The sequence below is a fragment of the Toxotes jaculatrix genome, chromosome 13 (genome assembly GCF_017976425.1).
Source record: "Toxotes jaculatrix isolate fToxJac2 chromosome 13, fToxJac2.pri, whole genome shotgun sequence".
In the NCBI taxonomy this organism is placed as follows: Eukaryota; Metazoa; Chordata; class Actinopteri; family Toxotidae; genus Toxotes; species Toxotes jaculatrix.
The window spans coordinates 13,710,520-13,836,027 of NC_054406.1; the positions used below are offsets into that span (position 1 = coordinate 13,710,520).

The window sequence follows — 125,508 nt, forward strand, 5'->3', positions numbered from 1 at the left end:
CAGCAGGCACAGTGCTGCCCAGGGGGTGGCCCTGCAGTTGGGCCGCAAAACCAGACATCGGCTGGGTCTTCTGTGGGGCTGTGTGACGTGCCAAGTGACATCTACCAGTGTGTTAGGGAGGAACTGAAGAGAGCAGGCATCTCCCAAGCCATCTTTGCCCGGGTGGCCTTTAACAGGACCCAGGTATGAAAGTAAGGGGGTGGGGGGGTAACTAGTGACTATGATCTGAATGAAAGGTGTTAAGATTCATAAGAGGTCGCCATTGTTTTCTGGTGATTATCTTTTGGAAGTGTTTTCTGGTGTTGCAGTGCTACGTAAGTTTGTTCTGTGAATATGTGTGTATTTGCCAGTTGGCACATTGGCATGGCCTTTGCTGCAGCAGCCCCCCCCCAACCCCACTGCGACCCCAGCCCACCCCCCAGTGCATATGTGTGTATGTATGTGTGTGTGTGTGTTTGTGCCAGCTTTCTGCAGTACAAAAGCTGGTGCCAGCACTGAAGCAGCTGCTGGGCCAACTAATCACAACCCCTTGGAGAAATTCTGTCTCCCTCTCTACCTCTTCCTCTATCTCACTGCCCCTCCATCTTGCCACCTTTCACTCTGGCAGCCCTTCTATTCATTTAAAACCTACCTCTTATTGTCAATCCATCTGTTTTTTTTAATCTTACCCTTTCTCTGCCTATTAGTCCCCTCATTTCGTGTCCATATCTCCCTCTACCAATGCCTCGAACACTAAAATGCTACATTATCTGTGCCCATCATCATACATTCACCACCACACCCACAGAAATGGAGCTCAAAGGACAGGCTAAGCCCATTGTTATTATTATTATTACTGTCATTATCATTTTCATCACAATAAGCAGAGCTAGTTATTATCCACCCCCATGTTTCCCCCGTTGCCAAGTCCAAGGTGCTCCGGTGCCAGCCGTACAAGTTGGGCATGATGCCAAGATGCCATCTAGAAGTGAGGGAAGCATTTGTCATTTGGCGATTCACGTAAAGCCTCCGTCTATCTGAAAGGCGGGGTTTGCTGGGTAGAATCAAAGATGATCCATGATTTGAATAAGAAGGCTGTTTCCTCTCATGCCATTTTGCTGCCAGCATGAAATCTCTTTTCAGGAAGGAAGCTCTACAATCTGCATGTGACATTTGAAGGCTTTCCTGCATAGACAGATACATGCAGAATAATACTAGCTCTACAGGCGAGAACCCTGCTTAGCACTGACTGGGAACTGGCTCTATATCATCTGTAGCAATATGAGAATACATGCATGTGTAATTATGTATGTCCTTATACGTGTGTGCTTGCTTGTTGTAATGAACAAGGGTCAATTTGTGTGTGTTTGTGCATGCCTTTACCAGGGCCTGCTCTCAGAGATACTGCGTAAGGAGGAGGACCCCAAACACGCCTCCCAGTCCCTGCTGGTCAACCTGCGGGCCATGTACAGTTTCTTGCAGCTCCCCGAGGCGGAGAGGGAGCGCATCTACCAGGAGGAGAAAGAAAGAAGCCTTACTGGATTCACACCCAGCTGCAACAACACACCACCAAGATCCACACAGGTCAGCAAGCACACAGACTGAGAGACAGAGACATAAAATAATAAAAAAAAAACAGTGTCACAAACCTGCTCTGAAATGTGTTTGTCCTTGCACAAGGGCAGTAAAATATAGAAGTGGGAGTACTGCTGCTGAGCTGAATCGTTACTCAAAGAGAATCCAAATTGCTGCTATAAAACTATATCTCAGCAAAAGTGAAATGTGAGAGAGCACAGAGATGGTGACTAGGTTCATTTAATATAGACATTTAAAAGGTGAAAGAAACAACAACAAAAAATAAATCATCATTTTAGGGAGTAGTGAAATTGTTGAAGTTGTGTAACCCTGAGGTTTTCAGAATTTCCGAAAAATGTATGTTCCCCTTAGGATGAATTTAAATACATCCTTTAACTTTGTGTTTAGTGTTAATTAGCAAATGTTTTCTTTACTCTGTTGGTTTTCTCCAAGTTTGGTATGGCCTGCATAAACAGCAGGCTCTCTGGCTTCCCTTTTCTGAAAATGTTAGTGTGTTTGACAGTGTCTGCCCAAGCTGGACTCTGCAGTGTGTAGTCTGTGCTCTGTGCCATGCTGCAAATGCTCATTACTCTTGTGTTTTCTGTAGTTTGCATTTTAAACCCAATTTCTTTATCTTTCTGTCCTACTGTCTTCCTCCTTTTAGGCGAGACTGTCCCCAGTCACAGCAGACAGAGGGTTGAAGACAGACAGTTGTGTTCTCCATGTCAGCTCTTCTATCTACGAGGAGATCCAGCATGAGATGAAGAGAGCCAAGGTGTCGCAGGCCTTGTTTGCAAAGGTGGCCGCCTCCAAGAGTCAGGTAACTCCTTTCAATTGCTGCTGTGAATCTGACAAAGTTGTCCAATTTTAAACACACACATATTGCAACCGACCATTTCTATTGCTTAACTGCTCAAATTTAGCATCCACGATGAATCCATCTCTCCAGTTAAAGCTGGAATGGCTAGTGTGTGAGGAGGAAAGCCCAGATAATCAACCAGCAGCTGTACTCTGCAGAGGACTATCATCAGTGCATCAGACTGCTATTGTGTCCTAAATTATCGCTTTAATAGTCGCCATACACACATGCACACATACACACCACTTATTTGTGCACGCAGACATACTGTACCAGCGCACGCAAGTACACGCAATCACACAAAACGCACACAGGCACACAAATGCACTAATGCGCATACACACAAGCATGATTTGAGTGTTTATTGTTCTCATTTTTATGGCGGCCCCATAAGCTTGTTATTGCCTTTTGTTTTGAGGATAATTTCCCTTCATGGAATGGGGGGATTTTAGCTGTCTCATTTTCTCTTCCTCGCGTGCATCTCTCCAGTTTTCAGTTGTTTCTTTCTTTCCTTCTTTTTTCTTTCTTTCCTTCTTTCTGTCTTTCTTTCTTTCATTCTTTCTCGTTCTTTCCCCTGCAACTTCCTTCTCTCTCTCCACTCACTGTCCTGATGTTTAGAGGTCATTCTGCGGTCATGCCAGTACAGACAGGTGGTCCAAAACCCCTGAGGTTCTTTTCCTATCTCTTCACTGGACTCCATTTTTACCTTAGTTTCTCTATGTTCTCTTTACCTTTCTCTTTTTCTCATTCTCTCTCTCTCTCTGTCTCTATCCCTCTCTCTCTGTATTAACCGGTTGTTTGGCAGGCAGAACCATGCTGGATCTCTCTGTTCTATCTGCACTGTGCATCTGGATGGCATTGTGTGCTAGAGTTGGGCTACAGCCAGGTGTGTGTGCATCTGTGTGTGTGTGTGTGTGTGTGTGTGTGTGTGTGTGTGTGTGTGTGTGTGTGCATATAAGCTGGTGTGTTTGCGTGAATCTATGTGTGCATATCGGCCTGCCTGCAAACGTAATCACGCTCTAGTTCATGAATCTGAAACTAGCTTGGCTTCATGTTCCTCAATCTGCCAGTGACAAGTTTCTTCCCTCGCGATGCAGAAAGAATTGTAGCAAATAAGAACATTTCAACATGATCTCCCAGCATTTGCCATTAGAGAATCTTTAACCATAACAAACAAGAAATGGACAAGAGGATTTACAATATCAACCCATTCTAAATGAATGTGAAAAGTAAATTATTGTGGTTTATAGTTTTATAGACCAAGAGAAAGCTGAACACTCGTCAGTTGCTTGTTTCTGAATTTAGACCCTCAACTTAACTGTTATCACCACTTCTGTCTGCTTAAATTATATTCTAATTAGTCTCAAAATTAATAAGAGAGTGGGTGGACTGGGGTGACATGAATCAAAACTCATCATATACATTTCCATGATGTTGCCATGGCAATTTTGTTGTCCCAACACTATTTTAGCCTTACACCAGTTTCAGGCTACAGAAGAGATCAAACGATAACATCTTGATTACACAATCTCCTTTTTGCCTACTTACTTCACGTCACACAATCATTACAAATGCCATCTTGTCTATGCATGCAGTTTGAAGATATGCTGCGTGGTGGGGTTAGCTTCATTTAACTTTATTATCAGCTGTGGTATCAAGTGACAGCAAGATCAAGACAGTAAGATACTGATATCTGGTATTAGAAGATGAGCTTGTTGACATAAAAATATTTGCTAAATTATGAACTAATTAACAGAGTTACTGACTTGATTAGCATGGCTAATGGATATGTATATTATATTATATTATAGCAGAACATTAAGTAGATGAAGAGCTTTTTGTCTTAACATCATATCTGATCGCCAAATGGACTTTCTCTCCTCTTTTTTTTTCTTGCCCTCAGACTTGTCAGATCAGGTCAGTTAAATCTGCACCACAGGAGCTCACTTGTGTGCAGGGTGTTTTTTAAGGACACCTCAGAAATATAAATGTGTACTGACAAAGAGTCTTGACCTCTGGGTGAAGGACAGAACATTTAATCGTTGTGGGCTTGGTCTTACACAGTGCTTCAGCTGGTCAGTTGATGTGTGTGTGTTCCTCCTGTAGGGCTGGCTGTGCGAGCTGCTGCGCTGGAAGGAGGATCCCAGTCCAGAGAACCGGACCCTGTGGGAGAACCTGTGCATGATCCGCCGGTTCCTCAGCCTGTCCCAGACTGAACGAGATGCCATCTACGAACAGGAGAGCAGCAACACAATGGCACAGCAGCACTGCACTGACAGGCTCACACTACTCAGCAACGACAATACACTGGTGAGATTACAAAAACAAGACAATGGTAACACACAGACTCCTGTTCTAAACTCTCAGTCTCTGGTTGATGTTGCTTGAGAAAAAAATACCCAGTTGCACAGATTTTTTAAAAATTATTTTATGTTACCAGCTATAAGAATAACTGAAATAAATAGAAAGAACGTTTGCAATAAATGAGCAGCAAAGGGCTAACATAATGCCTCCAAACTTTGAATTAACACTTTTTTTTTAGAGGGATGGCTGTACTTATTTCTAAGGCTTAAGGTGGCCTGACTTTCTTTTTTGTAAAGTACTTAAAAAGATCAAGTATGCAATGGAAAAGCAGAACAAAATGACAGCTAAATGCCAAAGATGTCAGAAAAAAAATATGATTACCACATTAAGCAGTGATCTATGAGGCTGATTACTTATTTTTCTTTCATTTCCATAGCTTGTGCATGGATTGATGGCTTGATTATAGTGCAGACAGTTAACGTGAGAAAATGATTGTCTTGTCCTCTGTTTGTGAAAGTACACTTGTATGTTGCATGGAATACCAGCGCATTAACAACACTACTTCACATGTACTGGTTCAGACCTGATCAGGTCTGTGGACATGGATGGTTGCACTACAGATTACTTCAAATGTGGCAGCAGAAACAGGAGATCACACAATCTATACAACCTTTGATGCCTTTGCAAACCAGACCAGCATGTACTCTGCACTTGCTCATCTCGCTACCCAGCCACTATCTACACACTGCAGATTCAGGTGAATGTGATAAAAAATTGAGTGGATGTGGTAAAAACCCTGGTTAAGGTTAAAATTTACCATGGTACCCTATCAATCAAAGGGCATCACGGTTTGACAAGAATCATTTTTTTCCATGTTCTGTACAGCCATCATTTAAAACTGAGGTCAAATGAAGGACACACCACTTTACACATTCACATTACTCTCATGAAAAACATGACCACAATTTTGAAGTAAAACATAACCAGCCAATTTAAAAGCCAAGTATGTTTAGTCTCAGGCAATTTATGAGAGCAGGTAGAATATTATTGATGCAGTGTCTGTAATTTAGAGCTGGAAATTTGCTGCCTGTTCTCTTTAACATATGGTTTTCATCTAAAATGAAAACAGCACATTTCTTTAAGCAATGGCATAATTTTTAGCTACATTTTTATGTACATTTTTAAATAGAATCAGGTCAATAAAAAAATAATATGCATATAAAAAAGCTAAAATTGTTCTTTATTTTATAAACCTATCATTTTAAATCATATTAATATATTTCTGTCTAGGCTGACTTCACTTCACGCCATCTACCATTAAAGTGAGACCACAATAATAAAATATTGTTGAAAATATAAAGTCCAAAAGACCACTTATAGCTTTTTACTTCTAATTTCTCTTTTCTCTCCTCAGTACCAACGCAACTCCCCTCTGCCACAGCAACACCATCTTCAACCCCATCAACCCCTGCAGCCTGAGGCAGGAGCTCACCTGTCTCCACGGCAACCATGCGCTGCATCGCCAGCCGAGTCCGAGGTTGGGGTCAACTGGGGGCATATGAGAGTACGTTTGCAGAGCAGGGGCAGCAATGGTGAGAGAGGGGACAGTAAGGACTGGGTTGAGGGAGGACGAGGAGAGAAGGGCAATTTGGGGGGGGACTGGGGTTGTACTGGAAGGGTGAGGGATAAGGGTACAGAAAGCAAGGAGCAGGTGAGGGATGGAAATGTGGGTGAGGAAGGCATAAATGAGATCATTGGAGACAGCAAAGAAGGCAGGGTTAAGGAGAAGCAGTCTGTGAAGTGGACTAGCGTGAAGAATGAGAACCGAGGCGGGGCAGGGGTTTGTCCCGAGGCAGATAATAATGAGGTTGAAGGTGGAGATGAGGTGCAAGGTGAGGGTTTAACAGTGTCTCACGAAGCCCTGGGAATCCTGCAGAGCTTCATCCAGGATGTAGGCCTAAACCCAGACGAGGAGGCAGTCCACACCCTGTCGGCTCAGCTGGGCCTGCCCAAACACATCATTCGCAGCTTCTTCAACAGCCAAGACCAAGGACAGAGTCAAGAACACAACCTGTATCAACACCAGAGCCAGAGCCCAAAACACAGTGGAGACGACCAGCACGGCTGCACTGACACAAACCTCTTCCAGGCTGACACGTCTACAGAGGACCGGCAGGAGGAAAGTGATGGAAAGACTGAAACAGAACAAAAGGAGGAAGAGAAGCAAACGGGGAGAGATGATGCAGGTGAGATAATAGTTTTGAAAGAATCGGATGCTGGCACCCAAACTATTCCCCCAATGAAGGAAGAGTGGGAGACCTACATCTAACCCACATACATCCAAAGCTTGGGTGAGCCATAGCTTCCGTGTGAGCCATGTTACATACTGTACAAGTACTGCTCACAGTGTTATGTTCTTGCAGTGTTGTGTAGGCATTTGTCCTACAAGGCTGAGGAAAGGCTTAAAGTTGACTTACTGTTAAATCAGAGACCTACATTATGTATTTACTTTGAAAGCTCTTGCGATTTGAGGATGCCTGATGCACTTGAGACAGAAAATAACTGTGACTACATGTACAGATAATGTTAGTACACAGGGTTCTGTGTGTAGGTACATTTGTCTGGATTAATAGGAACCAATGCAATGAGCCTCAGATTACATATCACTGTTTAAAAAGAATAGCTGTGGTCGGTTGACTGATGTAAATCTAGATATGCTCAAGCCAGAAATGCCTTGTGGAAAGTGGCACTGCCAGTTTGTTTTTCTATGATCAACGTCTGCATTTGTTGGTTTTTCACTTCGTTTTTAAGAGTGATTTTTTTGTGTTTTGAAATCAGAATTTGAAGTCATTTTCCAGCAGTCTTGTTGTTATTTCCTACATTGTCCTTGTCCACGTTTGTTATTCACACCGTATTAAAAATCAGTCTAGATTCAATGTTTATTAGAAAAAAAAATCACACATAATACAGGGCATCTTGTTCAACTTTACTGCAGTATATAATTAATAAATAAATGAGTTACCAGATTGATCAACATAATGACATCTAAAATGTCCCTGCGCATTCCTGCTCCTTTTTCTCCAGTTTATTCACAATATCAAGTTTTGTTATGATTATCAAAGAACAAATTTGCTTCCGAACATGTCATTGTTTACAAAAAGTATTTCTATTGATGCATGAATTTGTAAATCTCTCAGACTATAGCTATAAGTGTGACATTTACACACCTTGCGGTCTTTGTATCGTCCTGATTTATCATCATGCAATGCAGAGGCAGACAACGCAAAGACAAAGGATTAAGTTCTCATTTATTGGTTCACACTCTGCGCTGTATGGAACTGAGTGCACAGAGATTGTGGACCAGAAATGAAAGACTAAGGCCGTGCAGTGTGTACATAAAACATTTAAAATGTCAGCACTTCTATCTTTTATTTGCAAAAATTTGCGGCTTTAATTGTATGTTTGTATCAATTCTATGTGTTCTGACTATCTGCTCTTCCAGTAGAATTTTTTTTTTTTTCAGTTGAACAATCTGAGTGAGATTAATAAAGATTCATGTGTTTTGAGATCAAGCCTTGACCGACAACTTTTGACTTTAAAATCTCCAGTTAATCAAACTTCATTTTGTTCATTTTGCATGGCAGACATTTCACAGATCCCTTTCACTGTATATATTAACATTCAAACAGAAAGTGGAAACTTTTCTCACCAATAAAAACTGTGACACATGATGTTTCTCACCAAGAAACTTAGGTTTGAAACCTCATGTGATAGAGTCTGAGGGAACACACAGACATAGCTTGGAGGGCATCGTGCTACTTCTGCATTCTGACAGATAAAAAGATGGTTGTTTTCTTCCTAAGCAGCATAATATCAACAGATCACATTTACAGTTTGAAAATATTTAGCTGAGATGTGTTAGCCATGTACAGAACTGAAGTGACTGAAGTTACAGACTGTGAGATCTATCATGCAAGAAAGACGCAAGCAGAGAAGTAAAAAAAGAAAAGATGAAGCTGCTATTTTAAGAAAAGCAGAGGCCTGCTGTAAAATACCTATTAAAGTTTTAAGCAAGGGTTCTTATGTCCACTGCCTGCATTACTGTTTGAGACTTAGTACCGGTGATTATCTTTTATATGACTGTGTCTATGTTGGTGAATTGCTGTCATTGTTTCTAGCAACCACACAATGTTCCTCTATGCTGCTCACCAGGGCTCTCTGTACCAGTGGATCTGGGTCTCTCTACAATCACATGCCCCTCAGTGCTGTGTTTTCTATCTTCTGTCTCTTTTCTTTCTTCTTTTATCTGTCTCAGCTGCTATCTGTGTCTCCCTCTCTGCCCCTGACTCTCATCTGTCTCTCCTCAGGACTTTTCACATTACTGCTCCCATACTCCAGTCAGACAGTGCAACATTCAAGCCCCATTTGGCCAGAACTGCTTTATAGAGTAATTCAATAAAGCTATGCTCTTTTCTGTCATCTGTTTCCATGACGATACCTTAGTTAGGGCCAACAAGAGGCCATGAATGCCTCATCATCAGTAATATTAGCTATAATAATGATGATAATGGTGCTTTTGAAATGCCATGCCTGTGATGATGATGGTGATGGTAATGGCGATGATGATCATTATGACTGCTTTGTGTTAACGCTCACCACCACACAAACACAAGCACACAACACTACCAATGCACACATTTGACTCATTAATGCTATTTAATGTCGCCACCTGTACATATTTTCACATGGACCCCTGCCTTTTCTCATCATGCCCGTCATGCTGCTAGGGTTCAGTTTGTTTTTGTGCCTCTTGTCTGTGGGAAGCACTTTATGGTGAAGGTGCTGGTTAAAAGCACTCTACAGATAAACTTGACTTGTCTAACCTCAGAAATTGCTGCAATTAAGCCTCCATAAAACTGTCTTAATTAACCCTCACATTGAAGAGCTCCTTCAGTGTTCTTGCTTATTCGTTATGTGTTTTATTTCTCCTTGGTGGTGTGGTCCACCACAACCTTGTGCTCTAACATTGCAGTAAGAATAGTTTTAGGACCCCTTTGTGCTCAGTTTCCATCTCCTTTCTTTCCCTTTTTGTTTATTTTCTAATTTATTCCTTTGCAATCTGACCATCCTTTTGTTGTTTTTTTGTTTGTCGTGTTAAATCAAACTATGAAATATCTTTCTTCTTTTATAATGCAAACAAAGACACAGAAATCCACACATTTATCTGCTGATAAATCTGTAATTGGTACACTGAGAAATCTCATAATTGCTTTCCAATCCTGTCTGATAGGATTTGCACCTGACAGAAATGGACAGTGAAAATCTAAGTGCAGGACAAGTGTAAGCAGTGCAGGGTGCATGCATCATGCTTACAATGGAATTCAAATGCGACAATCAGGGTAAAGATGTGAGTCCAGTTTGTGGTATATAATGCTGTGGATATCTAACGTTACTTGAAAATACAGTAGTTCTGATCTGTTATCTGTTATACCTACAGAGCCCAAACGTGTGGGCAACAGGAGCCTGACTGCAGTTCACTTAATGGCCACCAGTGTCATTAATGACAGGGGTTTTCTGGCACCAACAATTCAATGTGAAAATACTCCATCACAGTGGTAATATGAATTTTTAAAAAAGTAACTTTGTATGGCACAGTTACATTATTGTATATATTCTATTATATTAGAGGATATTAGTGATGCATGTAAACAACACTGAAGGTGGTTGAGATGTAGCTAATATTTATTACTGTATATACATGTTATTTTTAAAATATTTTATGTTTTGAAAAAAGAATCTTAATCTGCAAAGTAATTAACTTGTGCCAAGTATGCGTAAAAGTACACTTCACTCTGAAATGTGAAGCAGAGGCATAAAACGGAAATACTTCAGTAAAATACTTCAAACTTGTATCGAAGCACAGTAGCACCACTGCCATAAAAAGGCTGACTAAGCTAAAACTAACCTGGATTCAAACTACACTGAGGGGTACCCACCTGCAGGCAGACAGTAGCAACCATCGGCCTCAGCTTCCCGGTCACATGATCAGTCAGCTGGTCTTCAGCACATCCGCCTGACCAGCTAGTGTTTACAAATCAGCAGAGAGTCCGACACAGCAGAATGAGGAGTCCTGCGTGAGCTGAACAGGTATCTGAACCACACCGAGAGCCCATAACTGCTAACAGCTTACTCTGTGCCACCAGTCACACTTGTGTCATACTATGCCCGTGTGCATGTGTGTGTGTGTGTGTGTTTACACGTTGTCTGATGGTTTTAACAGCAGCTGTGTCTGTGTCGGAAGTAACGACAGGCCCGTGCGTCGGCTCGGTTACAGCTTGCTAATAGCCAGGCTAACGTCACATTAGCTTAGCCGCTTCCTGACATCTCAAGTCGTATTCAAGTCATCATAGACACCGGCGACATGTCACTGTAAGTTTATGTAGCCAGTTTAGCCTTCGCTTTCCATCGCTAGCCGACACAGGCTACGAGCTAGCTTAGCTGTTGTTTGGCGTTTTGCCCTGCTTGCATCGATAATCCTTCTGCCTGACACCTTTCGCGGTACATCACGGTCGTACACTGTGTGCATTTTATATCAAGTTATGGTTACACTGTATTGTCAATGCTGGATGTGAATTATAAAGCCAAAACAGAAGATTTTAAAAAAAGAAATATGGCTTCTACAGTGGTTTGCTTGTGCATTGTGGCTTAAACCCCTCTCCTCGGGCTGGGCCACCCAGCCTGACAGATTTAGTGATGGGTTTGGGGCAGTGCAGAGGGTTGGTAACAGCCAACACTGCCTGCCTGCAAGGATTAAATGCGTTTTCACACGCCTCTCCACACTGCCAAGAACTAGTTCACAGGAGAAATGTGTGCTAGGAGAGTACAGTCTGACTGTCTTTGGGCTGACTAGAGAGTAGTCCAGCGGACTTGTTGTTGACCCTTAAAGTCTAGAAAGGGACATGTTTACATTTACTGCATATATCAGGGTTATAATGAGAGGAATTAGGTCGTAGGTTAATACTTGTTCCTCCGTTCCTGTTTTTATTGAAACCCTTATTTTTCTTTTAAACTGTGATTATTGATGGTTTGTCAGTATGTGGGACTATCATGGCGGGGGGCAGTTTAAAGCACTTTGCACTACAGTGTATTTGTATGAAAAGTGCTATACAAATAAAGTCTGATTGATAGGGAAAAGTTGTTTTACTTGCAGAACTTCAGTGTCTGTTTCAGGAAACCACAGAGTATTCCTGGATGTTGAAATGTTTCTTCCTTGTTCTCATAAAATGCAGGTCTCCCCTTTACTTCCCAACCTTTCTGGCTTGTGACCTTTTGAAACAAAGCTACTACATGCTTCTAGTCGAAACTAGTTTCATAAGTCAGTGAGTTGTGAGCAGTTCCACCAGAATGATCCCCTCCCCCCCCTTTTTTAAAAATTGAAACAAGGTAGAAACTTCATCTCTTGTCGTGTATTTGCTAGTCGAATCAGTCAACACCCAGCAAGTTCACGGTATTTGGCCAAGGTTAAGGTCCCAAGCATGTTCTCAGCCTCTTGCGGAGCATGTGACTGTGAAGGCTCCTGGGCTCTCACTGTGTGCTGAAGTAGAGGCATGTGAGTTTGTTTAGCTGGGGTGTTTCACTTTGACTAAACCGCAATCTGCCGCTGTGACTGTAGCTGCCAGTGACAGCTCCTCTCATCGCCGTTTGTTGGATCCTTTTTGAATATTCATCCTCTGAAAAGTTCTTGTACTGTTTCTTTTTCTGAGTCTAATTTACAACAGACAGCTCTAGCACTGGTTAAGCTGAAATGAAGACTGGTGGACTGGTTCAGTTAATGACTGATGTCATTTGTAGATTCTTAGAAGTCTGGACTTGTTTGAGAAATGATGGAAAGCATTTGCCAGAGCTGAAAACAGGGTTAATTTGAGAGAAGCTGCAGTTGTAATTCAGTCAGATGTTTTTAAATGGAAATTGAATTGGCACTTCAGCCAAACATTTAATACAATTGACTAATCTGGGTTTTGTTTCCAAATAGTTTAGCCTTTGTGCCTTTAGGCCAATGAGCTTGGAGCAGGCTGAAGCTTTTCGTTTTGTTTTTTTTGTGACACCTCAACATGAAACTGGTATCTTTAGCATGTGATTGTCCAGCAGATACATGACCAAAACCTACTCTACGTTTTGTAGAGTTGCAGTGAATTATACCTTGAAAGCTTGGCAGCTTCCAAATGAAGTGCGGCTCTGAAATACTTTCACGACACTAAAGAATGTGATGCTGTCTGGGTCTGGAAACACAAAGAAGTGTAGGAAGGTTTTAGTCTCAAATCCAGAGATCCCTTTCAGATTGAGTGTGCTTTTGAGTAAAGGTGAAGTATTATGTAGCGCACATTAATAAGGATTATTGAGGGAAGAGGCTTGTGCGAGGCTGTCTGACTTGTCATTGGTATGCTTTCAGAGTGCTTTTCACAAAACATTGACAGTGCTCCTTTGAAATCATGCTCGAGGCGATAACTTTGAAAAGAAAATGGTTGAGAGGTGTTAATGTATGTAACTAGACAATGTAATGGCTACAGTTTGGATTTTACTTCATGGGCTGGTTGCTGTAAATCCCTGGAACAGATCTTCTACCTCAGAACAGATGGACGCAGTGTTATTTGTCTGTTGATTTATTTATGCATTTCATTATGTATTGATTTGATTATTCCATGAAAGATTCGTGTTTTGAATTATTGAGGTGTCTCCAGGTGCTGTGGAGTAAATTATGCAGAAGCTAATTTGCCTTGATTATTATGTAGTAAAGTTAGGGTGTCATTTCACTTTCCACTCTGGGAAGAAGTAATGAAGGCAGCAGAAGGCTAAGAGAAGACTCGCTTCAGGCAAGATTGCGCTAACACGGCAAGGCCTCGAGTCTTCTACCCTACATCTTTCACTCACTCACTCACCCACAAAGACTTACACACACAAGACATACCTCCTCAAAGCACAGGGAGTGATCTGTGAAGGCCTCTTCACAAAGTTTAGAATGACTTTTTATTTTTGGAAAGAAGGGACAAAGCGCTGGATGTGTTCGCAGGCCTTTAGGGAAAAATGTGTCTCAAAATATCTTTTGACACTGTGCAAATTTTAGACGGATAGTGTTAATATGAATTAATATTCTGTGTGAGGTGACTACTGTTATATTTGTGGTTGCTCAAGAGACTTTAAATCTTTCATGCCACACTTTTAAAGTAAAACTTAAAAAAAAAAAACAGGCTATTATTGGAGATACCTATTCACAGCATGCCGCTGTTTTTCCCTATAGTGGTGGATTAGTTACGATTATTTAATGGTATAATGTCATTTTTATGAGGGGAAAGGAGGAAAACTGCGCTGAGTTAAGGAGAGCATTAGTCTTTGAGGAGAACAGATGTTTCCTAAGAAAACAGGCACATACATTATGCATATAAAATAATTTCTATTTTGATGGCATGTGCAGCTGATTTATCGAGCAGTGTTCCATTCACATGGTTAATAGGTTTAAGAGATGCCTTTGTTGTGTTATTTCCACAATTAATAAGCGACAAAAAACTCCATAATGCTCCGTGGAAGCGTGCTGTTCTGTGGGCCTGTGTATTAGGCTAACCATATTCATAAACGTGGGAACAATTCCAAGCCCGGATAAAGAACGGAGGCAGAATTGGTTAACCTAGATTGTGATGTCTCACAAAGAAAGTTAAACTTCTCTCAGAACTGGGATTGTTGACAGGGAGAAGCTGGCTCAGGGTTTACCTGGTGAGGACTTTAATTATATTTTACTTGTAAGAATTTGTTATGTGCATTTTAAACATTGGTACTTGTGGTTAGCACATCATTTTTCACCTATAATGAAGACCCTCAGAATAATACAGTATTGATTTCTGCATGATGCTGCATGATTTACTGCTGGTCAGTTGGACAATTTGACTTCAAATCATTATAAATTGCCACATGTACTGACAAACAGTCCAAAACCCAGAAATATTCATTTTACGGTGATATAAAGGTAGCCAATCATCAAATTAGAGCAGCTAAAACCAGAGAATATTTAGAGTGGTAAGATTAATTTTCTGATAAAAAAAGATTAATTGACTGAACGTTCCAGCTCTATAATCAGTTAATAATTTGGTCTATAAAATGTCAGGAAGTAGTTAAAATAGTTACATAACCAACAGTCAAAGGTTCATTTTATTTCAAAAATTTGCTAGACAAATTATCTGTTCTTCAGTTGGTCCGTTAGTTGTTTAATCACTAAGTACATGTGAGCATCATGCAATATATGCTTGAATTTTATAAGGAACAACTAATATTCTGGAAAATGTTAATAATTTCTAATACACTGCACTGTTTATGTGTTATGTGACAAGTGTGTTGGCATCAGAATATTTAATTAATGCATTAATTTGCCTACTTAATGACCTTATTAGCATTACTGCTTATGTTTAATATATCACAGTGAGCATGGTGGGCATCAGGCAGCTCAAGTGCTTCTTGTTAATTTAAATCATTCTTCACTGACTGTAATCAGTGTCAGTGGTTTATTTTATGCCGTGAAGTTCTGTTAAATGCAAAAGGTGAGTAAACTGTAGCTTTCTGTTTGATCGTCACACTGTAAAGGAAAAAAAAATAAGAGAGTTTGAAAGTGTTCTTTGAAAAGCATTAATTCATTACTTAGCCTGGTCTAACGCTTGTTGCTGTGTTGAAAAATTCAAATGGTGGATTTACTATCTACTTCCTTCCGTGATTCTCCAGCTACATAGTGTTTAAGGCATGTGAGGTCACTAAAAAGTTGTAATGTTAGTACATAAGATGGGTTTTTCAGCTACTGTAAGCTTTTTCCCAGCTAACTTAATGACGTGAAATTATTGTGTGACCCTTTTAGAGCCTTGCACTGTAGTTCCCCTTCTGCTGGAGATGTTTCCTTTCATTGTTGTTCCTTCTTCTTTCAGAATCGTCCTTTTCTCTTGAGTCTTGGCTGTGGAGAATCACAAGGCTGTAACAGTAAGTGCTTATATAAAACTTCAAGGGTGATTAATTGTTAGTTTGTTGTAGGGGCGCTGTACTGATTCCAACAGCAGCTTTGTAACCGCACCTCTTCTTGGAGAGGTTCGAGATCGGGGTCAGCTAGCGATCAGCCCTCTTGCTTGAGAAGATTTAAACAGATACTTGTCAGCAAAATCTCTGATCAAAGGTCAGTCTCTTTATCAGTAGAGTCAGTTTAGAGAAAACCTATTGTGCTTTATCATTGCGTCTTTCGGGATGAGACTTTTCGGAGTTCAGACGTCCTGCATAACAAAAGATGAGATACACAAAGTTTGTTTTTTAGTTAGTTGGTAGTTTCTTGATCATCTGTTATCTGCTTTGTTGTACTAACCTGTGATTTAATACTGCTTTATACTCATTCTCCAGTTCTGGCTGGGCAGCGGTCATGCAGCATCCCAATTTCGAGACTCGCCACCCTCTCCAGACGGACGAGCAGCAGGAGACGGGGTTCGACCCTCTACACAATTTCAACAAGAACCGCAGCAGTATGTCAACTGTCATTGCCTTTCCTCAGGATTAAACTTTTTCATACAACCTGTGACAAAAACAAGGCCTTCAATTGGATGTTTGAGGACTTAGATTCATGCCATAACATACTAGTGCCTCCTCTGTAATGGAACGGTTCTTCATCGGGTCCTTGTTGTGTTTTTGTGTACATTTTAGAGAGACAAGGGCCCTAACAGAGACTCGTACCAGTAGACGAGGCATAGATGAGTCACATTAAGTTGAAGTACGAGATATGAAGAGATAATAAAAAATCATTTTTGGAGCTGACTGTGAAGTGTGAGTCACAGACGTGGCTGGCGACGCCCCCGGGCTGAGGTGTTTTTATGTTTACAAGTGAGAGAGAGAGAGAGAGAGAGAGAGAATGCAGGGGGCTGGCTTGTTGTGGAACTGATGAATATTCATGCTGAGTGTCCCTGTGGAATGATCTACTCCTGTAACTAATGTTGATAGACAGCTCTCCGACTTGAATGCGTGTTCACCTGCAGGCCAAATTAGACTTATTACCGCCAATAAAGACAAAGAGAAGTACTTTCTGCCATGGCTTTCCCTGCTTCTGGGCCTTTCTCTGGTTTCCTGCACGACTTGGAAAAGAAGCCCCAGAAATAACTGATGGGTCATTAGGAAGCAGTAAACCGACCAGTTCTTATTATGGCAGTTGTCAAAGGTTATGTTTTTTGTTTATGGTCCTGTGCTCACAAGCTTTAAAAATTATTAATGTCTAGTTTCACTCTTTAGCACTGTTTGTTTACATCACCCCCTTGTGGTTGTATCTGTGCCTGGGTTAACAGGAGGATCTCTTGACAGCAGCAGTTACTCAGAGTCTCAGTCAACCTTCCTCTCATACAGGTGAGTGTTTCCAGTATTTTCTCGCTTCTGTGTACCATAAACTCTTGGCCCCACTCACTGCTCCAGCCTCCCCGTTTTACTGCTGGATGACACATTAGATGGAATACCGTGCCCAATTTGGCTTCAGAAGCTCATAAATCTCCACGTCCTCTGCCTCCCCTCCCCTGCGCAGGAAAGAATGGGACGACTTGTTCCTCAACAGTAATTACCTGGCCAGGATCCGGCAGGCAGGCATCAACGGTCGACTGAGGAGCAGCCGCTTTCGGAGCGTATGCTGGAAGGTAACTGCCAAGCAAGTCCTATCGAGTCTGATTAAAGGGGCTTTGCCAATTTCATTGCCTCAGAAAAGGCAGCAGTTCTGGCAGCGTGCAGACCTTTTTTTTTTTTTTTTGGGTGGAAGCAGCGGCACAGAATTTACCTTTGAAGGTGTCAATGACTTCTGAGGGTTGGGACGTTCTTGTTGAGGTAGCATGAAGTAACCTGTGCACTGTGTGCCTGCAGTTGTACCTGGAGGTTCTTCCAGAAGACAAGGGGCAGTGGATCAACAAGACCAAGGAGCTCCGAGCCCAGTATGAGAAGATCAAAGAGACGGTGAGAGCGCCACTCTGTGGCCATTTCCCTTAGCATGATGAGAAAACTTGCACTAGCTTTTTGTGTTTCTGCAGCAGTTTGCAGAATTGCAAAAATGCTTGTATTGAATTATTAATTGTATTGATTATTGTTGAGAAACTAAATCACTAAGCAGTGTTTCAGCTACCACAGACAGTGTAAACTAAATAGAAGTCCCTATATGGTAATGCATTTAAGGACGCTCAGGGCACAGTATGGTCATGCATTTTTAGACAATGCAGGCCTTTGACAACTTAACTGTGATCATTAATCCGTGCTGTAATTAACAGCAGTGCTTTCTGTTTTTTGTCTCAGCACATCACTAACCCTCGCAAGGCTGCAGGCCAGCAGGACCTGGTGGTTAACAACCCGCTGTCCCAGGATGAGGGGGTAAGAGCGTGTGTGTGTGCTGTTCAGTATCTGTCTTTCTGTCTTGTCTCTGTTGTTTATCAGCTGTGACAGTGTTAGGCTGGAAAAAAGGTGCTTCTGGAGACACCTTCTGTGGTGCGACCAACCACAGAGGCAGTTCGGCAGGTGTTTATATGTTTGTCTCTCTGTGGACAGACTTTGTCACCATGATAAAGTCACAATTGAGCAAAATGCAGTCACGAAACTTTATACTTTCTGTGTGATTTAGATCAAAATGAAGGCAGGTAGTGTGGTAGGAAGTAGGGAAGGGGCCACTGAATACTGAGTGTATTAACACTCCCTCTATAATTACAATAATTATAGGCTGTTTTAGTGATTCATCATTGTTAATTCATTAACAGATTTTATACAGATTTTAGAAGTAATTATAAAGCCTTTGAATTGATGTTGGTTTAGGTGATAAATAAAATCCTTAAAAATGACCAAAAACTCAGAATGCCCAATTTATAGCCACAGAGACAATGAGACATAACAGGAACTCCACTTAATGTAGACGGTAACAGGGATTTTCCTGGGAAGAACTAAACCATTTGGTACTAACTAAATACTTTTTTCAGTTGGTACACTTACAGTCTGTTAGCTCCAGTTAATTGCTGGTGTAACTTAAAAAGTCTTTTAGTCAGTATACAGCAGGTCAACTTTAAAGCAGCATGCAAAATGCCAGACTTCTCCTCACATAAGCAAACAATTCAGTATACATGGAGAATAAAGTTTCCAGTAACTAATGAATATTTATATGGGTTTAAAAGGAATTCCTTCACACAACCACCAAGATTCAAATGCCTCTGAACAGCACAGTTGCTCGGTTTCTGACTCTGTCTTATATTTTCCTGTCCTGTCCAGAGCCTGTGGAACAAGTTCTTCCAGGATAAAGAGCTGAAGGGGATGGTCAAACAGGATGTGCTGAGAACGTCAGTATCATTATCTTTCTGTGTGTTTATTTGTTTTCTGCTCCCAGCTTGACATAAACACCAGCTTTCTTTCTTTTTTTTTACCCTTAAGGTTTCCTGAGATCCGTTACTTCCAGGATGAGGATGTGAGGACCAAGTTGACAGACATTCTCTTCTGTTATGCCAGAGAAAATGAACAGTTACTGTACAAACAGGTATGCACATGCATCTGACACATTGTCCCAACAACTCATTCACAGAACTTAAAGGTGAAAGTTTGTATTTTTGAAAATGGATCCCTTAATACCTCTGGGTCTTAATAGTCTATGCATGTCATGTATGTATGTGTGTGTGTGCGTGTGTATGTGCGTGCGTGTGCGGGCTTCTCAGTAGCCATTGAGCTCAGACAAAGGAACAAAACGCCTTTGTAACCTAATCATTATCAGTATCTGTAACAGGTGCCAGCAAATGAATAGACGGCTAGTACAGCATCTTTTTTGCAAACTGGAAGTGACATATGGCCGGGCAGTGGCTAACAATATCTAAATTAAACCTGTCATCACGGATTAGAAACCTCGTGCATCACTATTAAAGAAGGACTGACCACAAATGAACCACATTTTCTCTCTCCCCCTTGCCCTCTTACGTCCTGCACTCCCTCTACCTCTGTCTCTTCCTGTGTGTCTGCAGGGGATGCACGAGTTGCTGGCTCCCATAGTGTTTGTGCTGCACTGTGACCATCAAGCCTTCCAGCATGCAAGCGAGACGGCCAGCCCCAGGTCAGTTCCTCACAGCTGTGAAACTGAAACTTTCACCCTTTCATTGCTGTGAACACTCTCAGACACGTCTGAGCTTTTGTTACTTTGTGCTTTAGTCAGAAGCCACAATAGTTCTGATGATTTATTTGGGGAAAGATCGATCTAAGGGGTCTGTGTTTTTTTTCTCTACAGTGAGGAGATGAAGTGTCTGTTGAACCCAGTGTACCTTGAGCATGATGCCTAGTGAGTACTGTCTTAATAATGGACGAATAGTTGATAAGAATAATTTGCCCAGACTGAGAAATTCCATTACTTTTCAAATAATTGGAATTGGTTCACGTCTGTTTCCGCCTCACTTTGTTTTCACACACTCACTCATTCACTTCTGTTTGTAGTGCCATGTTCTCACAGCTAATGGAGACAGCAGAGCCGTGGTTCTCCAGCTTTGAGAGGGAAGTGAGGAAGGTCAGTTTGATCTGAAGATCTGCTTCTGACATTGTAATTGCAATAACTGTTTGTGCATTGCAACACTGGATCGACTGTGCTGTCATAAAGACATGACATGTAAGACATGATGTAAGCTTATTAATATCTTAGGATTTCACTCCTAGTTGATATGACAACATCTGCGGTTACCGTAGTAAAGGCAAGTGGAGCTTGGTACCACAACAAAACACTAACAGAGACTTCAGCTTCTCGTTCTGTTGCTCCCTGCAATATTTAAAACTTATCGGCTATGAAAGAAAAAGAAAATTACCATTATCTTGTTTTGTGACAAATTCATTGTGTTTCCTGTGACTGCTTCACAATAAAAGCCACCTGGTGTTTCTAATCGGATTTCATTCATTTGAACTAATAGCAGTAAATGCTGGGTTTGCATTAGCAGCAAACAGTAAACAGTGAGGCTGTTATTAATAAGATAATAAAGTTGTGCTGGATAATGTGCTTGCATCGTTTCCTGCGAATCCCTCGTGTGTACGTATTCAATTTGAATTCAGCATGGGGATAGCATCCTCTGCCACTCACGATTAAAGCTGTTACATAGAGAGGTAATTATTGAATCTAAATACATTGAATGGCTATTGCAGAAAAAATGCTAACGATAAGTAGTATTAAAAAATGGGATTGAAATGGGATTTGATTTCACAAAAACCTAAAGATTTATAACTTTGGGATGTTCCAATATCTAAACAGCAAAAATCTGCATAAAATTTTGTTCAAACTCAGACAATAAACTCTAGGTTTATCACTATTTCTCCTTTTCATGTGGTGAATTTTTATGAAATGGCCACAGATGCTGCAAATCCCTGTTTATATAACGATATGCTAATCGCATAATGATCTGCTTCTCAAGGGTAAGGAAGAGATGCTGACCAGCATCCCCTTCGCGCGGCCCCAGGACTCAGGGCCATCTGTTGCCATAGTGACCAAAGTCAACCGCATCCAGGACCAGCTGGTGAAGAAGCACGATGTGGAACTGCACATGCACCTCAACCGGCTGGAGATCGCCCCGCAAATCTACGGCATGTTAGTATTTACACCTTTAGCTCAGTGTGCCTGATACTTTCCTTGACATATGCTGAAAAACAGTTACCCTGTCTGTCTTCGCATCCCTCAGCCGGTGGGTACGTCTGCTGTTTGGTCGTGAGTTTCCGCTCCAGGACCTGCTGGTGGTTTGGGACGCCCTGTTTGCTGACAGCATCACTCTGGACCTGGTGGACTACATCTTTGTGGCCATGCTGCTCTACATCCGAGATGCTCGTACGCTCCATTTATTACTGAAATAATCCAATAACGCCATGTGTTGTCTTTCTAGCATGTAATTTCATAAGAAACACTTAACTGGAAGAATGTGATTTCCTCCACCTCATTTAATCAGATGGAGTCATATTGCTTTAAATAGAATTTGGTAGTATATCTTTGTTGCCATACATACAGGCAGGATATGGGTTTCAGTTTTTGTGGGCGAACACCATCCCTGCTCAAGTGTCTTTTTATAGGACACTGAAATCCCTGCTGCTTTAAACCAAGACGCAAATTCCAAGTTGCCAAGATTGAACACTAAAGACTGATATTGTTTATCTGCAGAATCATAATGCTGTTGTAACCAAGTGTCCTCTGAACAAAGAGGGAGCTGTTTATCAGAGAGGTGCTTTTCTGAAGGATACGCTGAAGGTAGATGAAGATGCAAGGGCTGAAAGGAACACTTAGAGAAATTACTTGTGACTCACTTGCTTGTCTCCTGGATGAAGACAGATGCTTTTTGTTTTTTCGTTTGCATGCGAGCACATGTAGTTCTGTTTCAGGAAGTCAGAGCACATTCGCTAATATTATACATGAGTTGAATAAGGAACTTAGTGTTTGAGTGGGAGGACTGTCCCCATACTGGAAAGATCTGAGGTTTGATCCTAACAACATGTGTCCATTTTGCATGTTCAAGCAAGACACAGAGCGGTCTCAGATTTAATCTTTTAAATGAATGAGGAGATGCTCCTTAATTCAGAAATTTGTCAAAATATGACACAGTGCAAATATTTGAAAGAGGGTTCTGTGGTAAGATTGTTAATCAGCTGTCACCATCACTAATGCTGCATGTGTTAATTTTTTCTGTTTCAGTCATTGCCAGTAACTTCCAGACCTGCCTGGGCCTGCTAATGCACTACCCTCCAATAGGAGACATCAATGCTCTGCTCCAAAAGGCTCTGTTCCTTCGAGATCCCAAAGTAGGCCACCACACTATCACAGTTAATTTAAAAAGTGTTTATACATGTTGATTTTAAGTTCCATGAGTAACAGTCATATGGTTACGTGATAATGCTTGTGTTACACTTCAGTTTCACCTGAAAGTCCCGGTGTGGTATTATAAGCACTTTCAGTATGCCTGAGGGGTCACAAGTTAAAACAGAGAAAAGAAAAGGAGAAATGTCGCACAGAAAAGTACATACGGAGCTTGACTTCGGACTCCCTATGCCTGCTCATGCCTCTTTTATTGAGACACTGCATTAAACAGTACGATTTCCCTCATTTTCTGCAGAGGTAGGAGAAGATTTGCAGAAGTGAAACACTTCCCCAAACACAAACCAGTGGCTTGAAATCCTCGAAAAAAAAACAGTCACGTAGTGTAGACCAAAAAGACTTGCAGCTCTGTTGGTCTGTGAAAAAGTGCTTATGTGTTTAAAAAAAAAAAAAGTGAATAGTGAAGTTAAAATTGGCAGCAAATGTTTCACTTCCTCACACTTGTTAATGATTTCAAGGCATTTACAGTAAATAAATGAAGCACAGGTGCAGTCAATGAACCGGTCATTGTCGTTGATGAGGTAGTTAATAAGAGGAAGTTTCACAGATATTTACACGTTTAATATTTACATGTGATGAGGTCTCCTATACACACTATGGAATACATGAATAAAGGCAGTTAAGCCCATTTACTCTCTTGGTAAAGAAGCTGTGTCTTGTACGGCACTGTATCTTATCAGCTGCTATAAAAAGGTCACTTGTTTGTTGTCCAGTTGACTTGGCTCAGAAAGTAGCATAGTAGATATAGTCTGAACAAGATTTTTAAGAATGCTGCTTAGTCAAATTCAAACTGATTTGGAGCCTTTATACCAGCAAACTGCATTCAATTTTCATATGCATTTGTGTACAGGTAAGATTTTCAGCACACAAAGATGAGCATGGCCCGAGTGGAGAAGGGTGCAACGGTGCAGCGTTAGAGAGCAAAATCTCTGTCCTGACTCTGAACATGAAAACATTTTAGTTCCTAAAAGTGCCATTGCCTAATTGTGGCAGCTGCTTCCTTTGCCAATGATGTAATTATTATTTGTAATGTTAGATCGTTTAAACACAACTAGGTGCTGGTACCTTGAGAACTTCCCCATCGGTTAATGTGAAAATATGCAAAGTTGCCAAGTGCAGAAAGCCCAGTTTTATTTCTGAATTTTAAAACATGGTCAGGTAGCAGGCTTAAATGAGGATTGTATTTTTTTGCCTTTAACATGAAGCCCTCTTCATATTTTTCCTGTCGCACACTTGTTTCACTCTCACTCTGTCTTTTGCAATTACACACACTCAGTTGGACGCCTTGTTCTCGATGATTGTCTTACCTCTCCTCACACATGAGATAAAGGGAAGGATGTGAATCCTCATCATTGACGTGTGTACTTAAACGAACACACGAACACACGACCGACATTATCAGCCCTTTCACCTTAGCGAACACCTCACTGTCCTGGTACAAACCATCTTCTGTTCCTCCTCCAAATTCACTGACCCATGAACCCAAACACAACAACTCGCCACACTCCTGTCCACTTCTTTCCCGGGGTGAAACTCCAGGAAGGTGCTGATCCATCATGACAGGGTTTCCCCCAGGTGAACGACCACGTCGCACCACGTCTGCATCACAGTTACACCCGGAGGGGTCATCATCCCTAATAACAGGGGTGGGGGGGGGGTTGGGGCGGGACAGAGGCTTGTTGCTCATAAGTACTGACTCAGAGACATCAAAGCACACGTAGTCATGCGTAGACACAGATTCTAGGTTGACCTGTTTACTTGTTTACTCTCTTATGAAAAAAAAAATGTTTATTCTGTTCCTCATTTTGTAGAACAATCCACGACCTGTCAACTACCAGTTTCAGCAGAACCTGGATTACTACAAAACAAGGGGAGCTGACCTGATGAACAAGACACGGTAAAACACACACAGCTCTCCCTCTCCTAAACAATCAGCTTCCTCACCGTCCATCCATATGTTCCAAAGTGTCAAAATCACTGTTTCTAATGCTTCCATTCTCATGCAGCGTTGGGTTTGCACTGACTAGCCTCCAGCTTGTTTGTTTGCTATGTGAATAATAAATTATGGGGATCTGAAACTTGCTTGAGATGGGCAGTTAGCACTCTGACATAAAAAAAAAAAAGTTGTTAACATTGAAGGGTAAGGTGGTTGCATGTCATGTTCTCATTAGCACATTTGAAGAACAGAACACTGACATCCAGGACTCAAGAGCACAAAACAGCAAGTTCTTTAAAGCAACCAAATAATCCATATTCCATTATCCTTTCAATGGTGTCCATGTTGTTTATGTTTATGTTCAAAGGACTGAATGTCTGGAAGGTAGGGAATAAATCCACCCTTTGGAGAAAGGTTGGTAGTGGCCACGTAACAACTATTTGAAGTTACACTACTCACAATAAGTTAGGGATATTGTGAGAGACTCAGTGGATGTCATACATACGGTGTTTGTTTAACTTCAGAGATTTGTAGGATAGGGAGGCAATTGTGTTGGGGTGATAGACACACCTCATTTTGTGTTTTCCATGTAATGGTCTCACTGTGTACAGTGTGCCTTACGTATTGGGGCCAATACCAAAAAATACTAAAAGACAACCCTTTTCAATGTGGCATCAGTTTCAACATTCTGTGGGTATAAAAAGCTGGTATTGTCAGTAAGTCATTCCAAGTTCATCATTCAAACAGCCATGAACACACGACGTCACTTGACGGACGAGCAGCGCCACCTGGCCATAGCGCACCTTTCGGGACCTTCATGAACTTGGTGTGTCTCAAAGTATCATCAGCAGACTTGCATCAAGACAGAGAACTACTGGCAGAGTTCGTGACAGACCCAGGAGTGGAGCCCCACGAGTGACAGACCTCAACGATGACCAGTACCTAAGGACCTATGCACTCGGACATCCTTATGCAACTGCCACACAGCTGCAGGCCCGTTTACGAGATGTGAGGGGCACTGGGGTTTCCAGACAAACCATTCCCAACCGACTCCACCGCTTTGGCTTGAATGCCAGACGACCGTTGCAGGTGACTCCACTGACATCAAGACACCGCCGTGAACGTTGGCAGCAGGCACAAGACCATGTGACCTGGACAATGCAGCAGTGGTCTACCGTCCTGTTCACTGATGAGTGTCGGGTCACCTTGCACAGAAATGATGGTCGTCAGCGTTGCTGGAGAAGGCGAGGTGAGCGATACGCCGAGGTCAACATGGTCCCCGGGGTTCGCTTTGGCGAAGGAGGTGCAACAGTCTGGGCAGGCGTCACCAGTCAGCGCAAAACAGATTTGGTTATTGTAGATGGCTCAGTCACTGCACGTTCTTACCTCAGAGACATCATAGAACCCATCATCATCCCCCAGTTCCGCCAGCACACCCCCAACTTTCTGTCCATGGATGATAATGCTCCACCACATCGTTCCAGAATTGTCACAGCTACTGACATTGTCAATTTTTGTTATTTGGGGCTATCCTTGTCTAAATTTTTGGGGTAATAAATATTAAACTAATGAAAATGGTGTTTCTTCTCATTCATTATTTGTAATATCAAAGGGAACTTTTACTTACTTCATTAAAATTCAGACCAAATAGGAAAAGCACTCATGTAAATAACAATATCCTTAACTTATTGTGAGTAGTGTAAATGTCCATAACATGTAAAACCACCATTATTGTTCTCTCTGTAGGTTTTTTGTTTTCCTCATCCATTTCAACTTAAATTTGTTTCTTCTAGTTCTAGTTCCAGTACAAAAGCAGTCCCCCTCAACATCAACAAGGTCTCCAGCAGCCTGCTGAGCTTCGGCAGGAAGCTCATCGCTCCAGCCATGTCAGGCGGGTCCAGCGGCATCTCGCCAATCAACAGCGAGGTACACTCCTCCTCTTCCTCCTCCTCATCCTCCTCATCCACTCCCCCTGCTTTGGCCCCTGCGCCCGCCCTGTCTCACCCACTGGCTGAGCCCCCGTCAGGACACGCTCCGGTGCAGACCCAGAGCCACGCCCAGAATCAGCACTATCGCCTGCTCAAGTCCGAGAGCATGCCTGTCCACCTCAGCAAAGGTGAGTGACGGGACACGCACAGGAAGGAAACATGGTCCCAGTTTGTTTCAGGACAGCTTCCAACTTAGCAGCGACTAATTTGCTCATTTTTGTTGGCAGTTGTGTAGCTGGTGAATTAGCTGCATGCTCACATTCACATCAGTACAGATGATCAGAATATCTAAAAAAAAAAAAATCATCATTTGTTTGTATGGTTGTGGCAGCATCAGCTTTGACTTTCCTATCTGTTAGATGTAGTTTCAGGTGGAGTGTCTCAGGTCTCTCTCCCAGCACAGACTCACACTGACACACAAGGTAACTGCTGCCATGGCAACCGCTTGTGTGATTACCCAACCCCCGAGCACACCCATTGGTCTGTGCTTCTTGTTTCAGTGCTCTTGCATGTCCACACACACACACGAGTTTGTCAACCGCCGTTTGGTCGTCTGTTCCTGCTGCTTGATTAACAGTTAGTATGTCACATGTTACAGGAAGCGGACACAGCATGTAATAGTAAACTGTGGCCAGCAGAGGGAGATCACAGCATGCCTCATCAGTGGAAATTAAACTGATATCATGGACATCATGCTCACATGTTGTGATGTCTGCTGTCAGCACCGCTTTGAACATGTGCTCAAGAGCTTGCATGTGCTTTGTTTTGATATCACAGTTGCTGTAGAGATCGTCCTCGTTGTCTGTCACGTGTCCTGTGAATTTACAAAGAAATTCAAGAAAAACACCTGCCTCCTCTTGTGCTTGGAGTCTAGAATAATTATAGACTTATATTTTTTAATTATAATCAATTCATATATTGACAAAAGGAAAGGGGTGTTTTGACTTGACAGGTTAAAAATTTGCATTTAAATGATGGATTAATGAACAGTATTCACAAAGCCACAGCGGGAGCACTAATTGGTCTAAGTCTGCTCCATAAAAAATGGCCAATCAGAGCTCCTGTTGCTGCTCTGTGGGTGTGACTCCATTTATTAATGATTAGGTCGCATGCTGCTTATACATCTTTACATTAGTTAAGTGGAAAATGTAAAAGCAGGAAACGAAAGAATTGTGAGAGGGAATATAACATATAATCAGACTTTTATGGAATAACAAAAAATAAAGTCAGAAACTAATTGTGCTATTCCATTTACAAATTCATTAATTCATCATTTAGAGGCAGAATAAGGGCACAAGAATTATTTATTGGCAAATTTAATTATTTAAATTATTTATTTATTTTTACTTTGAGTGGATTAATGCATCATCTAAATGCAAATTTAATTAGTTTAAACCAACTTTTTGTTTTTATAATTAACAAAAAAGTCTATATATTATTCCAGTGACTCACTCCAGGGTTCACATTCTTGTCAGACCCTTCTACTGCTTAATTCAGATATTAGATGTTAAAATAATTTTAAAAAATTCTTAAATTCATAAAATCTCAATATTTATTTTGGTACATTGACATTTGTTGCATTGTTCCACCTCTTTTAACCTTGGCAAACGGTATATTGTAACAGAAGTCAAGATCCACTTACTAACTTTTCGAAGTTCTCAACTGCAGGGTTTCATCAGGGAAGGACTGAGAGAGGTAGTAGGTGGACCTTGAGTTCAATTTATTTTATCAGACACACTCATGAGCGCCCATACTCATGCAGTAAAATCCTGTTGTAAAAGCTGAAAGGGTTTTTATATAACAGATTTATATTTTTGCTTGTAAGTTGTTCACATTCTTATTGGGTTATTACTCTCTCCCTTGCCTCTTGTCCTCCTCTCAGGGCAAAGCTCCAGGACAGTCAGCTCCTCTCCCAGCACAGAAAGTCTCTCTGGTGGGCGGGGTCAGTCCACCGCCTCCCCGCCCCTTCCCCCTTCCAGAGGCAGTGACGTCAGCACTTCTTCCCCACCTCTCTCCGCCACCAAGAAGGAGTCTTTCTTCAACATCACTCGCTCTCGCTCCCACAGCAAAACCATGGGCAAGAAGGAGACAGTGAGTTGTTCGAGCTGCTGTCTGTTCCAGGAACCTTTCCTTTTTTTTTTTTTTTTTGGTCCCGTGTGTGAGACTGTCCACATGTTTTTGTGTCTCTCTCTCTTACTTGCTCTCTGTCAGACATTCTCATCTTCCCTCACAGATGCATCCCTAATCCCTGCTCTGTGGGTTTCTTGTCTTTTATTTTCTACCTCTAACCTGTTCTGTGTGTGTGTGTGTGTGTGTGTGTGTGTGTGTGTGTTTTTCTTATCAACAGGAGGAGGACCTTGAGGCCCAGGTATCTTTCCTGCAGGGCCAGATCAACGATCTGGAGGCCATGAGCAAATACTGTGCCAAGATGATGAACACACACATCTGTGAGTTCAGCAGTGTATGGTCTAAAGCAGTAGCCAGTACAATTGATATGAATCTGTGTCAGTGTCTGAAAAAGGTCAATCCAACATTTTATTTAAATAAATATATTTAGATTTGTGTGGAAACATTGAGTGGGTTGGATGGATGGCTTAAATTTTACTGTAAATTCATGTCATAATGTCATGGGAGTTACGAATAAAGGCACCTGCTTTTAACACAAGATTTTGTGGGAATTTTTGAATTTCGATCATAGATTGCAAATACTCAAAAAACAGATGTAGTTCACAGACTCCAAGTTGTTCGGATGATGTATTCAGTCGATGTAGAGGATTTTCAATTTGAAACAAATGGATAATTGTGTGGCTGACTACATTGCTCATTTATTATATATCCACAGGTAAAATTCAGGAAGTGATTCTCCAAGAACACCTGGAGAAAGAGGATGAGGTCCTGGTCTCTCTGGCTGGACTGAAACAGGTGAGTGTCATCTATGTCTGAGTTTGTACACTGAGCATTAATGTTTCTGGTTTGCCTTTGTAATCATGCTCTCGTTACGTGTGCCCCTTTTCCGATTGTCTGATGCTGTTGATCCTGTCAGATCAAAGACATCCTGAAGGGGGCACTGCGCTTCAACCAAAGCCAGCTAGAGGCTGAGGAGAACGAGGAGATCACCATCGCAGACGACCACTACACCTCCACAGCAGCCGCTGAAACCGCTCTGAGCGCCAACTATCACCACAGTGACCACCAACAGAAAGGAGAGAGCAGGCGGAGCCGGGACTCCGAGCTGGACGGGAGCGTGAGCACGGACGAGAGGGAAGAGGAGGAGCAGGCGATGACTCCGCCTGAGCAACAGGTTTATCAATCAGTCCTTTTCTAGGCTACCAAATGAAGGGGCCTGGTCTTGTTTTAACTTTATTGGTATTAACTACAGGTTAACACTCAGTTCAGACAAGTTTAGTTTTCAGTTACAGGTTTCAGTACCTTTTAAATTTGATCATTTTCATGCCAACAAATTGTAACCTGTGTGCAAAAAAATTATCCAGTGTTTGTACCAGAATGTTGTTCTTTTCAGGATTAGACCATGTGACACTAAATCTGTCCCATTAGAGATGGATCAAACCCAGAATCATGCTTCATAATGCAGCAGCGGCATAATGAAAATACTCAGTCACATGTTCCCTGGAGTCAGAGTTTTGTTGCATTTTATTACATTGAGCTTTAGGGCCAAACAAGCAGCAGACAGTGATTATACAGCCCTGGTTCATGCTCACAACTTTTATCTATTTTAATATCGCATGCAGGTGGCGTCTTCCCTCGGCTCAGAGGGTAAAAACTGGGACGACTACATCCTTGTATCCCAGGATGGAGACCTGCAGGCCGCTGAGGGAGGAGGGGGAGGAGGAGGAGGAGGGGGAGGAAGGGCCGCAGCTGACCATACCCCTCCCATCAGGCGAGGACGCGGCCTGGTGCGAATGGAACCTGAGGGCGCACCTGGGACCTTCCATGACCCACTAATGGCCGGCACCACCTCAGGCTCCTCCAGCCCAGACGAGGGCTCCACCCACAGCAAGGACTCTGACTTCACCATTGTCAACCCGAACGACCTGTGAACGAGCAAGTCACCCTCCTCCTCCTCCTCCTCCTCCTCCTCCTCCTCTACCTGCATCATATCCCATTCTGTGGGTGTGGTAACAGAAAACTGACTTTGGATCAGAGGGGGGAATTTGCAGTTTTTGGTGGTGCACCACTGGAGCTGCTGTCAGCTACGAATTGCACATGTGGACTGTGACTCTTTGAGTCAAAATACCTTATACTCTGTCTCTTTAACTGTCATCTGTGCCACTTCAGTCCTGTCTGAGCTGATGCTGTATGCTATCTCATCTGCCTAATGCCCGTCCCCTCATCACGTTGTGTCCTGTCACTCATCTAATTGTTCTGTTCTGTTCTACAGAGAGAGGGCGCCATTGAACTGCTTACCCTGTCACTACATGATTCCTCTGAAAAGGTGGACCTCAAACTGCAAGCAGTTTACTTTCAGGGAAGGACTCTCTCCCCCTGAGCCTGCTGTAATGATTGAGAGAGTGATACTCTGTTTCTTCTGAATGTGGAGATCTGGCCATACCCCCGCCTGTGTTATGTTTGTCTGTCTGTGTCCTTACAGAGGAAGCTCTCTTCTCTGATACTGAAAAGGAAAGACAGATGACGTCCTCCTGTCAGTTGTCGAGGGCAGCTTTCTCCCCCTCCTGAACCAGTGCCTCTGACCATTAATCTTCTCTCAACCAAACAAAACCTGACTCTGTGATCTTATTCTTTTTGTTAGCTTTTTTTTAAATTTTAAGACAATATTTTTAACCCTTAGACCTTTAGTTTCCTGGATAAAAATTATTAAATTATGGAATAAGTCTGTTTTTTTCCCTTTTTGTTTTTAAAATTGATTCAAATGTGGACATTTTAATGTGGTAATTGACTCTTCTCATTTCTCACATTACAACTGAGTTGCTCTCGTGTCCTGTGGAAACCATTTAAAGCAGCACACGCAAAGAATGTCCCTCTAGCTGCCCATTCAGCATAATTAACTCTAGACCAATAAAACTACATTGCTCTTGCTACTCACTGAAGTTAACGCGTTTGTTTTGGGAATGCTTTGCTTGCTTTTAAGACATTGACACAAACTTTTATATGGAAATATAAAGGTTACACAGTCTACAATCATATATTAGTAATAATGGTATTATTTCACTTTTAGTGCCACCATCAAAGAAACTATTGACGATACTCAGGTTTAAAGCACGTTGTTGACCAGAGAAACAGCCTTGAGAAAATAATCTCATCAGGAGGTCCATTTAGTAGCTGCCCTGGAGCTTTCATTAATATCACATGATTTTCAGTTGTCATGGTATTGGGTGAGGGACAGTAAGTATAAGAAGAAACATGCTCAGAAACAGGTTTTTTTTTTGTTAGTTTGGTGAGATGATACTTAGCCTCAGTGATACTTTGTGTTTAATACTGAGATTAGCATACTAACATGTTGAAAATATTTACCATGTTTCAAGGACCATGGTTTAGCATCTTAGCATGCTATCATTTGGCAATTAGTACTGAACCCAAAGGCTGTTTCTAGCCAATTAATCATAAACCAAAGCACTGGACCAGTTCAAATTTTGAACTGATGATGGTGCCAGAGTTCCTCCTGAGGGGAACATAAATGTCTACCAAATGATGGACATGCATCCATTAGATGTGGAGACATTTCATTCAAAACCCCAAATGTGAACCTCATGGTAAAATCGGGAACACCAAAATCAGTGGTGTTCCCGAGACATGCACTGGGGAACATGAACATCTGCACAAAATTTCATGACAATCCTTTGAGTAGTTGTTTAGTTGTATTTTCAGCCATCTTAGTCATGCCACTAGCATGGCTAAAATTGGAAATGTGAACATCTGCAGTTCCGTGACAGTTTGGCAAACCGTCTGCTGATGGAGACCACATCTTAAAATCAAAAGGTCAAGAAAACCTACAAAATGGACCTCAAATTTAGGATCAAATGTGTCGTTAGCTATGATTGTGTCTTTAATCATCTGCCAACGCTTTTATCCACTACACATCACAGAACAGGTCTGTTTCCCCTATATGGTAGATATAGTAACAGTAACAGACACATGAGCATCAATCATTTAAAAACTTGTTTATTTCCATCCTGACTGTTAAAGGAAGGTAATCATGAACTGCACTGCGACCTTTTACAGAACTGAACATGTCGAGCCTTATCTACTGCACCACTAACCTGTTTCTGGAATGTTTTCATTTAGGATCAATAACTTAGGTAAAATATTCTTTACAGCAAAAGGATAGAATTACATAATAAAATACTGTACAGTGTTTTGCACACAAATTAAGCACTTTCAACACAACAGTATTTGTCCCCTAGAGGCAGACATCTACAGTTATGGATCATCATCATTGATCATTATGGCGGGTAACGGTGATTCGATTACCACAAAGGCTTCAGGAAAATAGAAAAATATAGAATATCATATGTAAGACAATATTTAGAGGGTGAAGTGGAGGATTTTGTGGCAAGACAAAGGACCTCAAGGTGACTGAATGAACAGCAGCAATCCAGGACCTACAAATGCTTAATGAAAAAAAACTGGAATGAGAGACATACAGGGGCTGGACCTGTCCAAGAGATATGATGTTAAAAGACCTTTCTTGATTGATATTGCTAGGTATTGTAGCAGCTTGGTGACGTACGAGTCCCCAACATGTGAAGGTGGCAGTTTTGCAAAAGTTTTCGCAAGGTTTTTTTTTAACATCTTTTGGCTAAAGATTGAGCCATCCCAGGCTGTGCTAGCTTCCTTCTTCATGACACACCCTCAAGCCTCAAAAACATTGCACGTAAGAAGAGGATAATAAACATTTGGTGTATTTACAGTTTAATACAGTACAAACAGCTGAACCTTGGCTTCAAATCCAACTACATTCAAGTCCCCATTGTCATTTATCTTCCGTCTCCTCACAGCAGCGCTCTGACGTCTGCAGCTGTCAAGTGTTCAGCGACAGGTGGGAGGACAGTGGCTGCATTTTTTGAAGACTTTTACATTCATCACCTCTTCTTTTCTTCTTTCTTAAAAATAGGTTACTTGCTATTATACTCCCACAACATTATTAAAGTCTTCCACTGTGGCAGAATAATGCGTTGGAACAGATTGATGACATGAGGAGGGTTTGTCACAGCAGCTACAGCGGCAATTTGTCCTCTCTCATTTGCTTGCTATGCTGAGGGTCCTCTAGCACTCGTGGCGGCTTTGTCATCCTGTCCTCGCCGTGTTTGGGAGCGGACTCTTGTCACTCCCCGACTCTCCTTGCTGAGGTTCCCAGTCAAAGCGGCATCATGGACCTGCTTCATGTTCTCCTGGACCTCAGCCTTGGCGTGCTTCAGTAGGTCAGCCTGACCCTGGACATGAAAAAGGGAGGTGAAAAGGTGAAATCAGGAGAGAAAGGAGGGAGGACACAGGGGCAGCAGGGAGAGATGGGAACAGAGGGTAGAAGTGGAGGGAGGGAGGATGAGAGAGAGCAAAAAGATGAGCAACTAGCTTCAGGCCAAAACATGTTCTAATGGTCCACCCCTGAGGCTGTTTGGGTTTTTGTGAGTTTGTGCGTCGCTGACCTTAAGGATGGTGATGTTCCAGCTGAAGCTCTCCAGCGCTCGAGTGACCTTGCGACCTTTCAGCCCCTCCTTCGCTGCCAGGCTCTGCAGCTTCTCGTGAAACTCCATTGCTAGGGCAGAAAACAAAAACGCTTAGAGGTCATCGCATTGTGCGTTAACATTCAGAGAGCTAAAAACAGTGAAATGGAGGTGAGCAACTTCCCCGTTTCCCAGTCTTGTGCAGGTGTGTGCGATCATTTAACCTTATTCATAAAAAATTGAAGAGTGAATTACTTTTGTCTTCATCAGTGGCAGTAACATTTTGAATGTCAAAATGCATTAATGCAGCGTTTCAGTTCTGGTGTTTCGAAGCAGGGATTGGCTCTCTCTCTGTTTGACTCTCTGACTCTCTCTTTCTCTCTGTGAGATTCAGTAAGTGGCTCTCACACAGAGCAGGACACACACATTGATTAATGGAAGCTTCAGCTAAAGTTCAGTAAGTTAAATCATTTCTCTCACCTTTTACCTTTATTTCTCTATGGATTTATTTCTGCTATTTCTTCCCACTCTTGTCGCCTCTGTCACTTTTTCTTTCCCACACTGTCAAAGTCCCTACATTCACATATTCTGCCTTCACTATATCTTATCAATGATCTACCTGCTTGGGTTCCTCAGACTGATCAGTGTAAGCGTTTCCATCATTCACCTGCAGGATTTAATCCAGCACCATCAAGAGATACTGTCCTATCCTCTATCTTCATGGGGCTACAGTGGGTACGGAAAGTATTCAGATTTTTCACTCTTTGTTATATTGCAGCCATTTGCTAAAATCATTTAAGTTCATTTTTTTTTCCAGATTTATTAAAAAAGAAAAACTTAAATATCACACGGCCATTAGTATTCAGATGGTTCTACACCTTCATTGGAGTCCAGCTGTGTTTGATTATACTGATTGGACTTGATTAGGAAGGCCACACACCTGTCAGAGCAAATGAGAATCATGAGCTCAAAGAAACTGCCTGAAGAGCTCAGAGACAGAATTGTGGCAAGATCTCGCCAAGGTTTCAAAAAAATTTCTGGTACACTTAAGGTTCCTAAGAGTGAAAAATTTAAGGGGGTCTGAATACTTTCCGTACCCACTGTACATGGATGGGATTAGGGTACTCAAAGACTATTTGCATGAATTAAAAATGATCATAGAAAATGATAAAATAAAACATATGTCAGCTGCTTTAAAAGCAGTTCTGAAAAGGTGGGTTTGGTGAGTAGTGATTCGAACATGGACAGATCGGTGCACTCTCTGATGTGTTTAGGGAGAGAGTTCTGTGTCGCCTCAGGTCTGATGCTTGCTCCTGAGTGGTGTAGACAGGAGTTTGGCATCAGAGGAGCGGAGGCTGCGGGAAGGAGTGTGGTGATGGTGAAACAGGAGGGGGCCTGACTGTGGGGGGGCTTTGTGAGTGAAGAGAAGGACTTTGAAATCTCTCCGCTGTGGGACAGGAAGCCAGTGAAGTTTCTGGAGGACAGGACTGATGTGGTGGTCGTGCAAGTGGGAGTGAGTGAGCAGGCGTGCAGCAGAGTTCTGGATGTACTGGAGTTTATTTAGGACTAGATGGTGTGCCATCTAAACTGCTACTGCAGTTGTCATTTCTGGATGCGATGAAGGCATGGATCAAAGGGTGCTCAGGCTGCTGTGAATGGTCTCAATTTACGTTTGAAAAAAAAATAAAAGGAGAAAGTTGCACTTGTTAACTGTGAAGGATTTGAAGGTGTTGTCACTGGATGTGGGAAGTTAGGTTACTGTGAAGAAGAGAGCCTTGTGGTTGGTGGAGTATCAGTGTGTGGTATCTGAGTAGTAGGTGGATGAGGTAGTCTGAGATTTTTTTTGGTTTTAATTGGAACCACCTGATCAAGACAGGAGGAGGCCGTGTCATTATAACAGTTGACAAGATCGGGGAGATTAACAGACAGCGGGGGAGGGGAGGCAGAGAGTTTACCAGCAAGATAGGTCTCTAACGGTAGTTTAGTGGTTTGAACGTCCTTCCTGTAAACAGCAGCAACACCCCCTCCCCCTTCCTCAAGATGAGATTTATCAATGCATGTGAATCCTGCTTCAGTGAGAAGTAGCTCAGAAATTTATGAAATCTCTATCCACTACATTCAGAATGAGGCTTTTCTTGCTGAGCGAACGAATGTTGAGCAAAGCCAATGGCTGGTTTGTGGTTGGTTATGTGGACCGAGGGAGGGGACAGAGATTGGACAGATCTGCATGTCATTTTTTGCGGTGGCGCAATGAAGAAGTTGGGAAGTTGACAACAGGACCACAGGGTTGGGATGGAGTTTGAGGACATGAGGTTGTATGTAAACATGTAACCAGAGCCTTTGTGTAGAGGATGGCCTCCATAAAGTCTTTCAGCTTCTTTGAGAATATCCATACAGTCCATGGAGCGAGCAGGACAGGGGACTTCTTAGCAGGTAAAACAGTGAAGTAATCTTTCCTTACTGAAATTCAGACTGAAGCCAAGACCAGATCTTTACAAACCTCACACTAAAAAAACAACTGGGGAGAAACATAAGCATAATAACCAATGGGCTACAAATCCCAGTTTAGCCATACTGTAAGCAGCAGATATCACAGATAGAGATGAAGAAACCAAAAAATCACAATGAAAATTTCAAAGGGTTGATGCGCAGTGGATGAAAAATCTGAGAGACGGATGAAAAAAGATACAGAGAAAGAAAGAGAGACAGTGTCATCGAAGTCAGGCCGCCGGCTAGTTAGAGTGTGTGCAGTGAGTTGTGTTGTGTGTCTGGCTTCCTCTGGCCGCCCCGGGCCACTGTCCCACTGTTACCATGGAAACCCGGAAGTGGGTTAACACGGGGCACACATCACTGTGAGGCCAGACGTTGAACATGCCAAGTTGTGGACCAAGGAAAGAGTAAACAGATTGGACGCAAGTATAATTTACTGGTCTCTCACACATGATATCCCTCTGTCACTGAATGTCTGCAAACATGGACACACACCTGCACACACATATGTTGTCACTGCTCCACTTTCACACACACCTACAGAAGTTCCCTGAATAATAACCTTTGCCATGCGGTTGCTAGGCAACTCAAAGCCTACGTGCCAATGGAGTGTGTGTATGTGTGTGTCTATTTTCCTGTGAAACCAAGCGAAGCCAATGGAGGGAACATTATTTCCAAGCCAATACAGGGATAGTGTGCATACACAGACAAACACACACACAGAGAAACAGGGTCCTGACCCAGAGGCCAAAATAACCTCCAGGACCAGCAAATCAGGATGTAGCAGGAAGTGCATCACCGGCGCTTCCAGTGCTCTGTCTGAACTGTGAGCAGCAGTGATGGGAAAGAGAAAACTGACAGAAACCGACTTCCAGTCTGATGTCAATCAAGAAACAACCAGGCGATGAGCATCTCATGAAGTGTAAAATCTAAAGTTCCAGATGTCTGAGGCTCACCTCAGGTCAGGGCCCTGGAGATAGAGCAGCTGCTCAGCTGAGGTTCTTAAAGGGTCGCTTCACCCAGATTACAAAAAAATAATGAACCACACTGGAAGGACAAATGGCATTCTTCCAGAGGATATCACCTTTTTGATGATACTGTTGTAGAGCCCTGTCTCACTCATTGCTCCAACAGCTCCTATTGGTGCTCGACTGGGTTGAGATCTGGTGGGCGTGAAGGTCATATCATGTGATTCACATCATTTTGTTGCTCATCAGATCATTCACAGAGCCCTTGTGGCCTGTATGTGCGAAAGCATCTGCATCTATGTAGTGTTTTTCAGCTCAGCTGTTCAAAAACGGTTCAGTGTCACATGTCTATTTTAAAAGTGACTATTATCAGATTTTTTTTAAGTATCGATGTCAATATCTCCCTCAAAAATCCAGTATTCCTGAGGTTCTGTCTTTTAAACTCTAGTGAGTTTATCAAGCTATGCAAATATGGAAATTTGTGGCGATCACAGCACTGAAACATTCAACAGCAACCTTTCTGTCCAGAAACAGTGTCCCCGTCACCCTGAGTAATGCACAGACTCATTTTAATCAGTTTTCATTTGATTCATTTTCTTCTGAAAATTAGTCATTAGTAAAACTGTTAGCAGTGTCTTTCTGTGAATTTCTGTGATGAGGACAATGTTTCCAGGAACACAAGGTTTCACTGAAAATGTTGATCTCCAGTGGTTCAACATCTCACCGAGCTGCAGTGGTGTAGAAGTGCACTCTAGTGCCAAGCAACTGCGGTAGCTTCAGGCCAGTACTGCATGACATGATCAAAACTAGGTGTGGTTTCAAGGTCAACAGAGCACACTTCTAACCACATCCAGCCACGCTGATGCCGGGTGTGATCAGAGGGTAGAAACTGACTGGAGAGTCTGTTTCTCTTTAAAAACAAATTTTCATTTAAAAAAAGAAGAAGCGATAAAGAGATGGATATCTCAAAACCAAAATAAAATGACCAAATCAAACCAACATTATGTGAAAATAAGTGTTTTTGTAATTGCAGAGAACCAGCCCTTTCACACACCAGCGTATCATGATACTGAAGCGAGTTCACTCTCTCTTCTCCCTCGGTGTTCTTGTCTTCCTCTCAGCATTGCCTCTAGCCATCCATCTCTGCCATTCATTTCCCACGGCTTTCTTCTCCCTCTCCGTTTCATCTCTCCACTCTGATGTAACTTCAAGACATCCATCTCTGCCACCAGCCGTCCCACGGCTCACACCGAGTGACCTGTTTATGCTTTCCCCGCTTGCCCACCCCCTCCCCCCAGAGGGGGAAGAAGAGAGGTGGGCCGCCGCCTTGGGATCACCTGATCGCCATCTTTACTCTGTACACACAGGAAGAGCTTTGTTCATGAGATCGGGCCTCAGGCTCTGCAGCAGCCCTTTATCAGATGAACATATTGGCACCAGGACAACTGCACAGGGCTGAATACTCTCAGATCTCACCCTGTTCACTAATAACACTACATGTGATCACACGTAAAATACAAAGATCTGTGATCCATGAGCGTTTAAGATGGTAATACAGTGTGCCAGCAGAAGTTGCTCTGCAGCCTTGGCTACAAAAACGGACGATTATGTCAGAGATTATTTGATCAGCAAGTCAAGCTAAAACAAAGTTCAGTGGAGGACAGGCTGAGTTGTCTGGGTCTGTCTGAGTGGAGCAGCCCGAAAAATTGTAAACAATGCTCATCTCTGTCAAACGCTCTCTCTTTCTCCACAATGGGCCACAACTGAACCATCATCTTCGTCTCGCAATATCAATTCACGTCAGGTTTATCTTAATTTCTCCTTCATTTCCCCTCTTCACTTCACACTACTCTCCAGAGTGGGATTGAAAAGCTAACGAGTTTGTTCACATTTCAACCCACAAAACTCTCCTGAAACACACAGATGCTTAAATATATGCCCTGAGAGCTCTTTTGAAAACCTTTTTTTTTTTCAAAAAGATGTAACTGTAACTGCAGGTTTTTGAATGCAGCACCTTAGAGAAACACGTGACCGTGTTTATTTTTTGCACCAAGCCACTGGTTAACACTTCCAAACGTCAGTCAATCAAACTGTCTCCTGGGTGACAGCTGAGGACTGAACGTGACGTGTGTACGCCAGTGTGTTTGTGGGGTTGTTTATTGCCACGATGATGACGACAGTCTGGGTGAGTAACGTCTGATGACCTAAGGGCCCAGGCTGAAGTAAACAAACCTCTGCCAAAGATCATGGAAATGATATCTGTGGGTCAGATACGGTGCCCTTCACTTAAGACGCTGAAGGGTGATCAACGACGGGAGCTGCGCCAATTTAAACCCCCCTCCATCCAAAACACACAGATGAACCGCGCCAGTAAAAAGACTCCGCTAACCTCGTGTAACACTGTCGATCAGGAAGACGTTTGCAGACAGCGGACAGGAAAAAATATGGTGGGAGAGGAGAAGAGAGGAATTTAAGTTGATGACAAAAGCAGCCACTGCAGTGTGGATAACAGCACCGCTGAAGAGGCTGTGTGGGAGTTATCACGAGTGGACTAGGAATATAGGCACAGCCTGGATTCTACTCATTATACACACATCATAACACACACTCTCCATAGCAAGATCCCTTATACACAGTGACACAAGTACACCAACTGACACACACACACACACACACACACGCCTACGTACCCGTTGTCTGTATATGAAGGATCCTGCTGTAGATTCCATCGGAGAGCTCGAACACTGCTTTGCTCGCCTGGACCATCTGCAGACAGGGAAACATCTATTAGCATGAAATACAAACACACACAGCTGTAGTGCACCATAAACCCTTAACTCATTTTACTATCTTGCTTTTTTTGTGCATAAATCCCTCTATTAAGTCTGCTTTATCACCTGCTGCTAAAAGAACACAGTATATTACAAATTAAGAGCGAGAGTAGACCGGTGTAAATCACATGGGAGGTTAATATTTACAATTAAATGCAACACAATAGACTATTGTGATGTTTTTTTCCATACATTGTAAAAATTATGGAAATAGCCAATGGAGTTCACACTGCAAGCAGAATCATCACAAAATGCACAGCAGACACAAACATATACACACATGTATGTGAAGGCCCCAACAGAGAGTAATGTGACAGCTATTTTAAAGCACTGACGACACAAAACACACATTCAAACACACACACACACACACACACACACATATACAGGAATGACATGACTAGCTTCTGCCTGATTAATTCTGCACATCCTCTCACAAACCCTGCTGGGACATGACCCTGCTGTGGGGAAAAAAAAAGAAGTTGTTCGACAAATAAGGGATTAACTACAGTACACTACTTTGACCAGATCCAATTCAACAAGACACACAGACAAATGTACACACACACAGACACACACTCATCCTCATTTCCTGTCTTTGTTGTTTGCCTCTCCCTCCAGGCATCGGGATTGAGGTGTGGAATCCATTTAACCGAACGACATTCAAATCTATGCTAATGGTATTCAGCACCAGGGCGAGCTTTTTCTACTCTGATCCGCTTGGCTGGAAACGGAAGTGGCTCAACGTGCACACACAGATAGACACACATTCTCACATAGACACTAGTGCACAAACGCACTGCCAAAGGTTTGCACAATTGCTAGTTGCACAGCAGTGACAAACAACCGTAGTTAAATTAAAGTGTCACAGTTTACACACAGAAAACTTGATCATAACTTAATAAGACTGGAGACAGATCCATTTTCCTCCACCACAGCCAGTCTCTGGCTTCAAACCTGAGTGTCTCCCTCTCTCACTCACAATGCACATACACTGGCACACATCACATATGCTCTCTGGACAATATCGCTAAATTGGCAATTCATACTGACTGTCCATCATCCTACCCAAAAGACTCCTGGGGAATATCTAATATGAGACATGAATAAGTGCACTTTGAGCAAATATCAATTTAAAAAGTATTGCAGCAGCCAGACAGATGGTGAAAAAGGGGACGTAATGTTGTTTACCACAGCAACACAGCAAGAGAGGCTACCACCACAGCTGTATGGAAACCACTTTTATTGGGCAGCCACAGTCCAACAAAGGCCCAGAGGGAAAAAGAGGGGGAGGAGGCTGGGACTGAGAGAGATGAATGAATGAAAGAAGGAATGAACGAGGAGGCTGAAAGACAGAGATAGAGACAGAAAGGGAAATGTGTTGAAAATGAGATATAAAAAAAGAGGACAGAAAGAAAAAGTGACGCTGCATGCAAGCCTGAGCAGCATAAGCCCACTCAAACACACTGACTCATCCCGCTTTATTGACCGTCTGATGAGTTAACTAAGAGACCAATTGACCCCTCTCTCGCCCTCATTCTCCCTTTGTTTTTTATTTCCATGGGGGAGTTTTGCCTCTAGGGCTGGATTCATTTTTAGACATCATTACGTAAATTAAATCTGTTAAGTAACTTTCTCCTTGGTCAATGAAAGTCTGCAGTTTATTTTGGTGGAAAAACACAGCAGATTCAGGCCAAGGTGAGGATGTCACTGATGTGTTTACGAGCCTTATTACAGCCAGGACAAACAGGGGACGTTGCCTGCTACATAACAATGAGAGCGCACTTTGTGTTTGAGAACATATCTGCTAAAAAGGAAGCTTTTGTCTGGGAGGGAGGTTTTCATTGTTGGGTCAAGTACACAGGAGATGGGAGGTGGCTGATTGATGTGTGATCTTTTTTTTTTTGTTTGGTCTTTCCTTCCTTTTGATGAATTTCAGTGTTATGTACCATTTCTAGTCCTTTATACATACAAAACAAGAAGTATATTAACTGTGTAGTCTCCTTCTTCCTCACCATTTCATAGGTAGAGACAACACGGCGAAGGACATCAGGCAGGGTCCCCTGGGGCTCCAGGGTGGGGTAGTGGTCCCGGAGGTCAAACAGTAGCAAAGGCGTTCCGTCTGGTCCTGGCACTCTGGAGCTCAGAGCCAGTACACACTGCATGAGGTTAGCCACAGCCGACACCCCGCACAGCTCCCTGAACACTGCTATGGAGTTCTGTTAAAAAAAAATAATGCTAATAATCTACAGATTTAAACAGAAACAAATCTTTCACTTCTTTCACTTTCTTATTTCCTGGCCCTGATGGAAAAAAGCACAAAGACACTGAATGATATCAAAACCTAATCATCAAAAAAAAATCTGTGAAATCTCTCTCCCCACTCTGTCTCCAGCTTGATTTGCTTTCACGCTCATTCTTTCTCTCTGTCTCACACACACACACACAGGTAATCAAAAAGCTACCGTACTCCTGCCACAAAGCTATTTGTCTTTTTTTTTTTTCAGTTACTGATTTGCTCCCCTGCAGTTGTGCTATTGTAGTTGTTCGGACTGAAATGGAAGAAATCAAGAGATGTGGATGCCAACAGTCTCACCACACTGACTGAACCTATAATTGCTGTTTTATTTCTGCAGGGTGACACAAGCACCCACAGACCAAATTGCTATGTGGCTCGTGAAAGTTAGGTGAGCTTTCAACGGTGGAAGAAAATGGAGGTATTCATCACGCAATCAGTACTGATGGGTAATAATCAACAGAAACAAGATTCACCTCTCACTAATAATGAAAATGAACAAAGCACTAATTTAGGGCTGCAGAAAACAATTATTTTTGTTATTGACTCATCTGTCAACTATTTTTTTCATGAATTTATTCATTTTTAGTGCATAACTCAAACATAATAAATTATCAGAATTGTATAAAATTGTATTGTTATTTCAAAGATATTTTCTATGTATTCTTTTAATTGTGCTAAACATTAATTGTGCATTTGTCTGGAGGAAAATCTTCACCTGCATGTTTTCCCTCAGGTCAGTGGCTTCTCTCAGCAGCGGAGCAGCTGTCTTGAAAACCTCGTCCACAGCCCGGACTCCCAAGTCCCTCAGAGCTGTGTATTCCCTCCCCTTCCGGGCCTTCCGCACAGACAGGCCCCGCTTGTGAGGCTTTCCGCCTCCTCTACGATTGGTGAGGGCCACATGGACAAATAGCTTGGCGTGGGGAAGTTCCTCTCCTGTCAGAGACTGGAGTGGTACATGACGGTAGCCCGGCTGCAGACACTCTAAAGAGATGGTGTACTGACCTGTGTTGGTAGGAAAATCACATTTAATCTCAAAGTATCTCAAAGGAGTAAGAAAATCTGTGCAGCAGTAACATTAAACAGTTGAATCTGCTCTTCTATTCACGTAAACAACGAAATCATTGTGTTTGAGTCTGTTTACAGTAAAGGGTCTGATCTCTGACTCTGACCTATGAACTCATCCCCTATGAAGTCATCATCCAGCACCACAAAGCGAACCATGGCGAGCTCTGGCAGGTTGATCTGGAACTCAAAGCTCTCATCGAAGATGGGGTTGTCCCCGTTCTGGGTCACTGTCCTGGTGCGGCGCTCCGTGCAGTCAGCTGGGATGCCGTGGATCTCCACATACACGTATGGGTCCACTACATCCCCCTTGGCCCCAGAACCCCTCGGCTTGGGCAGGTTCTGGCCGCTTATCACCTGGAAGAAGGATCATCACATGGCTGTTATTCATGCACTGGATTATTCCAGTTTATTACAACTTCAGGCTTTTTTTTAGTACTGACCATTATCTTTATTGATTATGGTAATGTACACAACCAAATAATCAGCCACACAGAAGTCTAACAGGATAGGAGCGATGACAAGCCATCAGTAAAGAAAGATGACATTTCTCCAGTCTATACATTTTGCCGCCCCCTTACCTTCACATGAAGCAGCTGTGGAGACACACCAGGGACAGTGTCTCTGGTGTCGGCACTGAAATAGGACACCTCCTGGCGCATGATGGCTGGCCGCAGAACGTAACCACAGTTCCCATTCTGCCGGAACCAAGCTGTGTTCAGGTCCATCATCAGTCCTGCCGTCTGAAAATTCATAGACACAATTTGGCACCCGCACTTCCACAGGTCCTGAGGGTTCATGTTGCTTGAGTCAATACGCATGGGGCTGGGGTACACCCGTGACAGGAAATGCTTGTTATAATTGACAAAGTAGCCGGGGCTCTCGCCAGCGAGACGCACAGCCAGAGACTCGTGAATGGAACACAGTTCCCAAGGTTTTTGGCTTTTGGATGATGCTGGAAAGTCAACGAAGCGCACTGAGCAGCAGAGAGTTACTAGGTCAGACAGCTCCTTCCAGAGTTGGAACCGTTTAGAAGGAAGATGAGGAGGGTGAGGCTGAGTGACAGCTGTGAAAGGGATGCTTTTCTGCAACATGTCCTTCTCACTTCCTCCAGGCGTTGTGACTCCACTATTAGCTGCTTTCATTCTTTGACACATCTCTGCCCCTTCATCCTCCTCACTCACTTCTCCATCCTCCCCACCGGAACCTGGCCCCAACTTCTTGCCCTTTATTAGGATTCGATGCCTTAGGGCATGTGGCGATGGCAGGTACGGGTCCTCTTCATTTGGGGGATTTGTGTATAAACTCTTCCCTAGTATATTAACAAGATGTTGCTTCATCACTTTCTGCTGTTGAAGTGAACAGTGATTCTCAATGCATATAATTAAGGGATACTCTGATGCCACAAATGCAAATTTTCCAATTGCTTCTAACACACAGCTCAGGGCCAGTGGTGGGGAAAGGGTGTGACCCGTACACACCACTGGCTCTTCATCAGGGCCGTCCCAAACATCCACCTCCACACATCGACATCCCATCTTGAGGGCACGGATATAGCCGGAGATGTCGGAGGGACCTCTAAACTGGTCCTCGATGAGGTAGGTGTTGTGGGAGGAGTTGATGTAGTAGTGGGACAAAGGCTGGGACATGTCTTGGCACACGGTGTCGTGCTCCCTGTCGAAAAGGTGGCACTCTGCCGAAGTGAGGTAGCTGGTGAAGCCGTCTAAAGACAGGTATCCCTGCTGACGGCCCTGCTCCGATGGCTCATGGGACTGGATGAGCTTCAGGCTGATCTCCTCAGTCACCTAGAAGACAAAGTAGGAGACGAAGGACAAATTAGACCATTGGCAAGGTAACACTGGGACTGCATTTGTTTTCTGCTATATGTATGTGGGATAAGTTTGTGTTACCCACCTGAGTCATGCCCTGCTCAGCCTCAAGGAACCGCATCAGGTCTTTGGTGTCCAGGAACTCCTTGTTGCTAGAGAACTGCACCAACAGAAAGTAGATCTCTGGACGCGTGCAAAAGTCATGGAAGACCTCAATGAATTCCTGCTTGGTGACTCGCTCATTTCTTCCTGTTAATCTTTTGGCTTCAATGCAATCTGTAACTGCAGATCCATTGTCTAGGGTAAGCCCACACATCCTCTCCCTAAGTCTTTGAAGCTCCTTAAACCTGTGCTCCACTTTGGCGCTGCTCACCCCGGGGTTCACACTCTGTATCAGCTTAATGGCCGACTGCAAGCGAATCCCTTCCTCGACACCCTCCTGTCCGTCCGCATCAGCAGCAGAGGAAAACAACTGCTCCAGCCAGCCAAGACGAAGACTGTCCTGACTGCTGGCGAGCATGTCCAGGGCATGTTTCCCGTACTGCATCAGATACCTGGAGGCAGATGAGAGAAGAATGGACAAGGTTGACGCAATGTGACAAACCGGTTTCCTTACAATACTGAATCACAAACATTTCCATTTTCATCTCAGGAAATCCGCTTGTCATGACCAGACCCTAAGGGGGCTGTTTTCTGAGCCCTTTTTGTTATGTTATGATCTCTTTTGTGGACATTTGGAACTTTTCAGATTGTTTAGTTTGTTAAGTTTTGTTTTATTTTGAAATCATTACCCTTGTGTATCTTGTCTTGTTTTACTTCCTGTCTTTGTCTTGTTTCCCGCCTTTGTGATTGTCTGCCCCGCCCTAATTGGTTTCACCTGTTGCCTCATTACCTTGAGTGTATATAATGTCTGCGTCTCCGTTAGTCTTGTCTTTTGTCTCTTGCCCTTGGCTCATGTCTTTCGCCTTATCTTTTGTCTCTTGTCTTGCCTCTCGTCATGGTATCCCTAGTCAGGTTCTGCATTTATTTGTTACTTTATTTTGCTACTAGAATAAAAACTGCTATTTTTGATTTTGTGGGGTCGTGCATTTGGGTTCAAGTCCTTGCTCTAGTCGTGACACCGCTGACGTGCGCATAAAGCATAATAGCTGCAGCAGTAGAGTCAGTTCAAAGACAAATCAGGTTTACTTGTATAGCCTTTCAAAACAAAGAGGTCTCACAAGGCTATAAAAAGAAATGAGCCCACCAAGACCTCACTGTTCATCATAACACAATCAATACTGCAGAGAAAGCAAAGACTAAGACTCAAGATATATTGCTGGAGTGATGTAAAAGGCCACACCTTTGTTCAACCACAAATTAAATCTTTGTCATTACTTGCTGACTTTGATGTCAGTCAGAGCATCAGATTGTATGTCCACAAAACACACAAGACACTAGTGTATAGCTGTACTGGATCTCCACATAAATTACAGCTGTAGGGCAATGCTGATGAAATGTTTCATAAGAAGTAGCTCTGAGAAGATTGTTTAACGTGTTCCTGGTGGATTTAGAGATGTACAGCACTTCTTTGTTTTCTCACACCTTAGTCCAGTCACCCATATGTTAGCCACTTCAGCAGAGTTGGCCACCAGGTCCAAGTTTTCATATACGTCTCCATAGATGATGGAGAATGCACAGTCCTCTGAAATCTGCTCATAAACTCCACTGGTGCGGAAGGTTTCTGTGTTACGACCTGTCCGTACCTAAATTGCAAGAGATGAAAAAAAGAAAATCCACATCAGATACAATGAAAACAGGCCAACTGCTGTTTTTTGTATGGTTCAAGGTTGTAAATATTTCCCTGGGCTTCTTCTAAAAGACTCAGTGAGGGCTGTCATAAAGCGGTAGCCACAGAGAGTTGATTTAGAAAGCTTTTCCTCTGGACACTGACCTCTCGTATGGAGGGGAGAGAAATCCGGGCTTTGTCTGACTCCTTCTTGGATGGCTCCCAGCACAAAGCCTGGAGGCCTGTATCCAGCAGGTAGTAGCGCTGGTAAACACGCGAGTTGGTCCTTATTTTCTTCAGCTCACTCCCCTCAACCTGGGAGAAAGATATGCATGAGGTTGTCACCCGCTGACTTTCAGTGTAGAGCTCAGTCCACTACTGAACAGGCCCTGTTTAATGTTTGACAGGCTCAAAAGCCTGCCGTCTACCAGAAACCCTTGATGTATGCATTTCGCATTAAATATTTCATGTACAGGTATGTAAAGCATATATTTTATGCAAAGGGTCACACTGTAGCTGACCCACCATGGAGTGGATGCAGTCAGCAGCACTGCTGATCTTCTTCTCTGACAGGCTGCTGCTGAAAGACACCGTCTTCTTCCTCTCCCGACCCACACGTGACCCATCCTGATGATGAGGAGGGAGAACAGGAAGGATGTAGGAGACAGATAAAGGGGGATGGGGGGGGGGGTTGTAATGAAAAGAAGAAAAATGAGTTGAAAGAGTGAGTGAGAGAGAGAAAGAGAGACACAGTGATCCCTCTGATATGTATTCTTTGCTTAAGCATGACAAACATTTTTCCCATCCAGAATGGATCTCAAAGGATTAAAAGGCACATCAGCTTATATAACCATACATAAACACAGATTATTCAGTCTACCACATAGAGCCTCCTCCTCCCAATCTGTTATTGTTTTCCTCATACCATGCTAAAAGCCTTTGCTTGCCCTTGCCCTTCACCATCACACCATTAATCATACCTGCCTAGACAGAGGCAGCCGGCTGCAGCATTATGATTCTGCCCCTCCACAACAACACTGGCAGACCCAATCAGTTTATCTGAGCTCAACATCATAGCTCATCCATCTGATTTATTGACCGATCAGATGTCACCCCCATAGAGCACCTCACACTAAAAGATAAGAGCATATATGTGGGCGAAGTTATTCAATTATGGATATATTAGAGACCAGATGAAATCAAATCAAAGTCTTCATTGAAGCTAATTCAAAGCAGGATAACATAATTGTAGCTGATTGAATCCCAAGTAGAGTGACTGAAGACGCAAACGCCCACATACTCAGTATCCTACTGTCTCACTTACAATGTCCCAAGGGACATTTTCAACTTGCCTGTTCTGACTGACCTAAGGATATTATTAAATATATATATTAATATATACAGGTTATTTTCCCATTCACTGTATATGTTAAATATTCTGCTAAAAATAAACAGTTCTTCAAAAAGGATCTATGGAGAGATTTGGATTTCCCTCTGGACGTTGTTTTGAAGCAATGAATAAATCAAAGCAAATCTTAGAAAAATAAGTACGTGTATGTTTTTCAGTGCAAGATCAAATCCAGTAGCCTGTTGCTTTGAGGTTGACAAACACACAAGGCTCATATTTTTATCTCTCAAAATTGGCTGATGGATCTCTACTCATCAGCATAGCTCTGATTTCATTCAAATAAGAGTTCGTATAATCCTCAAGAGCACTTGGATCTTTTATGAGAGAAGAGAGGAGGGAACCCTTCATGTAAAAGAAATCTGGGGGATATGAAAGGCAGAAACAGAGAAGAGAAAGAGAGAGGGAGAAAAAAGACCTGGGCTGTGTTTCATCTAAAGAATGTGAATGAACACGTGAAAGAGAGGAGGCATAATTCACAGAGGATGAAAAGGTTTCCCTCAGAGAGAAGGGGCGGCATCTAACCATCACAAATCCTCATAGAATCACCTCATTAGGATGGGGAAGTGTTTCCAATGGCAACAAGTGTTTTTTGTGCTGGTGTGATGAGGGAGGGAGGCGGTGCTCTAAAAATACCCCTGGTGCCTTGGGGCATGATCGGGGGAGTGAGGGTGGTGTGGACATGGGATGAGGAGGAGATAGTAAGTCTTTCCTTTAAGACGCCCCATTCCAATCCTGCCCTGAAAAATGCAAGAAAAGAGGGCCAGAGGTAGAGCAACAACAGTTTTAGACGGCTTGAAAAGGGATATTGGGAGGCAGGTAATCTATTAACAAAACGAAACACTGACTTGTAATTAAGCTAATTGATTTTGTGTTCTCATTAAAAACTTGCCCCCGCTGGAGTGCTTCAGCAACACCTCTAAATTTAACTCTCGGATGCAACTCCACCCCGCCAAGCAGGGGGAAAATATGAAAATCAAATCAGGCTTCTCTCTCTTGCCCTCTTTAACATAATTTATTTTGAAAGCCGCACTCAATTTGAAATGTTTTTAAAAGCTCATTCTCCAGTGACCCAGAATGAGGCGGCGCACCAAAGCTCATTGACTTAACTCACACATCCAGATTTCATTCACCTTTACACACAGTCGTGCAATGCCGCATTATCATTCACACTTTCCTTTTTCTTTCATGCAGCACAGCAGTAGGCACCGGATATTAATGTTGGCTTCAATCTGTATCTCTTCCTCCGCGTGTGACTTAAGCGGTAATGGTCCCTCTGTGACAGTATCAGCAACAATCACTGTGTACATGCTACCCAGTTAGGCATCTCCACTTAAATAACGTGACCAGTGACAAACATCCCTGTCATCCCTGATTAACAGACAAGCAGTGAACAGAAATCACACAGAAGCTGAGGACACCTTCCCTTAAAAACTAATAAAGCTCTCAGGGTGTGCGCCTGTCGCAAGCTGTGTTTGAAGCTGGGGAAACACCAGGATGTTCCAAATGGTCTGTTCAGCAGTTGGGATTCAATTATCTCATGTGCGCAGGCTGTCCTGCACTTTCACCTCTGTTAGCCTACGACATAAATAACTGATAGAGACGGAGACAGAGTTCCAACACACAACAACACAAAGCTAACATCACCGCAGACTCTGAATAAATTATCCTGACACGATAAAACAAGAAGCTATAAATAAACCTGCACATAGATGAACACCTAAGATACAAAAGGTAAATGTATTGATTTTTTAGGGAAAAAAAAGAAAAAAAAAGGCTCACGCTGTCCAGAGACATTACACATACACACACATAGCAAAACAAGCCCAGCCTCCATAAAATTAAAATTCCATTATACTTAATCTCTGTTAGACTGTGCTGTACGTCGCCATCAAAAAGGCTGTAATTTGTTCTTCTCACAGAGAGCACGATGAGTCTCCAAAACCGCCACTGTGTTTCAAAACAGGAAGCAGCCTGTCAGCCCGTCACAGAGAGCTTCCTGTCTCCACTGAGAGCTGAGTGAAGTGACAACACAGAGCACAGAAGAAAGAAAGAAAGAAAGAGAGAGAAACAGAGAGAAAGAAAGAAAGAAAGAAAGAAAGAAAGAAAGAAAGAAAGAAAAAGAACAAGAAAGGAAGATTCTTGATACAGTGATACAGCAACAAGTGACTTTTTTAAAAAAATTAAAACTCTCTGTGACTTCAGCAGAATTTTAGAGGTCAGATATTTAATATGAAAAAAATAATAATGAAACAGGGCTAAAACAATTCAAAAATATCTAGACATTATCATCTGTTGGTAATATACTAGACAAAAGATGACGATCTTGTAACTATGAGATTACCGACGTTCCTGATAGAACATCTACACGGACTGAGCAGATGGACAGATGTGGACATGGGAGGAAAGGGAGAGAAATGGGGGAGACTGGATGGCAGAAGAGATTAGATGCGGTTATCAGAGAGGGACACACAAGATGACAGAGAGACATTAGAGAAAGCTGAAACTTGAGAAGTGGAAATAGATAAACAAAATAGCAAATAAAAAAAACAGCTATAGAGGATGGAGAGAAATAAATAAAGAAGCTCGGATCACTGCCTATCTTTATCCGGATCTAGTCTTCTGCACTTGGAATTTGCCCTGTAGGCACCAGCATGGCTTTGTGTCTTCATTAGTCATTTTAAATGCATGCATGGTATGATGTATGAGAACGTATGTTAATATGGATGCAACAAGGCCGTATCACTAATTGCAGAATCTTGGAGTCAGCAGAATGAAGATGTAGGTTATTTGTGAGTGTCGTCCATGAGGTGCTAATTAAGACAGATCGAAATCTGAAACAAGAGATGGTTGTTAGCTGAGACAGAATAAAGGGTAGAGGAGTGAAAATGAGTAGGAAGGCTGAGCTGTCTTGCCTGTGGCCTTGTGTGTTTGACAGCAGATGATAGACGATTAATGGTAGGGTTTATTTCAAAAAGCTTCTCGCCCTGGAGCTTGACACTACTTGGGTGGGTGGTGGGGAGGTAGGGGCACGTGATTGTGAGGAGTTGGAGGTGATTTACTGAGAACTGTGAGATGAGGTATAGAATATGCAAAAAAAAAAGGCCTTTAAGGCAAAATTAAGATTCTCCACAAATTTTGCAGTTATTAAAAAGATAAATTGATTTGCTAATCATAGTTTCAGATTTAATGGTTTGCCACTTTTTTTTTCTTTTTTGGTCAGATTAAAATAGGAATTTTAAAATGTCACCCTGGTGCTCACAGAATGTCTGGTGGGCTTTTTTATTTTATTTGTTTATTTTTGACCACGTTCTGGCATTTTCTGGACTAAATAATTCATTGATAAAGTCTTAAAAAAAACTAATTACGATAGTTGTTATTTGCAGCCATAATCAGGACATCTTCATGCATTATTACTTATCACAAAGTGTGTCATGATCACACACTGTGTGCTGGGTAAGGGTTGCACTTGTGTGAGACTGCTACATAAGCCAGGACTCTAGGGTTACGCAGGGCACAGGAAGCACTATGTGGTCAAGTCATTCTGTCAACGACTCAATGTATGGAAATAATGTTCAACAGAAGATGCGGTGAGTCTGACTTTAAACCCCTGCCCTTGTGGCAAGTGGAGCAGCAGATGCTCTTTTACGTTTGAAACCTTTGAAGTCCCATGTGCACACAAGCACTCATGCACACAAACACACACATGATCTGACACACATGCACACCACAAAATGAAACAAGTAAAAGGTTGACTTGAAAAGGTCATCTTGTCAGAGAGCTAACCACAATTTCAGCTGACAAACGTCACAGATGTATTTCCTGAAGATAGGAGGGCCACTAAGACCAAGAACAGGCGGTTGGAGCCTTGAGTCGGGGATCAGCTATGAGCATGAACATAGCGGCTGACGTGCCGAGTGGGATTTCCACACGCGTCAGTGATGATTTCGGTGAGACTGACAAAACTCAGACATCTATGCATACACACATATCTCTGTATAACGGTGCACATGCATGGCTGGATGTACATTATGAATGTGGAGAGACTCAAATCACCAGAGGAGTAGTATTTGCAGAGTCTCTATCACAATCAGTGAGCGGGTCTATCCAGTCTCTGTGCTGTGCAGGGCTGTGCTTATGCAGTCTAAAGTGGTTTAAAGCAGGCTAAAGATGTTGATTTGAACTGCAGGAGGTGCTCAGGGCTGCTCTGATTCAAAACAACTACCATCCTCAGCTGTGTGTTAACGCCTCTGGCTAACGCTGCCCCCGCAGTCTGAAAACCACACACAAAGACATCCAAAATACACACACACACACATTAGACATGCATACTGACAACCACACAAGATTTATGTATATACTACACTCAAGAACACTTGTGTAAACACATTCTGAAATATATGTCCAGTTGAAAACATGATGACTGTTAAAGAAACGCTGGAAGCAACAGCTAGCCTGACTATCCCTGCACTTTGTTTTAGTGAAACAAACAAGATATAATGCATGATATCATAAATTGTTATTTTTGGACAGCTCCAGGCTAGCTGTTTCCAGTCTTTATGCTAAGCTAAGCAGCTGCTGGCTCCAGCACTCCATATTGAATGTACAGGTACAAGAGTGGTATTAATCTTCTCATCTAACTCTCAGCGATGAATAAATAGGCATTTTTCCTAAAATGACAGACCATTCCTTTAAGTATGCAGCGAGGTATAAGTATTGCAGGGTCCTTTATGAGCTGAGACCTTTAAAAAGCCATTGGGTTTTATAAAATGTGCATTACCTGTCTTGTTTTCCTTGGCTAATGAACAGCTGAGATACATGGCTTTCACAGGTCAGCAGTGTGTACACACATACGCATGCCAACCATGTGTGCCGTATGCTGGCATGAGTAACGAATGAACAGGAAATCAGATATTTGTTGTGCTTAGCTGTACTTTACTAGAAGGCAGGTCTGTGCAAGTGTGTGTGTGTGTGTGTGTGTGTGTGTGTGTGTGTGTGTGTACTTGAAACTAGAAACAGAAAAAGAGAGCGACTGTTATCTACATTAACGTGAAACAGACTAAAAGTGAGTGGGCACCTGATTCTGTATCTCCTTCACGCACTCAAGAGCAAGACAGAATACATGAGAGGAGGACAGACAGCATGAAGCACATACTGATGAAATACAATTAAGGATACTCTCAGTGAACAGGAGCACACACACACACACATTGGACATAAATCCCCTGAGTCCTAAAACCGGTCTGGAATGTCATGTTTCCTGTTTATCTGCCCACATACCACCCCGACTCCTATTGTGAGGAATCCTGACTTTAACCATAGGGGTAGTTTAGCAAACAGCAAAACAAACTATTATGTTGACAGGTGGATTCATAACTCGTTGGATCTCAAACTGAGTGAGCTCTATCTTATCTAAAGCCTCAAGAGTTTATGATTCAAAACGCAAGCACATTTATAGTGAAAAGCACAAATGTATGTGCAACTGCTGCGCTCCTCGGTTCGTTGATCATTGAACGTCCTCAACAATAAATGTGCCCACTGAACCTACAACAGGCAAACACATCATCCTACCACCAATGCATGCAAATTTCTGCCTCAGTAAATGTGCTGCATGCTGTCCTTCATTAACACTCTTTGAAGTAAAGGCAGCACCCAGGGAGAGGGTGATGTTCTGGAGCCACTAAGCATCACACATCAAACACGGCACTGCATATCAGGCGCCGCCCTCGCTAGGAGGTATTTAACGCCATTTCTGACCCAGCGTGAGACGCCAGATCTTCAACGAAGCAAACAGAGTGTTTTTAAATCCCCGGTGTCAGGCTCCCTGCACTGCTGAAACTAAGAGAGGAAAGACAAGAGCAGGCCTGTGTGTGGGCAAGGAGGTGAGAAACGTTTGTGAGTACTCAGAGGAGAAAGGGCCACGGAGAAAGTGACATGTCATCACCAACTGCTCATGACTTAATAGCAATATTGCAACACGAACCATGCGAGGAAATTAGCCAACTGGCCGGCTTCCTGTCTTGCTATGTCGGAGCCAAGCGCGCACAGTGATGAAGCCATGTTCGAGTAGTCATGTCTTTGCAGGCAGTGACTAGAGACAAGCAGCAACTAGAGATCAATACAAGACCTCCCATATGCCTAAAGGCAGAAACCATAAAAGGCCAAAGTCAGGGGATGAGTTATTGATTAGATGTTAGTGATGTGGCACTCCTTTAAATGCCTTTGGGTTCCTAACCCAACATAAGCTGTGAATGAGTGTGATATTTCTATCAAGGGCTATATATACAAATACACTTTTGACGTTTACTCACACGTGAGATCAGATCAGTGTGGGCAGTGGGGTTAATCAGGCATGGGTATTCGACTGTGAACCACAGAGGGCAGAGTGAAATGCATTTTCTCTTTCTAATCAAGGACTACAGCAGGTGGTTTCACCTATTAGTTCCCCCTCCTCCTCCTCCTCCTCCTCCTCCATAGCTGATGTGCTAATAAGTGACATCGCCTGCTATAGTCGAAACGAAACCTTGCCCTTGTTCACACATACACACGACACACATCGTTGAAAGGCTCTGAAACTGAGTATTATTTAAAACTGGCGTTACGTCCTGTGTGCTCAGCACACAGTCATCTTCAGAGTGACATCATCATCATACTCAGAATTTCCTCAACAGGTGAGGTGAGATGAGGTGACTGTTCATTCTGACATATGAACACAGATGGAGAGGAAGTCAGTGTGTTAACAGTTTGTTTTCAGAGCAGAGCTGTGTGTGTGTGTGTGTGTGGTAAGTCATATCTGTATATGAATGACTCAGTAGTGATTTTAAGGTGGCTTAATTGTATTTTGTGTTTTTGTGGGGTTTTTTTTTTTTTTTCAACTTTCCATGGCATCAACAGCACATTCCTGCAAGGGCTTGTAGTGTTACTGTGTAATTCAAGTATTTCTTGAGCAACCATATCCTAGTTTATCTCATATTTTGTCTAAGTACACGGGGTTCTTTGAGATCTATTCTGGACTTGCAGCACTTTGCATGCATTTTTAATTATTTCCTCTAATGTTTTAAAACCAGATAAGATGGGGTTTTTTTTCTTGAGGGAAATGATGGCCTACCTTGATCAGACTGCTGCGTCGAGGTATTGGTTTGGATGCCGAATCTGAACCGGTGCTTTCCCACGTCGGGGACTCGCAGCTGGATTCGTTTCGGACCTTCTTCGCGGTGTCTGACACGCTGCAGTTTCCGTTTGACACCGGCTCTCCTCGGTGCGTCTCCGAGCTCGTTCCGGCTCCTCCTGACGCAGCTTTCCCGCCAGCAACCGGTGGACCGGCGGCGCTCTTTTTCTCTCCGAATTCAGCCATGGGGACAACTTAGGGATTTTCTCAGTTCGCCTGAACGCAGCGGGGCTCCCAGTGCAACAGAGCTGCGCACGGATACAGACGTGCCATCGTGTGAAGTGAGCGATCGGCGACCGTGCACCAAGAGCGGTGGAAACTTCTCTCTCTCTCTCTCTCTCTCTCTCTCTCTCTCTCTCACCCCCTCTCTCACCGTCTCTCTCGTAGCTTCTTCCTCCTCTACACGCACACACACGCACACACACTGTGGGTTGGATGACAGGAGAGGAGACAGATGAGCGACAGCGGTGACCGACACACCTCCCAGACCTCCGCCGCTAATAATACCGGTCACATCATCCCGGCGCGCGACAGAGGGAGGGGAGGGGGGGGGGGGGGGGTAGGCGCTTGCGTTTCAGGAAATATAGATACTACGGAGGCTGTGCCACAGAATAATGTAGGCTAAACCATGATGTTTTTTTTTTTGTTTTTTTACATTTTGCCCATCTCCTGCTGTCGCCCACCCCCCTAACACGCACATACACACACACACACGCACTCGCTCCCAACCTTCATCCAGCGCATCAACTGCAGGCTAATAAAGCCATCATCTGTCACCCGTCTGTTAGACACACGGATGAGTGATTTTGCTTTTGCGTCCTTTAAGAACGAAATGCTGAACCGCAGGGATTGTTGTGCCACTTTGCAACAAGGCACCTTCGTAGAAATTGTGATGGCTTTATCACTTGTTAATAAATTATTTATATATAAGTTATAAGCCAACGACGAAAACAACCTTTGAATTGGATCTGAAAATTACCTTTGGCTGCTTAGATTGTTTATATCTAGAAAAGTGCTGAAGATTAGCCCTCTCAACAACCTGTTAACACTCTCTCATTTGATGACTGATGAAGTTTTCAACTTCATAATTTACATCTTTCCCCCATAACTTCATAAGAAGAATCATAGCTGCTTAGAAAAGTTGCTGTAGTTTCTTAAAGTCTTGTGTAGTTTAACAGTACGCAAACATGCAGTCTGAATATTGGTACCTTATAAAACCTTCATTTGAAAGTGTTAGTACTAGCAAAATGCTATTTTACATTGATTAATGTCTTATGTAGAAATCCTGATTATGATGTTCTTTCATATATTTGTCAAAATGTGATGCTTATAGAGTGTTTTTGCAGTTGCACTCCCGTGCATAGCTAAACACACAGCAGATTGCACCATCAAAAGTCTTTGTAAAATGCAATAGAAGTCAAGGTCATGGATGTAGTTCCAGGATTCAGGGGCAAATTATTTTGATGCATTGCTGAGGGATAGATGCCAAGATACCTCCCTCAAGGGTAAATGTCAAACACAATGAATTAGTTAGCCCCCCCCCCCCAAAAAAAAACGCAATTCATAAAGTTCTAAGAAAGAAAGCAAGCACAGAGAAAGAAGGGTGCATCCTGGTCCTATAGGTAGGCCAGTGTCCGCATTCCTTTGGCTGCAGTGTCTCTGCGACTTTGCAAGACAAACAGTATGGTCTAAATAGCCGAAATGATTTTTGCTTTTTGACACACAGTTATTCCAACACTTCCACACAAATCAAGGTCAGTGCAACATTCACTGACACAAAACCAATGTGTTGTGTGATTTATGTGGTGAAGGCTCCCTCTATTTTCAGTGTAATTCCCCCATAATAAAACACAGAGTGTCCTATAGAGTTAATAATTTTGGGGGAACCTTATCTGAAAAAAACAGGAGGTTCTTCTATTACATTATCAGCTCAGCATTAACATAATGCAATGACTGCAATAAAGACGGTACACTGCGGTGTCCTTGCTCAGAAAACTGAAGTGGAATTTTTGTAATGCCATACTGAATAAATAGATGTGTCACACTCTCATAAAGTGTTGGAAGACATGTCTGTGTTTCGCTCTTCTTGGCATGCACAGCTCAGTTTGGTGATTTTCATTAGCGGGTAATGATCATCTTGTTCTTCAGGGGTGTCTTTCTGGAGGACATTTGCGCATTAGCTTAAGGAGGCCTTAAGGAACTAGACAGGAAAGCACGCAGCTGGGATCTTTCTCTGATGTTCCCAAGAACTCTTTGACTTCTTTTTTTTTTTTTTTTTGGAATAGGCAAAAGTTAGAATCAGCTTTAGCTTTAGAGAGTCCCTTAGTTAATAAACTGTTTCTGCAAGTGCACAACTATGGCTCCCACACACCCCTAAACACGCACTTTAGTTAAGAGCATCTGCCACAGGAGCCTCCGTCATCTGCATTTTATAATATGTAGACTTAATGCTGCAATATTTTATGCACCATAATCCAGGATGGGTATTGAGGCAGCAGCTGAATTCAGATGAATTATGTTCGAACCCACAACTGCTGACTACAAAGAACATCAAGCAATACTGGCATAAATACAGCATCAGCCACGCAGCACCACTCACCAGACATCTGATCTAAAGTTATAGGACTAGACTGTGGGAAACTATACCACCAGGATTTTAATGGAAACACCTTCTCTCCCACAAAGGTTTGTTGAATTGGGCTCAGTGGTGATTTGTGGCATCCTGTCTTATAATGCCTTTCTTGTGTGGAGAGAACAGCATTAATTCTGTACTGAATCTTAGCAATTCAGTAATTAAGTCATGAATCAGCTTGTATGCAGGGACAGAAAGTAAATCGCTGTCATACTCCCAGCCAAACCTTAATCAATGACGTTGATGGAGGTACCTGGTATCATACTGATACTCATTCTAAGCTGTAAATTGTTAGGTTAGTCAATTTTTTGTTTTCAGACTATATCTCAGTTGAAGATGCACTCAGCACAAGCAAAGACTTATTAGTTAGTATCTTCAACCAGTTTTTGCTCTTCACCTCTGTCAGAAGTGAAACCCCTGTGGTTTGCTTTTGCTGCCATCTAGTGTTTGCCCTGAGAATACACAGCTTACACAGTTTACATGCTGCTACAGTATATGGAGCCTGCAGTCTTTGATTGAGGAATTTTATCCAATAAAGTTATAAATCTTTATAACAACCCAACACCAACTGTGCAAAAAATAGAACCATATGGAAAATAAACTTATGGTGTAAAGTGCTTCATAGCGCTAACACCCACCAGTATCAGCTGTTTTTAAAATACAATACCACCAGTTACTTGTCCCTTTGAGTAGAATCAGTACAAACACTTTTAAAATATAAATTCTATAAATCAACACAGAAAATCTTCTACTTCCTGTGTAGCACAAATTATAAATTATGAACAGTGTTTGGTGTAAAACCTTGGGAGACTATTGTCCTGAAAGATCAGAAAAAAATGACTCACTAGTGTCAGTGTGAGTCATTGTAATGAATAACCTAAGGTATGCTCTGGACATTATTCTGTAAAGAGTGGATTTATGAAATCAGATGAATTCTACATGAATATAAACAAATATAACCTTCAGAGCCGGTAAATTCCACTAGATATGCTCTATAGCAGCATCTCCTGTCTTCATGTCTCTTTTTGTTTTTATTACAGTATCTTCTGCAATATTTTTGCATTTTACTTTTGCATGCAAACACAGGCATTTCTTTGGCATACATTTAATAGTTTAATAGTTTAAGAATAGATCAAAAGTCCGCTGTTTGTAGTTCTTAGTCGTCCAGCTGGCAGAGGCATGCCACCCCGCGGTTAATCCAGTGTTTCTGTGGCTTGTCAGAGGGCAGCTCGATAGACAGGACATAGTTGGTGGAGTGGCCTGTGGTGGACAAGGTCCCTCTGCGAGCGCTGGTTTTGTAAACGGGACAAACGTAGATGTTTTCATGTTGAAACTTGGCCATCTCTCCAGGTTTGAGCTTGATGATGGGCAAAGAGTCAAAGAGGATCTTAGGAAGGGAATCTCCAATAACCATGTTCTCCCTGTCCCAGCGTGCACCCTCCATGAAAAGACCCTTAACATAGGCTCCATCCTCTGGCTTCTCATCCATGTGCGTCTCCTCTTTGGTTACCTGGAAGATGACTTAGAGCATGAATATCTACCCAAAATATACATATATTATGACATTATAATGATTGAATTTGAGCAGAAACACTAAGGAAAGTTGGAATTTCGTGCCTCAAATTCAAAGCCAATGTAATCTATGGGGATGGTGTACTTCCTGGCAAAATTCTGAGACACTCCAGTAAGGAAGGACTGGGTGAAGTAAAAGCCAGAAAGCCAGAAGACCGTAGGCGGGCCTTTATCTATCCAATCCTGTCAGAACAGACATCAAAGCACATGTATAGTTATTAGCAATGTCATTTATTCTCTATACAGCCAGTAGTGCTTCACAAAGATCCAATGATTTAGTTTGGTGTGATGTCACCTTTGTTCATTTTGTGCTCCATATGCACTAGAGATAAATTTATTAGTACACATATATGTTACTTACATATTTAAATATTTAAATGACTTAGTACTTAAATACTTAAACTACTTAGTATGTGCTTCATTCATCTTGCCCGTCATTTTCCTAATGTGTTCCCTTCATTCAAGGTCTGTGTGACCTGAAACAACCATAATTCTTACTTGTAGGAACTGCAGCCTGGCTAACAGATCAGTCACGTAGCTCCCCATTGGCTTGAGAGACGGATACGACTTGGCTGCCCACATAGCAGGCACCTTGCCCACCAGCATGCTGTTAAAGACGTTCTCAAGTTCACCAGACATAACAATCTGGCCCTTCAAAGCTTTGCGGATGTTCACCAAGCTGACCCGCACCACATGTGTGAGCCTGACAGGAAGGGAGTGTGATTAAGAATTAATTGTAAAGGATTTCACAAGCATATCCTTCACTGACATATTGATGAGCATTTGAGTTTTTCATAATTAAGGCTGGTATTTTCCAAGCTGAATAGTACATAGCAACAAGTACCTGTTGAAGCGGATTACTTCCTGCCTCAAAACAGTGTTCATAGACTCTTCATACATGACAGGGTATTTATCCATCACCATTTGTATGTCAAAGTCTGCTGGCAGCTTAGACAGGATGTCTTCTGCAAGCTCATCTACTACTTCCTGCAGTATAAACAGAAGACAACATGAAGTATAGATACAAGACAACACGTTTACACATACTGTTTCATCATGGAAATAAGCCAGAAGTAAAAGTTATAAATGTTGGGAGCTTCAGACTGGTAGGCAGTGCAAACCTGAGGAGACTTTGCTCCGCCTCCCATCTGCCTGGGCAAAGTTAGCAGTACTCCATCCAGGAGCTGATTGGTCTCTTGATTATCCTTCGTGATGTCAGCATTGCTGTGAAGTCCGAACACGCAAGGATCGGCACAAATTGGTAGACTGCGAATGTAGTTAACATATGTCTGGAAAAGAGATTTTTTTTTTTAATCGATATCAGATAGGATGATTTTAGAATTGCTTGACTTATAATACTGATCATAAACAGTGTGCCCTAATGGCTGAAGATTATCTGGCAAATATTATACACACCCCTCTGGGTAGGCTGTGAAATCAGCTGCTGTTGTGTTTTGTTTTTTTTTTTTGAAATGCAAGCCTATTTTTATGTCATATCATGACTGATAATGATGGATGTGGCAGCCTTTCACTGTAGCATTAATCAGGAATTGACCAGAGCTCTGGCAGTACCTGATAGGGGCCATGAGCTGGGACATAATACAGATCTCCCTCACACAGGTGGTAGCAATCCTGCTCTATCAGCTCCCAACTGTAGAAGATGGACAGGAGCGAGAGCAGCAGACGTCTGTCTTTGTCATCTGTCACCCTGCCTCCATAGTTGCATTCACCTGTGAAAAGAATAAAAACAATTATCAACACCAAGGATGAAAGGATAATCATGTGATATCCAAGTCACTTATCATATTATATGTTATGTCCCTAAGAGCACTAAGTGATCTGGACACCTACCATGTGAACATTTTGAGAAATCTAATAAATACTAATGATATTGGTGCATTTTTTTCAACTCTACACGGACTAAACATAACACAGGTATCAGTTATAAAGCAGCTTATTTTATCTATGATTCAAACTATTGAGAATAGCCCTATGCTGCCCATGTCACAGGTGCAAATTAATTTCCTGCTGTGTTAACAGCTATAAAACTCTCACCTGTAAGGTATGTGAGGGCCTCCAGTGGAACCTCATCGTACTCATCCAGGAACATCTGGATCTGCCTGATGCTGATCCTCAGGTCGGACTCATTAAACTCATAGGGAATATTCCAACCTCAAGAGAGAATGGAGGAAAAAAACAACATCAAACTTTTTTCTAAAGGCACAATAAGCAAAGTCCAGAATTACATTTGGAATACATCTATTATATGTCTCACCCAGAGGTCCAAAGTTCCTCCTTTCCTGTACTAGCGCATGGAAGAAGGTGAGACCAAACAGGAGCTTCTGCCAAATGACTTGTTTCTTGGAGCTTCCAAAGAAGGCAGGGTCAGAGATGGGGTGACTCAGGTACGAGCGCAGCAGGTTGGCTCTTATTCCTTTAGGAGGCTCATTGGTCATCTTCAACCCATTCTGCAGGATTGTGACTGGGAACTTGTCAGATGGATAACTGGTTAACCACAACCTGGGAGGAAGAGCAAAGAGGCTTGTATTTATTGTGTTCCTCATATGAGAATATGTCAGTGAAACTTACTGTGTAAAATCTTTTACCTAAAGTTAGTATGTGTGTTCTCTGGGGTGATGGTTTCCTCACAGATCCTCTCCAGAGCGGGCATCCAGCTAGTGGCCAGGTGGCAGTTCTGCAGTACCACCCAGGTGCCCTCTTTGATGGCTTTGTCAATCATCTGAGCTGCTATGGGTCCCTGCCCTTGCCCGAGGGAAATGGTTTGGGTCTTGCTGCCCCCCATTTCTAGGTCATCAGCAAACTTCAGCAGACCTGAAGGAACATTACAATGCTGAATTAGAGACTTGTGGCATTCAAAAATAAAATCAGGAATAGAAAGAGCACAGGTCTTTGGTTAATCACCTGCAGTTGGATCCGATCCTGGTGACAACACAAAAATTAGAGGAGAGCAGCAGTTTGAGTCTTTGTAGCTCCCTGCCAGGTCAAAGGTAGGTGGTTCAATGTAAGCCTGTCCCATGTTATCTACTATAAAATCCTGCACTGCTGGAACCAGTTTATCTGGCCTGAAGCACCTGATCACAACCATTCGGTCCATCCCCACCAACTCACTCCAGTGGTCAGGCAACTGGTCTTTATGGGGCTTTCCTGAATCATAAAGAGTCTTCCATTTTGAGATGTGGTTTTGGACATGTTCAAATAAACCGCCCAGGTTTGGAAGTTTGGAGGCCCTGACAATTTCAGACCAAGATTTGTCAGATAGCCACTCTGGAGCAGGGTTGGGATAAGGGTTATCCAAAGCAATGCCACCTGTTAGGAGGAAGCGCCAAACTTGGTCATCAACCTTGCCCTTACCCTGCATGATGCCTACAGTGAGCAGCAGGGAAAAAAGCAGCTTGTCCTTCTCAAAAAGTGAGCGGCAGACATTGTTATAGATGCAGAGGGTGAAATGCTCAACAATGTTGTTGATTCTTTCAGCCACATCGTCACTCTTCACACTCTCTGCGATGGAGTACAGGTAGAGGTTGAGGAACCAGGTCAAGGAGTACTGGTACATAGGCTCGATATTTGCCAGGTCTGAGATGCAGAAAAACAAAATGGAGGAGTGCTCTGCCACAGGACGGTAACCCATGCGAGTATCATCAATCTCTTTCTCAGTGACACTGGCAATTTTTTGCTTCTCAGAGATCTCCTCAGAGAGGATCTTGGAAGAAGACAAGATCTTAATTGCGGTCTCATCCTCCAAGATGTTCCCTTCAGAAGAGGAGAGCACTTGCAGAATCTTATCCTCAATTTCTTTCAGCTGCTTGTTGTTAGCAGCACTCTCCAAAATTAGCTGGTTCTTCTTCTCTTCCAGCTCAGGTTTCTCTTTGGCTGCTACAAGGCCTAAAAGCTGGTCCTGTAAGCCTTGCGGAGTGATCATAAAGTTCAGCAGACAGACTTTGACAGCCACTTCAGGGAGGTAGTGAGGGTTCCTCAGTCCAGTGGTCATGTAGAACAAAAAGTCTTTAGAATATTCCACAACATTCTCTCCTATTTTCATGTACTCAACACCCTGCTGTTTGAAGGTCTGCTTCAGCAACACAGGCTCAAGTACGGGATCAAGTTCCTCTCCAACGTTCTCCAAAAGAACAGGGGTACCAAACTGGATGCAGTTCTCCAAGATTCTCACATAGTTTCCATCTGACTGTTTGATAACAGCAAGCTTATTTGCCTTCTCCATGTTCTTGATCCACTTGTTGGCTTGACCTTGAGGGTCAATCATCAGGGGCCAGCGACGAGAGTTAAATACAATGATACCGTTGTCTGTTGAGAAGGAGTCCACTGGCAGCCCAGCAATCTGCCAAGCCCTGATAGCCACCTGGTTACCCAGAGTGTTGCTGAGGGTGAAATCCTCTGAACAGGGGATTTTCTTCTCTTGGCACAGGATGTGCCACTGTTCCTGGCACTCTGTACGGTAGTCTACTGTAAATGCCCCAAGGTAAGATACGGTTCCTGAGGAGAGGAGTATGTCACCTGTCAGGTTGGTATATCTGCAGAGGGGAAATATAGAACCAGTTTGATTAATATTAAACTTCAGGTCCACCATACCACACATCATGACTAACAGATTAATATACATCGTAGGTATATTTTGATATACCTGATCCCTAGTTGCAGTGCAGCCTCTGTCCACCTGTCCTTCTCTCCACCCAGTCCTCCAATCAGCTTCTCTGCCCTGATCAGCTTCTGAGAACACAATTCAATGTTGTCCTCTAGCTCTTTCTTCTTGCTGATCATGGCCGCCAAGTCATCATTCAGGCTCTGCAATCTATCCTCTACTTTTTTCAGCTCAGCTCTCTTCACAGCCAACTTTTCCATCTGTACAGCCAGCTCATCCTCAGCCATCTTCAATCTCTCCTTCTTGGGGGCTACAACTTTGGCTACACGCTCATACACTTCCATCGCCCGCACCCATTTACAGAGACCCTCACAAGCTGAGGAGACATTTTTAATAACAGAGGGCTGGAAGTCAGGGTTGTCGATAAACTTATCTCTTATTTTCTTGATGTAAGGGGCAGGAATGTTGTCTTTGTCATAGGCTTTGAGGGTTTCCAAAAACTTCATGTCTCCAAGGAGCTTCTTAGAGGGACCCCAGAAGTCCTCAATCATTTTACCTGTAACACAAACAATTGATGCAATTAATCTTACAAACGTTACTGAGAACGATGCATTATGAAGATCATTCTTTCAAAACTTAGAAGATCTTACCTGAGCCGCTAGGATCAGGTTTTCTCTCAGGTTTGATGCCCTTCATGATGCAGATGGACTCCATGACTAGTTTTACTAGACCAGGTGGGTTCTGCATAGACTTAACTACTGTTATGTCTGCAGGTTTTAAGGTGTCCAGAGCTGACAGGGCGGCTTCCAGTGCAGGCATTGCTTCTGCCAGGTCTCCCTCACATTCATCCTGAAAGACAACCGAAATGCCCTAATCAGTATTTAAATATATAAAGGGTTGCAAACCAAAATACTGACAATACCTGACTTAGCAAAAAGTGCCATTACTCCTGAAATACATGGATACCTTAATGGCTTGGGCTGCAGCTGCTGCTTCATTAGCCACTTTCTCATCCGCAGACACTAGTTCTTTCTTAGCATCCACCTCCACTGTTTCCCCCTCTATCTTAACCATCATCTTATCCGTCTCAGCTGAGGTCTGGATGAGCTCTGGCTGCAAGGCTGTCAGCTCTTGCTGCATCACTGACACCTGTAAACATGGTATGAAGTTAACTTAGTACGAGTTACAAGTTACCCCCCCCCCCCCCCCCCCCCCCCCCCCCCATATTAATATTACTTTAAATCACCTGAGATGCAGCAAACTCCAGTTTCTGGAGACCAACAATATAGCGGTTCCTCGCAGTGTCAACTTCATTCCTCTTGACATTGAGCAGAGTCTTGAAGGTGAGGATAAGTTCAAGGTAGGAGGTGGGAGTGACATAGTTGTGTCTCCTTAATCTGGAGAAGTACCTTTGAGACATGTCCACAACACTTGTCTGGAAGGTCTTGCACATCTCTACCACCCTGAGACACAGGAAAAAAGACAAAAGGTGGGCAAACTAGTCAGAGTAATTCAGCTCGAACAAGTACTACATTTTTCCTTCCATCCTTATTTATGTCCTTACTTTAGTCTGACTTCACTCTCCATTTCCACATCCTCTAGGAACTTGTGAGCCACCATCTCCAGAGCATCATTTGGCCATGCGTGAAACCAGTCAATGGTGCAGCAGTTGATAAGGGAGGGGAACATCCGAAGACGATTCCTAAATGCATCCCCAATGGGACTCATGGCTGTTGAATACAATAATTCCCAGTTACAACTACTTAGTAAAACTCCAATCAAAATAAGCAAAAGGACATGTGAAGTTGCCTACCTAGCACAATGTGAAGGTTGGCCTTCACACGGTCAATAAAGAAGTTGTACATTGAGAGTGGAGTAGCATCAATCTTTTTGCCTTCCATCCGGGCGATTCCCTGCACTTTCTCTATGATGTCAGCACGTTCATCAGCAGCAAAGATGTTAGGCACATCACCAGTGTTAAGCAGCATGTTGATGTCTTCCAACATGGCCTCATCCTTAATTTGGCTGTCATTAAAAAGGAACACTAAGCTCTTGCCCTCGATGCCTGCTTTAAGCATCATCCGCTTCAGATCTTCTCGCCAGTCTGACATGCTGTAGTTTTTGGTCAGCTCAATCTGAAACAAGACATAATCATTGATGAAAGTGCCCAGCTTGGTGGTGCTCTGACGCCCTGAGCCACCAATGCCAACAAGTAGGAGGTGGCCATTGTCTTGTTTCAGCACACGGCAGATGCGGGAGATGTGCTCGATGGCAAACTTGAACATCACAAGAGACATGGGTGTCTTGCTGAGGTTGTTGTACTCATCCAGGTAGATCTCCATCACTTCTTGCAAGGCATGCAAGTCTGTGATTTCATCATAGGCCTTAGTGTCAGAATCAGGTTTGGCATAGTCTCCGAAGAACAAGCTACGGATGCTCTCATCCACTACCTTGCCATCTGGGCTGAGGTGGCTCAGGAGCTACACAAAAATAGAAAAGATATAGAGAGCTACAGTTTTAAATCCAGACTCCACTACACAACACAAAGCAGAACCTTCTCTGACTTTCTAAAAAAAAAAAAAGCGTGTTCCTGCAGTGCTGTTAAGCAGCTGATTTAGTGTGTGTGTGTGCACACCTTTTCCACACTCTGCTTAAAGAAGTTTAACGTTCTTTCTTTGACAATGCCAAAGAACATCTCCTTGTCCGTGTTGTCAGTGAGTCGGTCATAGAAAACACGGTAGACTTCGTGGATCCACAGGCGCACCAGTTTGTCTCCATCCTGACATAAATGGTAAAAATAATTCAAGAAGAGATGTTAAAGCAATTCAAAGCAATTCATTTAAACATTTCATTATTGTTTCCACTGTTACCTGCATGTGTGTGTGTGGAGCTAGGAGTACACCTCGTATCACTCGAGCAAAGTCTCGCAGGTTGAAGATGTAGTGAGATTTAGATGGGGTGGGGAGGAAGCTGTCCATGGTATCCTTATAGACTGCCATGGTGGCCTGGACCATGATCTTGCCAAGCCTAGGACATCAAAATTATGTCACAAAATATCCTTCTGTAACATAGATAATTCATGGAATTTGTCTACTGTACAACTTCCAAAAATATATTTGACAAGTTACCTGTAGAAAGAGGCATCAAACCCTTTGCTGAAGTGCCAGTCAGTGATGGAGCTGAATATCTTGGTCAGTGTTTCATCATCAAAGCAATCAATTGAGATGACATTCAAGTGGCGAGTGAAGCGGCCTAGCATTTCAGAAATTTTGTTAATTAAAGTAAATCTGCTGCTGCTCTCCTCATTACTGACCGTAATATTAAAGGAAACATTATTTCAACATACCTGTAATATCATTTTTCCCACCACCAGGAGGCCCCATTGCCGACATAAACAGCACATCCACTATGTCCAATCTGGAGGTGTCCTTCTTGTCATACCAGTGGTGGTGATCAATCCACTGCCTTAACAGTTCGATTGGGGGCTGGGCGCCGTAGATTTCTTTAGCTGGCATGTTCAAGTCATCTATGGAGAAGAGATAACAATGCCTTTACAATCTGTACATTAAAAATAAATAACCTTTAAACACATATTAATGCATGATATCCTTTTTCTTTGATACTAAGTATGTGTGACCCTCTTTACCAACATAGACGACACACTTCTTTCCCACAGGAGGTCCAAACACTCCCTTCCGTCTTCGGTCTAGCTTTGCCATGATGATATCTTGGGTCTGATTTGCTGAGGTGCGGGCTGAGAAGTTGATACAGTTTGGTGTGTACTGTTCCTTAGGCAGCTTTACCAAGAAGCTTTTGTTGATGACAGATTTGCCAGTGCCAGTGGGCCCCACAAATAGCATGGGTATTTCATGTGCCAGGTAGGTACGCAGGAAAAAAAGCTGACGTGCTGTCTCCATGGTTGGAATGATGAGGTCAGACACCTGGTAGGGAAAAACAGAGTTTCAGGGAACAAGACCAGCAGAGGTAGTCTCTATAACCTAAACATACTCACATTGGCTCCAGTTGGGATGATGTTCTCTTCATTTGTGATTGAATCAGTCCATGCATTCCACTGTCCTTGTCCGTCTTTATGGAAGTAGTAGTCATAGACAGTGCCTGCAAAAAAAGACATCAATTGTTATTAATGTTAAAAAAAGCAATTTTTTAATTGATATAATAACTAAATACATAAATAGTGTTGAAATGTTGTGACCTCTCTCAGGGAAGATGTTGTTCTTTTTGAGTTTAATACTCTTAGGCCGAGGGTGCTCATCGTCCATGCCCATGATCAGATTGCGGTAGAAGATATCAAACTTCTTACGACTGTGTCCTGTGATGGTCCCACCCACTGTCCAAACAACCGCGAAGAGAAAGAGTCCCTGCAGCCACATGGTAATCTGCTGGCTGGACATATTCTGTGAGCCCTCGGTTTCTGATGCAGAAATTTCATCTGGATATAGACAGGAACATTAACAAACACACTGACAAAAAGAACTACGTAGTTGTTGATCAATTACCGATTAAATGCCAGTCTTACTAACCCATCAGACAGGTGTACAGCTTCATTAGACTATGGGCCAAGTGGATGGGAGATGTTTGAACAGCAAAGCGACACTCCTGGTCTATAAAGTCCAGACAGGGCTGAACTAACCAATCAAACAGGTCTATGATCTGTGGGATGTTAAGACCAAACAAGCAGAATAAAAACACATCATATGAAATCTTAAAGGACATAAAAGTAACAAAAGGCCATCAATGAGCCAATCAAGACATGAATGTTTGTAATGTTTGTAATGTTCACCAGCTCTCTATGTTCAGTGCTCAGGCTTTCAGGAAGTGTGTTCATGTAAGAGTCTCTGAAAGGAGTCCAGCCCAGCTGCTGAGGTTCCATGTAGATCATTCCACACCTGCAAAAACCACAATACAGTAAATTTTTCTAAAACGTTCAAAACACATGCTTTGGATTTACATACTAAAGTTGCTGGTGCAGCTTCTGTTTGTGTTGCTTACCTACTGACGGTAGCCGGTGAAGCTTGCTCCAGGTCAGCAGGTTCAAAGATCAGACTCATCTTGGGACTCATCTGGATGATCTCACCGCTCATGAGACAAAGCTAGTGGAGAAGAGAGTGAACAGCAAAGAGGTTTCTTGTTTGCAGGTTTGAATGTAGTAAATCAAATTGTAAATCCTTTACAAACCATGAATATCCACACCAAATATTAGGATAATCTGAGTAGTGGTTTTTAGATTAGAAAAAAACACTACAATGAGAAAGGCGATGAAATAGCCAATACCTTCTTGTTGTCATCCAGCACTGTATTCATGTTCTCGATCCAAACAGCATCAATGGGCCCATCAAAGATGATCCACTGTCTATTTTCTGAGGTGGAGATTGCCTGATCCCTGTAGGATGTGGCCAAGACACCATCAGACCACTCATGGCTGACTGGATCGAAGCAGCCATACAGCTGGCCCATGGTGATGGCCTTGGGGTTGATGATGCAGTAGTTCACTGCATACTCCTCCATGAGCTTGGCTAAATGAGGAGAATTAGTTATAAAAAGTTATGCAGAATAACAGCAAATAATTCAAAGTGAAACTACATGATATCTGTTGCATAAAGGTAGTTTCTCTCAGTGTGTGTTTCTGGCTTAGTAGAAGTCAGCAGGTAAATGGTAAATAAACTGAATAAGCTACCTTTGTAAAGGTCTCCAAGGGCAGCAGCAAGCACTTTATAGGCACATGTTTTTCCACCGAGGGGGTCTCCTACTATCATAAAGCCATGGCGCACTAACATCATCTCGTACACCTATACACAATCCGAATCACAGTACATTTATTTGGTTTAAGTATAAAGTAGCCAAATAACTTTTATGAATGCTAAGTATTACAGAGCAATAGCCGGGACCTGGATAATTTTGCCAATGAACCATGGGACAGGCTGGAGGTTCAGCTTAGCAATGTTGTCATTGAGAGCCTTGAGGAGGAGATCATAGTCCGGTTTTGGAAGGACAACCCCAGGGAATAAATCAGAGATGATACCCTGTGGGCAGCAGTGAGAGAATTGAATTGAATAATAGACAAACCAACTGATGCACACATAGAAAAGAAAAGAAAAAAACACCCCAGCTGCAACTGGATTTGGTACAAAATTTGTCACCTGAAACAGAGGCACATCCTGTGCCAGAAACTTGGCCATGTTGACATCCATCAGTGCCCTAAGCAACAGCACGCTCTCATTCTCCTTTTGGTACTTCAGCTTCAAATTCCCTGCTGCAGTCAGCACAGACTTCACAGCTCGCATGCCGTAGTCATAGTGGTGCTGGGAGGACAGCTGCTCAGAGCACAGACGGTAGGTGGCCACAATCTTCTGTGCCAGACTGTCAGCAAAATTGGAATAGGAGGTTTGGTTCGGTATATGATTATGTATTTGCTCTGAAAAAAAAAAAAACTCATTAAAAATATTTTGTGCAAGAGATTTTTCACTTATACCTGCGAGACTCAATGAAGCCCATGGAGTACAGTGAGATCTCTCCAATGAGACAATAGTCTGGAACCATCATAGCCACTGTGCGGAAAAGAGCCTAAAAGACAAGACTGACAGGTATATATCCAGTTCCAGTATCTTACTGTCTACAGCAGGATATTTTTAACCTTTACCCACTGTGTATTTCTCATCAGAGTTTGATCCACTCAGTGATTTTAACGCCAAACTACAGTGATACAGTGATGTACCTTCAGGTTGTCAGGGAGCTCGGCCCTGCCAGCATAGCCAGGGTTCATGGTGATGAAGACAGAGCAAGTTGGGTTGAGTGACAGCTCTGTCCCCTCAAACATGAAGGTCTTCAGATTCTTGGCAATGGCCTGTTGTATGCAGAGGACCTGCTGAGCCACCACAGAAAGCACCTCCACCTGTGACACACACAAATGAACAAATGTGTAAATGAGTATGTAGCGCATTGAACTGCAGTAAATAATCCCACTGCCTTCAGAAAACAATGCTTTGAGCTAGAGTTAAGACAACCAATGTAATGTAAATGAGAAATAACAAAAATATTCACTGACGTCAACCATAATCTTTAGCAACATCATGTCTATTCATATCAATTTCAATTTTTTTTTTAAAATAAATCTCTAGCAGCAGTGTGACTTGAAATGTGTCAGTTGCTCTGTTTGTTAAATCAGTTTACCATAAAAGCAAAAGCTGCATCTCTATAGCCTGCTGAGTGGCAGATGGTCCAAATTGGCTAACTTTCTGAGTTGGAGGAAAACTGGTTTTGTTAATATGTGGGTATGCAGACTTGATTCAAAATCTATAATGACTTACAGATCCTACAATTCATCTTTTACCTAAGGGACAAAACTGATCAAGGAATATCATTATTAGTGTTTTTCTACATAACTAAACTTAATATTAAAAACTTAATTATTTATAAGTTCAACACATGTACACAGATTTGATTGCTGTAACAATGGTATTGCTCACCTCAATACGATTGAACTCGTCAAAGCAGGCCCAAGCTCCAGACTGAGCCAGTCCTTTGAAGAACTTACTCATGGCCTTGTAGTCCAGACCATCAGAACAGTTGAAAACCACACACTGGAAATAAATAATAGCCTTGATTTCAGTACTAAGAATAAACAAAACTCAAATTAAATGGAAATCACTGTTTTACTGAAAACAGTTTTAATGTACCTGTTTTGCCAAAGCCTTTGCCAGATCTTTTGTGGTCTCAGTCTTGCCAGTCCCTGCAGGGCCCTCAGGAGCTCCTCCTAAGTTCAACTTCAAAGCCCCCATTAGAGTCCTGTGGCATTTGACCAAATTAAACTATGAAAGAACTTCACATCTTGGACATTTGAACTAACTTTAAAGTCACAGTATGATGCTGTATTTTGTGGCTCTCCATCCATACATAAAAGGACTAGTAAGTGTAATTTACCTGTAGCAGCGGTCTGTAAGTGGTGTGATGACCAGACGAGGGGAGTTGCCCAGATATTCATAGCCATATTTCAAACATGTAGTTATCATGCGTAGCATCACATCTCCATCCTCCCAGAAGTATCGCAGCTGAGATATCCACGCAAAGTCATTCAGTGAGGAGATGCGGTCCTCTGCCAGTTTTGCCACAACATCTCGAGCTAAGAGAGAGAAAAATAATTGGATTTAATACAAGTTATCCCTTTAAAATGTCTGAAAAAGGACTGACATTGACATTGAATATTTCATATTTGGATATTACCATGAACATCAATCACAGTAAGGGCACCAAGGGTCATCCTTGCCCCTCCTGGAAGCTTCCCACGAACTAGTTCCACAATGTCAGCAATCTGGGCGTTACACTTCTCCACATAGGCCTTTGGAGTTGAAAGTCAGCACACATATTAGACATTAGTGGAATAACTCTTGTATTTGGTCATTTTTTACAGTACGTGGAAGTTAGCAGTAGATGTACACGTGGATCTATAGACTGACAGGCAGGGAGTTGGTCTGGATGGCTTCAGACACTTCACTCGTCCAAAAGATGGAGGATGCACAAATGACAACTTGGCCTGGCCACTGCAACACCCACTTCTTCCTGGGCACCTACAGCAAAAAAAATGTCAGTATTAGATAAAGAATATAAGGTGGAAAATGCTGCATCAGGACAAATGGTAAAAATAAACTTTATGTCATCATCCTTTATCACCCCATATTTTAATAGTGCTCCAAAGAACTTATGGCTGGTTTCATATAAAAAATAAAAATAATACCATTCCAGTCATAACTAGACTACAGTATTAGATATAACTTCCCAACATTTACTGTCAGTCAACCTAAGTTCATGACAGATTCAACTATAAAGTGATACCCCCCAATACCTCTGCATACTGAATCACTCCTTGATGGATGACATGTCGAACACTCCTGAGCATTAAGTTCTCCACCTGCAGCAGCCACTTCTCCACCATACCCTAAAAATAAAATGGTAACAATCCATCCTATACAGTATGTTCACCATGTCATGTCCAATATTTTTTTTCTAACAAAACAGAAATACAAAAATATAAAACAGATATGATACGAACATCCATTTCATATAAAATTACATGAAACAACTACTGACAATTTAAACACACACTGTCTGTTCTGTACCTTGGCTTGGGCTGGATAAATCTTTTCTGTGAAGGGCACTGTCTCCTTCTCAGAGCTGATCATGCCAGTGATCTCCATGTCCTCAGTGAACTCCAATTTGGCGATGCCCTCGAAGCACTTCTTCAAGTGAGGCTGCACACACAGAGGGTCTTTGGTCTGCGACAGAATCTCCAGCAGCTCATCGTTTGACAGAAAGAAGAACCTGGGAATAGGATGAAGATGAAGCAGAGAGAGGAAACTGAAACAAACGCTCAACAAGACCCTCAAAAAAAAAGTATTTAGTATTTAGTAATTAGCAGTATTACTACTTGTGCTAGTAGTGAAACCTTGGGAAATAGAGCCTCTTCTTTTCCAGGTAGGTATTGAGGCCTTTTTGGATGTCATCTAGGAACACGTTGGACTCCTGCAGGCGTTCCAGCATGTTGGGCTGGCCTGTGGCCACCAGCACACGAGTATCTTTAACCTGGATCAGTATAATCACAAAAAAACTCAAAGCAAAGTGCATGAGATCCATTTATGCAAACTAAAACAGGAACATCAAGAAGCTCTTACAGCCTCCCCGATGATATTCTTCCAGTAGCTGTCCACTATGGCAAACTTGCGTCCCTCCTCAGGCATCTGGGCAATGATGTCTTCAGAGCTGAAGATGGGTTCGAGGTAGAGCCAAGTAGCCTGACACTTCAGCATGGAGTCTAGGATGTCCTGCATACTCACCAGCTTGTCCTCCCATTGCTATGGAGAGTAGCAGCTATCCAGTTATTGTTGTATTGTGTAGTTGTTGCATTTCTTAAGTATAGTTAGATAACTGTGTAGTGATTCTATTAGCCTACTATCATCTCCAAGCCTTTTTAAGTAATTTTATGGCTTCAGTCGAAGCCAGTTTTGGATGGAATGGCACAGCACAGATCAGTTAATTTTGCTACTTGTTGTGGCGTGAAATTGTGAAATTGTGCACTTCCTCCTGCTCAGGCTTTTGGATAAACAAAAGCTTTATCCTTTTACTGTGTCACCAGTGGTCCAAGCATGTTTTGTGTTGCCATGTCTTACCTTACATTCAGTCTCTATTGGCTTAATGAAAGGTGAACCTCTCATGGTCTGTGTCTTAATAATGTGGTCATCCAGAAGCACTTGGATGTCATCCACAGCTGATACAATATTGGTACCCTATGATAAAATGTTAAGCGTATTTATTAGAAGTTAATGATGATGTATATATGGAAATTCACAGGCATTTTGAGTTAAAGACAGTGATGCCAACATAAAGGGCAGAACATGTCAACTGCTTGCAATAATTCAACATTCGAGAAGTAATACTTCGGAAGAAATTACAACACTTCAGCATGTGATATGTCTGTTCTGAAAGCATAATTATATATGTGTGCTTGTCTTACTGTATCTCTGTATGGAGTGAAAGAAAACCGGAGGTCAGCCCATTCATTTTTCATCTTCTCCATGGATTTTTCCAGAGAGTACTCCTTACTGGCTGATGCTCCAATTTCTTCCATCCTAGGGAAGAAGGGGGGAAACAAATCAACACTTTTTCTTATAAGCCATGGTTTTCTAATTGTGGTGTGTTCATTTTTTCTCTTTACTTGAATTCCAGAACACTGTAATGAAAGTGTCTTACTTATCAGAGTACTTAGACAGCCCCAGATCCAACATGTTCAGCAGGGAGCTGTTCACATTTGGTTTGACTTCAAAGCCCACAATGCTGCTAATCTGTAGGCAGACAAAAGTCTCATGAATTATTCACATCAGCTTCATGGATCACAGGAGATGCAGGACACTTGGTCCTTACAAAGTGAATCTGATACTGGATTTCTATTAGTGTCAGATGATCTAATGAAGCGAAAAAAAAAAAAAAAGATTCAGCTTACCTTCTCCCAGTGGCGATCTTTGATGCCGGGGTTACAGATGGTTGTCAGGACAGGCAGGTGCTGCTTAAACTGGTCTATCTTGTTTTTGAAGCTTTTGGCAACACGACAAGGCCCAGGAAGATTAGAGAAAGATTTGGTCAGTTTATGCATGGTCCTCCGCATGATATCCAGCTCATCACAGATTTTCTCAGCATCCAAATGTAGGAAAGGACCTAGGAATTAAGTGATGAAGGAAGTGCAACAATATGAAAACAACTCTGCATTCTGCAAACACTTGCTGTGGTCCACTAGTCATAATTTGTACCATTTAGAGCTTTTAAAATGCAGTCACACTGTATCTGTGACAAAATAGAAATTAGTGTGTTATCTACCATTCATCCACACTTCTGACATGCTCTGAAAGTTTAACACTGTGCTCCAGAGCTGTTCATATGGCTGTTTGTCAGCTATCAGCATTTGCAGCATTGGGAACTGGCTCTGGTCCCTCTCCAGCAAAGTCTGCTCCTTGTTGATGTCCTGTAGAAATGTCAGTGGTATTAGCATTTACGCAACTACTATCTGAAAAAGCATTTTCAGTATAATGAAAGACCTATGTATATGTGTCAAAGCTACCTATAGTTACTGCACCTTAAAAAAAAAAAAAGATAACCACATGTAATTTTCTACATGTACTTAAGCTCTGCAGTGTGAAGTGTCTCTTACCTCTAATTCAGTGACAGCAGCCTCAAGGTTGGCAGTGATTTGCGAGAGATTTCCCACATTGTTCTTCATCTCTTCCACGTTCATCACTTCTTTCTTCTTAAAGGCCTGTATCTCTTTATGCATATTGTGCAGCCTTGTGTCAAAGTCTAATATCCTGACAGTCAAATGGAGATATAGCAGTTGTCAAACAAGACATAGTGTATATGACATTGATGCCACAAAATTCTTATGTTGGAGACTGGTTGAAGCTGAGGAGGGACAAACAAGTGTGGACATACAACGCCACATTCATTTAAGGAGGTTGCACTTGTGTGAGACCAAGGGTGTGAAAAGTGTTTATTCTGTAACCTCTTTTGGAGATAGTCCTTGGCCTGTTCTCTCATAGTTGCCAGACGAGTCTTGCTGTCATCAAGCTCAGTCAGGATCTGATTGGGCCACTGAAAAACGTAAGAGTTCAGCCTCAAGTCATCAGCTGGAGAAAGAAAGAAAATACAGCCAAGTAAGGGACAGATGTTAGCAATTGCTTTCCTCCAATTTGGTACATATTGGATGGATTGGGTTTAGGTATAGGTAAAAAATATAAGAGAAAACTAAAAAATATATAAGTCATCTTTAGTAGTATTAGTAGTATTTCACATACATGGCAGAATGGCATAGTCCATGAGGAAGCTGAGGCGATATGTTGCTTCATCAACTTCATCTATCAGCTTGTGAATGGTGACCTCACTGGTCTTTTTAATGTACTGGTTGAGAGACACCAACTCCTCTGTGGTTTGTGGGGTGCTTCTGACGGTCTCTGTAATCTCCTCATACTTTCGACAGATCCTAGGAAAGAACAGAAGCTAGTTGACATGGTGTCTCTTCAAATTTATGCAAACATAATCGTCCATACATCCATACAGTATGCTAAAACCACAGTTTTATCTTACTCCTTGTTACGCTCTCGGTTCTCCTCCGCTTCAAACATGGTGATCTTGTCTTTCAGTGTCTCAGCACAGTCACACAGGTGTGCATTCAGCTTACCAGCATACAGACAAAACATGGATAGGGGCACCGTTACGGGCAGTGATGCAATCTCCTTCCACAAGTGATTAATGCTCTCAATTTTCTGAAGATTGAGAGAGGGAGAGAGGGCTTTGGTGAATCAAGAGGGCAGTAAATGCCACTTGAAAAACAGAAAATGTTCAGTGGAGATTTTAGATAGAAAGGTTTGATTACCCTGGTGAACCCTTTTAACGAGTGTTTCTCTTTGAGGAATGCTGATATCTCCTGCTTTGCTGTATTGTCCAGCAGATTGCTGTATTTTTGATACACATTCAAATACCTAAAGAATAAGATGTAGTATTAGCAGTTCCTTTACATTTGCTGTTTCACCAAATTAATCCAGAGACACATAAATACAGTTGATGCGTCATTACTTTTTAGGTCCAACAGTGTTCCTGTTGAATACATCCTTAGCTTGGTTGATTAGGTTTGTAACCAGCGATTCATCAGGTCTTACGGTGCGTAGGTACAAGTTCTTTATATCGGGAAAGAGGTTACATTCCACCTGGCCAAACAAGTATGTCAGTCAGATATTAAATGCATGTGTTTTAAATAAAATGATAAAACACTGACAACATTGAGTGATATAAAATGGATTCTTGGTGCTTAGGGAATACTGTACCCTCGGCAACTTCTCAGCACTCTTGATGATTTCCAGGAAGGCTCTACGAATGACCTCCCAGCATTCCTGGAAGGTCGGGCTGAAGTCAATGTCAGGCTCGTTCACTTGTAGATTAATCAGCAGCACCTGAGACTGAACATACTTCATCTCATCAAACACCTCGCCAAAGTCATTGCCCTCCTGAAGAACACGGAAAACAGGGCTCACAGTTAAATCAGAAGTGAAGTCTGAGTTCTGGAAAGCAGCGACATATTTGGGGAACCCCCCTTGCATAATTTCAACAACCATTTTAACTAACCTCATGTACTGTGAAGAAATATAGCAGGTCCTGTAATGATTCTGTGACCAAGCTTCGGAGCTGCAATGACATGAGAGCAGCCACACAGTTGAAGAACTCCTGGACACCAACTGGAGCCACCTGCTCACTCTTGGGTATGAGGGGCAACCACAGGTCCTTGGAGGTGTCAAACAGTGTTGCACACTGAGGCAGCCATCTGGAGGGAGATGGTTGCCATAAGTTCTTTTGTAGCTATGAACAGAGTAAAAGCTGACTTTAAACCAATCAGCTCCTTTTCAAATATCTGTGTTTTTTTTTTAATTAATTTAATTATTTTTAATGGAACAATCTAATTCACAAATCCAAACAAAATGTGGGCTGTATTTTTAATGTCATATAACACTGGGGGTCATAATTCTCTTTTACATTCTCTTTCTAAGAGCATGTGGTAACAGAATACCTGAAGCACTCCCTGCAAAATGGTGTCTACTGAATCAAAGCTCTGCTGCCTGCACTAGTTACTGCCCTTCTTATATCTTTTATTTATTCTCTGGTGTGTATTGATATTTACCCAGCCCCACAGAGACTCATAATGTCCCCTAGATTGACTATGGCTGGCGTGGGAAACTGAGCTATGGTAGAATAATGGTATCCCAGCAGGTACAAATTACAAACATGAAAATACACAAAGGGCAGCCAGTTTCTACAAATAACAGTGGCTCATATTTCAGTCACACAGCCAGACATTCTACTGGGCTTCTACATGGCCATACAACAGGCTATACAACAGGCATGCAACAAAGGATGCAATGCAATCCTCAAGTGAGGTACTAAGTAAAGCAATCCCCTGAAAGGCAGCCTGACAGAGATCTGACAAAGTGGACAAGGTGGAAACATGAGCCTACACCTACAACAGGATTACCTGCTTTGGTTGTGTACATGCTCTAGACCTATACACCAATGACAAGACACTGCGATGATTAAGTCTGGACATCAGCTTATGGTCTCACTGACAGACGGGCTGTTTTGAGACTGGCTGGTATGCTGGTATTACTCACTTTCGGATCAATTCTTCTCTGGTAGTTTGGCACTGTCTCTGGACAAACTTTTCAAACTCAGATGGCAGGAGGGGGAAGCTGGAGGAGAAAAGGTCCTCAAGTCTGACAAATCTCAAGGACGAAAAGCTGAAACAAGATTAAAATATAATGATTCAGATTATTCACACATTTTTTTTTTGTTTTACTTCAAGTTATTTTTTAAAGCAGCACCGGGTTTTGGTTTCAAATGTTACAAACTAATACAGAAATTCAACTTCACACCACCACACCCATGTTGTGTCCAGATACTGTTTAGTGGTTGTATCTGACACCACAGCTCTTGTGTCAAAGCACAGTCATAGGCTCTAAAGTTCAGACTGTAAATGAATACGAGCTGCATTAGCAGGAGGGTTTCCTGTGTTCCTATGTCCATGCCATTTACTCATCCAAGTAAAATGCAGCATAACCTAACATTCACTGAATGGACAGTGTGTTACACTCCTGTATTACCTGTTTAGCCAGAAATCCTGCAGTAGGATCATAATGCGACTGACAGTAAACAGATGTTGGCTTTGCCACATGTGGGCCTCCCTGTAAGTAGCTGCCCAGGGCACAGGGGCGCGAATGACCCTCCTAGGGAAGGGCTTGAGGACGCTTGATATGGAAAGTCGCTGGCGCTCAGATGGGTCCATCAGAATGTAGTCCACTGGCAAGGAACAAGATGACAAAACAGACTGAACCAATTGACAGAATTTCTATAAAATCAATGTTAAAGGCCAAACTGGTGTATGCTTAGGGTGTCTAAAGAAAGCAATACTGCCATTAATAGAAGAATTACTGATGCTTTTGTTTTATACCTATGCTCTTCTTGAGACTGAAGTAATAATCTCTTTTGACCTCCTCTTCCATGTTAGCCCTCATAATCTGGATGTTTTTACCACTATCCTCTGTGTCAGGAGACAGCAAGCACAAGATGTTCATCATCTGCTGGCTTGGCTGTGGGGCCAGCACAGAGGTGGGGACACCAGTGGTGATGTAGTACATATACCTCTGTGTGAGTAAAGTGAAGATCAACAATGTGTGGGAAACAAGAGACTGAAAAGATTCGAATCAGCAACTGACTAGTTCATAACTGAATTCACTGATACTTGCTTCCAGGTCTCTCTCATTAGGTTCTGGCTGCATGGCCCTCATTCTCTCCTCTTGGCTGAGCATGATATCCAGCTGCTCTTTAGGGCTCATAGGCCGGCTGCTGGGACTGCAAAGGTTTTTTGATCTAGACTTTGGTCGAGGCGAGAGTGAAGCATGAGAAGATGTATCCCTGTGAAAGCATGAAAAAAAATCTGATTAAGTGCTGCAATAAAAAGAGAATCATAAAAGATTTCTGAAATGAGCTGCTCTAAGGGCATAACTACCTTCTCCTTGGTGTAATTGCTTGTCTCCTTCCAGGAGGGAGAGATGCTAAAAGCCTCATTAAGATAAAAAATCCATTCTGAGAAGTTTTCAAAACTGTATTAAGTGTGCACTTTCAAATTATCACAAGAGAGTAAAGAACATTGCAATCTCAGATAGTTTCAGACAGTCTTCCCTTAGTTACACAGTCCATGGTTTCATATGAGAGGAACTTCAAAGGATACAAGGCCCTGCTGATTTTGTCAAGGACTGACGTAGAGTGTGTCGTCTCTGATGGAGTTTATTAATTTTCAGGTCCTGGGCGCGGGGGCGGTAGTTGTTTGCAATCGACTCACTGGGAGTACGGTGGTGACGCTGCTCTTTAAAAGGAACTGCCAGAGTCCATGAATTGGTTTGAAGGATGGGTGGGTAACGGTTGTGCCTCAAGACAATCTGAGGTAAAACATCGGACTGAATGTTAAGGTGGCGGCACAAGGGTTAATAACTTACTAAGTATTTGAGCAAAACAGTTCATGCGTCATACAGTGATTGACATTCTTACTTGATACAGTTCTGAGGGTGCTGCATTACAAGTCATGGGCAAAGGTGGGGGAACAGGATATTCTCTGCTCTGACTCATATTATAGAGAGAGTCATCCTCCATCTGTAGTTCAGACAAAAACACCAAGGTGGCAAAAAGACCACTGACACTTCTATTTGCACAATTCAAGAAATATCTCTTCAAATCTGTACAAATTTCAGTTAAATCCTATTAAAACATTAAGCATTTTTTCATTGTTGTACTCAAAATGTAACCTTAAATTGATTAAATATGACAAAACATTTCATTTTTCCATTTTCATGCAAAATGTATACAAATGTTTACAGTTCATTTATGAACACTGTTCAGTGAAACATCAACTTTATTTTTTTAAACATAAGCTAGGTTAACCTTACCTCCTTTAGCCGTTCCATCTTTGCTCAGTTTTTCTATCAGTTCAAGGACGGAAAACATAAATAACTTGAATGTGTGAATGAAAAACGACAGACAATTTCAAATTTTATCCGTATAACTTAACAGTGGAAGAGAAAACAACACTGGCAACACTTTAGTATGTACCGTTAATATCAGTTACCTTCTATCGGCCGCTGTAACGTTATGCTGGCAGGATTTCAATCATTTCTGTATGGTATTAGCTGAACTACTTTCATGTAAAAGTTCCCGGCAGCAGCAGAAGCTGAAGATTTTACGTGTATGAATCTGCCATATACCTTTTAAGCTACTGAGAGATTAGTTTTGCCCTGTCAATACTTTGGCTTACGATAAGCCATCACGTTGCTGTAAACTAAAACACTGTTGCCATCCGGGAACGTCTCCATGGTAACACCAACTACCTTGTTCCCATCAGACAGTGGTGGTGTGTGGTGGGCGGTGCCCCGTGTTCTTGACTCTCCCATACAGGTTGCACACGTTTCTGTGTGAAATATAGACTCAACCAAATAAAAGTGATTCTACCACATCTATTTAAATTAAGGTTGTTCCATTTACATTCCATAATGAGAACAGGGTTTTTGGTTGGGTTGGTGTGCTGTCCCAACAGTTTACCTGGGAGCATCACATCATCATTCAGTAGTTGTATTGCGCCCTCTGCTGGCAGGCTCTCTGACTTGATACAGATTGGCTTAGTTTTGTGTGTGAGACCAGCACTCTATCCCCAAATGTACATTTTCACAGACCCCCCCCCCCCCGCCCCCCCCCAAAAAACTAGTATACTTGCATTTTTGACGTGTCAAATTAAAAGCATATATAAAATTACATATCTTTAAATTTCAGATATGTCATACAATTATTTTCTTTGCTAACAAAGATAGTTCCAGTTTTCAAGCATGAAGAATTAGTTTTTGAATAACATCAATAGGTTTAGGTTAATCTAATAACTAGGGCTACCATAACCACGTCAAGGCAAGTTTATGTCCCAAAAAATTCAGAAAATCTTACTTGCAGAAGCAATACATAGATGCATTCTATGTCTATGGGCCTTTATATGATGACATATTAGGCAATAATACATAGAGCAAGACTGGTAAGACAGGAGTCCTGAAAGAACTAAGCGGATATGACAATAAACTCTCTGGCAGGAGCTTAATATTACACATTTTGTGATAAATCTGTGTAACTACGTAAAGACCGTAACATCAGAGTGCATAGCTAAGTTTATTTAACTTATAAATCTAACATTTGATAGGACCTTAGATTAGTCATGTGAACTGGGCGTGGTTTTGGCTGATGTTAGGTGGCTGCAGTCGAGCGGAACAGCGCGGGTAGTTTCCTTTGAGAGTGCCTGGCTAATTTATTAGTTTTAATTATTTTAGATATGGTAAGTTTTATTGACAGGTTTGTGTGTAGCGTAGTGTATTGTTACAGTTCTAGCCATACAGTCGCTTTGCTTAGTTTAAGGGCTTGACTTGACAATCAACACGCTAGCTAATTGCTGTGCTAAGGTTGGTGTTAGCTAACTTTATATTTAGCCACCTTCGCTTGAAGAACCGAAAAAGGCGCACTAGCTGCTGGTCGTCAATATTAGCCGGGGCTATCACAGTTAAGTTGTGTCTGTGTCAGTAATATCAACTGGCTAACGTTAACGATAACTTAATGCGGCAGTTCACCGCCAACGTTTTTTTTGTCGATGCTATTTTCGTAACTTTGAAGCAGCGCCACTGATAGACTGATCCAAGCGAGTCTGTTACAGTTAGCGTTAGACCGAGTTAAAAATTAACACTGTAAACAAACAAAAGCAAATGAATTTGTGTCATCTATCAAGGTGAACTGTAGTCACAGAAAAGTAAAAAAAAAACCCAAAACAAAACACAGTTTTCACAGTAGCATTATCTTTATCCAATCAAACGTCTGTGGTTAGCTTGATTAGCAGTTATCATGGTGAAGTGGAAACAGCGCCACATAGGGGATTCAAGTCCATATCATGCACAAGTCATTTCAGTCTCATGAGAGAATGTAGAGATACAAGTTACATATTTTCCTATCATGTAACTCAAGAAGTCAAACGTTGTTTCATTGTAAGGATATCCACAAGCCCAGGAGCAGCAACCAGACTTCAACTTCCCTGAAGCTGTCCAATGGATACATTCTGCCTGAGGGAAAACTGACTCCTAACGCCCTCTTTGTCGGTGGGATAGACATGAAGGTGAGATCAGACCTATTTAATGTACATTTACACTGCCTGTTTAAAATGAGAAATGATTTTCTGCCCACTTGTGGCAAAGATGAAAAATATGATTAAGTAAAAAGGGAAAATTAATAAATAAGATCTTATAAGCATAAGATGTCTGCTAGTTTCCATCTAAATCTTTTTTTCTTAGGTGTTTAACTGACTTCAGTAAAGTACAACTATGATTAAATATTGTAGCTTTCCTGGATGCTTGCTGCCCACACACCTAAATGAATAAAATTTCTTCATTTGAAAATTTTATACTACTGTCATTAAATTTCCAGTGTCATAGCACCTTTGAAGGTGTCACCACCTGAACCCAGCAGATTGATGCATTACGTTGAATTTTAGATTTACTGCAGTTTGCAGTTAATTTTGTGTAGCTTCAACGCTACTCAAACAAGGTTTTGGTGTCCTTGAATTGTACATTGTGGACACTGCACAAGTGTACTGCTCTGCTTTTCTCCTACAGTACATAATAGAATGAAGATTTTCAGGTACAGCTACTAAAATCCAGTTTTTAACTTAAATTCATTTTAATCTTCAGGTGGATGAAAATGAAATGCGGGACTTCTTTGCAAGATATGGGGCTGTTAAGGAAGTAAAAATTATCACATACCGTGGAGGGATCTGCAAAGGGTGAGTTTTGCTGTTTAGAGATGAAAAAAATTATGAAAATGACTATGCACTTGTGTATTGTACTGCAGTCATGTGAGCTTTCATAATTGTAATTAAATTTCCTCCTTAATTTGTTTAGCTAACCTGTAGTTGTGAAGTGTAAACTGAGGCACTATTTATATGCATATCACTTATATGAATAGTCATTAGCTTATTTCCTAACTTGTTTTGAGAATTTCTGTTGTCTGTATTTTACATTGGATATTGGCATTGAGTCAGTGTAATGTATTCTGAGTTATTTTGTGTGTCCCTAGGTATGGCTTTGTGTACTTCAGTGAAGATGTCAACATTCAGTCAATCATTGAGGTGAGTGGATTTCTGTCTGTGTAACTGCAGTTCTATTCTTTTTAATTTTCAACTGAGAGTAATATTTCCAATGCTTACTTTATTTTGCCATAGCAACAGATCAGTTTTAAGGGCCGAAAACTCAAGCTGGGCCCTGCCATCATGAAAGAAAGGAGCTCCCGTATGTACTCTGATACACTACAGAAGAACTTCATTTGGATTGTTGGTTCCCAATGAAAGTAAAAGATGTGGCCAATAAATACACACGTCTTACTTTCAGTGTGTTTTGTTTTTTTCTTGTTCAGGGTCCGTGCCACCCCGTCTGGTTGGCCCAGCTCCCTGGATGAGCCCCACCCAGTACTTCTACTGCACTTGCTGCTCACCCGTAGGAGGGGGCATTGCACAGCCTTCGCCCATCCTCAGTGGGGGCAACCCCTACAATCAGGTAACACACACTCACATAGACAAACTATCAGGAACCTCATCTCAGTAGGGAGGCCCACTAAATTAAAAGAAACTAAGATGTCAACCAAGTAAACACAATGTGTGGTATGTGCCATTAGTAATGCTGCCACACACGCACCTTCCGGTTTTCTGCTGCACTATGTAAAACTAAACGAACCTTAGTTTCTCTAAGGGAAAGTTGGCTCATTGTCACAGCAAAGAATAGAGGTGTAAGGTGGAGAACAGTCGATCAATTTACTTTCCAATTTACCAGAAAGGATTAAAAAAATGGCCATGAAAAGATGAATGTCATTGCTAATAACATCCAAGTTGTTGAATTATTCAGACAATACCAGCTGTCACAAACATCAGCGGTTACAGTACCACACTAAAAAGAGCCTTTCAGGATTTTCATTGTCTATTTTAACATCCTCTTAGCACTGTCTGCTCCATAAACCACCAACTGAACTTTGATTTAAAGTGCTCTCACTGGCTTTCTTTGCAGCCATACTCCTATTCTAACTTTGGAGGGGTAATGGTGCCACAGATGCCAGTGAACTACGCACAGAACGCCTACGCCTACCAGGTATATGCACGCACTCCCACACACCAATTAGTCAACAGCATCTTGTGCAAGGTCTCCCAGGCACTGCACATGTGCTCCTGCATATGAAATGAAGGGCTCAGCCTGGTTTAGGTCCACCTGTGCCTGCCTGCCCCACACTCCACACCCCCCATCCTTCCTGTAGAGGTGAGCCTGGGTTTGCATGTTCCCCTCTGTTTGACCGCTGACCCCTCTCTCCCCCCCACACACACGCAGTACACTCCACCTCACTGGACGGCGGACCAGAGGACACGGCCTGTCAATCAGGTGACTGATTCTACTGTGAATATGAGTAGATGTCAGTGTATTTAAGTTTCCAAGCAACTCACATCAGTTGCCATGTGACAATCTCAGGCCAGTGGGCTGAAAACATTGCACTTGATTCAAAAGCCACTTGATTATGGTAAATGTTTTTAGATGAATCATGTTTTATTCATTTATTTATTTGTGAGTTTCTTATTAAATTGTTGACTTTTTGAGCAGTCAGTGTTTTCACCTCTCAGAAGAGTTTTTTTCCCAGTAGTATTTGAGGCGACAGAATTCACAAACTGCAGTGTCAGTGTTTGGCACTAGATGGCGTTCTCTGGCCAATGTTGACATCTTGAAGAATGAATTATGTGTGTTCAACAGTGAATTCATCTGTTTCATCTGATTGTGTACCTGACAATTTGTGGAACTGGCAGTGTTTCTGGGAGCTTGTTTTATAGCAGCTGTTCATGTCTTTTAAGCCTCTCTGTAAGATTTCTCACAGAGTGAGCTCATTTTGTAACGTTATCCTCCCTTTCTAGAGCTTTGTGGACTGTGGAGTCCAGACTATGTTGACTGTACTGTAGTGCACAGCTACTGAGCCTCCTGCCAGGTAAAACACAACTCAAACAAGCAAAGTGATTTCATGCCACGGATACTGTAGATAACGGTCTGTCATGGAGGGGCGGGTCTGCAAGCTAGCACACCTTTGCTCAGGAAGGACGAGGTTAATCAGTGCAGTCACTTTGTGGTACTTTATTTGGGTGGAAAAAAAACTGCATACTGTTAGTCCTCCATTTCACGTGGTTATCTGTCCCTGTTAAGCTGTTTCGCAACCACTTTTCTCATCCGTCATCTATCATGTTTTGCACTGATTCCCAGTATTAGTCCGTTACTTTTCTGTTCTCATCTTCCCACATTCTCATACTTTTCTACAGTTACATAAACACAGCAAATCTCAGGAATGTGCTCGATAGTTTTTGTATGACCCATGCCTTTAAAGAGGCTGTAATCCAGACGGGGAGTGTAATTGAAGGAGGGAGTCATTATTTGCTGGGGATATGATTTTTGTGTCTTCTGCTCCCTCTGATACAGGCTGCAGAGGCCACAGTGAGTCAAAAATACAGACAGGATGACATCTTGATATTCCAGACGGCCTGAAGCAACCCCACTCCTCAGACTGTTCTCAGTATGCCCTCCTCTGTCCTCCTTTTCCCTCAATTTCTGAGACCCATTTTAACACCAGACTGCAGGAGCTCTCCACTTTAACTGTACTAGTTTGATCACAGTCACTTTGACCACAATCGGTAGGGTTGACCCGTGGTCAGCGGCTTTTAACCCACATGGATCACAGTAACAATCGCACAGGAAGAGCAAAGCACTGTCACCGTACTAGCTGATGTATGGGCTCACTTTCTTTATTATTTTTTGTTTTCCTTTGTTAATTATACCAAACAAAAGATGGAAAAGACTTTTAAGCTCACTCTTTGTGCCTATTTATATTTTACGTTTTATTATTTATTTGTCTTTATTTTTAATGTCTGTTTGGTTGGGTTTGTTTTTTTTTTAGCCTCCTTAAGGGCTCTCTGTACATATAAGTTACATTTATATATATATATATTGTAACAATGTCTTGACAGCAATCTGGTTGTTTCAGCATTGGAGTGTGAAATATGTCTAACTTCAATTTAGGTCTAATGCTTCTCAGATTACGAATTTTCATTGACTCGTCTAATACAGCATGAGGGCACTTGGTCATGCCATTCATTTCAAGCACTGACATTTATTTTGTTCTCTATTTTACTTCATTGGGTGTCAGTTGAGGTGGTAAATGTAAATGAAAGGCAGTTTTGTCACTTTATAGCACCTCAACAGTATCACTGATTTCTAGTCTTGGTCAAACAGACAGACTTTTCAGGGTTAGTTCCACAGAGCGTGCTGTGGCACATTGATAAATCTGTGTGTTACATTTCTACGCTGTCCCACCCTGTGACCGCTCTGTCTCAGATGGTTTCAGGGGCTCACGCTCGAGGACAATCACGGCATCAATTTTGTTTCCCATTACTCATCAATCAACTTTTATTTGGTGAAAAAAGAAAAAGTGGAAAGCAGGTTTAATCCACTTTGAAAATGAAGAACATGATTTAATGTAAGGTGCTCTTTTACATCTGTTTGGAGAAAATGTTCACTGTACATGGTTCACTTTATACTGGTTTATTGTAGCATTTTGGGTTTTAATCTAGTTGCAGGTGATCTTACAGGGAAAGTTTTACTGACATTGCATGTGTGACCAATACTTTTATACTTTTTTTTTCAGTAGGTGCACTTAACATGTTTTCAGTTTAATCTTAGGAGCAGCACATCTGGTGTATGGTACACATCACATATTTTGTTTTGTATAGATTTTTTTTTTTTTATGGGCGTTGACTTCAGGGTCTCCTGTGTGCAGACATCTGATTGTATTGGTAGAACTGCTGTGTTCAGAGAACCTGAGAACCACTCTTGTTAGGCTTGGGTTATTGTTAGTGTTCATGTTTTGCAGGGTTTGGATATTTTTGTTTGAAAAATAAAAGCTGAAATGTGTTATCATTTAAGCCTGTGAACACTGGTTGTGCTAGGTTTTGTTTTAGGAATATTTCTTTTAAAACTTAATCTTTATTTCACACTTGGAGTTAGCAGGTGATGATGTCGGAGCTGGAGCTTTCAGATTGCAGTGTGCCCACCGCTGCTGCTGCCCCCAGCCTCCATAAGCCTGTCAGCCGGCTGCTGGTTTTCAGTCAGGGTTGGATTGCCTGTCTTCCCTGGCAACAGGCCCATCATCTCTTGGTCACAGAGCGTTTTGTTTTTGTCACAGTCTGGTGGTGTGACTTGGCTCCCCAGGGTGTCCTGTCCAGCCCGTGACCACTCACCAGCCCCCACCTACCCCACCCCATCCACCCACAGTCAGACGTTTCTGAATTATGGATAAGTCTGGATAGCTTCTTATGAAATATGAATTTTCCTAATGAGACTTGAAAAACACCAAAACACCTCCAAATCTAATAAACTAGAAGACACTGAAACAGAAAGTTTACACTTTCACAACTGGGGCAAACATCTGGGAACAGTACAGGTGTAACATCTCTCCATGGTACTTTGCATTACTTATCCATGGGTGCGTTTCCTGTCACTTTTCTTAGACTTTCACCGTCACTTGGTTAGTTTGATCAATGCAAAGTCTCTAATACGATTTATATTGTTTTCCCAAAGTGTTTCAGAAGATCCACCCTGACGAGCATCGAGTGTGGAACAACCGGGAGGAGAGAGGATGAGAGCAAACCGCCCTCTTCTCTCCCTCTCGCTCTCCACACACGCTGCTGACAGACAGAGGAGAGGCAGACGGAGTGTCGATCATGAGCTGCCCGTGAGAGATAAATGGAGAATTCATGTTTTCTTCCCATTGGATCACAGTGTATGTAGTGTAGAGAGCCGCCGTGTGTCTCAATCCTGCAGCCGTGACGGGGACAGACCGTAAAGGCGTTAAGAGACAGAGAAGGAGAGGAGGGACGCGCACCGACTGACCCAAGTGTGAGGACACTCTCGCTCCACCATACACTCCGTACAAACTGGGAACGATTTCATTGGTGAGTTTAACTCTTTTTGGCTGTTTATTAATTTCGGCAAAGAAAAGAAAAATAAGAAATGTCACGTTTACTTTGGAATATTTTGCAGAACACGCCTACAGATAGTTGGATGACTCTTTACTATACCAGTGTTCAGAACTAATTTAACTTATTTCCACTTTTGAACTATTGTGGCATGTTTATTTTCTCATTGTGGAAGATGAGATTTGATAGTGGCATAGCTTTGGATAAAAACTTGGAAATACCCTCCTAAAAATAAACAAGCTCACGGCGAAGTCTTTGGAATCCTTTCACAATAAAACACTCGTGACGGAAATAAATCTTTTTGGTTTAGACAGTCGGGGCCGTCATTTGATTTGTGTGATGCTGTGTACCATTTTTTTTTTTATTCGTGGCGGAAATGAATAAGCCCTCTGCTCACTGTCACAGGTTGAAGTGAACTCAAGATATGCGTGACGGAGTAAATGTGCCGAGCGCAGATGGAAAAGAGGGGGATGGAGTGTGTGTATGCGCACGCGTGTGTGTCTGCGCGCACGCCAAAACGAGAAAGATTTGGTGCGCAAGCGACCTGTCATGCATCATTTCCCGTTCAGTAAACTACCGCCGTTAACGGGCAGCAACAGCTAGCCACGTGTTGTGAGAGCGTGTGTGTGTGTTTGTGTGTGTGTGCTTGGAGAGAGGCTGAGGTTGAACGCACCAAAGAGGAAAAAGGAAAACCAGAAACATGTAATTTCAAGCTAGGCTGCACCCACAAAATGCATGGGGCATCAATTAGTTACATGGCTGTGTATGAGTGCCCTCCATATAACTTGGAAATCTATTTTGGGGGGGGCATTCATTAGTAGTGAGTGACATTCAGTTTATCATACTGGCCATGCAAACAGTAAGCTAATATTCATCACTTTGTTTTTTTTTCCTCAGAAATTGAGTTTACAATGTTAAATGATGGATTTAAGTATCTTAAACCCTTCCTCAGGGTTTAGTAAATTGATGCCCCAGTCCAAACAGTCTTCCTTTGTTCATAAACTGTTCTTTTTAGAGCAGAATAGGCTGCGCAAGGAGCTGTGCGACACACCAATACATCAATGTCATAATTTGTTTTTATCCCCCACATGCAGCCTCATTAAAACACCGTTTGAAGTGACTATTTTGTTGCTTGGGGAAATTGCACCTCCCTCAAGGCAACTTGACACGCTCCCAGACTGCTCTCTGTCTGTCTTTCTCGCCTTTTCTGTCTGTCTCTGTTGCCCCCACCTTTTGTCTTTCTCCTCATTCTGTTCTTGCACTCCTTCTCTTTCCCCATCATCATTATCCCCCATCCCTGGATAGAGACCTGAGTGGAGCTCCAACCCAGTAGGAGGGAAGCCTACTCCTCAGGACTCAGTCTGTCACCTCTAGTTTTCAAATTCTGTGAAACACATACAATGTAATACAAGATCTTAATAATAATACATCAGCTTCCACTGACATACTTAATTTTTTTTTTTCTTGTAAAACAACCACGCAACCATGTGACTTAATTCAGAGTCGTGTTCTGTTAACAGGCCAAACATTCCTTCTGTACACAGTAGTTGTAATGCCATCCACTCATAAGCAGAAGGAATTATGGCTTCCAAGCAGGCCCATAAAGTCCAATAAAAAAAAGAGACTGCAGGCCAGCAGTGACAGTTTTATTTGCTGATACTTGCTGTAAGTCAGTTTAGTGCATCAGGTGCAAAAATGAACACAACAAGAAACTATATTACATGCAGCAAAAATAAACGCTTTTCCTCAGGTGGTGTACAGTCGTCGTAGTCAGGTGGGATGTAGAAATTCTGGGCCCCCTGACAACAGCTCACTCAAGACCATGAAAAACCAGTGCTGTTAGTTTGAGAGCTTCAGACAAGCAAGTGCTTATCTACCTATTCATTCTGACCTCCACTGAACATTTTGCAGAACGCAACTTCTTGCATTGACACTTAATGCTGATGCAGATTTGCTATGAACATGATGCATAAATAACTGAAAATGCATTTACTGTTATTGGGAAGAATCAAAGCACATTACTGCATTTATACCATGGCCTCAAAAAAAAAATACTAATTGGTTGGCGGGTAAAAAATAATACACTAAGGCTATATGGTTTAATGAGTTATGTTGATATATTGGCCAATTTTGTCTCATTTCAGATATATTAGTATTGGTGTATACAGCACACGATAAGTAACAAGAAGTTGCAGACTATTGGTGGACCATAATGTGGACACCTCATAGTTATGGTTTAATCAAAGATCAAAAATGACACTAAAGATTAACTGATAATCAGAATAGTTGGCGATTAAGTTTCTAACAATCGACCCATGGATTAATCGACTAATCACTGCAGCTCTGAAGTAATCGTTGTGAATCTGTATCATATACAGTGTAGCTGTGTGTTTTTAACAATGGCTAGGGGAATATAAATGTGAGTTTTAACTTTGGTACTATTGGAGAGCCTCCTCTGTGGTTCTATCTATATTTACTGTGAATCTTCCCAAGCCCGTGCCTGTCTGTAGCTCTCCCTCTGCTTCGGATGAATACTGCTTCTTGGAAAGCAGATATCCCCCCTGAGTGGCGCAGGAGGTAGCAGAGCGGTGGCATAGCGCAGACGGATTATGCTCTCGCGTAAATCCGCTGTCATTTCAAAACTCTCCGTTACAAGAGATTCTCTAATGAGAAGCCCTCCGCTACACCCTGTCTATCGCCCTCTTCACTCCAGTCTCTCTTTTTCACTTCTTTTATCTGTCTCTCTCTCTCCTGTCTCTCCCTGTTTTATGGAGGTTTTTTTTTTCTTTTTCTGTCAGGGCCCTTTTCTGCCTGTGAGTTTGTATGAGAGCAAGTGAGAGATTCTGTTTGAAGTCAACATTCAGAGTAAAAAGGCCTCATATGAAGTAAAAAGGCCTGGAGTCTTGAACTCGCCAGAGTTTTTACCTTGTTTTGTTTTTTTTTTGTTCCATTTGACGTTGTGTCCAATTATAGAGATCTGTTTCTAAACCTCACAGACAAGAGATCATCTGTTAAAACGAGGCTTTTGTTTTGAAACAAAACCGTCAGCGTGCAACAAAAAGGATGATGAGATGTTAGATCAAACGATGGAGCTTAAGGCTGGTCAAGACCAGGACTAGAACCAGTCACATTTTCTTTGAAAGCAATAAAACCAACTGCCAAGAGCAAAACAGTGAGCAAATTAGTCCAAATTGTTATGATTTTTTAGCACTGCATAATGCATTATGTATAACGAAGAATAAGGACAATGAATGAATGTGATTTTTTTTGTTCTGTTTGAAAATTGAGATAATTTGCATAGTGATAGGCTTGAAATTGTATTAAAATGCTAAAGCTAAGGCAAAGGACGACAAAGTGGATCTATGGAAAGTGATAGGAAGCTAATCACTCTCATGGACATTTGTGTCTTTCCCTACGTGCTTCTATTCATATTGCTGTTGTTGGAAAGTCATCACCATTGTCACATTTTAACCACGCCTAATCTCATCTATCTAATCTAAACATCTTCACATTAACCTGCCTTTGCCCTTGCAGCAGACAGAGCATGTTAAATCACAGGCCTGGAGGGAAAATGTTTGGGAGTGGATCTGCATCCTCCAACTTAGACATAACCCGGGGCCCACTTGGCTGGCTGGCTGTCTGTCTGGAGACTTTGTAATAGTTTTATGGGACTTAACGGGCTCAGCAGGGGAGCACTTCTGCTGCAAAAACTCATTGAGCCACCAGACAGAAGGACTGAGCGGATGGAGGGAAGGATGGAGGACGGAGAGGGCTGGAGAGCTTGCCAAAAGGAAATGTACTGTAGGCAGGGAGTGATAGAAAATAGTGTGGAAAAGCATAATGTACCATTATAATGTAATGACAGGGTGGATCAAGGAGAGTAGAAGTGGATGGCACGATGGTGATGAATTACAGAATAAAATGGAAGAGAAAGGAGGGTTTGGGGAATGGATTGAAGGAGGAAGACTGGAGGTCAGTCGACAGAGTGGAAGCAGAGGGATGGAGTGAAAGGAAGAGTCAGGACTGACTGATAATGAGAGGGGGAAAGTTGGGAAATCTTGTAATCAGATGGACACGAAAAGGAAAGAATGGGGAAAAAGAATGAGTAGTTTTCTGTAAGACTAATCAAGACCATTGTACCAATAGAAAGAAAGGAGTCGTCTTAATCAAAGATGGTGGACAGAAGCAGAGTAAAGGCCGAAGAGAAAAAGGGTGATTAAGGCACGGGTCAGACGAGGAGAGAGAGATTTGCAAATCATCAACAAGACAAGCTGAAGAGCTGATGGTGTGAGGGTTTAAGAGGGGAATAGATGGGTGGGAGGAAGAAGAGAGCAGAGACAATCAGATAAGATATACTGTTGTCTCGCTCTTTCTTCTTCTCCCAAAGCGTCATCCCTTCCATCTCTCCTCGTTTGTCCTCATTCTGAAAGAGCACGTTGTATTGAAGGAATAATGACTCTTAATTGCTTGTTCTTTGTAAATTTTAAAATGACAGATTGTACCGTCTCAAGACAGATGAGCTATGAAAATGCATCGAAGATGCTGCCTTACGCAACTTTCTGACCTTTGGAAGTGCACATACCATTCATTCAAAGCTGTAAGTCACCACACACACACACACACACACACACACACACACACACACACACACACACACACACACACACACACACCCACTCGGCTTAATGTAGTCTGTTAGGATCGTTAGCCGAGTTAACGTCCGTGCACTTGGCCCAATGGGAGTTACTGTGTCATTCTCCATGCTCCCCAAACAGATACAGAGATACAGATATAGACCTGCCTCTGGGGAAGACATATGCACACACTCACATACACACTCACATACAGAGACGTGCAGATGTGCACCTCACCGTGTGGCTCTTACAAGCCGTGGCAGACGGGGGATATTAATCGTAACTGCGGTGATGGTTTGAGGGTACCGGCGCTGTCACATTAGATTAGCTTGATGATATTTGGCCACACCCTTCTTCTCTTGTCCCTTACTCATCTCATGTCCTCTCTTTTTTTACACCCTCTACCCATTTGTCACTCCTCTGCTTTCCATCCCCAAGGATTTGTCACACAAGTCACCTCACTTTTCTTGTTTTTCCTTTTTATGCAACTGAGGTCTGTGGGTCTAAATTTCCTGTTTAAATTCAGGAGAGGAGGAATTTAAAAAGAAATTTCAAGTCCCCCTTCCAATTGTGTTTCCAATCACAAATCCTTCTATCTGCTGGACCTTACACAATCTGAAAAGGTCTTAAAATAACACAGATGGCTTTGTGCTCCAAGGCTACCCTTGGATCAGCATGTATATTGGTTACAGCGTGCTTAACACCTCTCCTCTCCTCTCCTTGTCTATCTTGTCTCATGTTGCTCTGCTTGATAGGGCAGGAAATCAGTCTCATTTCTGCTTTAATTCGTTCTGATCAAACATGTCGCTCCCAATCAGCCCTATTTGATTAGGAGATGCCTGTATCACAGCCCACCAAGCAGGTAATGGCTGACACTCATATTTCAGTATTATTGCAGTGTGTGCGTGTGCGTGTGAGCGAGAGAGAGGGAGAGAGAGAGTGTGAGAGAGTGAGTGTGTGTGTGTGTATGTGTGTGTGAAAGTGTTATATGCACACATTCTTTCCCGCAGCTGCAGTTCACGCGTGAGCAATAGCATTTAGGCTTGTGTGTGACTGTCACGCATGCTCCATTGGAAGGACTGATGTGATCCATATATTTAGAGACTCTATCTATTCCATGTCTCCCAGTCAAGTCTTTGTTAGCACCTGCCTTTGTTTTTTCTACTTTCATCTCACATCTCATTTTTTTTACTCTCCTCTCCTCTATCACAGAAACATGGGGTGTAGGCTCCCTAAGCTACGGAAGGCAGAAGAGAGGCGAAGCCCGGGCAACATCTACTCCACCCTGCGACGGCCTCAGGTGGAGACTAAAGTGGGTGTGGCTTACACCTACCACTTCCTGGATTTCCTGCTGGGGAAAGAAGGTATGGATGCTATGATGGCATACATATGCTGTCATCCTTTATGACAATTCTCCTGTGTGCACTTAATATTGTACATATTCCTTCTTTATGTGTTTAGGGTTTTGTCTTCGTCCTTTTTGAGAATCCTGTGAATGGGTTTCACAGGCCAAGCCCAAGCTTAGGGATTGGGATGTGCACTGCGTGTGACTGGACTTCTCCCACACATGCATACTTGAAATAGTCATGTGTTACTTGTTTCTTCATGTATCATCTCTCTATCAAAGATGATGGTAACAAAAATAATGAAGGTTATTTTGCTATGTAAGAATTTAGTTTCAAAACCTCCAAATGAGAAATAATATTGAAAATATTGTAATTTGCAGACGATCCCCCAACTAGACAGAGGTGTTCTTCTAGTCTTCTAGCTATTCCAAATTAGCTTCTTTAGCTATTTTTTTTTTAGCTTCAGTAGAGGATGTTTAAATGTTTTAATCATGGTTAAACTTGAAAATCACCACATCATATGGACAGATTTCCCTTTAAATCCTATTATCTTAATACCTTAATCTCTTTCATTGATTAATGTTCACATCCTTGGTTAAATGAAACCAAAGGTTCCCTCAACATTAAAATAAAAAGAACAAATGAAGCAGTCTTCATAGCATGTACACTACTTTATGCTAAACATCTCTCAGTGCAGTTCTCATCTGCACCTTTGCTTCTCAGATGTCAAGTGATGAGAACTGCACGAGTGAGTAAGTGATGAGAAAGTGTCATCACAGTTAAGCACCTTATTTGAGTCTTTAGTCTGTAGGAAACAGTGAATGAATGAGTGACAGAGGAGGCAGTTTCAGACACAGCTCAGTTGAAAAGAGCCAATCTTGGCCATCAGATGCAGCAGGCAAGCTTCATTCAGATCTGATTCACATTTGTCCCAGTTCCAGTCTGGAGGAGGGAACAGGCTCCAAGGAATGTGTTTTCACTTTTGGTTAAAACCCAAAGTAACTCAAAGGAATTTTTCTTACTGAGCACCTTGTTCTGTTTTTAAGTACAATGTGGTTGTTTTACTTAAGATTTCTGTTGAGCCCTGCTCTGCTTTGTCATCCTGGCTACAGTGTTTGTGTGTGTTTCACTCATAAAATAGCCACAGTTGCTATTCCAACTTTAACCAGTTAAATGAAATGTTTAGGTCAGCAACTCTGCGGAACTGTTTTTTTTTTTCTTTTTTTTTTTTTTCATACTGTAAGTATCTCCAGGGCAGAGAGTGGCTTATAAGCTGAAGTTGTGTCTGTTTGTGGCTCCTGTTGCAGGAGAGTTCAAAGAGTTCTCTAATTCTCAGATTCAGCTATATTGTGCACACTGTAGCTGTGCCCTCCAACTTCCCCCTGCCTCTCCCTCACACAATGACAGTATACTACAAAAAAACTGAGGTGTGTTTGCATGCTATCTCAAGACCTGTGTGTGTGTGTGTGTGTGTGTATCCGCTCGTGAGTATGAAGAAATTGTGTGTGTGTTTGTACGTGTGCATGCTCGCAGCGTTCTGAGAATATTTGATGAGAATCCCCTAGAGGAATCTGGTTTCTAAAAATACTAATTCTGCCATTGTGTTGGTGTGGACTGTGGAGAGATAGAAGGGGAGGGATGGAGAGAGGGAAGGGAGAGGCGAGGAGAAGAAACAGATAGTGTTAAAGCAGATTTAAAAAATCACCTCTTTTTTTTTTTTTCCTTATGACTTAATGTTTCTACAAGTCGGCGCTGCACACTCCATCACCCGACAAGCCGAAGCAGGTGCACGTGGCTCACTGAAGTCCTTTTTAGAAGCGTTTCCAAAACAACACTGTAACAGACAGCAGGCTCATCACCGCAGCCAAGTGGCAATGGTCCGGTTGCCAGTCGGCTTCATTTTCAGCCAGCCCTGTTATGTTTGGCAAATGAGTTAGGCTGTAGTGTTGGCTGAGAGAGATCTGGCAACCCAAAATGGTGGTGGTGACCAAAGCAGACAATAGACATGAGGATTGCTTGTCTTTCTCGTTGCTGAAGGCAGCAGCAGATAAATTGTATAATCGCATGAGCAGCAGCAGCAGCAGCACGCATAGATACAGACAGACCACGCGCACACACACACACACAATGTTCATACAAGCAGCCATTGCAGCTCATTCACACTCACCACAAAACACTTTATAGCACTTAGTCAACAGAGTTAGTGTTATCTTTCAACAGACAGGCAGGTCGTTTATATGGTAAACTCACTGACGCCACCTGAGCTGCATAAGATGGGTATACTCTATTTTAGGATAAACACAGCCACTATGAACCGATTGTGCGTGTGTGTGTGTGTACGTGTATGTGTATGTATGTGTGTGTGTGGTTGCCTCTCTCCATCTCTCTCCCTCTCTCCATTTGTGATAGAGAGACCAGGAGAAGTGAAGGATTCCTGAAGGATTATCTGATTGTTTGTGGAGATTGAGAGACCTCATTCCCAGCAAAGGGATTTATTTGTATTTGTGTGTGTGTGTGTTTGTGTGTGTGTGTGCGTATGCGTATGCAGGAGGCAGATACAGGACTCTGTATGTCAGTCCATGACATTGAGGAAACCCACGGTCAAATCCATGCTTTAATTCAATTTAGCTTCCATTAATAATATTATTTCCTTGCCAGCGTGACATGATGACTCCTACACAGTAATGAAAAACAAATATCTTTGCCGGTGCCCCTCTGAGATATGTGAGACTAGATGGCTGTTTATTAAACTAAATTGTGGTTTCAGGAAGAGGAGCTTAATGATCAGACTGAAGAGGAGCAAGAGATTGGTTTCTAACTTGACCTTTGACTGGTGAGCGATGAAACTCACCAGAAACAATGTGGCTGATAATGTAGTGTCAGCCTTTGTTTTATGAGCTCCAGCAATGCTTAAGCTGAAAAATATTTCCATGTGACGAAGCCCAGCTCGCTCACACTGGGTCACAGCGACCCTGCGGTGAATTCGAGGGGTGGGGTATGTTCAATGTTTGAAGCATTTGGTCTGCAGTTCACACACAGAATTTTATTTGTTTTTTTTTTGTTTTTTTTTTAGCTTCATCTCATCATATGACCTGCAACCAATGTCTTGTTCTACTGAGCAGTTTTGTTACCTTCTAATGCCCAATGTGCTGCACCTTGACACATCACCCAACTTTACAAAAAGAGGCACGATCTCCATTAATCCCGTTGTAACACTGACTGGTTGCCATAGCATGTCACCATGAATGCAGAGTATGAAATGTAACAGCCAGGTGTGACACCATAACCCAGCCTCCTTTGTCTCAAAAGCTGCGCGCAGATAATGAGCGGAGGAAAGAGCGGAAAAAGTGAACAGAGAAGAGGCAGAGTAGAGAAAAAGCTAAACTAGAAGGGAGGAAGAATAAAGTCAAGGAGGTGTAACAGAGAACCGCGGATGAGGGAATGAACGGCACATAAAAACAAAAGACACCTCGAGCGTTAGTCAGGTCTGGAACGGGGAGGGGAACGACAGCTCTTGAGAGCGAGGGAGAGAGGAGAAGTCGAGAGAAAAGAGAGTTAGAGGTGTGAGAAAGAGGGAGTGGGAGTCAGGAATCTGCGGATGTGTGAGGAAGGAAGTTAGGTGTGATGCTGTGTGACTAACACCGGTCTCTGGAGCAGACAGTGCAGAGCTGAACTCTGCTGATGACTTTCTGCCACCCTGCAGAGACGGAGACCCACTTGGCTCATTAAAACTTACAACATGTGTCTGATGCTCAGATGTGTGTCTATTTGTGTGTGTGCGTGTGTGTGTGACTATGTTTTGTACTGTATACCTGTGGGCAAGTTTATTTTGCTCATGTGCATATACTGTATATATTTGTGTGTGTGTACGTGATCTTACATCTGAATGTTATGATAGATATTTCCTCTGTTGACAAAGTTGATATATTCCTTCTACCTCACATGATATATCTGTGCTGTTGCAATCTGTGTGTGATGTATTTGGCTCAGAGAGCGGGCGAAGCACAGATCCATCAGTTTGTGACATCTGCACTGTCTCACGCACCTTTCCAGGTAAACATTTTTTTTAATGAAAGATTGTTGAAAATGCTGATCTGACATAGTTCAAACCATTTCTCTGGAGAATTTATTTAACGTCGTCCTAGTCCTCTTGGCAAAAAGCCTGTAGAGAATGCCAGCAAAGATGGTAGAGAGCTGCTATGTGTCAAAAGTGAGCAAGACTGGAATTCACACCATCACAAGTACATGGTACTGTATACGCCTTAAGCGCCACACTGTGTTCTCACCACAGCAAACCTTTTTTTCTTTCCAGCTTGTACTTGTCAGCCATTTTTGTGAACCCAGCACTCCGTCTGAGACATTTCTTGTAAAGCAGGCGATCTGAGGAAATCAGACTCCATTTGACAAAGCTAAGATGCTGACCAATAACGGTCATAGCCCGTAGCTGCATTCCCCAAACAGTGGGGAGCTCCTGGCTCCAGGAAGTTGATTATTTTATAGTCACTGTTTTGGCACATATCCTCGCCTAAAACCTCTGCAAGTCATTAGAAGGCTATTTAAATAAACGTGAACCTCCACCAGGCAGAGGGATAAGCCTTGAGGGTTGCTGTGAGTAGTAATCCCCATGCATCACCTAGCAGGCTTAGTGCAAACTCTTTCTCATGTGCACACTCTCAGACAAACACAGGCAAAAAGATCGCCCATACACACTCGCTGAGATACTGTGGCACACATAACCCACAAAATGTGCTTTACGGTCACACACAGAAATTCAGGGATTTGTACAAGGAATTATTAAGCCCTTTCAAATGGCTACAGGATGGGGATGACTCTCGCACTCAGCTGGTGAAATCCAGGGTCAGAAAGTGAGTCGTCGCTCACAACACACAGCGGCTGTCGTGGTCAAAGCTGCGGGTGTAGATGGAAATAGCAAAGCGGGAATCAACAGCTGAACAGCCGCTTCTTGTGTCCCTTAAACAATGCAACCTTGGCTGTACGAGTCTGTATCTCTGACAGACACTTGTTCCCACTATCTTGTATACATCCCCATATACACACACACACACACACACACGCACTCACATACACACACTTTATCATACCACTCTCACTCTCATAGTCACAAAAACACAAATGTTGGTGCCGGTACAGAAACACACACACACAGCTACTCCATCACACACCTCAAACTCTCTTAAACATATGTGCTTGTGCTCCTGCACTCCTTGGCACGCTCACGCTCTTTACCACACCACCTCCCTGCCCTCACGAGCTGGCACTATAAAACTCCACCCGACTTTTCTGCCCTGAGCCATTCCCATGTTCCCATTCTGAAGCGGAACTGCAGCCTCCCCTCTTAAATCCCACAGTGGCAGACAGTATAAATGAAGTCGCTTCCCAGCCTAAAGCGCTGCATAACACCCTAATAACTTCTGTATGCCTTGCCTGAATTAGCTGCGATGCCTTGCCTGCATCTCGTCGGTGGGTGAGTGCCAGCCGTGCAGAGCTAATGACGGCTAATGACTGTTTACGGTGACAGGATCGTTGTTATCCCCCCCGCCAACCCACCCCAGACTCCAGCTGTTATTATTATTATCACTGTACTGCTTTTGATAAGTCCCCACAGACACCCGTTTAAGTGTTTGCCTGATGAAAGGCTCTCCTGGTTCCTAACAGTTATGCCAAGATGATGTGATGGTTGGATTTTCTCAGGGAGTTTTTTTCCTCCCATTGTTTAACTGAGATGGGAGTCAGGAGAGTGTGTTTTCATGTGCTTGTATACTAGCGTGCTGGCCAGCTCCTCATATGTGTGTGTATGTGTGTGTGTGTGTAGGTGTGTATGTGTGAACATGCCAGATGATGGAGAACAAATTGAAAATGAGATGGCTTGCACATCTCTGTTTTTTTTCCACTCTCTGTGTGTGTTTGTGTGTGTGTGTGTGTTTGTGTGTGTCTAGTTAATTTATTCAGGTTATTTTCTCTTCTCCAGACCCATGCAAATGAGATTGAATGGGAAAGGATGACAAGCATTCAGGCACAGACGAGCCTCATCTCTCTCTCCAACACTGCTCTGCTAACTGCCTCTCTCTTTCTGTCTCCCTTTTCTTCACCTCTCTCATCTCTTTTTCCATCCTCCATACACACCTGGCTTCACTCAGCGATACAGAAACACACACAGCCCATACATGCACGTGTTCCCTTAAAAAGCCGGTGAGCAGAGACTACAATGCTCCGACCCCGAGAGGGCGGCTCTCGCAAACATTGCGCTCTCCCCCGGCGGATTTGCCGTGACAGTTTGCTACTATAAGATAAGCTCCGCTAACCATTTCCACTGAAGTGAAGGGGTTTTCTTTCCATTGTGTTTGGTAATAAGGCAGCCGGCTCTGTGTTGGTGATTGCTGCTAATACCTCACGCCCCAAACAGGCAATGTGATAGCATTGTCTTTCAAACCTTTTGATGTGTGTGTGTGTGCATTTTATTAAACTGTGTCTGTTTGTGTAGGTGGAAATGCATTAAGTCTGTGTCTGTTAATATGGATTAGTGTGTGTTCAAATGAGCACTTCCCAGCAAACACAGAAGTGTATGTCTTTGCGCACTTGTGCACGTCTGCACATGTGTGTTTGCCAAAAGCCAGGCTGTGCTGGTGACAGTGAGGACAGAGGCTAATAGTTCTGGTGTAATTAGTTTCAGATTTAGCGTGAAGATGCCATGTGTTGTTGTTCAGTGGGAATTATCATAATGAAACATGCTCTCTGTCTTTGTTCCTTTACACCCTTTGTCCCTTTTTCTCTTTCCCCGTCTCTTTTCCTCCCTCCTCTTTGTTCTAGCTTTTGTCCACCTCCAAATACCTCTCTACTGCTTTTCCTTTTCTCTCACGTCCTTGTCTTGACCACTTCCCATTACCCTTTTCTTGACAAAATTGTTTTTCTCCCTCCCCTCTCACCCGTTCTCCTCCCTGCAGAGGTGCCGGTGTCATCGGTGCTATGTCTCTCCTCAGTCAGAGAGCTACCGGTTCAGGTCAGGGAACTCTACGCACAGGGTTTTGTCCTGGTCGCCGTCCACCCATTTGTTCACCCCTGCGGCCCTCGCCACGCACACATCCAGCGCCAGCTTCACCGGGCCGTGCTGGTCCGAGAGACGCCAAGGTACACAAACTAAACACACCCTTGTCCTTGCCCTTAGCAGTCTTAGCCAGATTGAGAGAATAGTTATGAGGTAGCAGCTTTTTGCGACTTCATTGTTTGGAAGCCAATTTAATCCCATTATGACAAACAAACTTGTGCACCTCATCTCCTTCTCTTGATGTAAAATTAATTGCACATGAGTCAGCCACAAAAAAATGGCTAACTTTAGCTCACTGCCCCAATTCCCTCAGTTTTGATTATACATGATAATATACTGTACTGTGTGACTACCTTGTATACTGCGTAGCTATCTCTTCTGTAACCCAGATCTTCTTTTTCAACTCTTCTTCTGCTGACACTAAAATCTTCAATATTTGCCACCATATTTGAACAGAGTGCTAACCACTCTCATTTCTGGAGCAGCATGCAACCTGAGTTTTATTATCGGCATCTCATCATGGAAGTTAATGACACATCTGATCCAAATATTAACCATTATACAGTACATGCATGCAGAGACCTCCTCAGACTGTTCATCATCATTCATACAGTCCTGTTGGTAGATTCATTTGTGGCTCATTTCCGTTTTGAGTCATGAATAACGTTAATAATTCTTCCCACTTTTCTCCCAATTTTTCTGCTTGGAGTCTCGGTTTTTCCTTTAATAATTCCTAGTGATCTGCACTTTACAGACCATTTCCCAACACATGGATATTTTCTGACAATACATCAAATGATCCACCTTCTCGCCAGCATATCTGATTTCAGCTTACTAGAACTTTATGGTAATTTAGATGAAGATGGGGACCCCTGTGGATCAGTCTGTGTTTCTTTTCACTCAGAGAACCACAGTTACATATGTAACCTTCCATTTGTTGTCACTTATCCTTTGCAGTTACAGGAATTACTTTGCTTAGTCTACAGTTTTAGGCATCCTCCTGAGTTCAATGTGCTCTTTTAATGTGAATTTCAAGGAATAGCGTATTGTATTCACACACACACACACGCACACACACTAGTGCACAGGCAGGTGCCAGGCTGCTCCTTTGATGCCCCTCCTGCCAAGTGGTCCTGCTGCTTCCTGGCACCTGTCACCGTGGAGACGGCTGATTGCATCATCAGCGCTCGCCAGAGGGGAACGGCACGCTGAAAGAGAGAAACCATCTCTCCATCCTTTCATCTGCTTTCTTCTGTGATGGCCGTCCCCCCTTTTCTTTTGTCCTCCTCAACCCCCTCCGTCCCCTTTACTCCGCCTTTTATCTCCCCATCACCGCCATCCCCTTTCATCAAAAACCCTAAAAGTGAAAGAAGAAAAATCTGACAGATCTACTGTTTCAAATCTAGCTGGGAATGTCACTCATGCCTCAGAGCGCAAGATATTACCACGGCCTTCCCACTGACCTCAATCCAAATCTGAAGAGGCGTATCTGAATACTCCTTTTATGATGGTGTCTTACAGTGGGAGCAGAAGGAAATTCAGTCCCTTTTTTTCTGTCTAATAAGTCCATTGTGATTGTGGTGAATGTGTGCTCTCCTTAAATGGAAAATTCACCCTGTTCCAGAATTGACATGATGTTTCTGCTGTGATCGTTACGGGTCAGTGAGTGCTCATGAACATGAGCATGTCTGCCAGAATCTATAGAGTCAAGGCTCGTTTAGACTGTAATGTTACTGGGTGCTGGAACGGCTCTGGCGAAAATGAGGGTCCAGGGTAATGTTATAACAGCACGAGTGCATTTAACATTTTCTGGTTCATAAGAGCAGAATTGAACTGAAATAAATCACATATGATTGATGTTTTACACAGAATATGTGTTTCTGTTTTTTCTTTTTTTTTGTGTGTAGTTCAGAGAAAAGCCAAATGAGGTGGGCAAGACATCGTCTGGAGACAGATGTGTGTGTGGCAGGTCACCAGGCTGCTGATCCAGAAGTGATCCAGAGCTATGTCAAGAGGGTGAGTTCAAGAGGGCGCAAAGTCATGCCAACAAAGTTAATTTGGTGTCACATTATTCACTTTTCATGGATCTGGTATATTGGATCAATGTATCTTTATGCTACGTTTGATAGCCATGTAGAGATCTGCTGAGAGGGAGAGGAAATCGCAGATTACAGGCATGCGGTCCACAACTCCTTGACGTCAGATGTCTTTATAAACAATCATGTGCCTTTTGTTGGACAATGCCCTTTTTATTTTGTTTCTTAGCAACATTTTGAAAATGCAACACAGCTGCTGGATTTGTTTTTCTCTGCACATCATACAAGGCGGAACAGTCGCTTGAGTACAGTGAGCGATAGGTAATGTCCTGTCCAAATGCCAGAGATTCTGTATTAAATCAGTGCAGACCGTTTTTGTATGAAGATTTCTCTCTCCCTTCCTAATTTCAAGGCACATTTTGGTATTTTCAACATCAATTTCTTCCTCCTGGTGTTTCTCGTTTCCTCCTTCTGGAATCCAGTGCTAAACTGGTGGAGTGCTCCTACAATAAAAGCTGTAAAAATCTATGTAGAATCCACCCCTCGTGCCATCTCTGACTCAGTACTTGTTGCACTGTGTTTTCATGTGCGCTTTTCATATTGCAGCAGCACTGCTGGGTCAGTGAGGCAAACATTACAGGGTTCACAAGGCTACAGGCAACTGCCTATAATTGCCTGTCTGAGCCATATGGTAACCCACCCTCTGGTCCTGACATGGAGACCTTCTCCAATTCAAATGAAGCAAGATTTGATTAGAGGTTTTCCATTTTAAAATACTGCAAATTTACATGATTGGAAGGATTTTAACAATTCATCAAGAGGGAAGCTGAGCAAGAACCAAGACCAGTTGTAAGGCGATAGAGAAAAAGAAACCAGCAAAACATACTGGATTCTAGCTAGTTGCATTTCCTGTAACACAGTACTGTAATGCTCCTGTAAGTGAGAAACAAATGGAGGAGCCTGTAATGAATGGAGGGTTACAGTTGTTGAGGTATACCATAGTGAGAGTTAACCCTAAGGTACCCTGCCAGCAACGGCATCATCACTGACATTTATCAGCTGTAAAACTCACTTTTAGTCTCTGCTCATGAATTCGCCAACAGTCCTACAATGGGAAATGAAAATGTGCTCTATTGAATAGATTTGCATCTGAACACCCAGAGAGCACAAAGGGAAACCTGATTGGATGGAAATGCACATCACTGAGTATAATGTGATAGGCCCCGGCAGCGTGACATGAATAACCAATCAGATCACAAGCTGCCAGAGAGTTCGAGATAAGAAACCGGGAGCAGTACCGGGCACACAGAGTGACAGGATGGGGTCTGTGTGTGTGTGTGTGTGTGTGTGTGTGTGTGTGTGTGTGTGTGTGTGTGTGTGTGTGTGTGTGTGTGTGTGTGTGTGTGTGTGTGTGTGTGTGTGTGTGTGTGTGTGTGTGTGTGTCTGCGTCTGCATGTGGGCGTATGTGTTCAGTTTTGAAATTCTTTACTTCTGTTATTCCAGCACTCACAAGCCCACCCACTCTCAATCTGTCTTCGGACATACATACATCAGATAAAACTCTGTGTGTGTGTGATTGTGTGTGTGTTGGATGTTTATAGACAGACTGTTTATAAGTGTGTGTGTGTGTGTGTGTGTGTGTGTGTAGGGATGAGTGAAGTGTCAAAAGTAGTGGGTAATAGGGGAAGATGTGTCTCATTATTGTTCGATGGTAGTTTGCAATCTGATTTCTCTCCCGTTGAGCCTGTCTAAAACTGTCAAATATCAACTGACAATTAACCACCAGAGCGCCATGGGAGGGAGTGAGACACACACACAAATGCACACTCTGTCACACACATGTACACACACACACGGATGCGTTGAGATAATGAGGTCCTTTTGTCATTTGAATATTTGATCTTTGCAGATGATTAGGTAGGTTGTTATTTTGCAGAATCTCTACTCTGCATACGTCAGCCTTTGTTTGTGTGTAAATGAGGCTTTGTTTGTCTGACTGTCGTAGAAGAGACTGTGTAAATTTATTTCCGGTACTGTGAATGACATCTTTTATATTCACTCAAATTAGATTCTAATAAAGTTTGTGGGTGTGGCAGATGATAACACTGTGGGTATGTTACCCCCACAGATCCAGGATGTAGCGGAGCAAGGGGTGATGTTTGTGGGCTTTCTTCAGCAGCCAGGTGGTGGACCCTGCTTCTTGGGGCACTGGGATCCCGAGGAGCTGTCATCCTTACATTCAAGCCCTTCGCCCATACATCGACACCCCTTCAGTGCCAACACCAGCCCGACGGATCCAACAGAACCACATCAAAATGGTGTAGAATCTGACCATCACCCCTTGGAACCTCAAGAGTTAGATCATGAAAATGTAGAATGTAACACACAGCCTTTGGCGTCCAGAGAACCAGACTTTAGCCCTTTGAAACCCACCCTGAGTTCAGAGTTCATCACACAGGATTCTAATGAAGAAATTCAAATCTCACAGATCAGTTTTAAAGAGTCACTAGAATCAACAAACCAACCTCCAAATCACAGTAAACTTGGTGTAGACACTGTTCAGTGGTGTCCAAGTCAAAACCCAGCAGATTCCCAAGGGAGCCAGCTGTGTCTCAGCCCTTCAGGAAGTACCGGTACGGTCAGGCAGCAGGAGAGTGGTCTACCTGAACACAAGGACTCCACAGAGAAACAATTTCACCTTCCAAACCAGAGAGGAAGACAAGGTTCAAGCTCAGACAGCTGGCTTAGCTCTCCAGAACTTGATGGCAACCATGAAAAAAAATCCAGCTCTGTTTATACAGATGGACAAAGCAGAGTAACAACACACAACAACAACCATATTCGTCTTCACAGTTCAGAGAAAGATAAGAACTCGATGTCACCACCAGCGCAGGCTAGTAAGTAACCAGTATCCTGTTTGTCAGATCACCAGGAAGCTGACCTCTTTCTCCAGTCGCTGATTTTCCTGTTTATTTGTGTCTGTAGGGATGCAGCTCTTTGCCCTGTACAACCACACGGGGGAGCTGAACACTTCTCTGAGGTTCTACTCGCTGAGAGTGCCACTTCAAGTTCAAAAGGAAGCAGGGCTAATCACAGAAGTTGATGCGCACTGGCTCGACCACATGACTCAGCATTTCACCAGCGGCGCGCACCTCATTGATGGGTTTTTCCACCTTGGAGACGATAATGGTGCATTGTAATGGCTGTAGCTTCATATTTATCAAACTTCTGTTCACCAACACTGAGCCTGAAAATTTAAGCTTTCAAGATGTTAAAGATGAAAATTTGTGGGAAAAATTAGAAAAATTCCTCTGGAGGGATCTTGAATGCCTGCGGCAAAATCCATGGCAATCCATCAAGTAGTTCTGGAGGCATTTCACTGAAAAGCACAATTGTCAACAGCATTGTGGTGCTAGAGTGGAAGTTATGGGATCACCAAAGTCAGTAGATTAATCCTCTGGAGACCATGAATGTACAAAATTTCATAGCAAACCATTGGGGTGGACTGACCAACCAACATTGCCATCCCTAGAGTCAGCTTTTACTTGGTGACTTCTTAAATGAAAGGCTCAAATTCTTAGAGGCATTTCCTTGGTTTAGTTACACCAGCGCTTGACAGGAGGAGAAAGCCGCTCAGGCTGTAGATCTCTGCTTCACTGCTGGGTAATGGATGATATGCGTGGAGTTATGTGGTGTAAGTCCACGGCTTACACCGTAAGTCACTGCTCAGTCACCCATGGAATAAGTAGGCTTAAGCCATGGGAAAGAGGGATCAATAGTGAGAGATTGGAGAGTGTCTATATCACATCGGCTTCTGTTTGTCTGACTCCGACTCTAACTTGTCCTGTTCTCTCTCCAGACAATGGGGTTTCATCTGTGGACAGTGTGTTCATCTTCCAGAGCTCTGCAGAGGAGACCACAAACACCTCCTATGATGCTATCGTGGTTGAGCAGTGGACCGTTGTCGATGTGGGTCTTTAAGTTTTTAATACTCTGGAGAAGATGTGCACTTTGAGAAATCCTTTGTGACTGAAGGCTTAAGCTGTTTTCTGTTAAGCATTATGTAAGAGCAGAAGATGAAGGAAAGCAGTGCGTGTGTGTGTGTGTGTGCGTGTGGCTGAGCTTAAATTTGCTTACCTGCATGCTTACTATAATGTGTGTGTGTATGCGTGTTTGACTGTGTACTGTTGGTGTGAGTGGTTTTTCTGTTTCTTTCTCCTGCTCAGGGTGTGGTGGTCAAGACAGACTACATCCCATTGCTCCAGTCTTTAGCTCCATATGGATGGAGGCTGATGTGTGTGTTGCCCACACCAATTGTCAAGACCAACAGGTACAGGACTAAAACCAAATATGTCACTATTACAACCATAAACTCAAATGTCTTCTAAACCTGTCCTCTGCTTTTTCTTTACATTTGATCACTGTGAATAACATCACCCAAAAACAGCAAAAGATTAATTACTGCTTTGTTGATTTTGGAGTCATTATTCTTTTGTCCTAGCCGTTTGTTCTGTTTTGGGATTAGCACTGACAGTGTAACTTAGATACACAGGACAGATGGTTTGAGATCAGACAAATCACAATCATATGCTCATCTCTACATGAGCCCGCTTTTGAAATCTGTCGGAGCTGTGAACAAAAAAAAAAAACAAAAAACACTTGCGCTGAAATGCTCTTGTCTTGTAACCTGTCACTTTATAAACCACAATGAACAGAAGATGGATATCAATACATGTAGCGATGTGCAGGCTCGTCAGATTATAACATAACAGGTAACAGTAGTAAAAGTGCTGCTCTTTACTTTCCACAGTGACGGGAGTTTGTCGACCAAGCAGATCCTCTTCCTTCAGAGACCCATTTTGCAACGCAAGAGAAAAGACTTCAAGGTTTGTTCCCCTTTTTCTTCCATCTTCGTGGCTAATCTGTCAGTCGTCTCCATTGTGCCTCTAGGATACGTGACTTTATGTCACAGAAGGTGCCGTTATAAAGTCATGTTACTAAATATGGGATGTACAGCAAAATATAAACCCACTCAGGAAAAGTCTAATAATAGGCGAATAGTCGGCCTCAAACTGTACAGGAAAGAGGCGTCAATGAGAGAGGCTTTGTTGTGGTTTGTCAGGTGTCTGGAGAGATAGAAGGGAAAAAAAGACACAGCACAAAGCGCTAAACTGTCTTAGACACATCTATTTGATTTCAGATACCGAACCTCAGGGGTCGCAGCAAGGCAAAGAAAAACTCCACAGGAGAAGAGGATAGAGAGAACAGGTCCTCCGTGATGGAGGCAGAGATGGACATGTTGAGAAGAGACACAAAAGAGGAAGAGGAAGAGGCAGAGGTGAGGAAGAGCAGGGATAGCGGAAGGCGCGAAAGGGCGAGCCCTCAGGAAGGTACAGAGGAGAGCGAAGAGGATGCGCAACATCAGAAGGGCTCCTTGTTCCTATCAGGGAGCAGGGTTTCTGTTGAAGAGTGGGAGGAGGAAACTGACATTGACAAGATCCCTGTGTCCAAGCAGGAGAAGTCAGTGAGATGGACAGATGTGTGTCAGAGAGATTCAGGAGGGGTCAAGGAGGAGGTGAAGACAGAAGAGCGGATCAAACAGCAGCTGTTTTCCGGCGTCTGTTGACACATTGGGCACAAAACAGGGAAAGGGAAGCTGAAACCTAGTTAGTTTATCCAAAAAAAAAAAAAGGCTTTCAAATGGGTGTTTTGTTGATCTGGATTTTTAGTTCCCCTGTGGACGTTCCAGATGTAGTCATATATACTGTATTTATATCACGTACTGTTGCTAACGCTTCAATCTGCTCTGCTTAGGACGCAAGTCTTTGGGGTTCTATAAATGGGAAAGTGTTGTGCAGTTTTTCTGCTTTGGGTCACTGTTGTTATTTGATGTGTCTTTATATGAAAAACAATGAGACTGTACAGGACTATACAGTACTAACTAGAACAAGTCTCCAGTCTAAGCCTTAAGTATTATTTTCTTGCCCATTGTTGTATTTTACTACTTTCTTGTAATAGGAATGTTAATAAGGGAGTATTGATTTCACTGGGTTCATTGTATTTTTATATGTAAAGTATATAAGATAGAAAAAAAGGTAACACAAACTATGTAGTAACCTTTGTTGTCATTTTTAGCTTATTACAGACATCAGTATCACCTTATATGTCGACCAATAAACAACAAGAAATTGTGGTTCAGATATGCCGAAAGTTTTTTTTGAGGAAATTTATAATCTGGTTGTCATGACATGACTTGTCCACCAGAGTGAGTTTATTTTTTAAAATGGTTTACTCAGTGCATATCTTAGTCCCAATTTTTCCAATAATGATATAATTAGTAGTCTATACTGCATTGAGGTGGCGTGTGGTACATTTTACTGGGTCTAAATTTTAAAGGGTCAGTTCATGTAAATTATCAAACAATATTTTGTCATCAGCTCGCGTAGAAACTAGCTATGTGGATAGCTTTGGTCCTTTTTGACCAGGCTTTGAGATATCTGTCTGAGATTTTTGCCCCTACCTCAATACAGGGGAGGTGAACTTAATCTTTGACACTTTGCTGTTAATGTTTGGATGCAATTTTTTATCCTGGGAGCATCACAAATTATTTCTATTTACCCCCATTGTATTGGGGTGGTCTCAAAGCCTGGCTAAATCAAACCAGATTTGTCTTGTTTGGCAAGATGCTACAACAGACAAGTGAGAAAATGCTTTTTTTTGTAATTTGAGTGAACTGACCCTTTAAGGGTTTCCTCTTCAGAGAACGTGTACATTAGAAATCAGCTATTTATTGCTTCCTGGACCACCTGTGTTGTGTGTAAGTAGTGTGACATGTACGTCTTTATATAGAAGCGGAGGTCAATAAAGTGTTAAAAAACAGATTGACTCAATTTCCTTTATTTCCTTTAAATCTCACGTTGCCAGCATAAACATTGTCCTCATATGAGGAAGAAATGCAGAAACAACTCGAAAATGAGTCTCAACGGCGCAACCCCCACTGAGAGACGACGACAAGGAGCTCGCAGCCATCTCCGAGGGATGTTCAGTGATCCAAGCCAATCAGAGACCACCTGGAGGTTCCATTACAGCACACAATGGGATACTCACGGCACCCTGGGATGAGAAACCGTTCATGGGTATGTGGATGTGTATGAGACAGTATGAGTGTAATAGTGTGAGTACTGGTCAATATGTGGGAGAAGTTTCTGACTCTAAAAATACACTGGGTGGTGTGAAGTGTGCATGTGAGTAAAATGTAGAAACAATCACTGCATTGTAACTCAGTCAAACAACTCTAAAATCTTCTGTTCTGCAAATAAATAGCTCTGAGGTATTTACACACATGGTCTTATGCTTCTGAGAACGCACTTTATCAAGTTAGTATTAAAAGTTTTTCGATAGAAGAAAATAAGTCACTCAAACACTTATGCACAGTGTAAAATAACAGTACAGTTTGATATTGTTTGCACTGATCCTCTATGTTACAGAAACTTTAAAGCAACAGTTTGACATTATTTGCTGTCTTACTGAGAATTACATGGCAAGAGAAATATCATGAGGCGCAGCTAACAGTGGGTTAGCTTAGCATATAGACTGGAAACAGGGACAAATTGCTAGTTTGGCTAACACATTATATATAATTTATGGCATCCACACGTTCGGGGGGTGTTTATGTGCCGGACTACTCTTTGTCCAGGTGCAGTGACTTCCAGGAAAGCTTTAGTGGATATCTTTGCAAAGAGCCACACAAGCTGTTTCCCCCTGTTTAAAGTCTTTATGATAAACTTATATTTGTGTGATGTCAATCTTCTCATCTCTTCTCAACAAGACAGCAAAAAGCGCATTTCAAACTGTTCCTTTAGCACATGCTTGCATAGGTTACTTAGGTGAAAATTCAGGGAAAAACTCTAAACATCACCTACTAATTTGTTAAAGCAGAACCTCAGTAAAGCGAGTATAAGCTGGAAATGAGACAGAATATGACGGTATGCATCATGTGCGTCAAAGTGTGCGTTATTCACCAACGCAGTCTTCCTGTTAAGATTATTTGAAATAAAACTACTCTCTGTTGTCTTTATGAGTCAGCTGCTAGCTGAAGAGTGGGCGGTCCCAGTGGTCCATAACAGATCAAGCACAGGTTGCAGCGGCAGGGATCAGAGGATGAATTTCCTCAACTGCTCGAGCGCTCACATTAATGTCCGCATCACTGGAATATTTCAGCTGATTTCCTCTCTCGCCACAGCTACAGCTACAGCCCACGCATCGTCCCCATGAACACTAAAAAAGGAATCAAGAGTCAGGAGGACAACCCTGAAGATTTCGGCGAACTGTCTGAGGTTCTACCACCACTTCTCAAAGAGGATCCTGTCTTTGGGGAGGCCGAGGTCCGTGAGGGTTTTTGAAATTGCTTCGATCATGGGCGGGGGCCCACACAGGTAACACAAAGTCCTCTGTGGGTCCACATGAGCCCGCAACTCCTCCTCTGTGATTCTCCCACCTGGGGAGACACAAGGGAAGTCAATCAATTAATCAAGACTCGGTGCTGCGGCACCTATTCCCTCTGAATCTCCCACGTGGAGCTTTCATAGCGCCTGTTCTACATGATGACACAGATAAATCAACAAAGACAGACTGTGCTACAGTGTGACAGTCACTCAATCATCCCGGCTAAACAAAGAAAAGTGAATGTGTGTAGGAGTGTGTGTGTGTGCGTGTGCTTGTGCGTGTGTGTATGGGCATTACTTACGGTTGATAAATGGCTGGAGGTGTGGGTCGACATCTGTGCTTTGTTGCGTGACGTGGAAGTCACAGGAGAACTTGTCAGGGAACTCCCGACAAGCCTCGACGATGGAGTTCTGGGAACACAGAAGGTCGGAAGTAATGTGTGTTTGTCATATCCTTACACGCTGAAACACACCCTCCCTTATATTACAGACATACTGTACATGTAAACACTGTTGAAGACCTAACTCAGTTCTTCAGAGTTTAAGTCCTCCCAAAACATTATGCAAGAACACACCTTGAAGAGCAGCTCCTGGGTGTTCTTGGCGCTGTAGCACAAGTGAGTGGAGCCTATGTTGTAGTCCCGACCGCCCGAGGTCTGGTTGCGATGCAAGAGATCTGTGGCGTGCAACAGAATGGAGTACAGAGGGTTGATCCCCACACCGCCAGCCACCAGCAGCAGATCCATGGAGGGGTCGGAAGGCGATGGGTCGAAGAAGAAGTCCCCGCCGACACGCATGGCCACCTGGGAGCCCACTGTACACTGAGAGGAAGGAAAGAAGAGGAATCGGACATAGAAAGAAGTGATGGCGACGGATGGCGTTAGGATGGACACTGGGAAATATTTCTGAGTGCTCAGCAGCCGAAATTCACTTTTTCTGAGACATGAAAAATAAATTCCATGTCAAGTACAGTATTATTTAAATTACATTTAGGAGAAGCCTCAGGAAACAGTATAAAGACACTTTTACATCAGCGCGCATAAACACAACAAACCTGGCAAGGTGAAAGCCACTTCACAACCTGCATAGTGAAGGCCTTTTGAAGTCAACAGGAGCAGTAAACATGCCCTCATCTGCTTTGGTACACTTGTGAGCACACACGCACGCAGCAACGCTCACGCTCTTTATCAGCTATCACGGGCCCAACTCATCTCCCGCCTCACCGAGAGGAGTCTGAGTGCAATATCAAACAAAAGGATCATCAAACGATCCCAGGGCTGAGAGCTGTAAGTCTCAGAACACTCAAACACATCGCACCGCTTTGTGTTACTTATTTACACACGGCGTAGCAGCTCAAAGCTGTTTATTAGGGCCCGTCATCAAACAATGAAGCTGCAAACAAACATGCGGAGTACAGAGAGGGAAAACGCGAGCTGGAAGGAGACATTGTTCATATTCATACGACAACTCGCACACAGTGGATTAGGGGAAAAAAAAAAAACTTGAATTACACATTCTTGGTAGATACAACAGCCGTTTCACAGCTAATACATGTTTTGCATGCAGAATATTTTTTTACTTTAATATATCCTGTGTTGCCCTTCTGAGCACAACTGTATTTTTCAGACTGCTCCGCTCTACACAGCTGCACGGACAAACACCAGCTTCGATTACAAATTTAACATCAGACCTACCACACGAAACAGTTTGAAATTCTAACCCCTGACAGCAATTACACGATCGAAACACATCAGGGGTCATATGGGTGAAAAAAGAGAAAACAGACAAAACAACCTAAAAGCAAATTAGGAATCGTTTCAATGGTTGAATGAACTGAAATGTTCAATTAGAGCGAATCACAACTTTTTAATTTAGCCTTTTAGTACAGTTAGTGCTTCAGCTGGGTCGAACACAAAGAAATGAGATGAAACAAATTTTGAAAATGTCATCTGACTTGCCATTTTTCCTCTGACACTTCACAGAATTCACAGAATAACCAGTGGTGTGATCATGTGGCAGCGTTCATATCTGTAAGTATCTAACACCTCCCCTTCTCACCACCCTGATGCTTTTGCTCCACTCCTTTGCTTTCTGCATCTCTTTTCTTGCAGTCATACCTCTGTTTCACCACCTCTCCCGTGCAGCGACTGCACTTTTCCAAACCATTAAACAGCCTTGTGGACGACCAAAATTTACTTTTTGATAATATTCGTATTCCTAGGCAGCGATATTTCCAGGCAACGCTCAATAATTTTCCTGACCACTGACAGTAACATGACAGTAACATGACAGTAACATGACAGTAACTGACAGTAAATGATGGCCACATATCGCACAGAGAATGACTAACCCACTCACCATAGTGTGGACCCAGTGTGCTGGGGGGTGTTTGGAATATTTTACGGCCAGTTCAATGACCCCCTCCCGCTGCAGTAAACCTGGGCTGGAGCACATGGAGAAACCTCCCACCTTCTCCACACCGGGGATGAAGAAATCCACCCTGCACACATACAACCACAAAACGTGACAGTCAGATGACGATCAATCTGGGCTGAAGCTCGTAAAGTTTCCTACTGTTCTTTCACTGTATCATGAAAACACTAAGTCTGGCTGTGGATGTGCTGTTTTCAAACATTACTGTATTGAATTGTACTGTATTGAAAGGCACACACATAACTACAACCCTCTTATTTAAACCATAACCACCATGTTATTTGGGCTGGAAATATGGCTGCCTTTTCAGATTTCGAAAACAATGGTTAATTCAAGTGGGAAAAAAATAAACGTGCTAAGGGTCAAAGTGTGACTGAAGGTAGAGCGGTGACCTCTGACCTCAGTGAAGGGGGGGCAGCAGTTCCAGAAAGCAAGGAGAACAAAACCAAACCAGATGGAAAGTTGCCTGCTAGTAAGTTTCTGGAAAGTGTAACGTCCCAGTCTTACACCCAATGTGGTCGCATCTGTCCATCAACAAGCAGAGCAGAGTTTAAAAAAAAAACCCACAGAAGGGAAAACAGCAATGCTAAACAGTTGGGCTAATGTTCCACCAACACAATGACCCACTGTTACACTAGAGAGAGACACTGAGTCCGCAACCCTCAAAGGCATCATAAATATGGATCTGCTATGAAGATGCACACATATGTTCCACCCACCTCCTCCTTCTTCTCCTCCTCTCCCACCTGGAGACCAACGACTAAACGGTTCTTTTTCCTCAGAAACACTGAAACTCAAAGATTTCCATCTATTTACATTCATTATCAGTCGCCACAGGGCAACAGGCTGCTGGTTTTATATCTCGCCACCGCCCACCTACAGTATGGGCTCCTGCACATATTCTGCATGTGCTCGGTCCACTAATTAACACTGGCAACGCAGACTGAGAAGACACCGATTTGGAAAAAAAAGGCTCTGCCTTCATCGACTAAGTACTTAACTTGTTATTATGATTATAAGAGATTCACAAAAAGTTTTTTTGAAAGCATACCCTCTGTACCATACCGTCCAACTTAGCTCTGTTACACAAAAAATGCTTGTAATTATGTCACTTTCATTAACTAGGGAGCATTAAGTTATTCAAAGTCTTGTCTTTAATTGTTGTTAGTATACTTATCTGACAACTGCCACAGATACAAAAGGATTTTGTGAAAGGAAAATAAACAAAACTGACTAATTAAGATAAAACATTACCCAGTGTCAGGCATCAGTCAAAAACAAGTCACAGCGGTTCAAGCGCCTTTCAAGTCAAAGCTACAAATGTGCATGCAACCTGGGTGCATACAGCAGTTCCCAACACGAATCTATGAAGTAACCTGATCTAATGAAGTCCATAACAACTATTTGGTTTGCGGCCTCATTTAACAGGAAGCTTTGAATCTTCCTTTAGTTGATGCGAATCCTTCCTTGACAACAACCGTCTTCATCTTATCAACAAGGATCTTACACTGATCTATGCGCTGGCTGTGACGTACAAATGTAAACTATTTCCTGTAAAAGTTTTGTGTAAGAAGAGAAAACCTCCAGGCCAATGGCAGAACAAATCAAACACAACACTACCACCTTGTGGTTACTATGAGCACTACAGACACTATGAAAGGACTCAGAGGGATGTTTCACAAAGAGAGATCATTTAAAGTATTACTACGGTAACTTTAACTTTAAGCCAAAGTGGTGAGAGACAAGTTTGGCAGAGTTCTGTTGGCAGAATGAAAGGAACAGGAAACCCTTCTGTTATTCAGGCTCAGGAGTGTTCATAGATTTTTTATAAGGCATTACCCTGACTGCTAGCCTTGTGGTCTCAATAGCCTAAATGTATATTATGTTCTTCTATTCACTCATCCCAAGAAAAGAAGACACAAATTAGTTTAATAAAACACATCTCTTGGTCTCACTAGAGCAATTCCTCAGCTGTCACCACACAATGTCCTTAACCTTAACCTGCCAGAAACTGTTTCATATGTTGTGAAAACTTTATGTGAGCGTCTACTCACCACTGTCCTGCTTTGAAGCTGAAGTCTGCATGGACGGCTATCCTCAAACGTTTTACTGTCTCTGACTCAGTCAGGATTCCACAAACTTGAGCTGGATACAGGGCCTGTTTGGAGTTTAGGAATATGTTCATTGACTAAGGATGAGGTGTCAGCATTTTATGGAGTTACAAAGTGGCACAGCTACCAGATACAGTCAAATTCAACATATTTATTACAAACATCAACTTACATTTTGTCTGGAGTTGTTCGCTGTCCTCTCTAGATGGTCCAGTTGCCTTTTGGAGGACATATTTCTTCTAATAAAAAGGACATATCCTCTTAGAGAGTTAGTTAAGAGAAACACTATTCTGGCTCAATATGGCTCAAAGTTTTGAAGGAAGCAAGTGGACTTTGCTCTCACCGTCAGGAAGCTTGAACCAACTTAAAGGGCCAGTTCACCCAAATTACCAAACAATATATTTTCTCACTAACCCCTTGTCTTATTCAGCCTTGTGGATAGTTTTGGTTTTCTCATTTTAAATTATGGGCCTTTGGCCTCTGACACTGCTGCTGCTTTTGTGGCGGTGCTTAAAGAAAGTGGCTGAAATTTTAAAATCTTCTCTTGTCAGTCTTTACTCTCGTCTTAGGAGCGAGCAGCCGGGGTGGTAGATCACTACAAACACGACCGGTACAATGCAGATGAAACTCACCTTGTGACGGAACTGGGGCCCAGGAACCGGCAGCAGAGCAGACCGGCGGCGGGACACGGCAGGCTGAAGCTTCGGGCAGCGGAGGACAGGAAACACGGGACACTCATCGCGACCTGAGTTGGCATCAGAGAAGAGCAGGGAACATCTGGCGTTAGATGTCAAAGCCGACACCTGGCCTTTACGCTTAGCATCACATATGAAAATACTGACCGTGAATATATTCATGTCTTTCTTTCAAGCTCCCTTCCCGTTGATTAAACCTGTGTCCTAGATTCAACAGCTGAGCCCCTGAACAATGTGCTTTATTTAAAACGTGACCCCTCTGGGTGGGAGGGCACCGCACACCAAACTCCGCTCACGGAATAATCTAGTATACCCTTACATTCATGTCAACTAAATACCACCTGACTACACCTGAAAACGTGCCTCAAGACCACAGCATAAGTGATAATGCTCGATGCCACCAACCGTGGTGTCATTTGACAGGCGAGAATGAAGGTAACACGGGGCAGACCGATCCTAAATCTTCACACACTGATTAAAAACTGGTTTGGTGTATAATTGTAATTATTTTAAACAGAGTTCGGCGTCAGCTCCTCCGTCATGCGGGTGATGGTTAGCCCACTAGCTAAAGCTGTTATTACAAGTCAATACCGGTGTTTCCTATGTAACAGACACATTTCACTACTGTAAACAACGAGCTGTTGAATTACTTTTCTTACCAAGATAAGATGAAACTCTGTTTTTGTTAAATGTGGATCATAATTTTCTCCAATATCTTTAGCATAACCTTGGTCATGTTATGATTACATGACACTAACCATGTTTCTTCTTCTCTGAGCGTGTTCTGCAGCTGCCGTCTTCTTCTACAGAGTTCAGTTTGTTGCAGTAGCGCCCTCTTCTTGTTGATTGGCGTAAAGTTTTCGCTCTTGAAAGGCTTTTAGGTTGTGATACTAAAGTGCTATTGATGCACTTTAGTGAAATACTTCAAGCTGCCCCTTCAATAACGCAATTTTGCTGTATTATGTCTTTCTTCAGGAAGTGGCACGTAATTTTGTTTTATGAATGTACAGTAGCTTGCTTGTGAGTTTTGCTATTAGATAAAGATCTTTCAGAGACATATATACCGTAATCCAATCTATAATCTTTGTGGTGAGTTCAAACTTTTATCTGAAGACAGAAGGTGATGTGATACAAGTGAGTCCGTCTGTGTCTGTCTGCACTAGACCTTTAATGTTAGCTTAGTCTTTCTGGGTCCTACCATGTAGAACAACTGTTTAGTCAGACAGAAGATGTAAGGGAGCAAATAGACCAAGAGAGGGAGAGCTCACACTGAGTAAACACAGAATGGCAGAGAGGCCAGTCAAACCAGATACACATGGAGCAGTCAAGTAACCCTTCATGTAATTATTATTAAGAAAGAGGATCAACCTGTCAGTGAAGCAGCTCTGACTAGGAAAGGATGTGAAAATTGAACAGAATGTGACGGCGATTTAGAATCAGGACTGACTGAGACAGAACTTGGCACCAAAGGTCGCCAATCTTGTCGTTTCACACGAGTTCACTCTGAGTACAAACCACGTCATGACTCCTCAGCTGCTGCTTTGAGCGCACAGTCACCGTTAGGACTGCAGAGTTTGCAGATTGCTTTGTCATCATGAACCCCAGTACATCATCACAGTGGAGACCAGGGGCTTCTTCACCACTGAAGTGAAAAATCTTCAGTCTGTAATTCAAAGACTCTGTTGTCTCCAAAAATGAGAGGACAGGCAGAGGTGTTTTCAAATTTTACTCCTGCTCAACTTCTGTTGTGAGGACACTAGCACCACCTCTGTTGAATTACGTCAGTCACTTTAAAGGGGGTGAATATTTATGCTATCACTTATTTTATATTATATACTTTTAATTAATTGACATTACTTTGTATAAAACTGTTTTCATTTTAACATTACAGTCTTTTTTTTTTTGGTAAATTCTTGTAAAAAAAAAAGTCCAAATTATATTGACCATGATTCGATTTATAAAAGCAATAAAAGGTGAAAACATCCAAGGGGGTAAATACTTTTAATAGCCACTGTACTTATACGCTGAAAAAGGAGGCAAAGAAATATGAGAAAAACATGAAACGTCTTGAAGACACAAAGCAAGAAGTGAAACTGAGCCGGGATCTGTGCCAGCATCACACGGGCTAAGGCTCTGCCTAACACCTGGCTGTCAGGAGAGGGACTGATGAGGGATGGCAAGATTGGCTTATTGGCCTGCAGCCTCACAGCCACAGAGATCATTAACCACCTCAAACCCACTGTGAGCTTTGCAGCCAACACCAAGCCTGGAGATGAAACTCCATTTTTCTTTAGTTCATTTCTTGTGTTACAGACTCTTATAGCCTGAAATATTAAAAAAAAACACACAGATGAGCTAGAAATTAATTTGGCTTCATCTGATGGTCAAATAATAGAATGTGCTGTTTTGTTGTACGGAGCCGCCTGAAGCCAGAGCTCTCCTGACAGCAGCTCTGCTGCTTTCTCAGGATGCTAATTTGGTTATGTTAGATCTTGTGGTGAGACCCTCCTGATGTAGCCTATCAGCAGGGTGTTTTTAATCAAGGTGAATTATGCTGCTTGATTAAATCATTGTTACAATTTGCATTATATTTTTCCATGTCAAAAACTTTTTCACTGCTTCAGTTTGGAAGGTCTTTTGGAACTTAACACTTGCTGGAACTCTGTAACCCTGTGAACTTAAGTGAGTAAATGGCAGAATTAGAGGTTAATCAAATGATGTATCAAACGTACAGTCACACACTGAGGTGGAAATATTCAGTGATGTAGGGGTATTTTGACAGTTTGAAGTTGCTTACGTGCACAGGACCAACAGCATGGTGGAAAAAGAAAGCACCAGATTCCACTCTGGTTTAAACTTGTATGGGACAGAGTCAACTTTGCAGCGTGACAGCTGGTATCATGCACTGAAGCATTATGTTGGGCCTTAATGAGAAGTAATGTGTGCTGACATGTATGTATTATGCAGATTTAAGATTAAGCATTTAGTAATGTGTGGTATGTAATCAATCAAACAATACAGTATCAAAATCTGTGTGTGTTTTAAACCTGTGTGTTCTTCCGTTTATCTGTTAAAAACACTTCAGAGAATCACACAAGAAATACAGAGAAAATAACCAGAAAGCGTTAGATTCCTTTCTGCATTCCTGAGGGTTTCATCTTTAGCGTCTGCAGCGCTAAATACAGCTGAAGCTCAGGTGAGTTTCAACTGTTTTACTCTCAGTTTACCCACAGAGGAAAACCTGCCAAACAACGCAATATTCAAATCAAATCCACGGTGCAATACATCAGAACACATTCCAGTCACAACACAAGCCGGCCTGCTCCACCCAAATGCTGTGGACAAGACAACTATTTATTTATATGGTTAGGACAATTCTGTCACAGTTTCAGACCCATATAACCCTCAGTCATAAACTTGAACATACACATTTGTTAATCTGTGAGATGACCAGCGTTTTGAAGGTCCCTCAAGGGTTCGTGTTGTCTGAGAAGCTCAGCAAACTACTTGTGTGTTTGTGAATCATTACTATCCTTAGTTACACTAGCCACTCACTTTGAGAGTTTTTTTTTTTTTTGTAAGCTGACTCCACCAGTCCAACTGGCTGCCTTCCTGCTCTCTTTCCCAGGGTTAGCACACCTTGGTTCAACCTGTTGTTCAATACCACACAATGACAAAAAGAGATTTTCAGGTTTATCACTTCACAATGCCTTACTGGACTCATACGCACATGGCACATGCATCAGGCAAACACATTTCCGTCATCTCATACAAAAAGACATGCGTAGACGGGATGATGTATTTTGAACTGTGTGCATCTGTGTCAACATAAATATTTGTACATGGCTGAACGAGTCACTTTTGTGTGTTTAGTGTGTCCGTAAGTGCATATGTTCCTCAATCCATGACCTTGCATAAAATAGCTATATCATGATCGGGCCTTTTTGGAGATTTTAAAATAATTATGGACATAAACTACATACTGCTACTCACAATAAACTGTACATTTACAGTTTTACTTCATGTATAAAGAATATATACATGATATAAAAAATCTTTAAGTGATTAAAATAATTAAAATACACTGTACTTTTACTGTGAAATTACATTTGACAGTCCAAATTTTTTTTTTTTTTCTGACTACAGCAGTTTAAAGCAGGTAGTTTGTATTTTAAGTCAACAATTCAGTGTTTGAAATTAGGAAACCTCTGCATCCTTGGTCATGATTGGTGCTCCCTCATGGCTGCGTGTGGTTGTCGGGGATAAAAAAAAGTGTTGATTCACATAGTTTGTAATGGCAGAAAGTCAAGCGCTTCCCAGACAGAAACAGATACAGGTGGAGGGAATACCTTGTGTCATCTCAGTCACTGTTTCAACATCTCTCGACAATGTCATTTAGTTTTCTACGCACATTCTCTACATATCTCCCTGTCTCAGTGGGCAAAGACTCAGATTTCACCCTGAGGAAATCCCTCAGTTCAACGAAAGATATGTTCTCGGGGTGGAGAGACTGCTGTTTATAGTGCAGGTCTCTATCGATTAAAAAAAAAAAAAAAAAATCTCTGCATGGATGTTTTCTTTATCTGGCGTGGCTGAAGTTAATGATCAACTTACAGTGAGACTACCTGAGGTATTATGGAGAGGAAAGCACATTTGGAGATATGGGGCAAAGAATTGGAATGGCAAAGCAAAACTGAGAGGTGATATGGCAAGATAACATCCTGTGATTATGATGTTGTTTATACCACAAGACGCTGTATCTGTGCTGGCTGTGGGTGAGTAGGGAAGCAGGCAGATATGATTAGCTGATTATTTCGACTCTTCTGATAGTTAATTTGTCAGCTAAAAAAAAAAAAATAGCATGAATGGCTAAGTGCAAGGATTTTCTTTTTCTTTAATCATCTTACCTCAGGGCTTCACACTCTTGGCTGGACAAAACAAGTAATCTAAAGCAGTCTGGGTAATTGTGACATTTTTCACAATTTTCCGACATTTTCAGAACTAAACTATAAATTTGAAAAATAAATGAGATCAATCAATAATGACAATAATTGTCAGCTGTGGCCCCCAGCATGTTCATTTGAATTATAATCTGCAATCTATCTACCTATCTGTCTATGTTTCCATTGCAGACCTGTACGCACAGGTAGAAGTAAATACAACTGAGGACAGATTTCTGTGTAGTGGAGCGAGGAAATGACTGCAGAGTTTCGACTGGGATGGGATATGGCAATAGAGGGTGTCCCCCAGGTATTCAGGCCACCCCCTGCTGAAGGAGAGAGGGACAGAGAGAGAGAGAGAGGGAGAGAGAGGGAAAAATGTCAAACATTCGTGTTGCCACAACAGCAACTTTCACTCTAAACTTCTGAGGAGAGAAACAAAAGGCATTCCCTGTTTCCTCCCCTCCTCTCTCTCTCTGTTTCTGTATCTGTTGTGCTGCACAGTCATAGACTGGGTCTTCCCTCTTGGCACTGACACCACACAGAAACCATTTGGCCAGGAATTACAAAGACATTCCAAGAGAAACTGATTTTCTTAGCATAACATCATGTCTCCAAGAAGTAATTTCCACAACTACAAGAATCCAGACACTTCGAAACTTGGCTTTTACACAAAAGAAAGTTTGAGAATGAAACAATTCTGCGCTAATGTGAGTAATAAACGATCTCGGCTGTAAATTAAGATGGGATCTGAATTTCAGAGAATATGGATTGGTGCTTGCTAAAACCTTTGCTGTACTTCTTCAGAAATATAATGCAGACATGCACTGCATGAGATTGATGTTTTAAAGATGTACCTTGAGATTCTTCATAGTTTTGAAGAAGTTTGCATTACTGAGATTTTGCAGATTTATAAAAATTTACATGTGTCTCACATGGTGCTATCGTCATAAAGTCTTGTGCAAATCTTAATGTGAACAATAAAGCTTACCAGTGTATTGTATCATAGTGTATTGTATTTTACTATTATATGTTTGCATCACAAGACGTTTTATATTATGATGTAAACAACTGCTCATTCAACAATTGATACATTTACTGATTCACTCACTTTCTGAAAAGGTTTATGATTAAACTGCTAATTACTTATGTTTTGGTCGCTAACAGTGGGTCATGCTGCCATTTCGTAAAACAAACAAACAAACAAACAAAAACCTTTTGGCTTGCGCACTCTGCACTACATAAAGACTCTTGTCTCTTGTGTCTTTTTAGCTCTTTATTTAATCATGGAAACGCAGTTGCAGAGATGCAAGGCCAACTTTATACAAACTTCCTAAAATGGGTGGAAAAAATATTCAGATGCTTTACATAATTAAAAGTAATCATACAATGTTGTTAGAATACTATAATATAATTACAATTTTTAAAGTGCATTATCAACATTATGCATTATCAATGTGGCATAACAAAAGTTACAGCTTATAACTAATCTATTAGTAAATCATTTTTAACAGTTAATTTATAAGACAATGATGAGGGATGATATAAACCCTGCCATATTTTTTTCTAAATGTGCCATTATGACTACAACCTTTCAAAAATGTCACCTGTAAGTCTATATATTGGATATATGTAACTCCACATATACTGGGTTGCTGACTACTCAGGAACTGACTCTTGAGCAGGACTTGAAAGTACAATATACGAGGACATGCAGAAGCATCCGGAAGCAACATATGTGACAAGTACCCCAACAGGTGAAATTGGCGCCAGGCCAAACTGC

The 125,508-nt window shown here is 42.4% G+C and overlaps 7 protein-coding genes across 11 annotated transcripts in view; 4 read left to right on the top strand and 3 right to left on the bottom strand.

Moving 5' to 3' along the window:
* The window catches only part of satb1a (SATB homeobox 1a), an 11,318-nt gene extending 4,272 nt beyond the window's left edge, over positions 1–7,046 (top strand). Inside the window, exons 6-10 of the mRNA XM_041053156.1 lie at positions 1–183; positions 1,366–1,563; positions 2,219–2,374; positions 4,520–4,723; positions 6,132–7,046. The exon at positions 1–183 is cut by the window's left edge and continues 353 nt beyond it. Of these exons, the coding sequence (XP_040909090.1) occupies positions 1–183; positions 1,366–1,563; positions 2,219–2,374; positions 4,520–4,723; positions 6,132–7,046 (1,656 nt within the window). The remainder of the gene's footprint in view (positions 184–1,365; positions 1,564–2,218; positions 2,375–4,519; positions 4,724–6,131) is intronic.
* Positions 7,047–10,751: 3,705 nt separating this feature from the next.
* Positions 10,752–31,587, top strand: tbc1d5 (TBC1 domain family, member 5). 2 transcript variants are annotated; one of them, XM_041053157.1, is made up of 23 exons: positions 10,752–10,864; positions 15,676–15,727; positions 16,136–16,254; positions 17,065–17,122; positions 17,295–17,403; positions 17,624–17,713; positions 18,047–18,121; positions 19,004–19,071; positions 19,163–19,265; positions 19,741–19,829; positions 20,001–20,051; positions 20,204–20,273; positions 21,163–21,335; positions 21,427–21,569; positions 22,425–22,531; positions 24,416–24,501; positions 26,334–26,656; positions 26,888–26,950; positions 28,411–28,619; positions 28,876–28,975; positions 29,371–29,450; positions 29,572–29,829; positions 30,278–31,587. In XM_041053157.1, exons 3-23 carry the CDS (start codon positions 16,155–16,157, stop codon positions 30,584–30,586), a joined length of 2,664 nt encoding a protein of 887 aa, XP_040909091.1. In that variant the 5' UTR covers positions 10,752–10,864; positions 15,676–15,727; positions 16,136–16,154; the 3' UTR covers positions 30,587–31,587. The 2 variants fall into 2 exon arrangements, with proteins under 2 accessions (XP_040909091.1, XP_040909092.1); XM_041053158.1 differs by lacking the exon at positions 26,888–26,950.
* Positions 31,588–32,669: 1,082 nt separating this feature from the next.
* On the bottom strand, positions 32,670–56,321 carry LOC121191695 (inactive phospholipase C-like protein 2). Of its 2 annotated transcripts, XM_041053025.1 has the most exons (13): positions 55,929–56,022; positions 49,370–50,835; positions 47,941–48,042; positions 47,581–47,730; positions 47,232–47,392; positions 45,733–46,201; positions 44,400–45,623; positions 43,926–44,175; positions 43,472–43,758; positions 42,473–42,676; positions 40,317–40,392; positions 34,151–34,260; positions 32,670–33,937 (listed from the first exon to the last, which is right to left on the bottom strand). In XM_041053025.1, the coding sequence occupies exons 2-13, from the start codon at positions 49,502–49,504 to the stop codon at positions 33,755–33,757; spliced, it is 3,351 nt and encodes a 1,116-aa protein (XP_040908959.1). In that variant the 5' UTR covers positions 49,505–50,835; positions 55,929–56,022; the 3' UTR covers positions 32,670–33,754. The 2 variants fall into 2 exon arrangements, with proteins under 2 accessions (XP_040908959.1, XP_040908958.1); XM_041053024.1 differs by lacking the exon at positions 49,370–50,835 and having other exon boundaries at positions 55,929–56,321.
* Positions 56,322–59,776: 3,455 nt separating this feature from the next.
* Positions 59,777–81,867, bottom strand: dnah3 (dynein axonemal heavy chain 3). Its single transcript, XM_041053252.1, has 62 exons — positions 81,850–81,867; positions 81,455–81,556; positions 81,138–81,345; positions 80,916–80,961; positions 80,653–80,821; positions 80,358–80,550; positions 80,011–80,206; positions 79,522–79,647; positions 78,485–78,680; positions 78,187–78,366; positions 77,939–78,069; positions 77,739–77,844; positions 77,450–77,628; positions 77,161–77,345; positions 76,869–76,992; positions 76,521–76,674; positions 76,190–76,334; positions 75,819–76,030; positions 75,569–75,660; positions 75,333–75,447; positions 74,989–75,105; positions 74,494–74,673; positions 74,268–74,404; positions 73,942–74,143; positions 73,668–73,760; positions 73,282–73,392; positions 73,049–73,163; positions 72,749–72,947; positions 72,505–72,613; positions 72,295–72,408; positions 71,544–71,720; positions 71,301–71,392; positions 70,969–71,188; positions 70,717–70,851; positions 70,506–70,617; positions 70,103–70,344; positions 69,821–69,921; positions 69,612–69,717; positions 69,352–69,481; positions 69,024–69,260; positions 68,823–68,926; positions 68,457–68,751; positions 68,157–68,336; positions 67,939–68,062; positions 67,681–67,837; positions 67,446–67,589; positions 66,624–67,290; positions 66,375–66,540; positions 66,057–66,273; positions 65,777–65,959; positions 65,461–65,659; positions 64,853–65,366; positions 63,115–64,742; positions 62,799–63,024; positions 62,468–62,712; positions 62,248–62,364; positions 61,765–61,922; positions 61,314–61,481; positions 61,037–61,179; positions 60,691–60,895; positions 60,238–60,375; positions 59,777–60,130 (listed from the first exon to the last, which is right to left on the bottom strand). Exons 1-62 carry the CDS (start codon positions 81,865–81,867, stop codon positions 59,777–59,779), a joined length of 12,138 nt encoding a protein of 4,045 aa, XP_040909186.1.
* A 1,335-nt stretch (positions 81,868–83,202) lies between these two features.
* Positions 83,203–86,963, top strand: dazl (deleted in azoospermia-like). Its single transcript, XM_041053743.1, has 9 exons — positions 83,203–83,270; positions 83,973–84,095; positions 84,667–84,758; positions 85,052–85,103; positions 85,197–85,263; positions 85,388–85,527; positions 86,032–86,112; positions 86,347–86,397; positions 86,919–86,963. The coding sequence occupies exons 1-9, from the start codon at positions 83,268–83,270 to the stop codon at positions 86,961–86,963; spliced, it is 654 nt and encodes a 217-aa protein (XP_040909677.1). The 5' UTR covers positions 83,203–83,267.
* A 2,798-nt stretch (positions 86,964–89,761) lies between these two features.
* Positions 89,762–111,952, top strand: rftn1a (raftlin, lipid raft linker 1a). Its single transcript, XM_041053569.1, has 10 exons — positions 89,762–89,999; positions 95,870–96,021; positions 102,966–103,149; positions 104,974–105,082; positions 107,231–107,999; positions 108,088–108,291; positions 108,962–109,071; positions 109,329–109,432; positions 109,913–109,988; positions 110,303–111,952. Exons 2-10 carry the CDS (start codon positions 95,874–95,876, stop codon positions 110,726–110,728), a joined length of 2,130 nt encoding a protein of 709 aa, XP_040909503.1. The 5' UTR covers positions 89,762–89,999; positions 95,870–95,873; the 3' UTR covers positions 110,729–111,952.
* Positions 111,953–111,993: 41 nt separating this feature from the next.
* Positions 111,994–119,567, bottom strand: oxnad1 (oxidoreductase NAD-binding domain containing 1). Of its 3 annotated transcripts, none has more exons than XM_041054203.1 (8): positions 119,445–119,567; positions 118,723–118,835; positions 118,263–118,329; positions 118,034–118,137; positions 115,905–116,046; positions 114,122–114,367; positions 113,849–113,957; positions 111,994–113,599 (listed from the first exon to the last, which is right to left on the bottom strand). In XM_041054203.1, exons 2-8 carry the CDS (start codon positions 118,827–118,829, stop codon positions 113,442–113,444), a joined length of 933 nt encoding a protein of 310 aa, XP_040910137.1. In that variant the 5' UTR covers positions 118,830–118,835; positions 119,445–119,567; the 3' UTR covers positions 111,994–113,441. The 3 variants fall into 3 exon arrangements, with proteins under 3 accessions (XP_040910137.1, XP_040910136.1, XP_040910135.1); XM_041054202.1 differs by lacking the exon at positions 119,445–119,567 and adding an exon at positions 118,933–118,985 and having other exon boundaries at positions 118,263–118,326; XM_041054201.1 differs by lacking the exon at positions 119,445–119,567 and adding an exon at positions 118,933–118,982.
* Positions 119,568–125,508: the final 5,941 nt, after the last annotated feature.

What these genes read in the sequence shown, in the direction of transcription:
- tbc1d5 (XM_041053157.1), top strand. Translation starts at nt 16,155, where the DNA reads ATGCAGCATCCCAATTTCGAGACTCGCCACCCTCTCCAGACGGACGAG. An exon ending in AAACAGGATGTGCTGAGAAC is followed by an intron (nt 19,072 to 19,162) that starts GTCAGTATCATT and finishes TTTACCCTTAAG; the next exon opens with GTTTCCTGAGATCCGTTACT. An exon ending in TGTTCCTTCGAGATCCCAAA is followed by an intron (nt 22,532 to 24,415) that starts GTAGGCCACCAC and finishes CTCATTTTGTAG; the next exon opens with AACAATCCACGACCTGTCAA.
- LOC121191695 (XM_041053024.1), bottom strand. Translation starts at nt 56,174, where the DNA reads ATGGCTGAATTCGGAGAGAAAAAGAGCGCCGCCGGTCCACCGGTTGCT. An exon ending in GACGCAGCAGTCTGATCAAG is followed by an intron (nt 48,043 to 55,928) that starts GTAGGCCATCAT and finishes CCTCATCATCAG; the next exon opens with GATGGGTCACGTGTGGGTCG. An exon ending in CTGACTGCATCCACTCCATG is followed by an intron (nt 47,731 to 47,940) that starts GTGGGTCAGCTA and finishes TCTTTCTCCCAG; the next exon opens with GTTGAGGGGAGTGAGCTGAA.
- dnah3 (XM_041053252.1), bottom strand. An exon ending in TGGGAAAAATGATATTACAG is followed by an intron (nt 68,063 to 68,156) that starts GTATGTTGAAAT and finishes CTGAAATGCTAG; the next exon opens with GCCGCTTCACTCGCCACTTG. An exon ending in GCACTGCAACTAGGGATCAG is followed by an intron (nt 64,743 to 64,852) that starts GTATATCAAAAT and finishes TCCCCTCTGCAG; the next exon opens with ATATACCAACCTGACAGGTG.
- dazl (XM_041053743.1), top strand. An exon ending in ACATTCAGTCAATCATTGAG is followed by an intron (nt 85,104 to 85,196) that starts GTGAGTGGATTT and finishes ATTTTGCCATAG; the next exon opens with CAACAGATCAGTTTTAAGGG. An exon ending in CATGAAAGAAAGGAGCTCCC is followed by an intron (nt 85,264 to 85,387) that starts GTATGTACTCTG and finishes TTTCTTGTTCAG; the next exon opens with GGTCCGTGCCACCCCGTCTG.
- rftn1a (XM_041053569.1), top strand. Translation starts at nt 95,874, where the DNA reads ATGGGGTGTAGGCTCCCTAAGCTACGGAAGGCAGAAGAGAGGCGAAGC. An exon ending in CCACCTTGGAGACGATAATG is followed by an intron (nt 108,292 to 108,961) that starts GTGCATTGTAAT and finishes TTCTCTCTCCAG; the next exon opens with ACAATGGGGTTTCATCTGTG. An exon ending in GCAAGAGAAAAGACTTCAAG is followed by an intron (nt 109,989 to 110,302) that starts GTTTGTTCCCCT and finishes ATTTGATTTCAG; the next exon opens with ATACCGAACCTCAGGGGTCG.
- oxnad1 (XM_041054201.1), bottom strand. An exon ending in GGCCCCAGTTCCGTCACAAG is followed by an intron (nt 118,330 to 118,722) that starts GTGAGTTTCATC and finishes CCTTTTTATTAG; the next exon opens with AAGAAATATGTCCTCCAAAA. An exon ending in CACACTGGGTCCACACTATG is followed by an intron (nt 114,368 to 115,904) that starts GTGAGTGGGTTA and finishes CCTTCCTCTCAG; the next exon opens with TGTACAGTGGGCTCCCAGGT.